Source organism: Merops nubicus, unplaced genomic scaffold (genome assembly GCF_000691845.1).
Source record: "Merops nubicus isolate BGI_N331 unplaced genomic scaffold, ASM69184v1 scaffold4056, whole genome shotgun sequence".
NCBI classification, from domain to species: Eukaryota; Metazoa; Chordata; class Aves; order Coraciiformes; family Meropidae; genus Merops; species Merops nubicus.
This window is the reverse complement of record NW_008615459.1, coordinates 1-102,270: the sequence shown is the minus strand read 5'-3', so window position 1 is coordinate 102,270 and position 102,270 is coordinate 1. Positions and strand designations below refer to the sequence as shown.

General features: G+C 38.2%; 1 protein-coding gene across 1 annotated transcript; it reads left to right on the top strand.

The window, feature by feature from the left end:
• Positions 1–24,094: 24,094 nt before the first annotated feature.
• MAGI2 (membrane associated guanylate kinase, WW and PDZ domain containing 2) lies at positions 24,095–101,363 on the top strand (the record flags this gene model as incomplete). The annotated part of the gene is made up of 10 exons (XM_008942513.1): positions 24,095–24,146; positions 26,057–26,692; positions 53,745–53,776; positions 58,669–58,858; positions 75,716–75,807; positions 81,514–81,706; positions 82,704–82,790; positions 84,810–85,058; positions 96,959–97,144; positions 101,189–101,363. Coding segments are annotated over exons 1-10 (1,892 nt in total), but the record flags the coding sequence as incomplete, so codon positions are not given.
• Between the last annotated feature and the right edge of the window lie 907 nt (positions 101,364–102,270).

The window sequence follows — 102,270 nt, the reverse complement described above, 5'->3', positions numbered from 1 at the left end:
ATATATATATATATATATATATGTGATGAATTGTTACAGCTCAAGAGTGTGAATCAAGAAATGGGAAGCATGCTTTTCCATATCATCAGCCAAGTATACGCTTGGCCAGCTCCAAGATGCTAAATTATCTGTGAAAAATGCAGAGTTGAGGTTTTTAGATGCTATTTTCTCAGGAATGATAGCTTCACTATATTAATGAATCAATCCTAGAGATAAAAATTCATAAATATAAGATAAGGATCAGCTCACAGATATAGATGTCTGCAAGACAGATGTCTATAACTACTGTATGAGTAGACATCTACCACTTCTTAATAACTATATTAGGTTGAAGCCTAGAGATTAGAGATCTAGAGTCGGAAGATCAGCCAAATTATTGATGATAGGATGAGAGGAAATGGCCTCAAGTTGTGCCAGGGGAGATTTCAATTGGATATTAGGAAGAATTTCTTCATTGAGAGAGTGGTTAGGTATGGGAACAGGCTACCCAGGGAGGTGGTGGAGTCATCAACCCTGGAGGTATTCAAGGAACAAGTAGATGTAGCATTTGAAGGTATGGTCTAGTGGCTAGGGAGATGTTGGGAGGAAGGTTGGACTTGATGATCCTGGAGGTCCTCTCCAACCACAGTAATTCTGTGATTCTATGATCAGGTCGTTGCCCCTACAAGGTCACTAAGTTTAGGGAATAATTATCTGGTTATCATTAATGTGTATTTTTACACATTAAGGCTAATATCTCACAACCTCTGCAAAAATCACAGTACTCAAGACAGAATGAATTGGGGACATCTGCAAAAGGATGCATTTTTACAAGTTCAAACAGATCCTTAGTTCTGTTCCCTATTTGTCCATTGTCAGTTCAGATAAACAAACCATTATCTCATCTAAAGTCAGATCAGATGCGATGTTAGCTGTTCAACACCAAAAAAGGTGAACTATATATGCACAAGAAATGTATTCAATCCAAAGAAGCAAGTATGTTATTATCTTATAATTCTTGGGGGAAAAAAAAAAGAAAAAAAATTGGGCAGTGATCTTGGAATGTGAATAATGTCATAACATTACTAAAACTATGACCACATACCACTGTACCTATATTCTTTTTCAAACAGTTCAAGTCTCCCTCACATGCTATCAGTCAAGATCCATCTGTTAATATTCTCTTTTGCAATATTCCCTCCTCTTGGTACCCAACTGTTCCCCATAGTTGTCATCTCAAGAGGTTCACTGGGCTGGAGCTCAGTGGAGCACTGGTCATACACATATGTAGGACTTCATTTTTGAAACAGCAGAAGCTGGCTGAAATTTGTTAGCTCACCTCCTTCACACTACCTCATCCAGTGGCACCAGGAAGACTGGCCTCCCAAAACTAAGGCATGACATTAGGAACATGAGAGATTTTGCTACTCACTGAATTGCTGAGAAAGGAGTAACTTTTCGTTATCTTTATACATCTCCAGGCTAAAACATTCTTTTGATATATACCAAGGCCTCATCAAGTGTCTGTCTTGCAGATGCAAGTTTATGTCACTTGGCAGGTCTGTGAGAGTGGAGGAGCAAACCTAAAACCAGCTTGTGCTACCAGCCTCCCTTAACACCCCTGCACTGTTGGGAAGCTAGGAAGTTTCATCTGAACCAGCAGTGGCCTTTTGTCTCCACATTTCTGTCTAGCTAGGATGAAAGATGTCTCTCTCCCTTCAGATGTTGCTATTAATCCCATGGAGTTAGGAAAAGGAAAATTAACTCTTGGAATGGAACAAACAGCAATAACAAAATATTTCAGGCATCATGGAGAGTGATAATTTTTCCCACACATTAGGCCAGTCAGTGGAGATTTATGTTATGTTTACTGCTTGTGTTCTGATTCCCTCCAGCACAGGCAGCTGAGGAAAGACTGCAAAACGCAGTAGAAACTGTATATTTGCCTCAAGTACAACCAAAGTCATTGCATTCTCGGTTCACCCACGACGCCTACAGCTCCTTCCAACAGTGATCCTGGTTACATTTTCCTGTTTGTGAATCAAACCAGGAGTAACTATTAGGTAAAACCAGTCTGAGGTCATAATTTATTCACCCTTTCAAGGAGATTGAGAGGGTAAAAACTGGAACTGCACTGTGAACACTGTGGTCTTTGCACCCCGCATGACCATGGAGATAATAGATGTCATGTTGATTTGTAGCTGAGACAAATGGACATCTAGGGGCTGCACTTCAATTTACTTTCCTCTGTGCAGTACACAGCATCCAACTTCATTCAACCTACTTTGTATTTCACAATGTAAAAGTTTGAATATGTCATATAACTAATGTCAAACATGTTCAAGAGGCATATGGGTAAAATTAATGCTGACTTTTGAGAATCTTCCGCAGGTAGACTGATGCAGTCTTGCTTGTCCTCACGATTTTATTCTAAATCTCTACATAACCAGAATTATTTAAAAAGCATCTCTTAATTATTATTTTTAAAAGGTGAATAAATGTGAGTCTTAGCTTAAATTTTACAAGATGGAAGTTTCTATTCCCCTACTTGCAGAGGAAAGCTCTGAAGTACGACCACATTGTATTTAAGAGGTCTAAAACAGAAAGCAAGCTGCCAGTCGTACTATTTCTTTGATATCACACATAGAGACTGTCATTTCAGCTGAGGGAAGGTATGTAATTTATAGTTTTAAATGCTTGATGGTGACAGTAAAATACTTGCATTTTAGGCATATTAATAGCAATAAAGAACTTCTTACCAGCAATTTTTTTTTTCAATCCCCAATTCTTTTATGTTTTAAAGTAGGCAATTCATTGAATTCTGCATGTAAATAAATAGACCATAGAACTTAGGTTGCTAGAAATTTTTACTACTTGTGTTATTTTTTTGAACATTAATTTTCCTTTTTTTAATGTTTTGAATCCTTTCATATAAACTGAATTTGCTACTGTAATATCTGTGAATTTCTTCTTATGTTAACCAAAGATTGGGAAAAGTGTCCACTTCTGTCACAAAGTTGCTGAATTCTCATCTCCGTGAGGTTTCTGTTTTAGTATTTTCTTCATATTTTTATTCTTTTGGTACTCACTAGATTGTTAGGTACTCAGTGAAGGACAAACAGGACAGATATGAACCTAGACTGAAAAAAAATGTGGTGCAGTCGACAGGCTTGAGAGCTGGACCCATGCCAACCTCATGAAGCTCAACAAGGTCAAGTACAAGGTCCTACACTTGAGCTGGGGCAATCCCAAGTACAAATACAAGGTGGGTAGAGTATGGATTGAGAGCAGTCCTGAGAAGAAAGATTTTGGGGTGCTGGTTGTTAACTCAACAGGAGCCAAAAGTATGTTAGTGTAGCCGAGGAAGCCAGTGGTGTCCTTGGCTGCATCAAAACAAGCATGGCCAGCAGGTCGAGGGGGGTTATTCTTACTCCCTACTTTGCACTCATGAGACACCCCCATCCCACCCCCCAAGTATTTCATCCAGCTCTGGAACACCCAATACAAGAAGGACATGAACCTGTTGGAGTAGATCCAGGGCCACAAAGATGGTCACAGAGCTGGAATTAGTCTCCTGTGAGGACAGGATGATAGAGTTGGGCTTGTTCAGCCTGGAGAAGAGAAGGCTCTGGAGAGACCTTATTGCAGCCTTCCAGTATCTGAAGCGGGTCTACAGGAAAGCTCAGAAGGGACTTTTTGCAAGGTCTTGTAGTGATAGCATGAGGGGTAATGGGTTCAAACTGAAAGAAGGTAGGTTTAGATTAGCTGTAAGGAAGAGATTTTTCACTGTGAGAGTGGTGAGACACTGGAACAGGTTTCCCAGGGAAATTGTGGATGCTCCATCACCGGAGGTGTTCAAGACCAGGTTGGATGGAACTTTGGGCAATGTAGTCTAGTGGGAGGTGTCCCAGGCCAAGATAGCAGTGTTGGAACTAGATGATCTTTAAGGTCCCTTCCAACTCAAACCATTCTATGATCCTATAATTCTATACCACATACTGTTGCTGTCTACATCTGAAGTCTTTGTGTGCATCTAGTCAGATTTCTTTGGTTGACTGGTGTGGTGTGCAACAGCCTTGTGTTCTCCCTGAGGTGCAGAAAATCCATATGTCACTACCTGTTCTGCCTGATATGGAGCTTGAGTCCATGTTGCCTATGTCTCAAGCTACTGAGTATTCGTCCAGGCACTGCACACAAATCTTTCCTATTAAACCCGTTCCACTTTGCATAAATATACCTTGAGGTACAAAAAGAGCTATTGATACTTTTTATCCCTGTCGTTTGGCTATTCCCTTGAAGTGTTCAATTAAAATTATTTATACAAACTGGAAGAGCAATTGCAGCAGAGGATCTAACATGGATTTGAAAATTATTCTGAAAATGTTCTTTAAGTCATAGAAATAATTAGAAAAAAATTCTTAGGAACTACCTATCTTCACATGCTGTCTCACTTCAAGAAATTATTCTGGTTTTGTATTACTAGTACAAATAGGACCTGGTGGTCTCTGACTCCATATCTTGCTTTTAAGCCCTAAAGTCTGCCATAATTTAGAAATTTGGGAATCTTCTATCTCAAGCTTTAGGCTCAGTACCTTAATTCAAGACGGTTTAAAGCATCACACTGAGGAACATAGATCTCCAGAGATGGTGTCAACAGAGAGGAAAAGGTTGCCTTCAGCAAACAGCTGAGACCACCAACATTTGGAGTGCACTTCAGTTGTGTAAACATAGGTGTCCAGGGCCATTAAAAGTGCCAGAGATCCCACCTGCTGCCCTTCCAAGCAGCAGTCTCCCGTAAGTCTTGTGCTGTACCTGCAGGTCCCGTATGAACGTGTCAGATGCCAAGGCTGTTGTAAATTACATTAGATGCCTACTTAAACAGCCACATTCCTCGGTGCCCTTAGAGGAGTGTGTTAACAGACTCAGTAAGAGTGATTCATTGCTGTAATAATAACGTTTTTTTCTGACAATTTTAAGGATATTTGTTTCTTCTAGCCTGATTCAAAGCTCGTGTTTGTGGTTTTATGAACACTTCAAAAAAGTGCAAAACCGGCTCTAAACTTAATAGGCTGAATTTTCTCTCATTTAACCATTGAGCCAGCATTATAAGAAGTTTGATGTTTGAGTTCATTTTGAAAGAAATTCACATCTATTGATATTATATTTTGATCTATGTTTATCACTCCTGATAATGTATTTGCTGCTTGAAACAGCAAAATATTTGACATGTAAACAGATGAAGATCTGGGTTATATAAGTGTTCTGCATAGTCTTCTGCAGAAGAGGGTATATAAACAGATCTGCTTATGTGTTAATTCTAATGGCTAAGCCACTAAAGCAACTTTTCCAGCACCAGCTACAGAAAGTTGCATGTCTGAGTAGACATGGCCGAGGTCTGATTGTGTCCAGCCATGACAGATTCTACATGTACAGTACTTACTGTCTTTTTATCCATTTCACCTTTGACCAGATTTTCACTGTGGTTGTGTTTTTATTTAACCCCCAAACCAAAAGCAAAGCAATCTGATGGGAAGAGAGGGCATAATGCAGATATGATCTATGATAATATAAACAAAAAATCCTGTCTCTTATGGGTAAATGCAACACACAAGACATACACTCTCTTCAACCTAAGCTGCCAGTCTTGAGCTCTGTAAGAAGAGTAAATGGAGATCTTCTGGTGCTCAAAGGTGCCATATCTTTTAGCAGAGAATGAGATCATACAGAAATCAAGAATCATGGTAAAATAAATTATAAAAGCGTAAAGGTGAAAAAGCAGAGAGAGTATTTGGAACACTAACTACTCAAGTATGTGCAACCTCACTTTCCTATTAATTCAAGGTCTAACTCCATGGAAAATGTGGTCACAAAGGCCAAAAGCATAGACAAGGATATTAAAACTAAGTCACACATATTGCAGTATGCAAATTACAAAGGTAGAAGAAATGTTAGATTTTTTTTCCCTCTACTATTGCATACAAATAAGCTTTTATCCCGTTTTACTGTTTATATTGTCATACACAAAACAAGTGTGTATGACAAGTCTTGGAAGCCTATAAATTCGTAATTCAATCTGAATTACTCCATCACACAAAATCTGAAGATTCTGCTATTAGGATATTTAACATAGGCCAGGAGATGATAAGTATTTTGTCATAATCCTTACATTTATTAGGATGTTTTTTGTAAATTTTGCAACTTGCTAGTTGAGTAAGCAGTGTGCAATGATCTCGGTGGCTGCCAAAAATGCTGCAGCTGCATAAACAACTTTTCTCCTATCAAATGTAATTAACATCTATCTTTCATGATCTGGCTGTTTGTATGAACACACAAAAAATATACATTAAAAATAGTAGTAATAATCTTCTTATGTCCTTATGTACATTGTATTTCATTCAATAAATAATGACATCTGATTTATTAATAAGAATAACAAGAGGGGAAAGAGCTTCTTTCTATATAAAGAGGTGACAGAAAGTGAGAACTTCATATTGCACTAATAATCTGAAATTGTACTTTTCAATATTATCAGCTATGATATCTTTGATTTTCTTTTAATTTTGTTCTTTTGGCATATAGGGCTTTACTATACAGTTCAATTAACAAAACAAAAAGTAAACTTTTATCTACATTTCCAACTTTTTTGTAATTTTGTATTAAAAATAAAATAGATCAAGGATGCATAATCACTTCTGCCTCCACACTTATGTAACTAAATACAACTTGTATCTATATGAAAAACTGAGAGTTCAGACATTCAGCTCTTCATTTGACTTATGTATTCTTTGAGAACAAATTTTAAAGCTAAAATTTAACATAATTTTAAACCCTTTGAAAATTTAAGAATAAACTAAATAATTGCTTTTAACATACAGTTTCTACTGTATATTTAGAATGGGAAATATCTTTCTTGGCAGTTACCAAATATTTTACCTGAACCAATTAGTTAACATCCATGTACCTGAGTTTCCCCATCCAAAAGGAGAAATAGTAATTTCCTAACTTTGTAAAATCCAATAAAAATCTGTGCTCAATTGTAGATCTACTTTCTCATCTGATGTATGGCATAAAGTAAAAATATCCAGAGTTGCATTAGAGACGAGGAAATATTTCCACGCATATAAATCATATTCCAGGAGCTTTGTGAACCTTTAACTAATGGGGTGACAGAGACATTTCTGGCAATTTTGTTATGACTTCACTTCTAAAGCATCTTTCACTGTCTGTTTGCCGGAATCAGGATATTAGCATGGATGCACCTCTCATCTGACCCTGCTTAGCTGTTCACATAGCCTTTGTAAGAAGAGCAAAGTTTATTCTAGCACTTATGCAACTGCCTCTTTGTAACTCATGATTCTGACGTTTTGAAAAATGGCTTGTTTGTTTAAAAACCTGTAATGAAAATTTCAAAAATGCCATAAGAACTACTTTTGAAACCAGTAGACAGGCATGAAGTTAATCTTGGTGAGAAGCCCCTGAAAAATTTCATTCAGCTTTTCGTCCCTCTCTCCCCACAGAAGTCTGCTCTCCTCCAGCAGTCACATAAGTGGGATATTGATTCTGAATTGGTGAGTGGAAGTGGAGCGTGAGGTGCAATGCTGATACCATATGCTCTGCATGCAGCAGCAGGGAGCTGCCTGGGCAGCACTCACTTGTGCTCATCTCCTCTTTCCATGGATACCACAGGGGAGCAGTGCCAGTCTCCCTTAAACGCTGCTTCTCCATCATGCTCAGATGAGTGGGGTCTCTATAAAGGAGCTAGACAAATTCTTGGTGACTGGAGCTCGGGAGTTTTGCCAGGTCCCAGCGGTCAGTGTCAGGAGGTGACATGGTGGGGGAGAAGGGAAGAAGAGGGTCCCATCTTCAGAGACTAGGTGCAGAGCTGGGAGAAAACAGGCTGGACTGGGATTTACTGGAGCTGAAGATGTGACATCTTATTTTTCTTCTGCAAGGAGGCAGGGAAAAAAGGCAGTAATCTTATGTCAGAGGTGGATGGAGAGTGGGTGTTTATATGCATGTGTGTGCATGTAGAAGGAGACGGGAGAGAGGAGGGCAAGGTACTAAACAAAACAAGAGAAGGAGCTCTGCAAGAAAGGTCTGAGGGCAATGATGTGAGTATAGATATCTTAAACATCAGCACTTTCAATCATTTTGATGTATTCCTTTCTTCTTCAGCTCCTAATGAAAGTAAATTAAAATTCTTTCTCTTCAGCTATTTTCTTCTGCATTAAAATCATAATTGTTGTATGCAGTATTTATTGAGACTTTCTTTGCCATACTTAGTATCACGTGTGGTATTGCTGAGGAAAAGTCAGATAATATAGGACACTTCTTTACTTGATGGGTCTGTTCCTTCAGAATTTATTCTGTCACGGTGCATGCTGGTTTATGCTGCTGCTCTCTTATTCATAATCTTTTCTATTCCACCTGTACATACACGAAATAACAAGTCTCAATAGGCAAAGGCTATCAGCAGTTGATTATTATTATTGGCCTGAAATCACACCTTAGAATCCTGCAAACCCATCAGCTCTGCAGAAGCTGCCAGGGCTGAGCTGAGGGTGTCTGTAACTGAAAGAGCACAGGAAAAATTGGTGGTTTCACACTGGGGTAATACAGAGAAAGCAGGCAGCAGAAAAAGATGGGAAACTGGAAAAAGATGAAATTAAGGTAGTAATGGGAAGCTGACAGTATTTTCATCTCTTGTAAGGGATAGGTACAGGTTATAGTTTAATATAAACATCATTTTGATTGTATAGGAATGAAAGACACACTAGATCTGCAGGGCAGCATTAATCACACCACCGTCACTAGCTTATTACTAGGATTACTCCCCTGATATTGGCCAGAGCATCAGCCAGGGCTCTTGGTACCCATCTTTTTTGATGCAGCCTGGTTGACTTTCTTCCACTGAAACCTCTAGAAAAGTCTATGCTCCACAAGGCAGCCTGGTGGGCTCAGGCAGGTTGTCTTAATGTAACTGGAGGGGAAGGCATGAAGCCACAGCACAGCCCCTGCCTCCTGTCAGACCTCACCGCTGGCACCAGAAATCACCCCTGTATTTATCCTTGTTTAATCAATAGGTGGCTTTAGGAGTAGATTCCTCTGTAAAATTCCACCTGAAATTCATGCAGCATTGCAGTGCTACACATAAATATGTACCGAAATATTTACCACATTTATGTGTTCATACTTTTTATATAATTTTAAAAGGTTGCATTATTTTAGGGAGATTTTGTTCTGACATAGACAAGAGACCTTCAAAATACTATCATTTTACCTCTGATAATTTTTCAGACAGGTTAGAATGGCAGCATCATTACTCAGTGTTGAAAAAAGCCTTCTGGTTTTTTTTTATGGTAGATTGTTTTCAGCAGTCTGTTTAGTCTGTCTTATTCCAATTATTTCCTGTATATCAGACAAAGTATATTTTTTAGGCCAAAATTGATTGCATCAAAAGCAAATGCAGTTGACAATTATATAAGAGATACAAGTGTTTCTAGTGCAGTTCCTACTTATTAAAAAAATAGTTCTGAATTGCTCTGGGAAATAAGGATAATAAGAATTGCACTTGAACAATTGCTCATATCAAAAATACTACTCCAGCCAAGGTGCCGAGCTGATGGGTTTTCATTTTAAACTTTACAGTGTTGTAAACACTACATTTCCATAGTCTGTTCAGTTCTGAATACACGACTGTGCTATTTTAAACATTTCATTTGCTACAAGAATAAATAATTCTTCATTGCTGGCGCAATGTATGTAATATATGTAATTTCAAGTCAACTGGAAGTAATGTTCTTCAAAAATGTTGGCAAATAATTTTTTGTTTTTAAAAGTTCAAACAGAAAATAATATGAGCTTAAAATTCAGTGAAGAGACAAAACCATAATGTTCCTAATTTTTAGAGTTTTTTTAAATGTAACTATTTCAGCAAGATTACCACAAACTGGCAACTTCTTCTGGCCAATCCCAGCCTAGAAAAAAAATTATCAGAAAACACATTCTTTGTATAACCTCTTTTTACCAGCTATGTCTTAACTTTCCATTTACCCAAGCTCCTAATGATGGTAATTTTCCTAAAGTTTGCAAAGCAACATGCATGTCTGTAGAGTATGTTTAGGCATAGATATAGTGGTGCAGCATTACTGGTGCTCCAGCAGTGACACCAGTATCAGTGGTCCCCAAGGCCACACAGCAACCCAGGTCTTTTTACATCAATGTCTTTTACAGACATTTTCAAAGGCTGAGTCATGCAATTCTGTGTCACATTTCCAAATATATAAAACTTTTTCTATTCATAGTCTGTTAGAGATAATCATTACAAAAGAATGGTATGCAGATTATATGTAGTGCAGGTATCTTGATGTGTCTAAAAGTGTTAAATAGATAGTAATGCAACATTGGTTGTAATACTAATAGCAGGTGTTGAATGTGTTTGATGAAGTGCTTTTGCGTTTTTATATGTTCATGTCTGTGGGTGGGTGTACTGAAGGTGCTTCTCTGTGGAAAGATATGCATGTGTGTGTGAATATGTATACATCTATATATATATAAACATGTAATGTAAACTGTTTCAGGAAAAGAAAAGAAAGGCAGTGGATAAACCACAATATTAATTCTTAATATCAAATATTCTTACAGCTATATCACTGAGGGGCTCCATGCCATGAAGCAGGCACTTTTACAGTGATTAGGCTGGTCCCATGGCTGTGGATTTTGACTTTACCACATAGAAACATATCCACATGTACATGTTAGCCTCACTTCACACGTGCGCGTTTGAATTAGGAGCTAATTTTCTTCCACTATGGATTCAATGTTGAATGTACTGTTAACTTGGGTTGGCAGAAAAAGACAGACTTTCCCTGCTTTGGGTCTTCTGTCAGTTAAGTGCAGGAGTGGAACTGGCTGTAAAATCAACATCAGGTTCTACCTCTCTCTCTCTCGGTCTTTCTTTCTCTCTCACACACATCACTGGAATGCAGCTGAGAGGAAGAGCCAGTACAGGAAAAAGAAGGGACTGGAATGAAGACCCTAAAGCAAAGAATCATAGAATCACAAAATCATTAAGGTTGGAAAAGGCCTCCAAGATCATCAAATCCAACCATCAACCCAACACTACCATGACCTAAACCATGTCCTGATGTACCACGTCCACACAGTCTTTGAACACCTCCAGGGATGGTGACTCCACCACCTCCCTGGGCAGCCTGTTCCAATGCCTTATCACTGCTTCAGTAAAGAAATTTTCCCTAATATCCAGTCAGTACCTCCCCTGGTACAACCTAAGCCCATTTCCTCTTGTCCTATATCTAGTTACTTGGGAGAAGAGACCAACACCCACCAAACTACAACCTCCTTTCAGGTAGTTGTAGAAAGCAATAAGGTCTCCCCTTATATGTAAGGATAAAATATCCAGTGTCATCTCAATGAAGACTGTTATCAAAATCTGTTTGCACAATGCAAACACATCAAATGCATGTAGACAACCTTTAATCTATCTTTTTCCAAATTTAAGTGTTTTCTTTTCAAGTATCTAATTGATATCATAAAAGAGACTTGAAACAATCCCTGTCTGAGTCAAGACTGGAGGGAACGTCAGGGTGTTTAGTCAGTGCCTGGCAGCCTTTCTTTGGCCATGAAAGCAGCACCAGCTCCGTAGTAGACAAGCAGAGGAATGCATAACACCTTGTACAATATAACTGCATCCACTTCAACAGACTTCAGCAAGGTTTTTACTCTTTCCTGCAGTGGCAGCAAGTTCTTCTCCCAAATCTTAGAACTGACACAGACTACTATGACTTTTGTGTGACCTGTGTTTGCATCTTGCATTAGCAGTTTTTAGGGACAGGCCTGTCCCTATCAAGCCTGCTCCTTCAGAGTAATTTAAATTTCTTTGGCACTGTAGCCTGACTATTATATTGCTATCAGTAATGGAATTAGATGTTCTTTTAAATCGTGATTTAGCTGGAAAAGAGAGAAATCACATTAAGCTCATATAATTTTTATTCCTTTTTTCTTTCCCTGATTATATTTCAGTCAATTTGATGCAACAGTATTGATTTGCCATTAAATGAAGGCACATCTTATATTTTGGTGGTTGAATTAGGCAACACATCTCTTTTTTTTTAATTTGGGAGAGTGAGATATTTGAGGAAGTAAAGAATGCTCACGTAACTAATTTATCTTTTAATAGCAACAGTTTTTAATCTCTTCCACGTCTTCTTGGTATCACATCTGGGGCTTACTTAGGTATTCAAAATCTTTGTTATTGCTCAAGAGAATTCTTCCCAAATGGATTCTATTTGTGAAAGCAAAAAAGAATATATTATCTTAAACAGTTTTGCTTTTGCACATTCCCTTTAACGACACAAAAATAACCATACAGAAAAGTACTTGTTCTACTTCTTTCCACAGTTGAGGGGAGGGGAAGAATCCCTCGCTAGAAGAAATGTAAAGAGTGGATAAGAACCAGGTTGGGAAAATATTTAATTGTAATCCAGAATAGAACCTGATTAGACTCCGGTGGAGAAGCAAACTTGTTACATGCAAACAATTCTTCCCTGTGCACGCAGAAGACTTGCAATCAAACCTGAACCTCATCTTTGATATAACTCATTTTAATGATGGTATCATTTTTTGAATGCTAGGACAGAGTCATTAATAAATTTGGGGAGCATGCTCTTTGTAAGGTTATCTGTTGAAGGGCAAGGACTGTGCAAATACAGTCATGCCTTTCAGCTTCCTTGGCTGGCATGTGGGATAGTAGGCACTGATGCTCAGGATCTATCCTGCATTTTCTCCATATCATTATACTTCTTCCTTCATTGCTGCTACTATTTGCATTTTTTGTTATTTCCATGTCACTTAAGTGACATTATCAGTTCCACTATCCCAGGCTTCTTGTGCTAGGCTGGCTTCGAGGGATCTCTGGTGCTGTGGAGCACTTTGTGATAGCAGCAGCCTAAAGCTGGACCTAGAGGCAGATGGTCTCAGCTCTGTCAGAGGTAAGGCTGTCCTGTGCCTTCAAGCCCAAGTGAACACAGCTGGGAGAAAATGGTGATCAGCAGCACTGCACCAGAGAAACATCTATGCTTGCTGTTATAAAGATTCAGGAAGGCCTCGGCATCCAGAACACTCTCTCCAGTTTTTAGACTAGACGAACCATTGATTCTCCTTTAATTCACTACTCTTTCTGAAGCTAGCTGAAGTGATATGAATAAGTGTAAAAATATGGGTAGCTTTATTTTCCATTAGTACCTTTTAAGTGAGTTCTACTAGGAACACTTTATGTTATTCAGGATTTAGTCTACAGGTCATGTCCACAGGTAATTGCAGTAAATGCTGGAGGACATTGAAGTCTGAGAAAGAAGATGGGTAAGGTCACCACAAATACCAAAGTCAATGTCCTCTCTTTTTATGGCCTTTATCATATAACAAATATGTACATACAGAAGCATTCACATTAGTTATCCTGAGCATATTAAATAGCTCCTAGAAACAGTATTAGTAATTGTACTATAGTGACATTAAGAGTGTGATATCAGACTTCTTCATTGCATAAACCTCCTCCACTGTCCCCAGTTAATCAGAATACTCCTTGCCATCATAATGCTAGCAGTGCTGTTACAGTAGTTCTCTCATGCATGATAATAATAGACATATTTTTTGAGTGATAGTAAAAGACTGGATACTTTCAAATAAAATGATAGAACTTTTCAGAATTTGTTTCTTCACAATGTTTAACTGTAATTCCACCCATTTATTAACTCTGAAGATCCAGTCTTGACAACGTTTCATTATTAGTTTACAGTATCCCAGGTTCACTAGACGTTAAACACATCAATTGTGTGGTTCATCTTTATGAGGAAGTTCTTCACCATGAGAGTGATGAGACCCTGGAATGGGTTGCCCAGGGAGGTGGTTGAGGCCCCATCCCTGGGGGTCTTTAAGGCCAGGCTGGATGAGGCTCTGGGCAGCCTGATCTAGTGGGAGGTGTCCCTGCTCATGGCAGAGGGGTTGGAACTGGGTGACCCTTGTGGTCCCTTCCAGCCCTGACAGATTCTGATCTGTTTTAGCAGAGGACTTTAGAGCCCTAATGGCTCAATGGTTGGACTTGATGATCTTGAAGGTCCCTTCCAGCCTAAAGTATTCTAGGATTCTAGGATTCTATGTATATGACATTTGTCAAGGTTAAACAATTTTGGAATTCCTTTCTGAGAAAAGCTTAAAGGACTGCCAGTTTGAAAATGCTATTATTGATTCTTCGAAATATTAACTGAGAACACAATATATAAAATTTTAATAGTATAAAATTTAAAAAAATAATTATATTTTGTAATTATAGCAGTTAGTGTATTGTATTCAATTATTGTAAAAGCTTGTTCTGTTTTACAAATGGGTTTATTGTCCTATGAACAGGTATACGTTCTCCCCCTACATCCATTGTAAAAATCCATGAAATCAAAACACACTGTCAAACAAACACTGAATTAAATTGCCCAGCCGTGCTTAACTTTGCTGGTAGGACAATATTATTTATAGTGATGTCTCTTCTGTTAGTGTCAGCAGCCCCAGATTTGGTCTGAGTGATCCATAAAGACGATTTTGGGTTTCTTTTCATGAACTTGTATCTTCTAGACTGTAATAAATGCAGAAAGAATTAAAATAGACAAGGAGCCCTGCTTTCATTTTTGTACCTAGGGTTGTTTGGTTTTTTTTTAGTTTAACCTTAGGTGAGTTTCTTCTGATGGTAATCCCCATTGACATTAACGACTGTGTCATGTCACTGTCTTTCTAAAAATCACTCATATATACAGTTGACACTATACTGTGTTATTTGTGTGGAAATTGCTTTCTGGTGAGGCATGTATGTACACACAGCCTGAAAAATGAATAATTTCATACTCGAACTCTCATAAGAAGCAAAAAGAACAAAAGCAGTTGTATATACAAATTGCGATGCAATTTTTAAAACATTAATTTTTGGAGCAGGATTCACCAGTATACTCCAGGCTTCTTGTGTCTGCCTGAAGCAGGACAGGGCTCTTAGAGATGCAGCCTCTTAGGATATTTTCAAAGACAGGAAAGAAGAGAGCACCCAGCGCACATCAGTTTCCTTTCCACTTTCTCCAGCACTCTGCTGCTGGCTTTAACATCCCAAATTCCTCCTGCTCCTTCCATTCCTGTACCCCACAGCACACATGCTCATTCATCGCTCATCCTTACTTATCTCCTGTCTCTAATGTGCAGATTCCCTGCACACACTGTACTTTTACACGCCTTCATGCACCTCTCATGCAGCAGAGAGTTCTTAGAAGGAAGCTTGTGCAATGGCTGTCCCATTTCCCCCCATTTTCACAGGCTTACCAAATAAGGGTATGATGTGCATAAAATATGCTTGAGAGAAATTTTCCATGAATTGCCTTCTGTTACTATGGCTACCATCTCCAACTGGATGGAAGACTACAACTTGCTCTCAGTTTTTGAAGGACATAGAAGCAATACACTCTCAGAAGAGATGGTGCCACCTACTTTGTCAGAAGCAGGATAGAAATATTGTATAGAAGCAAGTGACAATAAGTGGTAGCCTTTTGAGGAAAAAATAGGTTCAATGAATGTTTTTGAAAGGGCTTTTTAACAACAGGCCACCCGTGCGATGATGTTCTCACTAGTGAGATCTAGTGTGCGATGAATGTCTGTGAGACCATTAGGAGATGGCAGGCATACTGTGAGACTTCTTTTTCAGTCTGAAAAAACAGTCTGATACAGGATCACAGTCATTCATAATAACCCCCTTGAATTTACTTTTATTCATTAGCTAATTAACAAATTCATATATCCAGAAAACTCATTCCTTTTCTGAAGAGGAAGATATGGTGTGTTCTCATACACTGCAGAGGATTAATGAGCCCTTATATATAAAATCTGATATTTGACTATTGAGCAGTAATTGGTGTATCCATAACACAGCTTAGTTTGTTGCAAGCATTAGGATCCAAGCATTAAACTGAACCCCTACATTGAACTGGAAAGTGATAGAGTATTCACCCTGCAGTGGTGGTGTTATTGTTCAAATATTTACTGCAGTGGAAATGAAGTCACAACAAAACTGTGACTCCTCAGTGCTATAAACCATACAAATTCTTGTCTCTCTCTCAGAATGATTACAAACCAAAACAGAAAATAGAGAAGATGGATGAGACATACAAGGAGGCAGAATAGGTAGTGGGAAATCAGATAATTCTCATAAAAAGAGAATGTGATTCTTAGCCGTGCAGCTGGAAGAGTGAAAAGTGAACTTTTCCTAACCATTATAAGGCTGGAGTTTCCTGTGTGTTATAAAGTAGTCTTAAGAAGGAGCTTGGTGGGACTTTTGTTAATTATGTTGTCTCTTCATCTCAAACAAGAAAAAAAAAAAGAATTATTATGCAAGCTGAATTTTATAGTTTACACTCAATGTAGTGTTCAGGAATGGGCTGGAAAAAAAAGCATATATTATTCTGTGGTGAAGTTGTTAAATTGTTTTGCAAAGAATAAAAAAATATTATCCTTAAAAATAAGCGTTTGGCAGTGAAAGAGGCTCTAGAGATATTAAGGTAACAGTTGCTTGGAAGGAAGGTCAGTTTGATGATACATTACCCTCTATTAATCTGGAAAAATAGAGTAAAATCTGAGAGAACCAAAAGGAACTCCACTAGTTCTTTTTGCCATACGATTTTAAAGCAAGTAACATGTTTATGCATCCCTGAAAAACTATCAAGTGGATCTTTTAGTATAGAAATTATGTGAGAAGCTCTCTGAAGTAGAGGTAACTTTTGTACTGATGACTATGCTATCAAGAAAGAGAAAATAGAGGTAATGCGTAAGATAACCATGTATCAAAGATTAAAGGTTGAATAGCCTTTATAAAATTCTTAAGTTGAAAATTACTCATATACCAGCCATACATTTGCATGATATTTATGTTAATTAATTGGTAATCAAAGATGACTCTATTTTAAATGGACTGAGTTATTTATACATAGTGGACTATTAGCAAAAATTGACTTATTTAACTGAAAATTAACAGTTTTGATACATGTAAATTCTGCTTGATGCAAACAAAATGCTTCCTGTCTTTCATTTTGCATAAAAGCATTAACTTGTATTAATTCAGACTTCCCTAGAACTATCTGTCTCTACCTATAAAAGGTGCTGACCTTGTAAATCCAGTTGACTGCTTTTAAGATACAGCAAGATTTTTATATATATATATATTCAAATATGTATTTACAAATAGGAACACACGTATAGGTATTCTAAATTTCTGGTTTGGTAAGGCAGCAGAAGCTCTACTAAATGGGATGAAACAGTGAATGAGCACACAGTTTATTACAACTGGCAGGATTAAGGACGGAAGATGTTTAGCCAGAATCTGGTTCTTCAATATCAAGTTTGGGAGTGAATTTATAGTGTTAACAGCAGCATCTGGGGCAATGGTAGTTGTAAACATTTGTCATGGGAATCATTTGGATCCGTGTTATTATAAGAGCTTGAAATTGCTAAACAACAAATCATAGCGACACTTTCAGACCTGGTGCCTGGCATTTTGCTCCACATCCATAGTTTGGCTCTAAAAGAAGCACATTGATTTTCAGAGGTGTTGAGTGTTGGCAGATCCCATTGAACACAGTCTGCAGAACGAGGACCTGAGCAATAAATATGCAAAAAATCCACAAATCAAACATTTTGGTCTTAGCTTTAAATTAAGCTGATGACCTGCCTGATAGTGAAAGCAGTTTTTCACCAGTCTCAGAGAGCTAGCTGCTAAATTTAGGCACCTGGATGAGCACTCTTTGTGAGTGTAGCAAGAAAAATAGAGTACTGATTTAAAAATTATGAAAATCATGGTCTTAGTAAATAGATAACAAGGTTATAAAGCTGCCCCAGTTCTGGCAGCAGTGCCCACTTCAGTTACAGGGAATATCATCAGAAAGCATATTATCTCTAAAATAAAAATGAGCTTTCAAGTTGTACCCCTATAGGTCTAAAATGGAGACCAATCCTACTCACATGTCTTTGCAGATGTTGTATAGGTGTCTAAGTAGCTGCTGTTCCTTTCACTAAGTATTCGTTTAGTGTGTGATTAGTCATTGCTTGTCCTTATGGTGAGATGAAATTCCTATGAATGTCATTATTCAAAGAAAGAAAAAAGCTTACTAACCATCTCAGTTCACAATTAAAACATGACTGCCTATTACTAAAAATTCCCAGTTACATATATATTTCAACATATAAAGAAATTTGTCTTTGTGCTGAAGCAGTAAATGCTCCCTCTATGTCCTCACCTCCTTCATCTCCCTATTTCCTTCCTGGCAGTTTATGTCAAGAATTAGCAGTTGCAGTGGTGTGCAGTAGACAATACTGCTGAAAATGTCTTCTGCTGGGGGCAGGTGGCAACTTGCCAGGGTGCCCAGGCAAGGACAGGGGCTGCTTGGTGTTTGCACCATGCTTTGCCATGCCTTTATGCTACCAGGAGGCTGCCTGGGCTACTTTCCTCTTCCTGGGAGCCATTACCTAGATAAATGTGATGCTATGTGTACAGAAATAAAATGTTGTGCGTATAAAAGCAAATGTGTTGTAAATTTTGATCTCCTTTTTCTAAAGAAAAAATGGTTTTGCCTCTGCGTGAGCCTCTGACACCTTTCAAAGTGATCCCATATAGCTATGCAAACGTGGCATACATTTTTTTATCTCGCTCTTCAGAACCACTGAGGTTTTGTCGTGCAGTTCATTCACACCAGGCATTTCATGATGCACAAGTAGTTCCTGCAAGCAAAACCTAGGCAGAACAGGCTTACATAATTTGTAAATAAAAGGCTGCCATGAAAATTGGACCTTTTTCTTTTTATGTGGCGTTGCCTCCAGATTACTTCTCATTTTTTACATAATTACTTTTTTGTAAAGTGGCAGTTGTAGCATTCATACTATGCTTTCAGATGCTTGGAGAAGTGAAAAACTGTCTAGCTAGGAAGAGATTTTGCCTGCATTTTAGCACTTTATGAGTAGCATTCATTTAAGTATTCTTTCTCTATTTCTTTACTTACATTTTTAATCTGCAATGTTTCATATTTACTGGATCAGCAAATAATCAAGGTCTTTAGATTTTTTTGGAATGTATTTTATGCCTCTCCCTAAAAAAAGTTAAACTCCTCTATTTAAATAGCTTTTACTACTATATGCAAAATACAAATAAAATGTAAATAGTTTCTTCTACTAATCCACATCTGCCTGGGTGTAATTACATGATACATGCTGGTTAAGCACAAAAATTTTGAATAGACAGCTTTTTAATTAGGCATGTGCATTGGGTCACAGTAGAATTAAAATGGGTTCTAAAATTGTATAAAAATGGCACCTGCTTACTCAACAGATCTGATTCTTGGGCAGAGTTGCAGACACGTGTCTGTCACATCCTTCTCCTGGCCCTTACAGAGGAAGCAAATTTCAGAGCCAGCATACTCAGTCCTTCCAATGGTGGGGACAGCTTTTGCCCAAGTTAACCACTTCTAGAGTGATGCTTTGTTAGAAGTACTGACTTCCAAATGTGACAAACAGGTGATTTACATCTGTTGCTCAGGTTTCATTAAGAGAAAACTTTTTAGTCCTGTATAATGCAAGTTTGAATGCCTTTTAAAGTAACTAACTTCTAAAGTTTAAGTGCCTTGATTTAACGTTTTGTCAGATTTAGTAAATAACAATTGTTACCTGATTCTTCTCATGAATCTCAGTTCCCAGAGTCTAGTGAGTGAAAGGAGGATTTCTGGATAGCAGTTACCTGTCAGCTTTGCAGTTTGTCAGCACACGGGTCAAACTTCCCGTATGACATGAAGACTGGGAAATGGTTCTCCCATGCCAGTATGAGCATAGATATTTTAATGGGTTGTTCGGTGTTCTCACATACCAGCAAGTGGTCCTGAAATTATTTCTGAGTGCAGAGGCAGCTGAGCATTATGATTCCCAGTAGCTCTTTTCATATTCACTGTGGCTGATGCAGTACTATATATCAGAGAAAGCTGTTATAAAGCTAGTAACAAAGTGATCAATTTTAAATTTAGTTCTTCCAATCAGGAGCTGTGATTGTTATATGCATGTCGTTCTCCCCAGGTTACATTTTTTTAATACATTTTAGCAGTTAATACTATATTCCTTTTTAAAATAAATAAGTTAGAGTTTTCTTGGCAGGTGTTTTAAGTATTTCAGTATTAATATGTAATAGTCATACTGCAATTTCCTTTAAGAAGTTATTATTATTCAGTTATTTTTATTTTAAAAATAAGGGTAATTACATAATGAGTATTGACAAAAAAGTAGGGCCAGATTTTTCACAAAGAAAGAGAATTCGGGCTACTATGAACTGCAGGATCCTAGCTTTTATATGTTGTCTATAAAATCTATGCCATGCAGATGTTGGCAGCTAGAGCCAAACTGGTTTTAAAATGTTCTGTGGCAGGTCAGTGTACAAGAAAACAGAAAATTTCTGTTTATGCAGAACCTTCTGAAACCTTTTACATCCAAAGAAATGCCTCTACCCATTCATAACAAAAAATATTTATTCACACACTGGATTAAAGCCTATGGCAAGTTGGTGGAGGTTAAGATTCAAAGTTTCAGAATATATTGGCTGCTACTGTTTAACTAAATGATCCTTCACGCACTAGTTCTTTGTACTGCTACAAGTAACTGGATGTATACATGTAAAAATAGCTCATTTCTAACAAATCTTCACCTCTTTCATGACCGTGAATCACACGGTGTTGTTATTAAAATTACCCCTAGGTTTCATACCTCAGTACTGGAGACAAGCTAATACCTCTGGATTTATTATTAATAAACTACAGTGCCAGTAATCCTGCAGCACTTTGCAGAAGACAAGGTCATTGCTGAGAAGTGACAGAAATAGCTGGTAATGACAGTAGATGGTGTGGGTGGGCAGGTGAAGGGAGAACTTGGGCAGTAAGGTAATCATGTATTGCTGGTTCTGCAGCTCATGCAAAGCATGCATAGGCAGAATTTAGAGTATGTGATTGAGAAATTCAAGTGGGAATAAGAAACACTGGAGAAGTTAGTAGAGTTTACCTGCAACATAAATACCGGGGGGCGGGGGGGGAGAAAGGGCAAGCCTGAGTCTGGCCAAGCTGATTCTTCCTGTGACGACTCGCCAGACCGTGGGCTGTTCTTAGCTCCATTGTACCTGGCTCTTGCTGGCTGCAGGGGGGTAGCAGAGCTACGTCGGGGCCCCACCAAATCACAGCATTCTGGCATATTTTAAGCACACAAGCACAGATGATAAGAGCTTGATCCAAAACCCATCAGCAAAAAATTGAGACACTTCAACTAAACTTTGAAAATGATCATAAATTAACAACAAAGATCTGATCTGCATTTTCTCCTCCGAATTCAGACTTTGAAGTTTAAAAAATTATAAATAATAAGATGGGCAGTCCAGTAGGCAAGTCAGTTCACTGGGGTACCATTAAGAATTCCAGCCAGGAGACTGAGTGCACAAGAAACAATAATAACATAAAATAAACAAAGTGTCTGTATACAAATAATGGGAATGTGAGTAAGAAAATGGAGTAACTTTACCTGCTAGTGCAAGGTGTGTATACAGACAGTCTAGAGGTAATATAAACATAGCAGAAACTATGCCTGGGATCATGGAATAATAAAAATTCTTCAGAAAGGAGGGAAATAGACTTGGTAGCGTTACATGCAACATTAGGATAAATTGTGATGAGTTATGTCAATAAAACAGATTCTGTTTGGTTCAAGCACTTCAAGTGTGGAAAAAGTATTTTTGCAGAATTAATGCTTATAGAAAATCCCCAGGATGTCAGATTTAACTCTACAATATTACTGTAGAGAGGAATGTAAGTAAGAATCTGTCATTAGAGGGTGTTGAAGCTCACAAATTTCTTCATGGGTCCCTAAGCCAACAAAAGATAATGATAGTTTATGTCTGGTATTTGCTTTCAAATGTGTAGGTTTCTAAATGTAACCTTTAACCAAGCATTCAGACACGGAGTCCATTAACGTTACATGACACAATAAGTAGCAGTCAGCAAACCTTAATAAGCAAAACAAGCTAATAAGTGGAATATCCTGGGACTTCATGGATATTTCTGTGAAGAACACATCAAGTTTCATCAAGTGCAATATACTGTGCTGTACCTGACAACAGAGGACTAGGTTCGGCCATCCAGGATGGACCCCCCAGACCTATCTTCCTAAATTTCTCAGTTAACAGAATCTGCTTTTGACATGGTGTAGCTATTTGAGACATAGGACAGGATATTTACTGTCTACTCTCCTAGATATTTCTCAAACTGGCCGCTTCATCTAGAAAGTCTCATTCAGATCCCTTCTTCACAGGCCAGCCCTTCTGGCCTCCCTCATCCCTGAACAGTCTCAAGCAAGACAGAGTTGGTAGAGCATGTGTAGTGTCTGTACAGGCTAGTGAAGAAGATGAAAATGGGGAAAGCAGCCAGTAGTGACTTGAAATACAGAAATGTTCATCCTGGAGAAGAGAAGGCTCAGGGTGATCTTACCAATGTATGTAAATACCTGGAGGGGAGATGCAAAGGAGACAGAGCCAGGCTCATCCAAGTGGTGCCCAGTGATAGGGCCACAGGCAATAGGAATAAACTGAAACACAGGAGATTCCATATGAACATCAGGAAACACTTTTTTACTATGAGGGTGACCAAGCACTGGAACAGGTTGCCCAGAAAGGTCTGGGGAGCCATCTGGACATGATCCTGGGCAACTGGTTCTCAGTGACCCTGCTAGACCAGGGTGATTAAATAAGACGGCCTCCAGAGGTCCCTTCCAACCTCAATTGCTCTGTGATTCTGTAAGCAAGCTCCAGTCATTTTAGTAGGTTTAATTCTAAAAGCCAAGCAAAGTTTGATGCTTAATATAGATGTTCTGCAGAACTTCAAAGATACCCACTCACTGTGAAACTGTGATGGCTGGAGGCAGACTATTGCTTGCTCAGAAAATCAGGCAGGAATTATGAAGGGGATTGCTATTATGTTTGTCCATATGTACCCCTTATTATTAGAAGCAGCAGGAGAGAACAGGCAGAAAAGATGTTATAGGAACCTTGCAGGGATTTTTGCTGGAGTAGAGGTTTTGAACTTTGCATTTGCATGGCACTGGCTCTGTAATGCTCTTGTCTCTCTTCCTACCAAGTGCTGGGTACTTCTCTGTGTCAGCAATGAGGAATCCTCAGCCCAGAAAATGAGTTAGACCTAGACTTCTGCAGTCTAGAGATTTATTTGAAGAATTTCTGAAATTAACCCCTTTTATTCCTCCTTCATGTTTCATGATCTGAAACTTTATTTCTTCCCAGTTTAACACCTCTGTAGCTATGTCTTTGGGTTGAACATAGGAACTCATGCCTTTTTCCCCTATCCCTTTAACCTTCAGTTGTATGTTCTCTGTATGACAGTGGAGTATTGTGTCTCCCAGATGATTCAGTTGTAGGTTACAACTTAGAGTGTGCCTAGGCATGCTATTCATCTTTTACCTTAGAAACCACAAAGACCTTTAAATATGTTGATTCATGAAATGCTGAAGAATTTTCTGCTGTCTTGTGAGGGATAATGCAGGATTATTATTTGAAGAAGGTGTTCTTACCCAAGACCTTCTAATGCTCAGTTTGGGCTGTTTAGTGACTGGGGAAAGAAGCTACTTGTCCTATATATTTTCTGACTGCAGTCTTTGTATACAAGCTCATTTCTTTTCACTGGAGACCTATGTAATTTCAATTAGTTTATCTAATTTTCTGATTTATAAAAAAAATATTGTTTTAAGTTTTATATCATAGCTAATCCTGTAGTAATACAACTGCATGAAGTGAAGGGCTGAAAACAGACTAATTCTTTACTTGCAAGAGAGGATGAACAAACAGATTGGTCTCCTCCCACCACATATCTGCATTGCCAGCGCTCAGGGAAATAAAGACTGCACGGATTAAAAAGTTAGAGGGGTATCATTAAGGCATAAGCTACTGAAACAGGAGCATGCATTGAAGAGGTCTCAGTTCGACAGTATCAGTCCTATTATGAGCAATGTCAGCCTCACTGCTAACGCAGAAGCCAGGGATGAGAATGCAGGTAAGATTTTTCTATACCAGGGGATGATCAAATCACAATTAATTGCAGCCATTCCCACAATAATTTAATACAGTACATTCTTTCTCTCTGTTAAATATCGGCTTTTGGAAACTGTTTTTCTGTCAACTGCTTGAGACAGAAGCTTTGGAGTTCTTTCAGCATTGCCTATGAAGTGACCTTACTGCTTTTGCATATAGTTTGAAATCTGTTTATGAGACACATTTAAGTCAGTATTTGCAGCTCCTAAGGTTTCTGTGAATAATATTCACGAACATTTAAATTAACTCTCAGCATTTTTTTTCCCTCAACGTGTTCTGAAGAAAACTTTCTTTGAATCACAGTTTGTGTATATGCAATTAATTACTGTCAGGCTGCTAGACAGGCTGATCATCTGGGGGTTGACCATTTCATTTTCACATAGAAGCAGCCCTTGGCTTTTGTCACACAGAGCAGCCGTTCGCTGCACCGGCATCTTGATGATGCTCTTTTTATCTGTAGTTTGCTTGATTAGATCTTTTGATTGAAGTACTTGAAAGACATCATTTCATAAATACACTTGAAGCAGTTCCACACAAACCACCTCATCCTCCCTATAACATTCTCATTTTATTGCTGAATTTTCAAATGCCATTAAAAAACATTACATTATGATAGGTCAATTATTGAACTGTGTACCTTGTAGACACCTCACAGTGTTGTCTGTATAAATGATTTCTTGTTCCTAATTTATGGAAGGATAAGACAATAATCTTCACAGTAGAAAAATATTTTAACTTGTGGAGTTCTGTAATCAAACATCCTTCTCCTTTGTTATAAAGGTACACACTGTTTTATTAAAGTAGAAGCTGACTATGAATCATCAAACTATTCTGAATATTATTTGTACTGATTACTCATTTTTATTTTAATATGCACCTTAACAGTATGGTAAAAAATTATTTACAGCTATAAATATATAGATTCATTCTAACATCAAGAAGGAATTTGAACTTATTTCTGAACTTTTCTGTAACAGCAGCTGGTTGGTGCATGATCAGTATGGAGACTCATAAATAGCCTGTTGACTTAAAGTATTCTATTTTCATATATACCCTGATTGGTAGTTCTGTATTATGTATGAAACAAAATTTGAAGATAAAGGCAGTATATTTATTGTTATTTAACCAACTGATTTGCTGGAAATACTGAAGTGATTTCCAGACATATGTCTATATTTTTCTAATAAAAAGCTGTTACACCTATCTACCAAATTTGTCCTGTCATTGTACTTGAACCATCATGGCTACAACAAAATGCTACAAAACATCTACAATATGCAAGATACAGTTTTGTTTATGCCTAGAATAGGAAATGACTGTAGTAATCCTGGATGTCTGATGGTGGGTAATGACATTTGATCGGAAACTGGCAGTATCATGATCAATGCAAAAAGTATTTCCTTATGCACATGCATGCACAGTCTTGCATTCCAGTTCATTGATTCTGAAGTCCACAAGTGCTTACTGTTTCCTTTTTTCTTTCCTTTTACTCTTCACCAAATTTGGTATTTCTTGACAACAAACCATCCAAATAAACTTCCATCGTATCTTATAAAAAAAAAGTAAGCTGTGGACTGCACTGAAAGGAGTCAAAAAATTAGGGAAGGAATGTTAAGAAAAGGTGTATGTCTGAATCCAGCTTAACTCTCCAGCTATGAGCTTCCACAGAAAAGAAATAGTACTGTCACTGTCTATTTGGATTACATTTGCTGGCAGACAAGCTTTGCTCTTTTGTCTCCAGTATTTGAGTTAGCATGTTGATCTAATTTAGTTTATTTTTTAGCAGAGTTCTATCTTATAAAAAAAATTTGCACTTCATATACGGTAACTAAAGTTGTCTCATGTTGTCACTATTTTTTCTTCTCTTTCTAGGTGATGTCATTGTCTATATTAATGAAGTTTGTGTCCTTGGACATACTCACGCAGATGTAGTCAAACTCTTCCAGTCTGTTCCTATTGGTCAGAGTGTCAACTTGGTGCTATGTCGTGGATACCCTTTGCCCTTTGATCCTGAAGATCCTGCCAACAGCATGGTGCCACCCCTTGCAGTAATGGAGAGGCCTCCGGTAGTGGTAAATGGAAGACATAACTATGAAACTTATTTGGAATACATTTCTAGGACTTCTCAGTCTGTTCCAGACGTAACAGATCGACCACCACACTCCTTGCACTCCATTCCAGCAGATAGTCAGCTTGATAGCACATTCCCACCACCTGCCCATGATGATAATGTATCAATGGCTTCTTCTGGGGCCACCCAAGCTGAACTCATGACCTTAACCATTGTGAAAGGGGCCCAGGGCTTTGGCTTCACTATAGCAGACAGTCCTACAGGACAGAGGGTGAAGCAAATTCTAGACATTCAGGGATGTCCTGGTTTGTGTGAAGGTGACCTCATTGTTGAGATCAACCAGCAGAATGTACAGAACCTGAGCCATGCAGAAGTAGTGGATATACTTAAAGAATGTCCTGTTGGAAGTGAAACTTCTTTGATTATCCATAGAGGAGGTAAGTTTGGAAAGTCTGTACAATTACAAAAATGTGTGTAAAAGGTTCTAAACCATGCGACATACATATACTCACTACGTCCTTGTGTACTAGACCGAAAATTTATTTTCATGTTGTGGGACATAACACCATTGGTTCTGGAAAACTGCATCTGCACTGAAGTATTCGAAGCAAAATCTAGGAGTTTGTTGCACATTCCTTTTTGTGTTTTGGGTGTCAATGGTCCCACCTCTGTACAAGGGTAAAATTAGAGCAGTTCCAGACCTTTCACCCTGTAATAGTTTGTATGGTGCCTGCGGCAAATTCTTATAGATCCAAAGTAGTGCTGCAAGCCTTAGATGTAATTGTTTATATTGACTCATTAGGGTAGCTCAAAATCAGGGTAATCTATTAGCCCTTTACAGGGTTACTGGTTTTGATAAGCCACTTTACCTCCTTCTCCTTCATTGTAAAAGTATTGTACAACGGTTGTTTTGTTTCTTTGTTGACAACTAAGATCCATAGTATATTTTTCTCTGTTTTAAAAAAGTAGCTTCTAGCAACTTAGTTTTCCTGACCAGCCTGACACAATAAGCTTGAACATATACTACTGGAAGGGGGGAGTCAAGCCTTAGTGTAAGGAAGCAATGACAACAGAAGTCTTTATACCTTGACAGTGATAAATAATTTCATACCTTTTAATATTTGAGCCAATTGAATTTTCTTTGATAATTTCAGATGAACATCCATCACAGTTTATTATTACCTGAATTGAATGATTGAATTTCTTTAATTAAAGATCTTTCTCTAAATGCATTCATATGTTACCAAATGTACATTACTGTGTGCTTCAAAAGGAAAAAAAAAAAAAGGATTTTATACAAAAATACTAATTACATTCCTTCTGAAGAGTAGAGGCTGGGAAATGAAGCTTTAAAGTTTGCATATGCCAAATGTCTGTCATTAAGAAACCTACAAATCCTTAAAAGAAGAAACAGAGTAACATTTTCTCAAAATGCAGAAATAATAAACTTAAGGTGATTTTAATATCTGTAGATCCACATAAAGTATTTTTCATATCTATATTGAAAAGAATTATTTATAAGAGACAGAATCTGACATTTCTTTGTAATGAAAGCAAATTAAGAGTGGTAAGTAAAGGCCAATTGGTTTCACAATAGTATATGAAAAATATGCAGAAAGTTAATTGTTGCAGAGGTGCTATCTTTGTTGGTATTTAATCTGTTTTATTTAATATCTATTAAGAATCTGGAACAGTGGAGTAAGTAGTATTATTTTTCTGAAGATGATGAAATTTAGGGAGAATTGCATAGCAAAAAAAAAAAAAGTATAAAGGGGATTAAAAGTGTTAATGTACCCCCAAAAGATGGGATTTTATTTGAAAAATGCAAGCTAATACCCCTCTAGAGAAAAAACCAATTCAGAACACCATTCTTCAGAGAGAAGTGGAGTGTGAAATCCAGTAAAAAAAAAAAAAAAAACAAAACCAAAAAAAACCCTGAAGCAGCAACATACTCAAACCCGTGAGAATAATTCCTGTCTCTCAAAAGAGTTTCTTCTTAGAGCATCGATTCATGATCTAAACAAGGTGATCACAATGATAGCTTAACAGGTTTTGGTACATTAACTGAGATGTGGTTATTTTCTACACATCACTGTGGCAGATATGAGATACTACATCAAGCTCAACCCTAAATAAAAACAGTATAAACTTACACCATCTTGTCTCTGGTCAGGGCAAGCACTGAGGTACAGATAGCCTAGGTCAGATGACACAAAAGGTCCAAATGCAGTAATGTGTTCCTGAGTGTTAATCTTCTGCTGCTGGGGCAGGGGGTGGCTGGTTGCTTAGAGAATGCAGAGAAGATAAAAAAGAGCATGTTTTGTTCATGGTAAAACAATGACTAAGACTAAAGCAACTGTGATTAAATGTAATGGGATGATACAGAACAAATGAAAACTGGTTTAAGGTGACAACCTGGGGTTTTTTTTTCATAAATTCATAAGAAAAGGGAATCCACATGACAAAATATACTTTTACAATGCAGGTAATGATATCCGTGGTAGTCATCATGCCTCCTTTTATAGTTCCTGGGCAGAAATAGGCCTTTCTAGGGTGCAATTCCAATGTAGAGGTTTCAAATAAGTCAGATACCCTAAAAGTGTATATTCTGCTTTACTGACTATAAAGGGAATGGAGGATGACTGCTTCAGAAGTATGTGTCTATCCCACAAGTTATGAATAAGAAACGGATCTAAGATGTGGTCGTGTGAGATAATCTGAATACAAAACAAAATTCTAGTATTTAGAGAAACCTGCTATTATTCTAAAATATTTGGTCTGTAACACCAGTGAAGCAAGGCATATTTTCTTTTACCCATGGATTCTATTTTTATTTGATGATCTCCGGTGTATAATGACACTTGAATAATACCATCCTTTCCCATCATTACCCTATGTATCCTGTCTTTAACATCTCATTTTTAAGATTGAGACCGAAGTGCTATTGCTGCCTATGGAAGAGGAAGGTTGTTTTGCATAAAGTTTTGGGTTGCCTTGTATTCTATCTCTGATATGAGTATGGCCTGACTGCATAGTTCACTGTGGCAAATCCATTTTTGTAGGTGACTTAATTTCTCTCACTGTCATCCAGCAATCTTAGCTATATTTCAAACAGGAAACAGATAAATATTGGCTGAGGTGTATTGTCACTATATGAAAAAAGCATTTTATACTGGAAAAAAAAAGTGTTCTTTTGTATGCATATAGTGTGCATGCTACAGTGTTTAAAGAGCTGTTGTCCCTCAAGCTTAGGAAGACAACAGCCAGAGTATGGACAGGAAGGAAAGTTCTGCATGTTTCAAAAAGATAGAGGGAGTAGTAGTATTCAAATTTAAAGAGGCCGCTAAAGAAAATTGTCTGATCCAACACCAAACACAAAATTGTCATGGAGCACAATCCAGCTGGAGTAAGGCCCACTGAATTTGTAGCATCCTCATTTTAAAATTGTTAAAGCATACATATTAATTTACATGATTGTTAAAAGAAAAAAATCATGGAAATTGTATAATTGTGTATCTAAGAAAATGTGAAGCAGCACTTGTTTAGATGACAACTATGATGCTCTATGGCTAGAGACTTACGATCTCCTTTCTGTTTATTAGGTTCTTTGCTAATCACAGATGAGCTGCTTGCTTTGATTTCTTTGCATCTGGTTGTGCTGAGCAGCCATATAGTTTCTGTTGATTACTATGAGCTAACAGAAGTGTTCATACTGACAAAAAAAAACAAAAACCAAACCAAACCAAAATGTTGCCTAAAAAAAAAGGAAAAATTAATAGAAAAGAAGAAAGGAAGAAAAAGATATGAAAATGTTTGTCACCCAAACAAACATACCCCTTTTCAGCTTTGCTTCATGCCTCACAGTTTATTGTTTGTTGTTTTGTTTAGTTGTTTGTTTGTTTTTTTTTTTTTGTTCAGGCTTGCTCTAATATGTCTTCCAATTTGTCTGGGCAGGAAGGCTTATAATTCTTTAGCTGCAAGATGTCCTCTCTCTTGGGAAAGCTGCACAAGATAAAGCTACAGGCAGCACCATCACCCTGCTAATAGTAGTCTGGCCCAGGCAGTTGTGATCTTCTGGTTCCACAACCTCAGCCCACCACTGAGGTCTCTAGAGCTTTGACTCTGCTTCTTCAGTTCTTAATTTACAATATTAAGAGACTACCTGGTGCGAAGTGGAAACCTCGTATCTTGTGGTTTTCTCATCCTCAGCTCATGACTTTCTAGTCAATAGTACTGAGGGCTTCAAGAAATGAAAGTGTTAGGAGAATGGTGTAGAGTTTTAATTTGGGATATGGAATGTTTCCATCATCCTACTATCTCTAGTCTTTTACATCCCCAAGTCCCTGGTGAATTTTTTTCCTTCCAGTTACTTCCTAAAGAAACCTAGTCTTGATTTAATTGCTTTGTATGGGTACTCTGATTTAACAGAATTCTATTCATGCTCATTTGGTTAGTGAAGGTATGTTTCTGTTGTCTTGAACAAGAGATATTGGTGATGTTGGAGATATTTAGCCTGATATCTCTCTTGCTTCCTGCCATGCTTTCTCCTCTCAAGATAGTTACTCCAACTGTACATGAGTTCCTGATCACTTTCCTCCCATTCTCCCGTTTCTCAAGAGTGTTCTAATGTTGAGAGGAACTTAGATCTGTTTGGCAACATCTGCATTTTTAGCCCTGCTGCCTTCTTAAATGGCACATACATCTCTTTTGTTTGTGTGTTTAAGGGACATTTGATCCCACAAAGGGAATGTGGGTGTGAACCTAGTAGTGAACCAATGACCCATTTGAAGTGAACCACAGGGATCATTGAAACCTAGAAGTCAATGACATAAATGTCTTCTGTCCAACATGCTGCTATAGGATCCTCTTTCAATTTTCTCTTTCCAATTTGCCAAATCATTTTGTCTTGCCATCTCTTCATGAAGTGCACTGTTGTTCCTGGTTCTGTCTGCTTTAAAACCAGTGGAAAACAAAGGTTTGTAGATGACCTTTTTCCTTTCTCAAAATTAGGAGCTTTCACATGACATATTAAATTCAACAGTTTCCTCAGCATGAGTTCTCTGCAAGTGTATCCTTCTCATGCTGGCTTTTAAGTTTTACATTTTTTGCTCTTCTTTTTTTTTTTTTTTTTTCTTTTTTTCCCTGTTCTTAGCTAGTAATGCCAGAAATATTTAATGATAAAAAATATTGGGAGTCATGCTGCATTCTCCACTTCACTGACTTTGCTGTTAGATATCATGTTGCCCTTTTCCCCAGCTTCAACCTTGGCCACTTGTCCCTTCCTACCTTCCCTACATAGAAATCAACATTTTGTGCAAGATGGTTTGTTTCATAACAGCCTTGTGAGAGGGGCAGTTGTCTCTCTTATGTTAATTCCAAACATATAATAGCTGAAAGATTTTTAGAAAATACTGTTACCATGCAATAAATACTGCTATTATATTAACATAACTCCTGGGAGCACTGCTTTCCAGATTCATTTTTAAAAAACATGTCTCACTTTACAGAGTATTTTTAGTTCTGAGATATGTAATCTCCTAGTAACCTTAAAATTATTTACACCCTTTTTGTCCTACACATTGAAACTGTTTTATACTTTGCATTAATTTGAAATATCTTTTAAGCATCTTGTATACAATATATTTTAATGAATATTTTAAGTGTTATAGCAGGCAAACTAAAAACCAAGTTGGATATATAGTACAGTTTATGAAGAGATTCAATCTAAATCTTGTTAGTAAGAGAAATGGTAACCTCTCAGTAACACAGAGAGTGACAAATTTGAACAGAGGGAGTCATGGCAGGAGACCAGTTGTACTAAAATTCACGCTAATGAGACTTTCATATCTCTTTTTATATAGCTCTGATTAGCAGTAAAACAGTGTGCAATTGCTTCCATATTTCTGAATAAAATAAAAAGAAACTGTAGACCTTCTTGAATATGGATTCCTGAAAAAATAGACATCAATAATAGTAGCTATTACATTGTATTAATGGAAGTAGTATTAATTGCATTGTGTTTCAAAGTGGTAGTGTTACAGTTTTGCTGCGTCTTTCTCTTTAATGTTTGTGCACTATGTGGTATATTTGTGGATAATTTTGCAAAACATTAGATAAATCTTTTTTACATATATTGCATAGAAGGTTTTTTATGACTATTAGCAAGCATTTTGCTTCAAAATTACTTTTATTAGTGGTGAAACTGTTTTCTAATATAGGTTTATATGTTCTGTATTACATTTGAACAGTGCTGCTATTAAGATTTATGGGGACACTTCTCATAGAGATGTGTGTCCCTAACTCTTGTTGACATTAAGAGGAGTTAGTTTGCACACTGGAGAAGTAGGACCATTTAGAAGACCTCTTAGCAAAAAGAAATACAAGTGTGTAGACATAGATTCTCATCATTGCATGTCATAAGAGGTAACTACCATTGCTCCAGTGGCTATTTCACCATTAAATTCTTATGTCCAAGATGAGGCTACATATAATAAGCAGTTAGACATTATCATTATTAGGTCTACACAGAGACTTGCCATACTAGGCGCATGGCTTTCTGCAGAGCTGCAGGAATCCTGCCTTCAGCACAGGCAACTACTTGTCTCTGTTGAGGAGTGCATGGCACGTTTGTGTCTGGTAGCTGCAGCCCACGTCACTGCCAAATCCAAGAGCTCTATTAGCAGCACAGCAGACTGGTTTCAGTCTTAATACTATTAGTGAATGAATTAATACTAATTGCAGAAGAGTTTGGTTGATAAAATGGACTTTTTGGCTTGTCTACACTGGAATCTGGCCAGGCCATTGAATTTTCTCCTCTGTTCTTGCAAGGAGTAATATCAGAAGATTGACCAGGTTATCTTGGACTGTGTATCTCAGTGAAAAATGGCATTTTTAAAGCCAAATAGAGAATCACAGAATGGTAGGGGTTGGGAGAGACCTCTGGAGATAATATAGTCCAACCCCCTGCTAAAGCAGGTTTGCCTAGAGCAGGTTGCACAGAAACATGTCCAGGCAGGGTTTGAAAGTCTCCAGATACAGAGATTCCACAACTTCTCTGGGCAGCCTGTTCCAGTGCTCCGTTACCCTCAAAGGAAAGAAGTTTTTCCTAATGTTCAGATGGAGCTTCCTGTGTTCCAGTTAGTGCCCGTTGCCCCTTGTCCTGTCACTGAGCACCACTGAATATAGTCTGGCTTCATCCTCTCGACACCCACCCTTTAGATACTGATAAGCATTGATCAAATCCCCTCTCAGGCTTCTCTTCTCCAGGCTGAACAGACACAGTTCTCTCAGCCTTTCCTCCTAGAGATGCTCCAGTCCCATAATCATCTTTGTAGCTCTCCACTGGAAGCATGGCACATGGGAGAACCTGATGCAGTACTGGCACATGAAGAAACTCGGGGTTTTTTTTCTAACTGCCCATAGTCTAGGCTCTGAGTGAATCTAACCTTCTTCAGAGGAGTTCTGGGAGATCTCATCCTAAGAAGGGAGAACTACAGAACTGGACTCTAAACAAGTATTATATAACCTGTGCTTGTGTACTGAGGCATGTCTGAAGTTTAGTCTAAATGTGTTGAACAATGTTTCTGTTGGTTCAGTATAATGTAATGTCCTATTAAACATTTGTTGGGTTTCCAAATCTGTTGTCGAAGTACCTTGTGTAGATGTTGTGATGTGGTGATTTGTAATATAGTGCAATATTTTATAGTAATAAAGTAAGCTAATTGACTATGAAACAAGTGAGTATATTATCTATTGTGCTACAGACACAAGACACAGCACTGGGGAGATGGGAAAGATATAATTTTCAGGCACTTCCTAAATCATTTACGAGAGCCACAAAATTCGGCTCCTACAGTTTGCCTATCCAGTAAAAATGCATAAACTAAATTCCTCTTCTAGATGAGGTATTTATCACTGTACAGTTCTTTAAGCAATTTTCTTTTACATTCTTAAAAAGGAAAGGAAGGCTTTAACAATTGCTACATTTGCCCTCTGTGAGTAATGCTCCACTGCTTTATATTTTTATAAACCAAGAGCATACATTTATTAAATACAGCACTACCCTTCTCAAGAAGCCCTTGGGTGACTCATAATTCAAACACGATCAAAACTAACACCAGGATACATACACCTTTGCTGTGTCACCTTCAGATTACAGTATAAAAAAGGATATGGAAGCCAGACCTGTCAGGCACAAACTCTGAAAGTTGACTCCCAAGTGAGTCAAAACAGATTTCTAAAAGAAATAAATTGCTTTCCAGAGCCAGATTTGTCATAACTTGGAACAGTATTTCAGTCTATAAAAAACGTACTGTGCAGTTTTCTTCTTTGGTAAATGACAAAAATCTTGACTTTTATTTATTTTGTACCTTTTATTACATTGAGCTAAAAGAAGGCAAGCTTTCTGTGCACACGTTCCTGGGGTCACTCTATTTTTAGTATATATTTCAGTTAGATGCAAATTATATTTAATGGACTTTTTAGAATATTTTTTCTCTAATGTAAGCATTTTTTATTGTATTTCATGTGTTCTAGATAGAGAACTTCTAAAGATCCTGTTATAATTAGAAAAAAAGACTCTATATGCATGAATAAAAGCACACTCAAAACCTTTGAATAAGAAAATATTTTAATGATCTTTAAATTAATTTTATCAATTATTTTCCATTTCTACAGTGAGCTGGTTTTTCGCTAGCAGAAAGTTTGCTAATATTTTAAAAGGAAAATTATTGTTATGATGATGATAGCAATAACAATAGTCGAGTTTTTCTTAAAGAATAAAACAAAATGGTTAAGTAATACTTCAGGGATTAGTTAGCATCATAGCAAAAGCTTGCTGATTATGGGAAATACCACAGTATTATCTGCATATATTTTAATAGCTTAACTAAATACATTTGTCAATACAAAGTGAACATCTTTTTCTTACTATCCATGTGAAATATTTTCTGTACTTTAAACTATTTTTTCTCAATAAATGTGATTATTTCAGTGATCTGCAGTGCCTCTTTACTGCAGTATAAACACTACCATATCTCTGAAATAGTGCAGAAGACACCTTAATCTATTCCTTAAGGAAAATCAGGAATGACTAGTGGAGAAACTAATTCCCTTTTATTTTGCAACTATGATCCTAATAGGATAACATATCGAAAGACCAGCTGCTCTTTTGCATAGCTCTTAAGCCTACTTCTATTTCAGGTTTAGTGTTTTCAGGAATAAGTATCACGAATTACTGAAAGAAGATGGAAAGATTCTGACAGAGTAATTCAACTGTGTAACCAAAATGAGGGATATTACATCAGTGTAAGGTCCTAGAGCAGTCTAGACAGAAGTCTGAGGAAAAGTCCACAGGACTTTTTTTTTTTTGTGGCCAGTCAGAACCAACAAATGTGACAGAGCCAAATCATCTCTGTCCAATTTGTGCTCTTCTTCACTAGCATTTTCCATGTTTTACCCAGGTCCTTCTTCAGCCTGTATGTTTATTGCTTGTCATTCTGGCTCCATTTTCCTTCCTTTGAGCAATTCAGTGAAGCTCCCATTCTTGAATGTCAACCCAGTCTTTGAACTTAGCCTTGCTTTGAGCAGGAGATTGGACTACACAAACTCAAACTGCCCCTTCCAGTCTAAACACTTATTGAATGGTTCTCCATCTTTCTTGTGTTTGGGGGCTCAAGGTGCTAAAAGAGAAGGTCTCTGAGTGAATGTAACAAATCACCATCTGGATAATTTTAAACTCCTTCACAGTGCTTCTCAGAGAGAAAGAGAAGTTATTTAGTCTTGTCTCCTTCTTATATCACATTAAATATATATATTTATGTGAAACAAATATATATTTGTATATGATAGTTCTTTAGAAATTGATGCAAACAGAAAGAATGAAGACATGCTTTTTGATTTCAGCTTGCCTTGTGTGTTCACTGAGATTGCATACACAGCAAAGTATCTCACGCTATGATTGAAAAATAATGCAGTGTTTATTTATTTATTATATAGCATTCCTGAGAGAGCTCAATGGCTTGTGGGGTTTGCCCTTAAAATTGGAACAGCTGGATCACCTGATCCAGCTAACATTCACTACATGGACATTAACTACAACTATTACTTCTAATGTTTATCTTATAACTTCTTCATTTCATACCAGATTTTCTAATTTATCAAGTTCTTTAACAGAGGCAATTAGGATGCATTGTGCTGAAAGTAGAACCAGCTATGTACAGTTTCAGTCAAAGTAGCCCTTTCTAAACAGTCATAGTATAATTAATTGTGAATGTATATCTTTACAGGTCCTTAAAGGCCTGGTTTACATGCTGTGTACTTCAGCCTGTCTTCCCAAGCTTGCCTTGCAACACATACAGCCACATTCACCTTGTCTGTTGTTGTCAGGGACCCTGTGTAGACAGCTACAGGGCTGCTAACCAAGGCAGCAAGAGGGATCCCTGTATGATGAGGAAAACAGGCTGTGATGCCAATCAGCTACTGTAAACCTCTAAAGTAGCTGTAATTAGTAGTATTCTAAAAGAGCCTGTTCTTCAGGTCAACTGCAGACCTGTCAGTCTGACCTCGGTGCCAGGGAAGGTTATGGAGCAGATCATCTTGAGTGCCACGATGCACCATATAGACAGCCAGGTGATCAGGCCCAGCCAGCATGGGTTCATGAAAGGCAAATCCTGCTTGACTAACCCGATCCCCTTTTATGACAAGATGACCTAACTAGTGGGTGTGGGAGAGGCTGTGGATGTTGCCTACCTGGACTTCAGTAAAGCCTTCAACACTGTTTCCCACAGCACTCCAATGAAAAAACAGTCTGCTCATGGCATAGACATATATATGGTCTACTGGTCCAGTTCTGTTTACTAACTTTATCAATGACCCTAATGAGGAGATAGCGTGCACCCTCAGTAAGTTTTCAGCAAGCTGCGTGGGAATGTTGATTTGTTTGAGGGTAGGGAGGCTCTTCAGAAGGACCTGGACATGCTGGAGCAATGGGCTGAGGTCAATTCTGTGGGGTTTACCAAGGCCAAGTGCCAGATCCTGCACTTGGGCCACAACAACCCCATGCAGCAGTACAGGCTTGGGGAAGAGTGGCTGGAAAGCTGCTCAGCAGAAAGGAGCCTGGGGATGCTAATCGACAACTGGCTAAATATGAGCCAGCAATGTGCCCAGGTGGCCAAGGCCAAGAGCATCCTGGCTTGTAGCAGAAATAGTGTGGCCAGCAGGACCAGAGAAGTCATTATCCCCTTCTGCTTGGCCCTGGTGAGGCTGTACCACAAATACAGTGTTCAGTATTTCAGATGCCCTCAATACAAGAAAGACAAGCGGGTCCAGAGAAGGGCAACAAAGCTGGTGAAGGTTCTAAAGCACAAGTCTTATGAGGAGTGGCTGAGGGAACTGGGGTCAATTAGCCTGGAGAAAAGGAGGCTTGTGGGAGACCTTCTCACTCTGCAACTACATGAAAGGAGGTTGTAGAAAGGTTGATGTTGGTCTCTTCTTCCAAGTAACAAGTAATAGAAAAAGAGGAAATGGCCTCAAGTTGCACCAGTGCAGTGCTGGGGCTTAAACCCCCAGCCCTGAATCAGGGTTGACATATGGGTGATGTCCACAGCCAGGCAGAAAAGACCTTCCTGATTTGTTTTCACCCAGGGCTTGGCCAGCCTTGGGTGGGAACTAATTAGGAGATCACCACCAGGTGCCCCTCCCTCAGCATTAATATCAGGTGTCCCACCTCTAAGTTAACAGCATAAAAGCTGGCTCTGCCCACAGTGAATACGCTATGTAGGACTATATCCTTGATAATGGCACCATTTTATGGTTATACCATTGGAATTGGACTGGTTACCTGCTTCCTTGGTCTATTTGCTCCTGTCTTCAATTCATCTTTCACCATGAGTGAATGTTTCAACCTTTTTGTTCCTCCAGTGGTTGGCTACCTCAGATCCCTGATATGTGATATGGAACCAGAGGGAGTGATCTGGTATGTGTGCTGTCTGTTAACGATAATATCCTTCCTATTGGCATATGTGGTCAGCAAAAGAACGAGGGGAGGTTTGGGTTGGATATTAGAAAAAATTTCTTCACAGAAAGGGTTGTCAAGCACTGGAATAGACTGCCCAGAGAAGTGGTTGAATCACCGTTCCTGGACATATTTAAGAAGTGTGTATGTGTGGTGCTTAGAGACATGGTTTAGTAGTGGACTTTATCAACAGAGTTAGGTTAATGGTTGGACTTGATGATCTTAAAGGTATTGTCCAACCTAAATGATTCTATGTTTTGTTGCTGATTATGAAAGGTTTTTAAAAACTTACCTACCAAAGTTTCATATTTAAATTTCTACTCATATTTGGTCAGGTGAATCCCAGATTAACTGTAAAAAAGTTAAATTTCTAGTCTATACTAGTCAAAATAGTTACCCCTCCAGTGAGTGGTAGAAAATAGGCACCTGGAAATGATGGCTTAGATCATTTTATTCAGTCCTTGGTTAAGCAGATTATTCTCTTGGGTTTGCCCATCATGCTCCACTGGTCTGGCTTGTTTTAACTGGCCAGCCAGACAAGAGTGCATGAGATGAGTTCTGCCCTTACACCAATGGCAAGCATGGAACAATAGAAGATAATTTTTAAAGCACTCATCACAAGAGTTGTAATATGCCTCGTCCATTATAGTTAAAACTGGAATCCCATTTATGCTAGCATAGACAATAATCTGGGTTTCTTTAGAAAACCAATTTTTAAATATGGGCTTGCAGAAAATAGATTATTTCATATTAAAGATATATTAATAACTTTATTAATATTACAAATTAGATTATAAAAATTAATCTATATAATGGACTTTTCTAAAGCTTTACATGCAGTAGCTCTACTCCTTATTTAAAAATGGAAACAAGTAAAATTAGTATGGCTTACATTGAATTTAAAATTTGATTAATTTCTAAATCTTTTAACATAATTATAAGTAGGAAATTAGTGATGGAATTTATTTTTAATGAGCTTCCTCTAGCATAATTTATGTCTTTTGACTATACTATATCTTTTTTTTATGAAGATCCTCTAGAAAACATAAAATCAATGCTGATAAAGTTTGCAGATGGCTTAGAGATTGGTCCATATCACTGGATAGATGACACATAACTGATAAAGAGCTATGTGGAATACTTAATAAATTAAGCATCAGCAAACAAGAAGCGTTTTTCTATAGGCTTCTGTAGTGTAAATTAGTTCCTGAAACAGAGCAAAGAATGCAGCCCAAACTTGCCAAAATGCTTTTGAGTCATTATGGAGAATCAGCTGTGTATAACAACACAATGAAAAAGGCAAATTCAGCAAATTTTTTTTAAAACAAAACTTATTGTTTGTGTTTTTCTCAGTAAGATGTCAATGGTAAACTTTTTTTGCATTTACTATGAACATTAACAGAATCAGTGAGATTCTGTTCCAGATCATTTTTCCCTGCTTCTTAAGTTCATATTTCTTTTCCATTTTTTGTCATTTTGCACAATTACTTTAAAGTTATTACATGACAATTCTATATACGGTGCAGTGACTAAGCACCTTGCAGAAGTCTTATCTTTAGCTAAAGTTGTTGTTAGTAATGACATGAAATGTGACATTTCTCTAGTATTTTTCATATAGTTCTTCATTAGCAAAGTTAATGACTGATTTAATTGTCCATGTGCAAGGTAGACAGAAAGATGTTTCCTTAATACCCAGCTCCTACAATGTCTCATTTCCTGTAGAAAGAATTAAGCATATCACTTCAGAATTTTTCCTGTAAGTAATCTTACAAGGAGTTGTACATTAAAAGCTTGGAGAAACAGAAGAAAAGGACCTGGATTGGGAAAAGTGTCCTAAAAGAGAGCTGAAAGGCTAGAAAACAGATAGTGAAGAATTAGGGGTTCAGAAAAGATATTTAGGGTCGTGTAAAAAGTTCTCTAAAGAGTCATGTTGTAGGATGATCCTCTTTTCAGCAGAAAGGAAGCATAGTCCCTGACCTACAACACACTATATACCAGAGGCTACTAGCTATGAAACTGCTTGAAAGACATTTATGATTAACATGAGAATCTATTTACTTAAAACAGCTATAACTATCCTCTGTGCCAGATAGATAGTAGCAGTCTGATAGAGAGCATTTGGTTTCTTCCAAGTGTGTGTGCTGCCTTCCTTCCTCTGAGAAGTACCAAGGTCAGGCAGGTTCTCCTGCAGTGAAGACAGATCACTCTTCCCTGAAGAAGAGACATATAGAGATCTTCCAGTGGCTGTAGGATCTGAGCAAGCTGGTGATAAGTTGTGTTCCCCAGGGCTGAGTATTTAGTCCAGTTCTGTTTAATAACTTTATCAATGACCATAATGAGGAGATAGAGTGTACCCTCAAAAGTTTTCAGATGGCAGCAAGCTGTGTGGGAGTGTTGATCTGCTTGAGGGTAGGGAGACTCTTCAGAAGGCCCTGGACAGGCTGGCTTAAATGGGCTGAGGCCAATTCTATGGGGTTCACCAAGGCCAAGTGCCAGATCCTGCACTTGGGCCACAACAACCCCATGCAGCAGTACAGGCTTGGGGAAGAGTGGCTGGAAAGCTGCTCAGCAAAAAGGAGCCTGGGGATGCTGATCGACAACTGGCTAAATATGAGCCAGCAATGTGCCCAGGTGGCCAAGGCCAAGAGCATCCTGGCTTGTAGCAGAAATAGTGTGGCCAGCAGGACAAGAGAAGTGAAGCTGGAGTGGAGGGGAGGAGAGGGTTGGATTGGATATTAGGAAAAATTTATTCACTGAAAGTTTTGTCAAACATTAGAACAGGCTGCCCAGGGAAGTGGTTGAATCGCCGTCTGTGGGTGTATTTAAGAGTTATGTAGATACAGTCCTTAGCGACACGGTCTTGGCAGTGCTGGGTTAACAGTTGGACTCCATTGTCTTAAAGGTCTTGTCCTACCTAAGCAATTCTGTGATTCAAAGTGAAAGAGGACACAGGACAAAAAGCTAGAGATCTACAGCATAATCCAGGAACCTGCTTGGAAGAGCAAGAAGCAACCACGTAGCCTTAGAAAAAACAGGATGAAAATGTTTTGGGGACTGGCAGGGAGTATACAGAGTTTATGGTAACATGTATCTTACTGGAACTCAAGAAGCCATTGATTTCCCTGGAAACAAGGATCTGTAATGTAGGGACATAGCAAGCAGGGCAAGCTGTTCAGAAACCCTGATTGCTTCTGTATTCTCTAGCTAATCATTTTACGTTTTCTCTATTTGAAAACTTACATGTTTTTTACTACTGTAAAGTCTGGTATTTTTTGATTTGGCTTGGGTTTATCTATTTATATTTATAGTATATGTACATACATATAAAATATATAAAAGCCTTTGGAGCTGTCTGTAAGAAAGAGTCTAGGTAGATCTATCTTAAATCTTTGGCCAACCTGGGATTCCATCTCAGATGGAAAGGAAGCACCCAATCAAAACCAGTTGCAATGCCACAAATCAACAAGTCATTTCCTCACCAGCATTCTAGGATGGCATATTCTCCACATTGCAGAGCAAAGGTTTGAATACTGGAACTAAAGACTGATGGTGCTTTTCCTGAGCTGTAACTCCACCATCATTTCTGTGGCTATTTAAACGTTTCTTCATTATTAACTCACAAAATTACACAAATTCTAAGGATTTCAGATTTTTATAAAAAGAAAAAGCCCTATTACACCAGTCTTACAGTTTGGGGTGATAAAACACAAACATAATACGCATCATTGTCATAATGAAGTCGGAAAAACAGCCTCAGATGGAGATATACTGCTATTACTTTCCCTTTTGCTCTTTAATATTGTGAAGGTTGTATTTGGAAATACAGATCTCAAAGAGTAACAGAAATAAAAAAAAATAGTGGCTTCAAATCCTAGTGTCTTTTTTTTGTATTGGAAATAATGCAAATTAAACCAAACAAATCTAGTAAAGAAAAATTAATGCCTTGAAATTTTGCAGGTGGGGGGTCTAGTCTCTAGAGTGAGTATTAATTCCAAAGTATTCACATTTTTTTTTTTTTAACTCTTCTACACTGAGAGAGAAAACTGCAGTGTAACAACAGACATATATTTGTCATTAAATCAAAATGCAGCTGCTGCGGAGTGCTGGTATAGATGTCGCAATTTACTTGCGTTTCTATCTCAAACTAAGAAAGGGATGAATAAAAATTCATTACTTGTGTTTGTGTACGGAGGTATGCACTTTTATTCATTAATATGTGATACAGCTTTTTGCACACTTTTTTTCAGTTATCTTGAACAGTAAATAAACTTTATCAAACCAAGGAGGATTATAGATGTTCATGACTCCCATTTAAGGTCTTTGTATACCAGAACAAAACTTGCAGAACTTTCTTCATGGAAAACCTGTTCAATGGAGGACTTGAATATATTTTTGTTTGCTGTTCTATATTAGTATTTTCAATTTATAGCAATAATTTCTGAATTATTAAATTCTGAGTAGCTGGACATTTTCTTGAGACTAGAATGGAATTATAATTTTTTTTCCTAGACAAATATTAAGTTTAAAACACTTCCTGACAAGATAGAGTCCTAGACCTTTTAAAAAAATTCACAAAAGAGAATATCCACTGAGGAATAGAGCAACTTAGTCTAAAATTGCATGATGGATTAAAAACTTACTTATGGTAAAAGAAACAAAAGCCTGCTTATAATAGGATAAATTCATTAATAATATCAGATCCTGCTAAAGTCTAGATAGTTGGTAGCTTATTTACCTAGAACTTAACTAGATATTTCATCTGAGATCTGCCTAGGGTTTTTTCGAATTAAATGTTCAATACATTGTGGAAATGCAGCTGCTTTTTACAAAAACGGCTTTAGTGAATCACCATTCACCAATGAAAACTTTCTTTGTCAGAAGAGCACTCACAAGCTTTAGTTTGAATCATCACTTTTCTTCCTCTTCTACTAAACTAGACCATTTGTTTGATCCCTGTGACATGAATTATACTTCTTTAATTGGCTTATGAGACCACAAATCTAATAGTTTGGTTTGTTTTGTTTTTTTTTTTTAAAAAAGGGCATATTCCCCTACAAACTATTTCTTATCCCAGCAGACTGGGATTATTCACCAGCAAAACTGCATGTTGACTGGGTAAAGAGCATACACATCTACCTTTACTGTCACCTTATTTACCTATTTCATGGGGAATCCCAAGGAAAAAGTGTATACCATGTTGAATTTGATGACCATCACTGATTAGGTGTACTCCAGATTCCTTCAGCCAGCTATGGTCTTCAAGCATAAATTCATAGTTTTTGTTCTGTGATCATAAGGGCATATTGAAATATATTGTTGTCTTGAGGAAAATGATGTTTTACGAATCCATAGGCTACATCCAAGTTTGCTTTCTTGTGCAGTAAGCTATGATTTTTAAAAAGAAGGGACATACACACTAGGTACCCTAGCAAGTCTTCCTAAAAATTTTTAAGCTTAGGTCAGTTGTGAGGTCCACAAGGTGTTTCATGGTTGTCAGCACCATAATCATCTCTGTTTAACTTGTCATGTTTATGTATCATTCCAATTTTCTCAGCATTGGGGTGTTATTTCCATTATGTTAGACATGTCATCTAAATCTCAACAGTCTGAAATCAATTTACGTTCCTCTGAGACAGAGCACTGTCACAGGGGAAAAAAATCACCTATTTGTAGCTTTTCTTGCTCTTCCTTGTAATCCATTCATTTAATACTTATAATTTCCCAACTACCCTGTCAGGATCCTTTATCAGCATCATTTTTTAATGTTCTGTTCATTAACTTTTTGAAGTACTTCACAGGACTACATATGACCAGCACACAATCTAAACATATATAAAATTCATATCAATACTGTTCCTCTTTCATTAGACTTATGGACGTAGCTGCTCTTTATGTTAATTGTTCATCTCCAAACCTTCAGTTATTCAGAAAAATGTGATTTTTCTCAACCTTTTTTTTGTAAGACAGGTCATCATCATCAATTTATCATTCTTTATACTCTTTAGTGTTCTGTACTGCAATTCTATCATCCCATCCATCATTATTTTGCTCACATTTTTTCTTTCAGGCACCTATGGTCTTATGCTAAATCTTCTGAACTCCATGTCATTTTAACCACTACAATTTAGTTCACTACAAAGCTTTTACTAATTCAGCTTTGTTCTTCTTGATAAGTAAGTTGAATACTGAGAATTACATCCTGACTGGGTCAATGTGAAAGAAAAGAGATATCTGAAAAACTATTAGGTAGAAAGAGTCCAGACAGGTTTTCAGGTCACTGCAAGGTTGCCATCTCTGTTTGGTTACCTTAAACCTTTCTGACTCAGGTCTTGGCTGCTCTACCTCAGTTGCATGGTTCACCACTACTGCTCACGTGCTGGTTTTCTGTCTCCTGTTAGAGTGGAGCACTGCATCGCAAGGTCTCCCATTTAGAAATTGTAATGGACACCAAGGGCATTTCCCTACTTTTATCTACTTTTATTAATTTTTAAGGATTTTTCTGATCACTAGTTTAGGGATAGAATTTGTTTTTAAATCAGGATCAGGACACAAATCCCACGGAAAAAGAGAAGTCTGAGAGTTTGGAAACAGGCATCTGAAGAAAGGGTTAGCTGAGAGAAAACATGGATGCAATGAAGTAATTTAGAAGAGGAGGAACTGGCAGCATAAATGTCAACACTAAAAATCTAGTGATTCCTTTTCATCTGTGCCTTAGTATGAAGTTATACATAAGCAAAGGAATTGATTTATTCTTGACTATTTTTTCCCCCCATGCTTTCCAAAGACTTTTGGTGAATGTATTTTCATGAAAAGGACTTTAGGACCCAGTCTACAAATAACTTGTGCTCCATTTACGTTTTACCAGAAAATATTTGAAACATGCCTTGATATTCATTAAAGTGAGATGTCATAATGTGAACTGAGATTTCTCTAATATGTTTAGAAAGTGTAAGAGCTTAAAACTGGAGCAGATTCTAAACATGAAAAAAACAGAGACACTGGCATAGTTAGGAAGAGTTTCTGACTGTCAGAGAGCTCTGAAAATGCAATGCACTATTCCTGAAAAGTTAGTTCTGAAGCTTAAATTAGCTTTCAGTAAAGCCAAGCTGTCTTTATGGGTATGGCAACACTTGCAGGCCCTTCTAGAAGCAACAGTCAGCAGCTGCCAAGACTGAAGACTCAATTGATATTCTAAATTGTGTTGCTAATTCAGTGTTTGTGACACATACCAGTCTTTTTCACCTTGCTGTGTCTGCTGTGCTCAACAGGAGTTGTGTGCAACAGTTTGCCCAAGATGGTGCATCATTTGCGTTACCAGCTCTTGCAGGTTTAGAGCAGTACAGTAGAGTCTAATCAGTGGCCTGGACACATGAACTAGTGACACTGATTTTAGCAGCAGTCACTGGACAATACACATGAGCAAGCTGGAGATTCTTCAGGGAAAATTTCCTTCTGCCAAAGGAAAAGTTATTTTCCTTGTCTGTATGGATAAAATAACCTTGACTTTTTCAAGGTGTAGGTAGAGTTTACAACCTGTGAGCAAACTTCTTTTCTGTGAGAAACAAACTTTCTTTTCTGTGAGGTCTCTTTCACCGCTCATCTTGTGTTAATATCTGGGCATGAAGACTTTTGCTAACTGGGTTAGTATTCACATAAAATACATATATTGTAGACTTCAGTGAGGGAAATAACCATTCATCCAGTACTACTTGCAGTTGCAAATCATAAACCAGGATACAGACTTAAGGATTTGAACTTCTAGTTGGAAGTTCTGTAGTAAAAGGCAAGAAATTAGGATCTTCAACTCCATGAGATCTCTTTTATTACTCCAGGTCAAGTTGTCCCAGTAAAATATGTTCTGAATTGTACTGTAGCGGCATTTTATCTCTTCCAAGACATGGCTGTCCTTAAGATAATATGGTGTGTGCTAGCCACAAGGTAAGACATCTGTAACAGTGTAACACTGTTCCAGAAATAGGTGTCAGAAAAGAAGTTTGTATAAAATTATTACCCAATGAGATATTCTGTGGGGTTTAATATCAAACGTTATCTCTGGAAAATAATCTGTTCTTGTTGACCACATACAAAGCTACTTGTTCCAAAAATGTGTTTTTCATTTCCAGAAACTGTTGTAGAGATTTTTATTATTTTTCCCAACTCTAGTACATTTAAGCATCAAAAACTGACACTGATGATGTTGTATTTGCCTCTGCACTATTTTAGCTATGATCCAAAAATTCTCTGCTTTGCATCCAGCTTAATCAGGAGACGGTATTTAGTTTGTTGGGTTTTCCTAGTTTCATGAATTATTTTAAATCTTTCACTGATAAGCCATTCAGAGCTGTAGCAGCCAAGCAAAATAAATAGCTGTATGTCCATTAGAATGTAAATTAACTCATTACTATGCCAGCTTCTGACCTTTTCTGATGGCTGTATTCTTCCTAACAAAGACTCTTTGCTATTCATGAAAGTGAAAACTTAATGGTAGCTTGAGATTCTCTGGTGTATTTTAGAGGAAATTCTCTTAGACAGAGGTGACCGGTGAGGGTCTTAGATTGAGCAGCAAGTGCTTCTATCATTCATAACGTTGAATAGCTATCGTTTTGCTAATTATTTGTGAAGATCTGGATAATATTTTTTAAATTGTTGCTTAAGAAGCCTAGGTCAGTAAAACTTCATTAACTGCACAAAAAGTGCTCCTATGTATAAAAAGCTGAATGTTGATTTAGTACCTGCTCTCACAGTCAATTAAGTGTTTGTATCAGTTCTACAGACTTCAGTGAGATGAGATCAGGTTTAATTTCCCAAGGTACTCCTCTACCTACACATCATTTCCGATAAACGTCTCTTTGTCATACTTTGTGCTACTCATCAAGAAATCTGAAATTTTGAAGGGAAGAAGTATAGTCTTGAACTTGTGATGCCCTCAAGTCACCTAGAGAAGAGATGAGCCACAGAAGGTGCTGCTCCAGTGGAGTCTAAAGATCCAGCTAACCTTCCTGTGAACTGTGCCTGCTTTTTGCCCTGCACTTTGATAGACTGATTATCTGTGGGGAGGAGTGTATTTGTTTGGAGTCAGTTTTCACAGGTGTAGCAGGCCAAAGAGTGAAAAATAATTCCTGTCTGGATTGAAGCACTACTTCTAACACAGTGTCACTTGGGCTGAAATCATGAGAAATGGATTAGTGGAGCATAAAGCAAAATGAGACCCACAAGAAACTGCTGAGGATCAGTTTGTACTGTTGCAAGTCTCTTTCAGGCAAAACTCTTTAATAACATGTGGCCATATGTATCTACTCCTGAAGAAGACAGACATTTCACTGTTTTATATCAAATGCAGGTTCAAATTAATAAGTGGTGACTGTAACCATCCTTCAACTCAGTGCAGCACAGTGCTACCTCAGTTATTTGCCATGCCGCCACTGTGTAGCCTGCTGCAAGGGAAGAGACGCTGGATCTAACCATAGATAATGTTGTGGGCCTGATGAAATATGATGGGTCATTCATCTCACTCTGATGTGGGATGTGTTGATTTCTGACCCATTGCATCAGGTGCCGTCTCAGCCAAAGACCAAATGAATCCTGCACAGCATGGCACCATCACTCTGAAGGACAGTTGACAACAGGACTAGCTAACTATGCTTGAAGAGCTAGAGCTCCTAGTCTTCCTACACCTACTCTTTATTTCAAGGTAAATCAACTTTTTGCTGTTGCTAGTGTAAGAGCTCAATCCCTAAAGCTATTTGAAAAAGGTGGACCTTTGAAAAAATACTACGTGGTAATGATTGATTTTATTGGAAATGGCACTGCTAGTTGCCATTCCCTATCAATCATCTGATACTTTAAATATGACATGACCAATTCAAACTTTTTATCATCTGCTTGTCTTTGTAAGTATTATTTCCATCTATTTCAATTTGTTGTTTCCTTTTATATTTTGTTTACTGTGGTATATAAATTAATTGAATTTACTTGTTTTCATTGATAATGTTTGTTTGCCTGAAAAGGGGAAAATATTTTAAGAATAACTGAATTAATGCTATATAATTGTTTTATGTATGGGGGAAAAAAAATCACACATTAAAAAAATACTGATGGGAGAGTTAATGTTAGCTGGAGGATATTTTGCATCTTAATGAGTGAGCCAAATTGTAGCTTGATTTCTGTGCACCTAATCCAACCACACCTAGCGTAGTTCACCTAAAGGCTGGACATAGTAAACATACAGAGAAAAAAGCCAGATGTAGTGTGAACAGTAAAAAAAGTTTCCTGCATCCTGCTAATTGTGTGCACAATGAGTCTGAACTCTGAGTTCTCCACTGTCACATCCATTTGAAGTTAATGGGTATTTGACACCTCTGGAATTGAGGCCCCACTGTAGGCAACTGATAGACATCTCAGAGATCCCAGTAAGAGAAAGAAAAAGCACAGGGAAAAAACCTCATCTACTGTTACAGTAAATTCATACTGTAACTTTTCTAGAAAGGAAAGCTTTTGCTGAAGTGAAATGTTGTCACATAGACATTGAAAAGATGCCCATTGAGTCAGTTAATGCCCTGGGAGTGCTCATCAGCCATCTGTTCATTGAGTTCCAAGCATCTACATGAGAAAGTCTGTGCAGTGCTTGGGACAGTTTTGCTCAGGAAGCCATATGCAACAAGGCTTTTATAGCACAAAAAAAAAAAAAGGCAAGAAGCCCAGTGAAAGCTAATGGGCAAAACACTTGCTGTATCATCAGCACAACAAGTGATGTGGAGGGAAGTTAACTTGCCCTGAACATTGCTTTGGATTAAAAGGCTTCATCTTTGATGCTGTTGAGTTCCTCCCTGCAGCACTACCACATGCTGTCCCTGAAGAAATTGAACTGCTCCCAGGCTTCAACTTAATTATACACACACATCTGCTTCAGAGGTGAACATCATTAAAGGTCCTGTGGTTTAGCTATACCTATGTCAGTTACTCATGATTCTACAAGGTCTTATGAACTTTTCTGGGAATCAATACAAACTAGTGAGGATAATGGAGATGAAAATGTTGCAAAAAGCATCCACATGACAGCAGACTAATAACAAAAGGCTGTATATTGTATTCCTGACAAAACAAAACAAACACAAACAAACAAAAAAATCACCAATACCACCCAAACAAATCAGGACTCTATCTTATAAATGCTTTAAGTCTTGTCTGATAAGCTGCTTTTACACTTTCCAACAAATATAGTGGCTTAAGTGTGAAGCCTCCAAAACCTGTAAGCATATTTTACAGCAAAAGTATACTTAAATTTGTATATAAGAAGGAGTAGATACAATGAGTGTGATATGATTTGTCTTTTGTTATAGGACATCTTCATCAAAAAGGAGAATTACAGTACACTGAAGCTGGAATTTGTCTTGATCTTAAAAAAAGAAAAAAATATTTTTCCCCCAAATACATTTGAATCCAAAATCTGTTTTCTATTACCGGTGTTTTTTAGTAAAGTTACAACACAGAAACCATCACAGCTCTGATTTCCAGGGAAGCTCATTTTTGAAGGTGGTAAATATAATTTAAAGAGCAAAACAGAAAATAATTTTTCTAACACTGCTTTATGAAAAAATGTAGTTCTGATTTTTAAAAAGCATATGGTTGTTATTGTACCTCAGCTTATTTATTTGAAATGAAACAATTCAAATATCAATAAAGGTGTGGGCCACCAGCTGCTGTACCTTATTACAATTTAAATGGCCAAAATTGAAAAATAAATAATTATATTCTCAAAACTAACTTTGGAAAAATAGATGAGGTTATGTATTTTATCCTTGTATGCTTACACATTGCATTACATTAGGTGGTGACCACAGTATTTTCCTGCTAGCATCTGTCCGAGTAGTGGTGGTTGCTCTTTGACATGAGCCAGTAACCCTGTTCTTCTTTCAGAAACTAATTCAGACCTGTACTGCTGCCTTTACAAGGGCTGTTACTATAGACCTAAAACCAATAGAAAGATATGGGAGTCTTCAGAAAGTGAGCCACAGCTTATGTGGTGAAGCTGTTGTGACAAGGAGTGGCTGTCAGGCACGTGGGTGAGCAGAAAGCCACTCATAGGAAGAACAGGCTGCATGAAGTATTTTTAGGTAGATCTAAGGTGGCTTTTATTATTTCAAATTTTAAAAGTGTATGTGGCTATGAGATTAAAGGATGTTCATGTGTATAAGCATGTCATAGTCTTAGCTACTCAGTTTTTTTTAGACATCACAAGTTGGATAGGAGAGGGTTGGGAGTTTGGGCAGGAAGAAGTGAAAATAAGTGGGATAAGAAGGTTATAAGAGCTTATCCAGTATGCATGTCTACTTAGATGTGAGTTGATTAGAAATTTGAGCAATATTATTGCTATACTAATACTCAACAGAGGTTGAAAGCTGTTCTTTGGAGAGAAAAAAAAACTTTCTTGCCTCTGAAACAGTACTGAATTGATGCCAGTCTGCTAGTGGTTGTCATTTAGGTGAGATCCCACTGTCTCTGGGGGATACTCACAGCATGTAATGAATCAGCACCAGAAACTCAAGGGAAAATGTGGTGGTGTGAAGATTAAGATGCATACTTCAGGTAAACTTCCAAGCCTCAGTTTTCTACATGTAGAGGACTTGGTCTTGTACTTATGGAGAACAATATTTAAAGGTGAAAATTAGAGGGGAGGATGCAGAATACACAGGAAGCTGCATTTTACTTTTATGTTTTTTCATGTGAAATTTCTGTACCCTTATACTACCTATGCATTATACTCTTGAACAAGTCTTGAATTCGCAGCAATGGTCGTATGTATTTAAGTACCAGTCATAATTCTGGACATAATCGGTTCACAGCAGTTTTCCATATTCAGTCTCATGTTGAATAACTGATAATGCCATATATTGTTGTGAGATCAGTGTTTAGATTGGGGGAAAAAAGGTCTTTAGTTTGTTTAAGAATAGAGAAGACATGTTACGTAAGGTAACATTAAAATCACCATGAAATACATGGAAGATATAAGACAGGGTTTGCTTCATGGCACTAGGCCTTCATCTACTTAGTCTAGCACCTAGTCTTTTACACAGGTGAGAGACCATCTCATCTTACGTGAGGTCTTGGTCTAATAGCTGAATTTAAATATGAAGAATGGATTTTAATATTAGTTCCAAGGTTTGTTACCTTTAAAGATTTTCACTTCTAACATGCTTCTGTTCACATATGGGTATCCAATACTTTTTTAAAATCTTGCTTTGGATCTTTTTAATTCTGTGGCATCCTATATCCATTATTTTTTTTAACATAATTTCATGCTGTGTGAATAAATATTGCCTTTTATTTGTTTTGAGTGTAGATGTTGTCATTTGTATGTTGCAGTCTGTGCCCATAGCCTCCAAGCTAAACATAAGTCCATGTTCTCCTTATTTGGTGAATAATTACATTTTTTAATCTTTACTTGATATATATGTCAGTATTTGATATATAAATACTTATTAAATTTTTAATTTATAGTAAAATTTTCTAATAATTCTTGCAAAATACATTCTTTTAGGTGGAGACAGTAAATAACTAGGAAAAAAATTACCTTTCCATTTGACCTGGAGTAATTTTTGCCAACAGTAAGTTATGGGAAGTGCACCAGTAGCAATGGGGAGGAAGTGCTACCTCTACCAATATTTTCCAAGCACCAAATCAGGGTAGTAAGTTATTTGCGATACCTTTCAGCAAGCCTTTTTACAAGTTTCAAGCTCTGTCTTTACCTCTGAGTGGGAAAATGCTTTTTAACTTTCACTTACTAGCTGCACAGAAAAATAGCAGGTAATAAAAAAGGTAACAATCTGAAGTCCAAGAAGTTGTTAAATAAGTTTCTACTACAGAATCTTTAATACTGAAGATGATGTATAAGCCAGATCGATACAGGATGCTTGTTATCTCAGCTTGAATTTGCAGATGGAAAGAAATATGTCTACTTGACAGCATAGCAGTTTTTATCCAGACATTGTAAAGTCAGTAAATATAAACCTTTCCAGGATTACTTTGCCCAATATATTTTTTGTTTAAAAATGGTACCAGCTTATACATCAACATTAGAAAACAACCAGTGTTTCCCTGCAAACACCTCAAGTGCTTCCTGGCTCCAAGATTTCTTCATTCTAAGTGAATTGATTTTTTTTTCTTAATTTGGCTTTTTTATTTCTATTGTAGAGACCTTAAAGTAGTGCCTATCTCTCATTGGAAGTGTGTAGAGGAAAAAAGAGCCCTGACTCTGCCTGATGGCTTCTAAGAGCAATAGGAATAACAACATAATCATGACAGAAGAAATAACTTCATTATCACAGAATACTAGGAAGCTTAAGTACTATGTACAAATGTAATTCCTGTTGTGGTATGTCTATAGAGAGATACTGTCCCTACTGTTCTCACAATTTTAATTTTTTTGCTACACTCAACTTAGAAAAAGAAATAATGAAGTGTTACTTGTGTAGCTTAACTTTTTGAATGAAAGAGCAGCCTCCCTATTAGATGTATCAGTTTAAGCCCTATTTATTTTTCTAACAAAACAAATGAACTCTTTATTAGCTTTTAGTCTTACTTAGTAAGGTTCACAGATTTTTTTTTTTTTTACCTAGTATTTTTTTAGATACTAGAGTTAGATTTCTTTAGTTTTTAATGAAAAATGTGATGAAAACCGGTATTTGAAAACATGACCCGATATCCTTTGAAATGCTTCTTGGTATTTAATATTTTGTAAGCTTTTTAACATTGGTTACAATGAGTGTTGCAAATTATCTCCTTTTATGAAAAGGACATATCTGGATTTTCAAGCCTTCGTAAGCTACAATAGTTGAAATTCATAAAAGTCACTAAAACAAGTTATCAGTGAGTCAATACCCAAGGAGAAGGAGATAGCTAGTTGTGTAGAAGCAGTCATGTCTGACCACTTGTGAACAATGACAAAAAAACAGAACAGTATCACAGCAAACAAACCTCTCAAGACGTGGCTATCTTGTCTAGACTGATGAAACAGTTGTTTTTCTCCAGGCTTTTCTTCTAAAAATATCTCTTGTATTATTAGGTTTTGTTGATGGGATGTTCTGAATTGCTTCTTCTTAAAGGTGCGACTGCATTTGACACATCAATACCAGGTCATTTGGTGTCTTATCCAATGTCCACCAAGACATTTGGAAGTCCTTTTGTTTAGTTCTTTTTTAATTTCAACCTAATCCCATGCTGTTCGTAAAGTATGGCAATGATCTCAATAGTTCCACTTGCATATATATATATATATATGATCATATATATATATATTTGCATATATTTTTTAGAAATTATCCTCTGTGGTCTATGTTTTCACCCCTTGTGTGTAGAGAATTTTCATATATATCAATATTAGCTGCAGACCTGAATGAGAACGGGATAATAAACACCACTTAGCCTCCACTCTTAATGCATCAGAAAAATCTGCTAATGTTATTTTTTGTTTATTTCAGGTTTCTTTTCTCCATGGAAAACTCCAAAGCCTGTAAGTTCCCTTTCAAAATTATACACATTGAGTTCATAAGATGACTCTTATTCAAAGCCAGTTTCTGTAGACTTTCATCTAACCTTCCTGTTCCTGGCTCATGAGACACCTCTCAGCAGTGCCCCAACTCTAGGTGAGACAGCATCATGGGTGGCCTCACTGATAAGCTCTCCAGATACGCTGACTTGGAGTCTGCCAGCAAAGTCTGGGGAAAGAAACATCTCAATATTGAGATGGTGTCAAGAACCAGAAATACAGTGGCTGAAAAATGGGAGATCTGGATGAGAAGGCAGTAGAAGGCCCCGGAAATGAGGCTAGTCTAGCTGGCTTCCTAGCTGACAGTCAAATGGACAACATGCACTTTTTCTGGTTTACAAATGGCTTGAGCTTAACATTCTTCAAGTGATTGTTATTCGTTCTCGCATTAGTTTCTCTAGAGCTGGAAACAGTCACACTTCAAGTGAGAGCTTAGACTAGCTAATTTACTGAGGTGCCTTCTAACCAAAATGTCTGATTTTGACATTAAATCTCAAGGTATGAAGACATTTCCTGCTGTAAAACTGTAAGCAATGACTGCATTTAATCTGCTGACACTACATTATATAATTTTTTGAAATTGTGACAACATTCACAGTGTAAAAAGAAATAATAGCTTTTGGGTTTCTGGTTTGTTTTGTTTTTTTTGGGCTTTCTAATTGGACTTTTTTATTTAGGTTGTAAAGATCTTAAAGTAGTGTTTGTCGCTCATCATCAGTGTTTAGAGGAAAAAAGAGCCCCGACTCTGTCTGATGGCTTCTAAGAGCAATAGGAATAACAACAGCAATATATTTTAATGGATTTATAACTTTCTTGTTTTGGGGAGGGAGGGTAGGGGTGGTATATTGAATCTGGACAAGTACGTATCTTCTCATATTGGCATGAGAAGATCTTCTCATCATGGCACATTTAATGCATACCAAAACAATTTTTGTAGCCTGTCAAGTACAAATAGCAATTAATTATTCATCTTGTGCAACTCCATCAGACTGTTTCACCTTGTGGTGGTTTTGCTGTAGAAAGGTAGAGGATGCATGCAACTCTGGAATAAGTTTGTTTATTCAGCTAAGTAGCAAGACATTTGTGAAAATAAATCTGACTATTAAGGGTTACCTTGTTCTTACCATCTTAGGGTTCCTGTATGACTGGCACATTCAATTGTTAATCTCAGGTAAAAACTGATGAAATAGAGAACTTCAAACTTACTTGTTAAATATTCACATTCAAAGACCTCCCACTGTCAGTGCTCGCCCTCTCTGTATGTACATGTCAAATATATAAATATCAGCATATTGTTGGTGATTGTTGGTGTTGCACAGTTTTGTTACATGAACGGTACGGCAGTTCAAACTCAGATAGCACTTGCCAATAATCAGAGTTTAGAAAAAAAACCAAGTGATGCAGTTTTTCAAGCAATGGTCTGAGGAAGCCAGGGCTGACAGAATAATATAACAGCATTGTGCGTAGATACTGTACCTGCATGCAGGCTAAACATTCACTAGTCTCTTTTGGAGTAGTCTTAACAAGAGGGTTTACAGATGAGTAATCAGGTTAAGGTAGTGCATATTCCTCTGTCAGTCACCACTTTAACTAGAGCAATAACCAGACATCAATTCTAGTGCTCAAGACGTAAAGATAAGATTGAAACCAAGTGCCCCTGAGGCACTGTGTCTTCACACTCTGAATCTGTCAGGGCAGCACCAGGTGGTTTAGAAAGCCTCCACAACACCAGAGCACAGCCTCTCAGGTGTCTAACAGGAAAGAAAAACTGTAGATGGCCCCAAACAAAGTTTCTTTTCTACTTGAGTGACTACTGTTGCCCACTTACCTCTCTGGCCATACAAGGGAGAAGGACCCACAATTCTTTAAAGCGAAAAGAGCACCATGAGCCATTGACTGGAAGAAGAGAGAGGCAAGCTCCTCTCCCTGAGACAGGCTCAGGGATGTTGTGCACTGTGTCTCAGACTGCTCAACATCCCAGAGTAACCTGGGCTGACAGAAATTTCCTGTGATTTCTACATACATAGTATGTATATTGTATATATTGTTATATTACTACATATGATAGTATGTATAGTAATACAATTTGATTAGTGTAAAATGAACTTGGGCAGTGTCACCAAACCATTGCCCTGGCTGAGATTTGATGCCCTGAACACAGTACCATGCTTACTCATTTCCAAGAGTGCTTTCATCTGTGAGCTGGCATTATGATAACTCACATTTCAAAACACTATGTGACTATTTAATTAATTGATATGGTTTGGGGAGATATAATGCCCCTTGTGCTTATCTATTTACGTAACTATTTATGCTAGCATCATTATCCACAACTAAAAATGTTTTGCTCAGTTTTTAACCTCACACTTGAAGATTTAGAGCTAACCAGCAAGCAAGTATTAGACATATGGGACACAGTAGGGTTTTGCCAAATGATCTCCAGTTTCTTGTCCTTCCTCCAGGGAAAAGTGTGCTCATCAAACATAATTCTATTTGCCTTTCTCTTTTTAAAGCCTTCTTTAAATATTTTAATCTTATTCAGTTTCACATTTTGAAAGAGGTAAGTGTTCTATTTTTCTGGCACTGTCGAAGAAATTGGGAAACTCACTTTTAGACGGTCCACGTGTCTTTCTGCTTCATAACAATAAGATAGATAGTTTGGTTTCGCTTGACTTGTAATCTTTTTTAGATTCCTCACTCAAGGTAAAACCTAAATATAATTCTCCATTGTCTTCTTTGATCATAAGAAACTTGTCTCGAGCCCAGTTTCTCTTTAGACATCAAGGGCATTACCAGGTTTGTTTCTGGAGACCTTTGAATTTACAGTTCCATGATATAATGATATACTGTATATATGTTTGTATATACCCAAGGTAATTCCTTTAGGGCCAGAATAGCTATCAGAAGTATTATTGTAACATGCGCGTGACTTGCAACATGGGCTAATTTACTCAACACACAGGATAAATTTATTTTGGTATAGGTACTTTCCTGTACCTAAACCAGTTCAATGACAACTCAAGTATCTCCATATGTCACTGTGTTGCACAGGATCTACATACCTATAGTGCCCTCTTATATCACAGCCCAGTTGCCATCTTTTGTATCTGACCCAAAATGAATGTCTCTCTTGAACAACATAGGTGAATATTGAATACAGTATTCCATATCTTCATTATTAGCACTTCATAGCACTAATACTTCCTTTTTTCAACTTGAGTATCATACCCAACACATACTAAAGCATGAAAGTCATCCTATGACTGAGATATACCTAGTTCTTTCATTTCTCCATTATTTCTTGTGGGCCAGCCCTACTTCCTACTGAAACTCTGACAGAAGCACAGCACACTACTCTGTATAAAGAATGAGATCCTCAACAACTTAAAATGGCCAATATCTATATTCTATTTATTTTGATGTGTGAAGCTAAGAGTGTCAGGTCATCTGGCATGTGCAAAGTGATAGTTACTCAGCACGTACACCAGGAGGACTCTAAAACATCTGTAGTCCACACATACTTGGCGTGGAAAAAGCCTTATGCTGTTAATCATCTGAACAGAGAGCAAAGCCCTACCTGCTGAGCCAGACACCTCCTGAGACCAAAGAACTAAAGGGAAATGATAATCACAAAATTTGTAGAGCAAGCTTGCTGTAAGCCTGCAACCATCTTTGGTGAGGCTCTGCTGATACAACACTAGAAATCTTTGGTATTTAATTACAGTTTGGTTTGTTTCCAGGAGTCATTTTTTTGTGTAATTAACAGACTCTTGGGTTATATGCAAGAACACATTGATTCCGGAGGCTCTACTACCCTGTGCTTCAGAAGGGATCACAGGAAAAGCCAAATACTCATTTCCTGGGATAAACATTTGTGGTTTGTTTAACTTAGCCTCTTCAAACATATTTGCTCATGCAATTTAATTAGTAGCCAGCTCCTTCAAAAAGGCAAATGAGTACTTGCGCATCTACTTTTGCACAGTTATCTTATTTCTGGCTTGATGTACTTGTGAGACCACTAAAGGCAGTCAGATAAAACATGGATTGAGATGGCCTTCATGCATAGACAATACACTGCTATGTACTTCTCCCCTGTAAATGGTCTGGAAGAGTTGAAAAGCTTACCCTGTGCTTGGAAGTTTAGTTGGGTTACACCAATGTTATTTTTGATATAAGAAAGAAAAAAGACACTACAGACTAATGCTCACTTTTCTCTCAACATGTTCTATATTGTATCATTAAACATTCGATGTCGCTAGATGCTCTAATACCTGCTGTAGTAATTGTCCCTATGGGTTCTTTTTTTCTTTTTTTTTTTTTTTTCCTTCAATTGGAGCTGTAAATTCTGCTCACAGTTACAGTAATCTGCTTCTCCCAGGGCAGCTAGCTATTATCTTGTATTCTCAAAAGATAACAGCACTAGGATCAGCCAGTTGCTACCCAGTCTGGCCACTTCTTTGTCAAGTGCTACTTTTGGTTCTGTAATTTAAGGAATCTGATAATTGTATCTTCACTGAACCACAGATTCCACCTTTAACAGTGTAACTTCCAAAAGGTCAGCGCCTTCTGTGAGAGGCACTCAACATGCTTCAGGAGTAACACTGAGCCCTAAATCCACAAGGGATCATATTATCTGAGAAAGATCAGATCATCCCAAGAGCAACAAATTAACAAGTATTTTTACCTAAGTCATTTTATGAACAGCACAACACACAGCTTTCATCTCAAAAGACATCAAACAGATTTGCTAACTCTACAAAACACATCTTCAACTGAAATCACTGTCTTTGGTCTTGTTGTAGAAGTCAAAGTTTTTGCAAAACTTCATCTTTACTCTCTGTATGTTTTTATTCCAGATGATGGAACGATGGGAGAATCAAGGCAGCCCTCAAACAAGCCTGTCTGCTCCAGCTATGCCACAGAATATTCCCTATCCACCCACTCTTCACAGGAGTTCATTTCCTGATTCAACAGAGGCCTTTGATCCACGAAAACCTGACCCGTACGAGCTGTATGAGAAATCAAGAGCTATTTATGAAAGTAGGCGTAAGTGAAAGCCCTGTGCACCCTGCTGACCGTTTCAGATTTTAAGCTTTTGCCTATGAATGTGTCACTGCTGACATAATTTTCCATCATTATCTTTTGTAATTGAAAGACGTCAACTCTAATCCCAGTTACTGGAGGCCATTATAAATTATTCAAAAGTTCCACACTTATAGAATTTCCTAGATATTGCCTAGATTCTGAAGTTTGACTTTCATAGGCTTTTTCCTTGCATTTTTTTCTCAATTAGACTGTTAAATCCTTAGTGAAGAACCGTATATGTGCCATCACATTTTCCCGTGCTCTTTCTTCCTAATTAACCAACAGGAGGATGTGGGTTTATCAAAAAAAGTAACTTCGTGTACTTTTACTTTAAAGTGAAGCTTATTTAATAAATTTCAAAATTTGTTTTTACAAAAATTGCTTTTACAAGTTTTCACGTTGTCCTTAGTAGTTAAAAAGAAACCCATAGTACTAATAAGGACTGTTTGAAGATCTATACCAAAACTGAGCCATTAAGATTCCCATCTCTTATGGTTTTGGGGGATATATCACATATTTTTCACAACAAGGGTAAAAGAGGTTAAACTTATTTGCTTCTTTTCCTAAAGAACATATTAGGAAAAAGTATTATTCTAAATTGTCCAGAGCTTTTGCACTTAAGATCAAATCTTCAAAATAGGTTACTTTTTTACTGCAAAAATAAAAGCTTTTTCTTAGCAGTTATTACTAACACATGCCACCTTTCAATTCAGTATATAAATTACAATAGTCTATAAGTCAATGACTTTATAAATTACATGTAAAATATTGCATTGCAGCTGATCCATATTAGCCCATTTATATTAGCTGGTCCCAGGGACATAAAGATCAACCTAAACTGTCATAATCCATGATCTAGAATGTAAAAATTTCTCCAGCATGCAAAGGGATACTCTGAAGGAAATATGCTACTATCCCAAAGATGAGGTTGGTGCAGCTATTATTTGCCTTCATCATAGAAAGGGAGAATCATTAAGGCTGGAAAAAACCTCCAAGATCAAGTCCAACCATCAATCCAGCACTAACATGACCACTAAACCATGCCCTGAAGTACCACATCCACATGTTTTTTGGACGCCTCCAGGGATGGTGACTCCACCACCTGCCCAGGCAGCCTGTTCCAATGCCTCACTACCCTTTCAGTAAAGAAATCCTAATATCCAATCTAAACCTCCCCTGGTGCAACTTAAACCCATTTCCTCTATATCCAATTGCTAGTTAGGATATAGAAGAGAGCAACACCCATCTCCCTACAGCCTGCTTTCAGGTAGTTGTAGAGCACAACAAGATCTCCCCTCAGACTCCCTTTCTCCAGGCTAAATAATCCCAGTTCCCTCAGCTGCTCCTCATAAGACACGTTCCTCAGACCCTTCACCAGCACCTGCAGAGTCTCCTGACCCTTGAGCAGATCAACTCCCACTCAATTTGGTGGTGCCTGCAAAATTATTGAGGGTGCATTCAACCTCTTCATCCAGATTATTCATGAAGGTGTTAAACAAGACTGGCCCCAAAACCAAGCCCTGGGGAACAAATGCTTGTGACTGGCCACCAAACCGGATTTAACTCCATTCACCACAGCAATCTGGGCTCGGCCATCCAGCCAGTTTGTAACCCAGCAAAGAGTCCACCTGTCTAGACCATGAGCCACCAGCTTCTCCAGCAGAATGCCGTGGGAAACAGTGCCCAGTGCCTTACTGGAGTCCAGGTAGATGACATCCACAGCCTTTCCCTCAACCACTAGGTGAGTCATCTGGTTGTAAAAGGAGATCAGGGTGGTCAAGCAGGACCTGCCTTTTATGAACCCATGCTGGCTGGGCCTGCTCCCCTGGCTGTCCTGCATGTGCCATGTGAGCACACTCAGGATGAACCGTTCCATAATCTTCCTTGGTACCAAGGTCAGGCTGACAGGCCTGTAATTCCCTGGATCCTCCTTCCTGCCCTTCTTGTAGATGGGCATCACACTGGCAAGTCTCCACTCATCCAGGACCTCCCCTGTTAACCAGGACTGCTGGTAAATGATGGAGAGAGGCTTGGCAAGTTTCTCTGAGAGCTCCCTCAGCACTCTCAGCTGGATCCCATCCGGCCCCATAGACTTGTGGGTGTCCAGCTGCGTAGCAGGTCCAACACTGTTTGTTATAAGGACCAACAGGTCCTTATAACTTACTTACACCATCAGCATCTCTTGTTTGGCTTTGATATTTCCAGTCTCCAGCAGGATGTATGCACTGTAGGAATACCCAGGTTCATTTTACATAACCTCTGAATTAATTCTAATCTTGTCTCTAAATTGCATCTCAAATTCCTTAATTCTTTGCCACTCCTGCCAGTGCTACCATCTTCTGCCAGCTTGATCCATTTAGTGGAACAACTTTCAGTAGAGATTATCACCATAAAACTCACTTTTCATAGTCCAGAATTTTGGGTGCGGTGGGGGGGTGCTGATCATTTTGGTTTATTTATTTAATAGGTGCCTGAAATTAAGATCCCTAGTTTAAATCTAAGTATGTAAATGAATTGCTGGCTTTTTTTTTTTTTTTAGCAACAGAAAGTATCTTATTTCCACTAATTATAGATTTGAGGACTCACTTTAGACCCTGTATAAGGAGTATTTGATCTTTAGTTATAAACTGTTAGGCTTAAGCACTGAGCTTTCCAGCCTGTTTACAAACACCATGTAGCTCATGCTAGCTAGCAATAATATTGTTTACTAATGTATTATCTTCCCCTGCTCCAGATGTTATTCTGGATTGGACAGAGTATTCAAGACAATCTACAAACAGAAGCTATATTTTTTGACATTTTAAAACTCTTTGAAGTATGGATCAGGAAACTGTGTGGAGTAAGCCAAAAAGGTTTGAAATAAGTAGGACTAGCTTTGAGCAAAGCTTGGAAATAATTTTCAGATATCTCTCCTCTTCTTCTTCCCTTTTTCTTTTCTCTTTCTCTTTCCTTCCTGCATTAAGGGATAGTATGACAAATAAATAAAAAGTTTTGCCAGAGGTGAAATGCCATTCCCTGAAGCTCTGGGATTTGAGGTCATAAAGATAAATTAAAGGGAAAAGAAACAATTCCATAGTTTACAAAGAGGTTTATCTAGTTCTGCACTACTGCTGAAAACATTTTTGACTTCTGTCATGGTTTGGGGTTAGAGATGCCCCCAGACCAGTTACAGATGCTCTCTGTTAACTCTCCTACCCTCCCTCCCCCCGCCACAAAGAGAAAGGGAATAAGGGAGAGACTTATCGATTAGAAAAGTGGAACAGCTTTAATAGCATATACAAACATGGTATTGAATCAAACTTCCCCCCAGCCCCGATGGCGATACGTCACTGTCACCCCCGGCTGGGGAGCAGCCCCGGGAGGAGGTCCCAGGCTGGGCTAAGCCACAGACTGCGACTGGTTACAGGAGCTGGATTCTGGAACTCAGTTCAGGAACACAGGGCTCAGGATCAAAGGCAGGATGGATGAAGTCCTCCTCGGATGCCGGCCACTGCAGAAGCAGGCAAAACAAGGAAGAACGTGGAACGGAGATGGAAGGGGCTTGCCTCTCCTGATCCTTCAGCTTTTATACTGAATGCGATGGATATGAGATGGAACACCCCACTGGTGAATTCTAGGGTCACTTATCCTGTCTGCTCCTCCCTGCAGGTGTGGTGTACTCTCTGCCCCTCTCATGTGGGATACAAGCTTAGCAGTGACCTTGGTGCACACCAATCCTTGGCAGTAACTCTAACCATGGAGTGTTATCCCTGCTAAAAGCAGGCAGTCTGCAAAAATATGCTGTTAGCTTCAGACAAGGCAGTAGAGGAGCTTTAGCTGAAAAGTTAAATCACTGAACAGAGCCAGCTCTGTTTTTTCCCAAACCAGGACTTCATATACTGCTTTAAGGAAGAGAAAACTGCAAATGATTGCTTCCCGTATTGGTACTTTGTAGAGGAGAAGCATTATAGCAAAAAATCTGCACTTACCATTCTGGTTAAAGCCATCAAGCCAAGCATGGAAAAACACAGATTATAGGTTTTCTGCTTTGAAATAAATGTCATAAACCAATTAAGAAAAACTCGTATATGCCATATGTAGATATGGGATACATATTTATATGGCATATTCTTTCATCTTGATCCCAAATATGAAGAGTTCTGTATATACAGAATTGCCCTAAATATTTGTGAAAGAAAATAGGCTCAATCCATGTTTACCCTCCATAAAACTTTGGGAATGTAGATCTGATGTCAACTACAAAGATTGGCCTACACCCCAAAATATGATATATTACGCCAAAAGACATATATTACAGCATTCACCGAGTTTTCTGAGTACTTCTTTGGGCAACATTAACTCCACTCTTTTGCTGATGTAATCTACTGTGTTCAGGAGCATATACTAAGAGTGTATGACTGTCTTAGTCATACACTAGGGTGTAAAGGGGAAGAGTGGATAACTCATAGGTTGGTATTATGCTAAAGCATGCCTTTAAATGGCTTGATTCCATTTGAGTTCTGTCCAAGAAGCAACCAGAAATTGTACACAAGCCTTTTTAAGCCAGCTACCTAGCCAAAATAACAACCAAAAATCATGAAGCTAGTAGGCCCAAAACAAGAAAGTAAGGGATGAAAAGCAGGACTGCAGTAACCATGCCTTCCAGGTTTCCAGCAGTGTTCTGACCTTCCAGCTAATCCTGAAAGCTTTAATTTAGTCTGTGCTGATGCTGGTATCCTTTCAACATTTTCTCTAAGCCTTGATTCCACAGTTTCCAACCAAATCTCTTCAGCATTCATTCATGTTCCTTGGTCATAAATCACTGCCTCCAAACATCTCTATTCTCCCTGACATTTTTATTCCATGAATGCCATAAGCACACATTTTAGCAAATTCAATTTGTCAAGCCTTTGATTGCTTTTATTCTCTACATAGTGCTAGTGTTTCCTGAAGAGAGAAACAACAGGCAGGAAATCCATTACTGAATCGAGAAATTGTCATCTAAATTGAGTATATAAGAGGGCAAGTTTCAAGATAATACATACTTAGTTTCCTACCATATGGCTGTGTCAGGTTGGTTATCTTTGGTGAAGACATACCCTTAAAGTGCACAGGAAAAGTTCAGCTACTTTGGGGTCTTTTTTTAAGTACTTCTTATCTAAAAGCAAGGTTGCCTTATCTTCTGGCAAGACCAGAAAAGAAGTATGTTCATCTTCTAAAAATAGTGCAAAGAAGCAAACAGTCACGACATGGAAAATTCAAAAAGAAAGTGCTAGATCTTTAGTTCTCTCACAGTGAGACTCTGTTACTAACCAGTTCATTTTCATATTGCTATAGCTCAGAAATTCTACAGATCCTTTTATCAGAGGATCTCACTGCAGTCAGCACTCACCAGGAACTCATCAAAGTCTCCTGCTTCCTTATCACAGACTTGAGCAAGTTGTGCATCACAGCATAGTTCTGTGAGGAGCATGAGCAACATGACTCAAAGCAGAGCAAGAACTAGACTCAAGGAGCCTGATTCACAAGCTTTTGCTCTAGCTGCTAGGTATGCTCATGCCTGCTAATTATAGCAAGAAAGGGGCTTCAAGCAGGAACTCTCCATGAAAAAGTTGTTTTCATTCTACAGGAATGTTTTCCCATTTAGTAACATGAAGGACCTGCATGAACCTGTGTGGTGGGAAGATTTCAGGTTTTAATGACCACATATGAATTAAAAAGGAGTAATAGTTCTGCACCAGAAACGGTTTCATAGAGGCAGTTCTACCAATACAACATGGAGACAAATCAAGTGCTGCACTAGTACAGAAACAGAGTGCAACTCTATTTTGTAAGTCAACTCCTTGGAAAATTGTTTGTCATAAGTTGTCACCTGCCTTTGCTGTCACCCATCAACTGTGCTCAATAGCTCCAAGGAACCAAAAAGGAGCATAAAGACTAATGAAGACTACCAAATCATCCAAAACAGCAGCCTAAAAGCAAAATCAAGGAAATTGCTTTCTTATTTCTTTGTCTTTCCTTTCTGCAGCTACGTCTCTCTGTCTCTCTCCTTTTCCCCCCCCTCTTTTTTTTTCATCTCTTCCCTCTGCTCCTCCCACCTCCAGCCCCTCCCACCCCCCCAGGTATTTCTTCTTCCTGATGAAGAGAGCCTACCTAGTTTTCTGTTCTTACATTATTTTGCAAAACTCAGAGAAGTCCTGCTCAAATAACTGGATTTTTTTTTTCCCTTTTTCCATCCAGCTATTAATTTTAGGCAAATTCTATGACTTCTTTCTCCTTATAAAAACTGTTAATGTGTAAATGACAGCATTACTCTACTGATAACTTTCACAGAAGTTAGGTAAGTTAGGTGCAGAAGCTATAAAATTAAACATCAGATCAGGAATTTCCTATTAATGAAAAAAAATTAGGGCTTGATATCCACCAGTTGTTACAGCTGGAGCTCTGCAGTTGTCATTGGGTCAATTCATTGCCCTGAATTTAACATTTTTGCCTTTATAAATCCTCATCCTTTCTTATATTTTATATTGAAATGTGTGTGTTGTAAATACACAGTTAATAACAAACTGTTCAGAAGCCTGTGTAGGTAGAAATTAGTCAAACAGGAGACACAAAGCTGTTGTGTATCATAATGCTATACTATTTCTCTAGTTATAAAATGTATAATAGAAATTTGGGGTTATATTCCTCTAAAGAAAGAAGTAAATTAAAACTTTTTTTTTTTTTTTTTTTTAACATCAGTTAGCTTACATTTGCCCTTCAGTTACTGTGGTAGTCCAAGACTGGTGGTGATGTGACACAGAAATGCCAGTAGGAAGAATGAGATAAACCAGTGATAAGCTCTCATTAAAAGCGAAATCTGAACAATTACAATTCCACTTTTCACTGGAAGGACAAAGGTTCCTTCAAAAATCTCCCATGTTCTTTTCCCCTCTGAACACAGTATCATGATTTTACCAAGTTCCTTTCAAATCCATAAGCTGTTTTATGCGCTGTAATGTTTTTTTTTTCTGCTGGAGAATTAGACTAATTGGAAAAGAACCAAAATGCAAAGTCCACTAACAGCTGTGAAACATGCAAATAGCAAATGAATTAGCATAATGCATTATTAGCCTTCATAAAATAAGGGCGTTCTCTTACACAGACTTATGAATACCTTTCTCTAAGGGTCACAGACAAGCATTTCAATACATATTCACAGGCTGCCTTTTCTCTGGAATATCACCGCAGGTACTCTACACAGATAGGCATTAAAGTATCAGCACTAGGAAAGATTTGTCAGACAGCATTACACTGACTAATAACGTGTAACTTTGAAAACACTGTTGTTGCAGAAAAATACTAAGGCCATCAGAGTTTCCTAAATTTGATACTTATGGAACATTAAAAAAAAATTAGGTGTATAAAACTGAATGCGTTATCAACTGAGGGAGTCTATGGCATGGTCTACAGCTAAGCAGAACTTTCCTGTGAGTGCTTGTTGGTCAAAGACCTACACAGTTACAGTCTTAAAAGCTGAAGGATATTTTTCACATAATTTCAGATACGATTTTTTTCAGACAATACTTTCCTGACAAAAATTTTGCCTCTAGCAATTTTTCCTATTTGTGCTCATCTCTAGTCTAAAAAAGCTCATATTTTGTTTATGATGCTTTAAAAAGATATATACATATGTGTGCTTATGTGTATGTATATGTAGTGCTGTGCTAGTGTTAAATACATAGTATTCTGAAGTAGTATGTAAATATAAAGGGGTTTTCTTTGCATGAGTAAAGGGTTTGGGACTATAAATTCAGAAAATTACGTTCTTATTTCAAATCTTCCTTGAGCTCAATATGCCATATTTTTCAATATCTCTATCCACTAGATAGTGCCCTTTATAAAGGCATGTAAGACATGCCTGCCTTTACCTAGTGCATAAAAGAGTATTGGGAAATTACTAATTAGTACATATCATCATCAAACTACTCTTTGACCTAGAGTATGAACAGTTGAGTTATAGCAAAGTAATTTCTAAACAGTACCAGTTGTTGTTTTCCTTGCATCTATTGCTACCCAAGGAATATCAAAGAGAAATTGCAAGAACTTATATTACTAAATGACTGTAATCCTGTTTTTAAATAAGAGATGATACATTAGAAAAGGAGAGAAAATTTGGCAGACCAACATCAAATAATTTTGTATTGTTCATCACTGCAGAAAGAGTTACTTGCCATGACGAAATGGATTTGTTGGTTGTGAGAACTGACAGTGAAACCAAAAGCATTTTCAGATGGAGTTACGGGAATATCATCATCACAGGACTGTGGATGTAAAGTGATTTTGATTGCTGGATTGCAAAGTAGTTCCCAAATGACCTATGCTAATATGAAGTGTCAGTTTTGCAACTGATGGTGGCATTAAGAATGCAGTATTGCTTTCTTTTCAACGGTTTACACTTTACTAAAAGCTATACAAATAGGGTTTCATCTGCAAAGCGGTAGGGAGTACTTAAGAAGTCACAGTAAAAAGAAGACTGACTTGTAAGCTCTGGGGAAGTGGTCACAGATGCATGAGACCAGTGGGAACTGCATTGCCCATGAGCTGTTTCAAACTGCTGCTTGCCCAGCTTTGGAAAAGATATTACAGCATAATGACATTCATTCTGCTCACTTGCAAGACCCCTATTTACCTTAAAACATGGCAAGGAAATAAGAATGTTTCCTAGTGCTAATTTTGCTCCGTATATTTAGCATTCGGCAAAGTATGATCTAGAAAATAATGCAATATGGACAATTAATACTATCGTCCTTACCTTTCATTAGCATAATTCTTCCTCCAGAGAATTCCAGTGACTTTGCTGATGCAAATAAGAATACTCATATGTCATGTTGTAGGTGAACTCTGCTGTTAGGGCTGTATTTTGACAGCAAAGAAGTCTGGTATGTTCACCATTGGTTTCAGTCAAGTCAGTATAGTGTCCCAGGTCTTGTTCATTGTTTATCTATTTTAACAAATATTTTGCATCTTTCAGTTTCAGAAGCATAGTGTAATTTATTTTAGATTAAATATAAAACCAGATGTGCAAGCTATTTACTATTCTATCTTCTAATGACAAAATTAAACTTGGTTTTGCATTCTTCTGATATGGAATGAATCTTGATATATAGCAAGACTCTTTGAAATGTACAGCTGAATCCTCATTCACCACAGCTCATAGACTAGTTCCCATAGTGGAGATTTATTTCAGGTGCAGTTATGTACAAGTGGCAGTTCAGAAGGAGGCTTCTTAGCTTTATTTTCCTGACTCTTGTTTCTAGGACAGGTTAGCTGATCAAAATAAACAAACAAAAAAGATTGCAACAGATTTACCAAGTATTTCATTATTCATTCAAGTGTTACTTTTTAATTCTTTCATTCCAATATCACATAAAAGACAACTACACATGGCAGAAGTTCAACCAAAAAGGCTTCATATGGAGAATACAAAAATCTCATGTCAACATTTTAAAACTCTGCACTTTGAATGCCTGTTCATGGTGGCAGTGTTGCATAGTCTAGTGTCTTTGTCTTGGCCTCTACGTACATGCCTTCTGCTGCATGATTTCCTAAGAGGTGGAAGCAAGAGGTATAACAAAGTTTAGAAAATACCAGCATTAATCTAATAATAAGTTAATAGAAAGTTTCAAATTGTCTTGTGTAAAGGTCAGTTTCCTATAAGAACTAAGTGATAGGTTTTAATAAAACAGAGCTTGCTAGAGTCTCTCAGTATCTGGTAAAATTAACAGTTCAGCCAGCTTCTTCCTGGCAGATACAAGGCACTAGGATGTGCATGAATGACATGCATTCTGCTTGGCTGAGGACCAGTCTCAGCTCCTTCCTCTTCACATGGGAGCTGCTGTTCTGTAAGGTTTTTTGGCCCAGAGTTATGTGAGTTTTGAGAAGAACTGCCTGTATCACTGCAGTTGACATAGGGAGACATTGCTAATAAAGTCTTTTCTTATATGTTAAATATTCTTCACAAATCTTTCCTCGTTTGAAGTTTTCTATTACTTGCTAATGGTTTGCCTATCACATGAGCACAGCAACATAGAGGTTATATGCTGGTTTTCAAAGTGCCAGTGACACAGGTACAAATACCCTGTACTGTGCACAGACCCAGCCTGCTGATGGCAGCTTCTTCCTAAAATAAACATCACTTTGCTGTAGTTACCAGAAATACAAGTATGCACTTAGATTTATCTTCCTGGGGATGTTTAAGAACTTTAAGAGTTGGTTCAACACCTTCAGCATAGCACAGTTCCAAGTTTCATGTGTGTGAATTCCTAAACTACAGGGAAACTAAATGCTAGATGCCAAATCATTGATGACAAGTTAGGTGTTAATTAACACCACAACACTCTATGTCAAGTTCTGAAAGGCAAAGTAAGTACACCTACTCAGGAACAAAAACCAGATCAGACTTACTGAGATTAGCTTTGAAGATTGACAGGCACTTTTCCTTGACCACAAACAATAGTTTACAAAAAAGATACTTTTAACTTACTTAAAATACATGGCTACCTTAACATAGCAGGTTTTTCCCTAACTTGTCACAGTTTGAGCATAGGTGTGCTTCTTTCACTCTGCTGCTTGAGGCCAATTCTGGGGGATATTGGGGTGACTGCAAACAGAAGTAGAAACGCAGAATGAACCAATCTTACAGCAGCTCCAAAAAGTAATTCAAGCTTGATGACCAAGAGAAAAGGCTTGTGTCCTTTCAAACCTAAAACCTTATTGAGACTATCAAGATAAAATTGTTTTCTATACATTAAAATCATTCCATCTCTTTCAAGAATTCCATTAAAATCCTGAAAGGATGTAAGTAAAAAAAAAAATCTCTTCTCCAAGTTTGCAGTGGAGCAGCACCAGTTTCAAAGGTTTTGGTTTTCATGAGTTGTGCTGGTGGAATATTTACATTTAGATAGCACCTCTCATGTTGAAGCATCCCAAATCACTTTACAAAGTCTAAAGTGTGAAGGAGCTACCTCCTTTAACCACCAAAGTATAGACTGGCAGCCACCTACAAACTAATACACGATAACCCACATGATACAGCTCCTAACACAGCCAGTGATCAGAAATACCATAGGACACTGAATGTCCCCACCCACTGGAATCTCTAGATTGTATTTTAGGTAAGCAGGGTACCAGTTGTCTGAATTTGAGCAGGTCATGGCTGTTACATACAGCTTTTTCAGTAAGAGTATTTAAGACATTCAGTAGCCTCTGGGAAAATCTCTATTTCTGGGAAAATGTCTTTGCTGCTACCATTACAGTCCATGTTGCCTTTAGGAAGGAGTACACCAGAAGGCAGGTAGCTTTAGTCCAGACTCTTCCAAAGTGGTAAGGAAGTGCCCACAGAGGAAATACTATATTCTTATTTCCCTCACCACATCCACCTATTTCCAGAAAGCTTAGCTAAAATTGGGTTCTCTGGCTTCTTTCTGCTGAGAACTACTTACTTACAGTATTAAATCCACTCTTGTCTTCCTTCTGTCTGAGGAAGATAATACAAACATGTTGCATCACCGTCCTACAGATGCTGATGTGACAGAATGTACCCCATCTATACCATGAAATAATACATGACATGACATTCTGGTTTAGGGTCACAAGTGAATGTGTTAGTGCTTTATTTACCTTTTTGTTGTTTGTAGGCCAATGGAAATCACCTCTTGGTTGGAAGTTTTGCAGGTCACTCTGGATGCTGTAGATATAATAAAGCAGAAATTCTTATTCAGAACATTTCAAAATCAGCAAAGGAAGTGTGACAGTGAATTAAGTTTTGGAGTTGTTTCGGATTCATCTAATGCCCACAAAGTACCTGTATATGAAAACAAATCAGTTATTTGCTGCACTTTATCTAGTGAAATACAAATACTTTGAAACTACCTGTATGAAAAGTAGGTTAAATAAGTTTACCTGCATTTGCTTTCATGTACAACCAACTGTTGCTATTGGCAATATACATCCTCCCACCAAAATTTTGCTCTTCTTGGTGACAAGAGATGTTTTGCAATTGAGTTGAATAAAAGCAGTGTTCAGGTCATCTAAGCACAGCCATTAAACTTTCCCTTTTATTGCTATACTTGAATAGGCATATATATTGTCACTGACTTCCACAATTTTAAACACATTTGCAATTATATCTTCATCATAACTTATGTTGTGTTAAAGAAACATTACCATCTTCCCATTTCTTTCACTTTGCATAGAAATAGACTGGGAGGTCTACATCTAACAGGATTATGTACATGTATCATCTAGGAAGTCAGGAAGGAGGAGAGAAAGAAAACTGCAATAAAAAGTAGAAATTGTACTTCAGTAATTCAAAACACACCAGGGAAACTGATGCTGCATCTTTAAATAACTTGAGAAATGTATTTCATCTTTAATTCCCCATTTTCCTATTCAGAACAAGTGCTGCCCAGGACTGGTTTTCGAATGGATTCCTCTGGCAAGTATTCTTCAGCCTTCATTGTTCTGTAAACTAGTTGTCCTTCATTTTATGTTTTAGTTATTCTTCTTTCTTCAATCATTTCTCTAGAAAATGGACAGTCATGACTGTGCAGTCACCATTTTATTTTTGTGTGAGCTTTGTGGGGTTACAGAATGCTAACTCTTAACTCTTCTTATAATAGTTTTGCACTTTGAGCAAGGAAAAGTATCTCTTTTTCCTCACCTGGCCTTTGTGTATTTTGCAATGTTTTATGTGTACTTCCATATGCTAGTATTCACTCTTCAATATAAAAATGTGTCTCTATAGCTCAAGCTCAAATCTGAGCTTAAGCAATATTTTGTGTAAAAAAAATTAATTCTGTCTTCATTTGCAACAGAATAGAACTGATGTGTTATGCAGACGCACCCATTCCTTGCTCCCATACATATATTTTGTTCTGTAAAAGCCTAAAAGTAAAAACTTTCAAAAACAGATGCTTTTTGGGGGTGTTTGAATCACCGCTGGTCTTATAAAGTGGCAACAGGATTGTTTTAAAACCTTCAATATTTCATTTCCCAATGTGATCTTAAGTAAACTGTTAAAACAGACATGCCATGCAAAAAAAAAAAAAAAGGCAAGCAGATTTGACAATACCATTAAAGTCTTTTCTAGTCCTATACAGGTTGGACAGAGATGCTAAATTAAATATGTTATTGTGTTGGTTTTGCATACCCCAGTAGAGTTTATACGTTGAATAAATGTGTTAGAACATCAAATCTTTTTTTTTTTGCTCTTTATTTTTTTTCTTTGCTGATTTTTATACTGGAGTCTTTATTTACCAGCTTTTCCTCGCTATAAATATCAAAAGGAAATATATATGCTTTTTAAAAAGCTATTCAAGTTGGAGATCAGCAGACCTATGACTGTTTTCAAGATTTTCACATCTTTCCAAAGCATCTGAAACTAAGATAAAAAGTTATGGTAGATTTATGTCAATCATAATTCACATTAATGATTTATATGAAGCAAAAATCTTCACCATCTTCAGCAAAGGAATCCAAATTAATTTTTATGTTAGAAGGAGAGTTGAGTACACCCAGAAAGACTGTAAAATTATTACAATAAAGTTCTTCATCTTTGTTTTAATTGCAATATAGAAGAGGTTTAATGAAAAAAAAATTCCATCTCAACATTTACAGCATCATACCAAATACCAGATTTATCACTATAAAAATCACATAATACTTGTGCAACTTGACTCGTACAAAAAATGAATTAATCATCTTCAGGGATATCTTTTCCCTATATAATTTTAAGAAACAATTGCATGCACACTTATCAATGTGTGATTCACCTAGCAATTCAAATGAATACAGCACGGAAATGCAGCTGAGATTTGATAATCACATCATCACCTGTGAGATCTCTCTATTGTTCAATGACAATCTATTCTGGTACTTTTAAATTTAAAGCTAATTCCCTGTGATCCAGAAACCAGAAAGCAGAATTTCCCAGTGCTCCTTACCATCCTCACTGTGCAACAACGATCAGATCACAGCTTGTCCAATACCATTCTCAAATTCAGTGGGGAGCCAGATGGTTTTATAACCTAGCAAAGTGAATTGCTTGGGTATTTTTCTCTTCTAGGCCAAATGATGAGTTAAGAAAGTTTTCCATTACATAAAAAGAAGAAATAATATGCTAGAACAATAAAAAAAGACAATGAAGTTACTAGCAAGAAAACCTAAAGTTCTTTTTCTAATATATGTGTAGAGAGGCAAGGGATAAGAGGGAACTTTGTCATTCTTGCACAGAGTACTTACATTGTACAGTCAGAAATATGGGCTTTAAGCTGAAACTCTCCTTTCGATGAATCTCATAGGAGATGGGACATTCAGGAGTATTAAACTGACTGGAAGGATAAGCAAACTGTGCAAAAGACCATACTAATTTAGTCTTGGATTGACTCCCGTGGCTGCAAAACTATTCATTTCTTCTTACTTGGCATGAACCACAAGGTGGTAATCTAGTTTACCAAGAGAAAAAAAAAAAGCCACATGTTCCATAATGAAGTTATATTAACCAACAATTTGCAGTATATCACAAGGCTCAGGAGTGTCATTTTTCTCTAAGTATAGGTAATTTTCTTTGTATAATCAACCAAAAACCCTCTCCAGCAAGACAATACAAAATTTAGTTAATCTGAAAATCCTTTCTGAAGGAAAAAAAAGGAGTACCAGAATCCTAAAGAAGCAAGCACTGATAAGACTAAACCTTTTCATGGTCAACCTGGCTTACCTATTGCATTCTAAATGGGTACAAAAGCCACCTCCCTTAAAAAAGAAAAAAATAAAAAAATAAAAAGCACCTTCTTATTTTGGAGTCTTGTGCTGACATTGGTCTGGATCAGCTTTGTCAATGTATGTGTTTGAGGGACCTTTTCATCTCAGTGTGCCAGGGCATGAATACTTCACAACCTGACATTCTTATACTTTTTTAATATATTCCCGACTGTGCATATTCATTCATATGTGCTCAAGTAAAGGTAGAGCTTGGTTTGTGACAGACTGCTGGAAACAGTGCCTTTGAGTGTTAAACCTGGGCTCTAATTGGTGATCCTACTGTGGTGATCCTACTGTGCCTTTCTACAAAGCCCTCTTCCTAGTACTAAGCCCCATGCTTGTTACACTTAGGCACAGAAAATCAGGTAAAGATAAGGTGTTGCTTTCATCTCAAAATTCCTATGCTTCTCACAACTTTGAAACAACCTTTTCTTTAAGCTAACATACTGTACATGTACATATTTCATTTGTTGTTTTATTCAGTGTTGAGACACTTATCAAATAAATTGAAAAAAAAAGTCAGGATAATGTGCTGTTAGGATGTTTGAATTTGCCTTCTCAATATATGAGAAGCAGGTTGGTAGGGAAAGGAAATACTTCTGTTTTACCACTTGAAAGATTTGTAATTCAGTCTCACTCATACCAATATACACTGCTGAAATACTGCACTATGCTGCTATCTAGAGCAGTCTGGCACACAGTACAGAGCCACTGTGTGTCTTTGCAAGACACTGAGTCTTTGCAAGACCTGAGTTAAACTGAATCAGCTTTAATCCAAGCCTAAAGCTGGGATCTGCCCAACTCCACAGTTTGTGAGTTACTCACCAATGGCTCTTGGGGCTATCTGTAAATGACAGTCACTGGAGTACATGATTCAGCCATCTGTAGTCCCTCCCATTGTGAGGAGACAGGGCACAATTTGAAACGCTATTGACATATATGTTTGCTGAAACAAACCCACTTATCCTTTTTTGTCTGTTGAGCTTGTCAACAAGGTAACACTGGCCAAAAGCTGTCAGTTTATAAGCCAGAGTGCAATCTGCACGAAAGACCATTCCTGTTAATTCCTGTCTACTTCAGGTGATGAACCTAAGGCATCTCTGAACACACAAAGTGATAGTCAAAATAGACAACTTCTTAGTCCTCTAACTGCTTATGGTTTCATTTTATACTCTTACAAATTTTAGTCAAAATTTCTCTTTCGTATCTTGAGGGCTTCAAGACCCAAAATAATGGGCTCTTTCAAATGAAGCTAAAGATACTTTTATAAGAAACTGACTTTAAAAAATACTATGTTCCTGAACTAATATATTCCAGGGCAGAATATATGTTTACAGGCAAGTTTCACAGGCATATGGCAGCACAATCTTAATGATTCATAAAGCTGTTGAGATTTTAATTGAGTAGCATTAAGGAGTTCAAGATAATGATGTTAGCTTTCAATTTAAACCCTAAGACTCAGAGGCTTATAATGATAGCTTTCATCAAAACTCTTTATTGAGGGTATTACCTGAAAGTGGAGTACTTAAAAGATACGGTACATAAAAATACACATTACTTTAGATCCTGTGGAACTAAAATGGCTTACAATGATTATTCATCCTTTATAAGTTTGACCGATAATTTTTCTATGTATCTCTACCTCCTGTTTCAGTTTATTTTCTTTGGGTTTTAATGAACTGCAAAGAAAACACAAATACGAGGTGGATAACAGCAATATATTATGCAGCCAGCTGTAGGAAGAAGGCTCCTTTGTAACCTCTATTTTGGACAGGCTTTTCCAGTACTGTTCTCCTACGAATGTGTTCCAGCTTGGTTTAGTGTATCTCACTGAACATAAGCATCCCCCAAGAGATACCTGTATTTTCAAGTCTCTCCCTTGTCTCTGTACAACACATTGTGTCCCCTTTGTTTCCACCAGCTCTAACTAGGATGCCATTAGTCATGTGCATTGAAAACAGGGTGGGAGGGAAGCTGGTGCAAATTCTCAAGACAAAGCCAAAATGCTTTGCTCAGTGGGATTTCCCTTTAAACCAGGTCCCGATTACAAGGAGCTGGATGTTCACCTTCGGAGAATGGAATCTGGGTTTGGCTTCAGGATCCTGGGAGGAGATGAGCCTGGACAGCCTGTGAGTTATTCCTTCCTGAGTTTCTGTTTTATAACTGTAAAATCTGTGCAAAGGTCAGAAACTTATTACTACGTAGCTGAACCCAAATGACCATGTTAAGGCTATAAATAAAATATCTTTTTTATCCATCCATAGAAAAATACAGGCCTCTCAGATTGTCCACATCTAAAACATACCACAGTAACTTAAGATAGAATGAGAAGGAATTTAGTTAGAAACAGTGTATCACTGAGCCTCTTACTGCAGAGTGTAACCTGGCATCTTTTAATCCTGACTTCCCAAAATCGAGTTTAAGTAGAAAAGTCTAAAAACCACATCATCCAAGACTATGTATAACTGTGTTCATTGTAGGTAGAGTGTATATATGCATAAGGTTAAAAGATACTGTTGACAATGCAGTTTATTTCCAGAAACACAGAAGGCCCACCAGGGTATGGTAGTCCACGTTCCAGGTTAGGTGACAACATCGTGTGATGCACCAGGCATAAAAATGATAGCTTTATACCATTAGGAGGACAACATCTATGTAACCAAATAGCAGGTAACAAAACCAACATAGTTTCATTACAGGTGAAGTAAAATATAAAATAAAGCATATACAGACTTTTTTTTAAAAAAAAATGTATGCACATTTTGGTAAATTAGTGGTATATATACATACTATAATTTTGAGAGAGCAGGCAGAATTAGTACTCCTTCAGAATAACTTTGATAATGTAGCCAAGTTAATAATGTTAACATTTATTATCAGTCTTACGTATAGTCTGAGTCCTGTGTTAGCAAATTTCTCAGCCAATGTGTATCTATTTGATAGATTTATATATTCCATATTCAAATTCATACAGAATAATATAGTTGTCATTCAAGCATTAACATTAACCAACACATGGCTTTGAGAAACAAAGAAGCTCCTCTATTTTAAAACTGTCAACATCTGTCAAACTAGATACATATTAATAGTTTACTGATGCTTTCTGTAAAAAACACAAATGCGCTCTATTCCAAAAAAGGTGCTTCAAGTGCCGACTGAAATGCAAAGACCCCACTTTAGAATGAATGTTTTGGAATGAATTTTCCAAGCTAAATAAGGTGTAGCTGCACAGAAGGACTCCAAAATAACACTGTTTCATCATCTACATTTGCAGAGTGCCTGAACCCCCTCTAGTGTGACTTTCTTCTGTGGAGCATGTCCCACCACACATAAAATGTGGCCACTGAGCCATCATCTGCACATTTTCCAACTAAGCATTTTTCCTGTCCTTTCTGGATAGCCCAGTCAGTATGGGTTCTCAAAGCTTGCCTACTGGGTGAAGCCAAAACCAAAATCTATGTAGGAGCTAGAAGAAATGTCCCACTGTATCATTTTATCCTACAAAGAATTGGCACTGATGGAATGTTTGGAAAATTCCCTCTACCTGCTTTGGACAGTGGTGTCTAGTGGCATTTCTCACCTCCCAGGAGAGTGTCCCTGGCTACAAGGCTGCTCAGTATTCTAGTCTGTCTTGGTGTCTCCTTCAGTGCTTTTTTTCATTACATGTGGATAATTAAGTAGTCACAGACTGTATGTCTGACTGGCTCTGCAGTTGGGAGGTTTACAACGTTCTCATTGGGAAAAGTGCAGCTCAAATGCCTCATCTAAAAGATCATTATTTATATAAAATGGAATGATTTCAACCTAAAGAAATACTAGAAAACTGGTTTAGAAAATCTAATATTCTGATGGTTAAGAATACATGCCAGAGTTGTGGAAGACCTGAATTTATGACTCTGCTCAACAATTCAGTAGAGTGGGAATTTGGAAACTAATCTTTTGCCTCCAGGTACGTGCATTAAGCACTGTTACTAAGGAAGCAGCTCTTTCTAGTTTCTTTTCACCAAAAGATTGACCTGGCTTTACTGCCCAAAGTTAAAGAGTCATAGCTGGATACCAAGTGCAGAGATAAGCACCTTGCTATTTTCAGAGAGCAGGACCAAAACTACTGCTTTTTATGAGACACCTTCTAAGAGACTTCACTGTCCTGCTGAACAATTGCTCTCAGCCTGCACTTAGCATCAAGGTTGCTATTTCTGTTTCAGGGCTTACAAATACAAAAGCATTTTTTCCCCCAAACATGTCAATCTAAATTTAGGGTCTTTATGTCTCCCCACAAACCATGTCTCAAAGTACTCAGAAATGAGTAAGAACCTAGTTAAAGGCTGAATATCCTACGAGGCAAAAAGATACCTCCTTAGAGCTAGCTGTGGCAGTTCTGAGTTCTCACTCCCTCTTTGTTGCCCACCTACTTGTTTTTGCTGCTCAAATTCATCATTAATAAAGATGACAGATGTACACCACTTTTTTAGTTTCCATCTGTTTTGCATTCAAAATGCAAGACTTCTTAGCTGCTTTCTCTCCTCCACTGCTTCTCTGCTCCCCTATGGACAGCCCACCTGCAGTCTCCTATTCCTTTCACCTCCAGAAAAGGAGACACAATTTTTGCCCATCCTCCAAATCCCTGCATTTCCTATGAAAAAAGAACTGAGACACTTTGAAATGTTTGTTTCAGCTCTCCAGCTGTGCAGTCAGGTAACACAGAACAAAAGGAAGCTTTCATTGCCTTTTTTCTTTGTGGTTTGGTTTCTAAAAAGGAATATGGATCCTTCAGCATAAGGCAATAAATATTTCAAAGAAGCAGAATCTACGTAGGTTTTTTTTTTTTTAGAAGGCTAACACTGACGCTATAGAGGGACTGTAGCTTAGTTTCCTTCTAGTCTTATCAGCTACCAGGCAACTTAGAAGGAGAAAGTGCTTCAGGACTACTCCACTTTCCATATTTGTAAGCATAAAGATGCTTTGCAAAGGAAAGACCCAACTTTATTGAGAAATTTCAAATGCCAACACTGTGGGTTGTGCCAGTTCCAGTCGCCTCTCAAGTCTCATGAGGTCATACCATCACAGGTACTTATCACATCTTCCAGTAACCTGAAGAGTTAATCTGACTCTATTACAGTGAATTATAATATCACTGAAAGGTTGCAAATATATGTAAATTGGAACTTCACTGAGGCTGCAAAGTTCTGTCCAAACACAAAGAAGTATTTTGGATACATTTGTGCAGCTCAAACTCAAAATCACAGGAACGTATATACATAATTACACTAAGAGTTTCACCTTTTCAACACACATTGACTGGGATTCTTCTCAAAAATGCCTGCAAGATGTATATCTATATTCCCTTTATGATCAGTGCCAACCCCCCGACATTTCTAAGACGTAACAGATGTCCATAGAGCAGAATGCAGACCTCACCTTAGGAACTCCTGGTTTTAGCAGTGATTAGAGTCCAGTCAATTAGCTTGGATTTAGACATCACAGACACTTAAAATTAGGGTGAGATGAATTACACCTTGTATGCATGCTTCTTACTTACATTTTACTTTGTGCCTGTGAAGCTACTGTGTTATATTCAGAGAAACTACAACACAAAGTCAGTTACCAAGAATCACAAAGAATCAGTATCAAAACAGATTAGCACATCTGCGTTAATCAACGCAGGGTTCAATTTTAGATTATGTTCTGTCACAGCCTTCCTAATCCCAGCATTTCTCATGTGCAATCTCAAACAACAGATGAAACGTTTCCTCTTCTCTACAGCATATTCTTTACTGCCTACATGTCATCATCCTTTTCCTCACACATTCAAAGCAATCTGATTCCACTATGAAACTGCATTACAGAGCTAATATAGTCCTGATAAATATTTTTCCAATTTGTGTTTTGCTTGTAGAATTTATAAATAATATGGAAACTATTCAGCCATGAAATATAAGTAGATACTGGATAATAAACAAGTTCAAACACAGAAAATGAAAAAAGGAAAGAGAAGTTGTTCTTGCTATTAAATATACCAGATAACAGATACGGTGGCCATCATCTTGACAAACCACCTACCTGAAGTGTTTAAAGTAGGACTCTGCTGCTTATTTTAGGAGGCAGTTCCACCACTGAGATGAGTAACATAATCACATTCCACTGTGGATATGTGAAATATCAGCAATAATTAATTAGTCAAAACCAGAAAGAGTTTTTGCACTTTACTATAGATACTGATGACCTACCATGCTCTGAGCTGCATTTGTGTTTCTCCAAAGGTTAAAGGTGCACAAATTGTTCAATACTTTGTCAGTCAATTATGAAGAAACCTCAAATGCTCAGTAAAACCAAAGGAGGAAGGCAGTCCCTACAGTCGTCCAAGATGCAGAGAGTTATCACTCATCTCTTCCCAAGATGACTAGGAAAAAATTCTTGCTCATATGACATTCCCAAATATAAAGGTTTTGAGAATACTTAATGGAGATCTAGCTAAATATAGATTTGGACAGCTCTTTTCCTGTCCAGTAAAGGAGCATAAATACGTATTTCATAGTTGGATTTTACACAAAATCTGTTTTCCAAAGCTTTGAGGTATATTCATTCACTATTTGAAGAACAGAATGGAGAACCTGAAAGAGCCTCTCTGGCAACTCAGCCGGGCACTGCTTAACAGGATCCCACCAGGAAGCAGGAAAACACTGCACCGTGTTCTGTCTGCTAAGTTTTGAAAGCAAAAATGAGCCAAAGGGGGGCTGGAAACTGAGGAAAATTCTCCAGGCTCCACATGGGGTTTCATTTAAACATTCTGCTAGGAAACTTGCAACTCTGCAGCTAAGAGTACAAAAAAACACAAGACCACCTGCGTGACTACCACATCTAGCCTTTGCAATTCATCATGAAAAGGAATACTTGATAGCTTTTGTCTCTTATTATTTAAAGTGAATTGTCACACGGCATGTCATATCCATCATTCTGTGCTCACTCTCACACTGAAGAAGATAAAGGAAAATTTGAAACACACTGTGAATGCTTTAATATTCTTTCAAAGAAGGCAGGTTTTGTTTGAATCCATCTCAGCTGTTCTACCAGTTATTCCACAGGGAAAATATATATGTCTTCTTCTAATAAATTATGTGAATTTATGTGCATAGAAAGTGGATAAAGTCATTAAAAGGTTTTGAACAGATTTTTTACTAGTTTATAAGTCACATACAAATTCCATTTAAATGTCGATTTGGGAAAACAACATCTGCCCAGCGTAAGCTGACAGTTTCCCTCTTTTTCCATTTTGTTAATCAGCCACTACCTGAGAAATTATTAATTATGAGTAACAACATTTGATAGAGCGCTTTTCCCCTGAAGAGTCCCAGAGTAAACTCTGTGTAGTGGGGTCACTTCCACTACTGACCTCCAGGTACTTAAGTCAAAGAGCAGTGAGGAACCTTCAATAAGAAATATGAAGACTAACTACTTAAGTAATTTTAAGTCAAAAGGACCCTTACATGGAATTAATCTGGTTAGATCTTCTGCATAATATAGTCTATATAAGCGCAACACTCCTTATAGACAGATGGTCTTGATTAGAAGATACCAGGTAGACCATCCACAGATCAGGATTCTCAGGGGTATCACTCCTATGCATGTAGGAAACGTCTTACCAAAGGCAAAGAAGCATCTTCAGTCATACCTACAGAGGAGCAGCACAGCTTTCAGAAACAAACTGGTCTCTTCACCTGAAGATCACTGAATCACTAGCTTAATTTTGAAAGAAAGGGAAAATCACTGCAACGTTCCTGGCACTAAACTGGAGGCTCTGTGTATATATGATGGGATTCTGTTTCTTTGCTGCCTAGATTCTCATTGGAGCAGTAATTGCCATGGGCTCGGCAGACCGAGATGGTCGTCTCCACCCTGGTGATGAGCTGGTGTATGTAGATGGGATTCCAGTGGCCGGCAAAACCCACCGATACGTGATTGATCTTATGCATAACGCTGCCCGCAATGGGCAAGTGAATCTTACTGTGAGGAGAAAGGTGCTATCCACAGGTGAGTGAAAGCTGGGATAGGCGAATAGAAAATCACATCTCAGTGCTGGCAGCACAAGCAGGTGCTGTTTCTAAAAAATAGAGAAAATGAAGATCAGATTGAATGCTTGTGTTATTTGGAAGAAAGAATAATTATAAATATGTCTCGCTTGTTTCTGTGACCAAAACATTACAGCTGAGTGTTGTTTCCTTCAAAAGTGGAAACAATATTGGCAACCCCAGTGTGGTGATCATGAGTGGTCTGGATTTGTTCAATGCTGTCTCGGTCTGTACTGTCTCCTCTTATCCACTTCTTGGACAAAACATTCACCTAGGTTAAAACTGTTAAAGCTGACTGTCTCAATAAGCAATCAGAGAAAGGCTCAAAGACTGTTAACTGTTTAGGGCAGGAACTCATTTCACTCTTGTATGTGTTAAAAGCCCATTTCTGGTCTCACTAATGTTATCTGGACTTTCCCCCGGACTGCAACGCAAGCTGGCTGAAAAACTTCTGTATGGCCCAAGTGGCTTCTAGGAACAGGGCCAGATCTTCCTGTCAAGCAGACACGTTCAGAAAATAAACCTAAAGCAATATGAGGAATTTGAAGTAAGTTAAACCTTTAGACTAGCTCAGTCTCAATTATTGAAAACCTCTGGAATTTGGAAAAATGTGTGGCAACAGCTGTTAAAGCTTTAATGGGAGAATTTGCTGCCATTCCACTGCAGCCTTTGCTCACTCGAGGGAAGAAGTTTATCTCAGAACTTTTAAAACACTAGTGGCGAGTACACCTCACTGAGGCACCAGAAATGAGCAAAACCACGTTCCCAGCCCGTCTCGTCTCCTGCCTCCCCGTGCCCTAGATCCGCTGTCGTTGCCTGCGCCGTTCCCCTTCGCTCCCCTGCCAAAAAGCTGCCCTCCCACTCATCTTCGTCTTTGCAGTCCCCCTCCCACTGCGGCACCGCAGCTCGCTGCCGGCCGCGCTCTCGCGGGACTGACTTTCTTCTGTTACTGACTCCAGAGTCCTCCAGCCAGAAAGGGCCCCCTCCGCCCGGCGCGACGCCCCCCCGCAGCTCCCCCAGCGCTAGGAAAATGGCCGATAACCAAGGTAATCCGCCGAGTCCTTGCCAGGAGCACCTTGCCTGGGTCAGCCGGCTGTGCAGACTGCAGGCAAAATTAGCAAGAGGGTTAGCGCAGAGGGGATGCCAGCCTTCGCTGCTGCTTGTTAAATGTTAGATAAAAGGGCCTATCAGACCTTCTGGTCTCCTGGCAGAGAGAATGAAGCAAGCTGGTAAAACACCTGGAGTTATGCTTGGGCCTTGAGAGTGCCACACTGGGGAGTATAGTGTGTAACTCATTAATGTTTAAGCATTTCAGGAGCTGAACAGGATTTTAATTTTGTTGTCTTACAATATCAGCTTTGTGGAAAAATTTTGAAATGACTGATGTTGGGCGTGACTGAAAAATGCTATACTAATGCATCGGGCCAATTGATTTTGTGTGAATTTCTCACTAGCATGAATTTGTACAACAGAGGGTTGTGGAGCTTTCCTTACCTGCCTGGTAGCTGAGGTACATATCCTAGCCCTCACCTGGAATCACCATTTTGCACAGATACTTACCCAGACATGGAACAGAAAATCACCATCCACGGGCTCTGGAAAACAATTTGATTGGGCAAATCTGGTATCTGGAACAAAGTGGATTAAAATGCCATTTTTTTCACAGGCAGAAGGAAAATGTAATTTTTCTGATTAATATCTATTGCATATCTGACAATCAAATAGCCCTGTAAACTTTTCCTCCTTTATCTTTCTTTTCCTATAACTTGATGGCATTCAGTTGCATTCTTTTATGGCCAAGCCATCTCTTGGTCATTCTGCAGGGTAAGATAATTTCCTTTCTCTTGCAGCCATACTGACATAAACAATATTCAGCTTTCTGAAACATGACAGCCAGAAAATGAGATCTCTCTTGTCACTGACTATGGCATTTAGTTGCAGATTTGGTTCAATAACTCTTGGAGATTTTCAATTCTAATCCAGGAGTATAATAATTGTTTGTTTTTCTTCCTCTTTATTCTCTCTAATCACTTTATTTCATGGCTGCAGAGGGACTGTTAAAGGACACACCTGATTGAGAAAACAACAGCTTGTCCTTGGATGATGTTTATTTTATTATTATATACTCATTGAAGGTCTAATTTGCAAGCTCTCTTCCTAGGATGTATGTGTGTATGCGTAAGCCCTTCACATGTTCAGCAGAATGACTCTGCCAGTCTCGTTGGTCCAAACGGAGAACATATTACTTACATTCATCAGAGAGTTCTGTATTAAAACTGTCGATAAATGCCGATTTATGTAAACAACCTAGATCTGTGAGGAACAGAAATCTTTTCTTCCATCTGGAAGTGTAACTTTACTCTTTTCATTTGCCAAAATACTTTTACTAAAAAAGTGTGTAGTGTCACAAGATTTAACTTGTTCCCTCTTCTTGCTACTGTAAAGCAATACTGGAGTGTGGATGGACTCCATTTTCTCTTCTGCCCTTTCACACTCACCACAAAAGAGCATCTTCAAAATCTTTAAATGACCACTGCTTCTGTCACAACACCCACAGAAAAACTATTTGTGATTATTTTGCATTGTGTAACTGCTCTGTTCCGTGAACATCTTTTGAGCATGCTGATCAACTTGTAAGAACATTATGCAGCTAATCCTAATTATTCTATGTTAGCTGCCCCCTTAAATTCTTTTAATACTAACACAAATAATTTTATATTGGATTAGATGGTCACATTTTCTTCTTGATGGCAGATCAACCAGCAGACAAGGGAATAGTGCCTGCTAACGTTTTTGCAATAGCCACTGTTTCTTATTTCCCTTTCCTCTCTTGTAGATAGCTTAGCAGTGAGTATTCATGCTTGCTTTATCTGATTGCCCTTGAATGCTTTGCATAATCGTGTAGATTCCTGTCTCTCTGCATCTATTACAGCTCCTAGTTTAATACTTGCAGTAGTTTGGGCTATAGACAGTCAACTGTGCTCATGTTGCATTAGCAAATGTACTGGAAGTCACAGAGCCAATGAGCAGGTCAGACTGTAATACTAGTGTGATTTATGTTGTAGGAGAAGCGTGCCCAGAGAATGGCAGAAGCCCAGGCTCGGTGTCTACGCACCACAGTTCTCCAAGAAGTGACTACACCACTTACGCTAACAGTAATCACGCTGTCTCCAGCAGCAACGCGACACCCCCCGAGGGCTGCGCCTCGCACAGCCTGCAGACCAGTGACGTGGTGATCCACCGCAAGGAGAACGAGGGCTTCGGCTTTGTCATCATCAGCTCCCTCAACAGGCCTGAGTCTGGGTCCACAATAAGTAAGTACTGCGCGGGTTTCAGGTGATGTTTTTCCAAGTTTGCCCCAAATAAAAATAATAATAATAATAATTAAAACCTCACATCTGTTAATACAGATCACTGCGGAGGTTAAAACTGAGGAGACTTTCAAAGTTCCTTCCAGGGGCATTATTTTTTCTCTGCTGTGTCTTGGACAAAACCAAAGGTTATTCTGGCCTCTGAGGCTCTGTGCTTCACACTCATTTGTGTGTCAGAGTACAACAGGATTCACACGAAATTAGGTTTTCACTGTTCCTATATCCCAGAGACACTCTGCAGGTAACGAACAGGGTTAAAATAAATTATTCCCCCCACATAACTGATTTATGCTTTCTTTTTTTTTTTTTTTTTTTATTAAGATGAAGTTCAGGAAGTTGGAATAAAAGCTTAGATCACAGAAAACCACATGACAGCAGCTGTCCAGTTAAGACACCTCAGAAGCAAGTGGAAAATGTGAAAACTGGTTAGACACAAGTTCATCAAGGTTGATTTCTAAGTGGCTGGAGTATAGGTAGCATAAAAGTTACAACTAAGGACAGGGGGGTGATGTATATAGTGGCAGAATCTGCCCTTAATAAGTATAGCTCATTTTCTGTCCAGAAAACTGTTTGCTGAGGCTGAACTTTGATGCTTTAGTAGAGGCTGCTGGTACCATTTGAGATGTCCTGGGTACATCTATGGAGAGTTCAGGCAGATGTGACATAGGACCTACAGGAAACTCAAATCCTTCAAGAGTGGCAGCTGCAGCCACAGGTGCACCCTTGGGTGTTTCAAATGGCATTTGACCAACTGAGTGCTGGGCTCAATGGAAGGAAGAATCATAAAAGGTTTTGTGCTGACACATCCACATCTCCCACCAAATCCATCTGAAATTGTCAATGCTAATCACGGTTGCAAGACCAAGACAAGTGAGAACATTTATCGTTTTGCAAGTTGCAGTCTAATGCAGTCTTTTCCCTGCATTCAAAACATTTCTTAAAGGAACTGTTCTTTTACCCAAAACTGCTTTCCAAGGAAATAAAATCACAATTTCAACTTTTAGGGCCAAACTTCACTCTTCTAAATTTGTTACAGGAAAACAACTAAGAGAGGACTGGGAAAGTCATATTTCACAATAGCAAGTTATCTTAGAAAACTTTGCAGTATTTCATGACCATGCAGTTATTGAAAGAGTTGCTTTTCATGTAACCTCAGCTGAATTTTAAAATTCCATGATTGCCAGAATTAATATTTTAACAAAACCATGGATAATTAGTCTCTGGAGACTCTGTGTTTTCACTTTGTTGAATATAATAGCCAACTGGAAGTTCTTTGCAGAAGATCAGACAGAAAAAAAATCCATAGAGGACATTGAGATACATGTGTATTAGTCAGTTAAGTCAGACATGAATTTTTCAAGAAAATTATTTCACAGATAGGGTTTGTGGTTGGGGGAGATAGAAAGGGAAGAGGAGAAGAAGAGGAAGAAAAAATGCCCGAGCAGACAAAAGTTCTGTGACCAGAGTACTCAGCTGAAGACAACAGACCCAAGTTCAAGATCCTGCTTTGCCTCCTACCCTAACAGCATGTTCTTGTGGTACTTTTCTTTCTCTCCAAGCAACTACATAGGTAACCACTGTTGAACCTCAGTTGAACATCTCCAATAGTAAAGGAAAATGACAGTCTGCTGTGGAAGTGACAAGTGAATTTATTCAAATCATAACTGCATTGAATTTCAGTGATCCCAAAGAGCACCCAAATCCTAAGTTTAGAAGAATAGCAACGAACCAAAAAATGACATTTGCTCTAGACTGTGACAGAACAGAGAAGAAAATACCCTTTCTATGTGAATTCTGTTCCAAAACTAGCAGAAAAAAAAAAAATCTGAAAATTGCATAATCTGTCATAAGTAATAAAAAGTCTAAAAAACATTTACCATTTTTAGTTTCAGGGTTGTTCATTTTATTTACTTAATATTTATTTGGGTGAAGTAATTTAGGCTGTATTAACAGGACCATAGCCAGTAGATTGAGGAGAATTTATTACCCACCTATTAGGACCCACGTAGAATGCAGCATCCAACTTTTGGTCTTTGGTAGAAGACAGAACAGAAAAAAATTAAGCAATAGCCACTGAGACCTCCTCAGGTCCCTTCCAACATTAAGTAACCTGAAATCCTTTGATAAAAATTCACAATCAGGAGTAGAAAGTGTATTAACAGTAGGAAAGTATCAACTGGAGTTAGGAGGTGTATGTCAAAAATATACTGTACATCAGTATGGAAATATTGATCTGCATGGCATATTGTCAAGCACCTTGGTAGTCTGTCATTTCTCATAGCAGTAGCATGTTAATTTGGTGAAATGTTGTACTATAGTTCAAGTGTTTCTGGTTTTGGAGCCAGTGCACTTGTTGCCAGCTCACGTATCCCCATGTGGCACAGAATGCTGCTGTACAGACACACCCTAAACATACTCAGTTAAATGTTAGCATTGTAATTGCACAGCAACTCTGAAAGAATCAAAATGGGCAAAATAGGTCAGAGAAGAGAATAACTTGTAGTGCCAGATACTACTAGCAATAGCATATGCCCAAGAAGTCGTCTCACTGAGAGCATCCTCAGGGCACAGTGAAGAAGAGCTCCTCTGATTTAAGAATGTTTATTTTGGTAGCTCTATTCCCTTCTCTACTTTCTTGTGAAAGCAAAAGACTTGAGGACTTGGAAGTGTAAGTGTCATCATTGCTTTTACTCAAGAAGCAATTACTCATGAACTGTAAGTATTTTCCTTGTTCTTGAAATGACACTTTTAAACTGTTTTACAATTCAAAAAAATTACAGCAGCTCTTTCTGTGTACAGGAGCTTGAACCTTGTGTCATCAGATACTTCTGCTTCAAGCACTGTTAAAACTGAGGTAGTTGTTCCAACAGAGTTGTGGCTAGCCTCAGAGTCACAGGTTCATGGATTTGCTGCTTTGCAGTTGGCCTACAGCTCAAGGGGTCACAAAAAAGCTCACCCCCTCTTTGCCAGGCAAGTTAAAACTAGCTTTGGCTGGTGTTGGCTCTGGCTTTAACTGTGGAGCTGTGGGACTCTCCCATGAAGTCAGAGCAGCAGTGCTCCAGCTGGGTCTCATATCCCCTGATGGGTTGAGCACTGCTCTGCTCCCACAGAGCTTGCTGGGAGTTCCTCGCTCTCTCTCTGGCCTGGAAAAGAGCCACAAAAAGTTCAGGAGCCCCCAGAATTAAGGATGTCATTCTTGTTCCAAGAGGCTGAAGGTCTTGGTCAACCTTTCTCTCTTTGCAAGGGATGTGTTGTTAGTGTTGATTTAGGGACCTGCCTTTGCCTTGCAGAAATTCTCAATAAGTGTGAGTTTTTTTCTACCCTTGATACAAACACAGAGGTAAGGCAGGCTACAGCCATAAACAGGAAACAGACAATTTTTTTCACCTTTTGTGAGAGAGTACTGTAGTAGCTGTCATTTTAATAAATTCCTGTTGAGTAGTTTGGAGCCAGCCTTTAGATCTGGATGTAATTTTTGACTTAATTCTTGTGGCACATTTCTTTTCCTGTGTTCTATAATGGTAGAAAATTTGTCTCCCCTTTGTCAAAGTATTGCTTGGGCTGTTCTCTAATCCAGCACAGGGGATTATCTTGCACCAAACTACAGTTCTGATGAGGGGCACATCAGGCAGAAAATGAATGATAAGGAACGAACAGATTTCACAGGGAAAAGCAGGGGCGTAGACAAGGTCAGCCATGCTTCAAAATTTTATCAGTAAAAGATAAAATGGATAAATAAGAACTGTGTTTGAGTAGTACCTCCAGGAGCAGGTCGTTTAGGCTAGTGCAGAGGAACTTAAAGTCCTAAGAAATTTAAAAAAAAAAGGAAATACACCTTACCAGGCTCCTGACCTGTTCCTAATGAAAGGATTAACTTCCCCTGCCCCTAAAAATATTACCATGCTTTCCTCCAGACCCTATCCTAACAATAAAGGGTGCTTTGACTCTCATCCCTTCTCCAAACAGGGCACCTAAATTTGACCTTACTCTGTGCCTTCTTTTGCTATGCAGGCTACATATAGTTTATCAAAATTTGGTCATCTCTTTAGAGAACTATGTTGCATTCCCAGCTGAACACTTGAAAGCTAATTCTAGGTTTTCAGTTTTAATTTGGGGTAGATTTGAATGGATTAAACTTCACAGTTCTGTGGAGAGCATTCCAGGCAGCATCTTTTAGATGCCCTGGTTCAGTGGCAGAGTTAAGTGGCTAAATGGAGCAGAGCACAGCCTATTTTTGAAGTCCTGTCCTGAGGAATATCCTCATGCTTCCCCCAATAACAGTAATACTTGCAGCACATGTAGTTCCATGAGGAAGGGTTGCTGCCAGGGTGTCTCCTCTGAGTCCTCAGTGTCCAGCAAAAAGACATAAAGCTGTGGAGGTGCAGCTGTGTCTAGGGTGGCGTTGCCTCACAGAACTCCACTGTGTCACATTACAGCTGAAATACCAAAACTGAATTAATTAATCTGTCCGTTGTATTGCATTTAGGATAATACTCAATAGTGTGTGTCCCCTGTGCTCCATTCTTGTAGACCTTTTTAGGCTATCAAAGTAAGTTCATTATCCACATACCATAGGAAAGCACTTGCAGCCAGCCGGGAATGACCAAAAGGAGAATTTGGGATTAATTTCTTCATATCTTCCTTCTGCTCTTACTTCAGGTGTTTGGGATGCAGCTTCCTCTAGGAGAACTTGAGACCCTCTGTAAATCTCTTAACACCCTGATTTCTGTAGAAAGAAACCATATGTTGTAAACAGATCTCATTAACTGGCAACTTCTAGTGAAACTGGAAAATTAGCAATATTTCTGTGAATTTTACTTTATCAGGTACTGTCAATTAGCATAGTTGCAAAGTGTAAACAAACTGAAAATACAGGCACAGTCAATAAACAATTTTTAAAAATTCAAGGCAGACAACTGTGCATACTTGTTACGATCTTCCTCCTGTTTAGCAAAAGAGGAGCTGTAGATTTTGTTTGCCCCTTTAGTGCATATGCCAATGACTGCTGGATTTTCAAAACGTGATAAAACCTCTCCTGAAAGAAGTTTCTCTCATTTCTCAAAACATGCAGTCCTAACTAAAATCCATAAACCCAAGATAAGCCCCTGCTGACTGCAGAAAACAGCATTCTGAAATAAGTCCCATTCTGCCCCAGAGTTCCTTTGAACTCCTTGCAATTTAGAGATAAAGAATAGCTCATTGAAGATTGTGTAATCTGAGACACTTATTTGGGCTGCAATTTCACCTGTGCTTCTTCCTGGGTAAGATGGTGCCAAGTGACATACTTTTTTTGTGACCAATCCACAAATTCTAAAGAAAGCAGAGCTTTGGAAATTAGGATGTCTGTATACCCCACCTTGGAGATCTTTGGAACAGAGCAGTGAAAACCTGCCTGCAGCACCCATCTGTGGAAGGTACTTGTGACTTGTGGGCAAAGAATCTGATTTCTCATATCTCATTTTACCTAGCTTTTATACTCAGGTTTGTGTTCTTCAGCTACAAAAAGACACTTTCTAAGCTTGTTTAACTGATAGTATAATTTGGAGCTAAAAGAAACTGTTACATGATTAAGCTTTTCAAATCAATATATGCAATTAATAATAATGAAATAACCTTAAAAAGAGAAAGATATTTTTAATACCACTGAAAATACATGGCTGCAGTTTGCAGGCATGAAATACTCAATTGACTACTTGATTTTTTTTGAGAATAAAGCATGGAGGATCTTAACCACACCACTGCCCTCTCTAGGTGACTTCATTTGGACCTAGTGGTGCTGCTCTTGTGTTTTCAAAGAACAAAATGTACGTTTTCTTAGCTCAAATCTGGGAAGGAGATCAAGGTTTTTCTAGTGATTCCACAGGACCCAGTTTGCTTTCATGAGAAGCCTGAATTAAAGTACTATGTTCCATTAATTTTCTCTTAGATCTTCAGATTTCTAAGGTGTGTGCACTCCTTACTACCTACCTTCTTATGCCTGTGCTATGCAAGTTAATATGCTCCATATCAGGACACAATGGGATGTTTCAAATCATAGGTTCATTAACCTTATAAACAAAAGGGATTATTGCCATCTGCAACTATGCAGCATGCCATAGATTTCTGTTTACAAAAAAAAAGTATCACATAAAATAGCCCATCAATTTCAGGAAAATATTTTATCTTGATTCTAGTATTATCCCTGATAGAAAGTCCACCATGCTCAAGTTTCCCAAATTTTAGATTATTCGGTAGCGATGAAATTACAGAGGTTTACGTTTAATATATTCTCCCAATTAAAATCTGATATGCTGAAGCCTGCTGGTTGAATAAAAACTCTTGCACCTTTTGAGAATTGAGGATATAATAAATATTCATGTGATCAGCTGTTTAACATTGAAAAGGACAGCTGGCTTAGAAAGGTTCATTTGCTTGGTTTACTATCTGTATCCGTTAACATTAGAAAAGACTGAAAGAATTTGTCTGCCAGAGGGTTTAATAGCTGAAGTAAAGGGATTTTTTTTTTTCCCTTTAACTGATCATTTTTGACATTTAGCTACTATATAGGGGCAAAACCAGGAACCTTGCATTCTACAAAAGCGCATCTTAACAGTTATATCTAAACATACAGAATAGATGTATAAAAAATTCTTAGTGTATACCAGAAAAGCATTATTCGTTGGTAACATCTTCTTAGAATCAGTTATTTCTAGCATATGGATCTCCCAAGTGAGAAGAAATCATTTTGATGTCCAAAAAGAGAGAGGCTGATAGATATACACAGTGTTAGAAGCAGTATCTGTATTCAGCAACTGCTCTGGCTGAAGCAGACTTTATCCACTTTCTAAATGAAAACATTTCTTTTAAACAATTTTTTTCTCAATTTTTGAGTTTAATTTCTCTCTTGATAATGAGCTTAGAGCTGATCATTGCACAATTAACTACCTTCTGGTTAAGCATCAGCTGCTAGGTGCCAGCACTGGGTCAGTTTTGAGTTCTTGACACAAATACTGTAAATATCTGAGGCACGTTTCTGCAGCATTTCTGTTCACTGCTAGATTTTTTTTAATTTTTTTTTTTTTTTATCTAGGATTATGATTTCTGCCTTGGAAGGATTTAATTTTCCTAAAGGTAGATATCCATATTTATCACTCGAGTACCACATTTTGGATGATTTCATAGTATTAGAGGAAAAACACCCTATGCACCTATTTTGAAGGACTATGTTTGTATATATAAACTGTATCTCACTAATTTCCTGTGTTTTCAACAGTTAAGAAAAAAATGTATAAATCCCTGTTTACTATAATATTTTTCCTTTCTAGTCTCATCCATTGTGTAGTCTGAGAGAACTAAGAAGTTAATTGTCCTGTAAAGGGGAATCTTCTTTTCTGAGGTACTCTTAGCATAAGTAATGGGTTTATTAAACAAAATTAAAAAAAAAAAAATCAATCCAAGTATTTCCCTATAGCCTGCTAATACTAAATGCTGCTCAGGTAACTCAGTGTTTTGAAATAAGTGGATCAAATTCTCTGCAGAGTCTAATCCAGGTACGTGCTGCCACTGTTCAAAATGTACATGTGTTTGGAGAACAGCTTGTGGCAAATTCTTAAAAGAGGTGTGAATAGATTAATAAAAATTTTTAGGGGTAAGTGGAATCATTTGCCACCAGTCAAATCATCTGGGACTCCCTTGAAAAGGTTACATTATTAAATGCTCCACTTAGATAAATATAAAGCACTAAAGATACAATTTAAGAAAAAAAAATGAACAACAAAAAAGTGAACAAAACCCTAATTAAACATCTCAGGAGATTTCTACCCAGGAAGAGACCTGTGGTGCTCAGAGACCTTAACGCCACACAGCTCTGCACTGTCCTTGGCCATGCTCAGTGGCAGACAGGACAGAACCTACAGCAGACAGGGACCTTCCCCAGGTATCTCCTTAGTTTTCACAACCACAACTTCCTGATTTAATCAGCAGTGGATCCATCCCTGTGAATATGTCTAATCCCTTTTTGAATCCCTTCATTTTTCTGACCCTCCAGAATGTTGCTGCACTTTCTCTTCTCCAAGCTGCAGATAACGAGTTCATGGACTACTCCTTGGAGCAGGGGCTGTTTTCTGCTTTTGACTACCATGCTGTCTTTCTCTGAATCTGTGCTAGTTCATTCTTCTTCTGCGTCTCAAAATTCTATTGACTGTTGTATTGAGTTTATGTTTTCAGAGTAGACACACTCGTTTCAAGGTCTCTTGTGTGGTAATAATTAATTTAGGGCTCATCTCTGCTTAAGATTAGGCAGGGTTATTTTTTCCCCCCTATGCATCATCTTGCATTTCCTTCCATGTGATCTTGTCTGCCACTTCACTCAACCCACTCAATACTGACAGTTTTACATCTCTTCCATGCCTGTTCTAGATGTGACCAGGCTGAAGGATGAAAATTCCGGTATGGAAATTCACAGTTCATTTCTACCTTTGTTCCTTAGCTTTTACATAATTAATCCCCTATCAGAGTAGCTCCTTCTTATCCCTTCACAGTAAGTATTTCATCGCCAGAGGCTCTTAAAAATTAGATGTTTTCTAACATATTCTAATATGCTCACATTTTTGTGAACAACCTGCATATCGGTTACCCTGCATCCCTTAGAAGCACTCATGCTTGCAAATAAATCCTTAAATAAACCCTTCCCTCCCAAGGCAGCAGCAGGAGCCATGGTGGCCAGGATATTGTGGCTTAGGAGGAGACTCAGGCAGAGCTCAACTGGGGAAAACAAGCAGAGACCAGAGACTCGGCAGGATATTATTAGGAGAGAAGGAACCAAGAGATAAACTTCTCATATTATCTAGAAATGCACAGAAACCATCTTCTGCTGAATGGCCATGAGTTTCATTAGTAATTCTCTGGATTTGCCTGCAAAACACTGATACAGCATACCAGCGGCCTCCTCTGCAGAATCTGATAGAGATTCAGGTTCCTTCTGCAAAAGCTTTCCACACCCCACTCTGCAGCAAGATCATATGACATTGCACCAATACAACCTCAGAAGAGCAGCATCCAATCTGCAGAAAACAAAGTGCAGTAGAAAAGGTACCTTGACAGACATGAGCTTTGTTCTGAAGGTCACCTAACCGTTGATCCTTTCCTAGCACAGCAGGGTGAAGGGAGTGCAGTGTCACCAAAATATTTAGAGTGCATACATTTATCAGCAAGGTAAAGGCAAATAGGCTTAAGAGGAAGAAAAAAGGAATACAAAAAGTTTCTCTTCTGTCTCCCTCTCTTCCCTTTTCTCAGACTTTGGAGCAGAATGGGAGTCTCATGGCTTTCCCATGTCCAGCTTTGATTTAAGCACACATCTCAAACATGCAGACATCTGCTGTATTCGTTCGTCAGGTGCAAGAAGTCAAAAAAAAATTGCTCTGGCAAATCAACATGATTTTTCACTCACCCACCCCCCTCACTACTGGAATGATGTCTCTACTTAATTATTTAGGCTAGCAAAAGCATCTTTTTCAGGGTTAGAAATGGCACTATGGCATCTCAACCGTAATACTTGCCCATTTTTCTTCATACTAAATTTCTTGCTCCTTCAAATAAGGCAGTCTCACTTTCAGATCTCCACTGATGTGTATAGCAGACATGGGAATTTCAGACAGCTCTTTTATTACATATACCAGAAACAGGCACAGTTCAGTCTTAGCTGAAATGATTCTTTGTGATGATTTAAGAATTGATTTGATGTGAAAGGCTTTGTGTGAATGTAAACTGTTTCAGTGTCAAGCTGCTCTTTTACTTGTTTACTTACTGATATGCAGGCCTGGCAGTTATACATCTGCATCAAGAGCAAAATAAATACGTTTTGTACAAAGTCTAGTTATTCATATTTAGTGTATTTTAAATCATAGAAAGGTTTAGCCATTGTGACATAAATTAGGTGCTTATATGAGCGCAGCAGAGGGCTGCAAAGATGATGAGGGGACTGGAGCATTTCTCTCACAAGAAAAGGCTGAAAGACTTGAGGCTGTTTAGCCTGCTGAAGAGAAGGCTGAGAGGGGATCTTATCAATGCTTATCAATATCTAAAGGGTGGGTGTCAAGAGGATAAGGCCAGATTCTTTTCAGTGGTGCCCAGTGACAGGACAAGGGGCAACACACACTTCCTGGAACACAGGAAGCTCCATCTGAACATGAAGAGAAGTGGCTTTACTTTAGGGTGACAGAGCACTAGAAAAAACTCACAAGTCTCCTTCTCTAGAGATACTCAAAACTTGCCTGAATGTGTTCCTGTGTAACCTGCTCTAGGTGAACCTGCTTTAGCAGAAGGGTTGGACTAGATGATCTCCAGAGGTCCCTTTCAAGCCCTACAATTCTGTGATTCCTAAGCAGCAAGACATTTCTGCAGTATACTAATTGTATCCATGTTACTAAAACCATAATTGAATTTATATGAACTGAACTATAGCGGCAAAGAAGCTGCATTGGACTTTAGAGTATTCATGTATTTAGTTTTCAGGAAATTAATTTTCAACACAGTAAACAACACTTGCATCCATACTAGAAAAAAAAGTCACTTTGAGGTATGTGTATTGTGATTTTGCATGAGATGTGCAATCTGTGTTTGTCACTATCACCTTCAGGGAAATGTTCTTCAGAGTGCTGGGAAATTTGTTCTGCAGTGATGGAGTATTTTGAACACATCTGTTAAAGTTTTGTTTTATATGAGCATTGATAACCTAGATATTTTTTAAAAAAAAAAAAGTTCACCTTTTCCAAGTTCTTAGATAGTAGAATGTTGAGGATATATTATTTTATTTGAAACACCAGTTGCAGGTGGATAGCGAGGCCAAATAGGTTTGTGCCAAGTTGTCCAAGACTGAAGTGTGGGCTTGCTGAGGGATACTCAGAGACCATTAGGGTATTAATAGAATATATAGTCAAATTTAATTGTAATAAGCATATTTATGGGCAGTAGAAAGACATATAACACGTTCTTTGGCGAGCCTAGATAGACCAAAAAGAAGAGCCAGTTACAATATATGCATTTAGTTAAATAACCAAGAGGAACAGGGAAGAAACACTGGGAGAAAGATCAAGAGTAATATTTAGAAAATTCAATGGAAAATGAGAGAAAAGACTGAACAAGAGAATGGATGGAATTCACAGAAAGGTGGAGAACCACAGGGAAGAGCAAAAGGAAAAGCAAAGTTGACCTGTAATGGTTTGAGAATGGGGAGGTGGGGTGTCTATTTGGTGTATTAATTGTGTCTTTGCAGTCATAATTAACTGTAAATTCATGCTGGTATGTATCTAACTAGAAAGATACACATGCTAGTAAATCTGCAGTATGATTTCTATTTATCAGTTAACATATTTGCATGGAGGAGGAGAACAATTTAGTGAACCCTGGATGTTTTAAGTAATAACATCTGTTTGTATATAAAATAAATCATTTGTAGTGCCTCTATTGCAACATATAAAGAAAAAGAAATTCTGTCAACTAGGAAGTGAGAGGCAATTTATGACTACTACTTTTTGTGCAAATTTATCCTCTTCACTGTTTTAAGGCCTTATTGTTCTCCTGCTCTATATATTATCTTATGTGCCAGGTTTGCGAACTAGCTGAACCATAAACTGATTTTGGACTTCGTATGTATATGTGCACATCTGGACTCTGAATTTTTAGTGAAATCTGTACTGTGTTAATACAAACGATGTTGTATAAGAATTTATATTCTGATACGTTTATGTACAGGCTGTTTTTTAACTCATGTAGAACTTTCTTCCGAGGGCACTCATTTTTTATTGCTTGTGAACACCACCATTTGTTTCAGCATGTGTTAACTGTGACTATTGTTCCTTGTTTAGCTGTACCCCATAAAATAGGGCGGATAATTGATGGAAGTCCTGCAGATCGCTGTGCAAAACTTAAAGTTGGAGACCGGATCTTAGCTGTGAATGGCCAGTCTATTATTAACATGCCTCATGCAGATATTGTGAAGCTAATTAAAGATGCAGGTCTCAGTGTAACTCTTCGCATCATTCCTCAGGAGGGTAAGTCAATGGCCATTAAAAACAGGAAGAAAATTTTAAGTAGCTTCCAATTAGCTTAAATTATGTCACTGCTTGAAAGAACATCTTTTGTTTTACTTTCTCAGCTGCAACGTACAGCACACCAAAATTACAGCCTTAGAACCAGCTCACATAATATCTGAATTCTTGAAAAGGTTTCTAGTTATGAAAAGCGTATTTAAAGTAAGCCTGGAGAAATCTGAGAGAGAGCTGAGAACCAGAGAGTCAGTGTTAATGTCTTTTGGAAGTATTCTCTTCTACATGGAAAAGCACCCTACAAAAGAGCCAGGTTTTGAGTTCATTCCCTTATATCCTGCTAGAAACCAAATATTGGCAAAGTGACTCATAAGAAACTGCAATGGCTGTCACCAGGCATGTTCAGCTACCAGCTAGCTGTGACAAAAAAGTGATATGAAGGAAGAGTTCAGATTGGGTAGTTTCCTCCACATATACCAATATAAATGCACAAGGCAGGAAAGAACTGAACCTTAAATTATCTCACTAATAGGGTGAAGATAATGGGACAGATTCATTATTCTGATCACTACTCCACAGCTAATCACTGAAAATCCTTTAGTGTTATTTTCATGGGGTTTTAGGGTTGATTTCAGGGCATTTTTTAGTTTAGTGATGTGCTGTACTGGTATATGAATTGTACCAGATTAATGAGACTGTGGCTTTATGTCTCTGCAACAAATACCATTACAGCTAGGAATGTTACACAGAGTCAGTAACGTAATTACTTAATGATCCATGCTCCAGTTAGACGACCTTCACCTCCCGCTGCTGCATTCAGCAATGGGACAAGGGAACAGTATGACACTGGCCTTGCACTGCAGCTGGGGGAACTTATCTACTCCATTAAATGAATTCACTGAAGAAAAAAGCACAAACATACCCAAGTTCAGAATTCACACCAAAAAGCTGCTATTTAATCCCTGGAGGTCGGTTTTGCAAGCATCTTAAAAAAAGTGTGATGCTGCATGTAGTCTGTGAAGCTTATTTAGGCCTCCCTGGTACACAGATTTAATCATTTTAGCAAATTGGTAATAGTTCCGTGTTAGAGATGGATACCTTCATTTAGAAACAAAGCAGAGATGCACCTGAGATGCAGTGCCTCAAGATGTTCTCCAGTGCCAGTGGTGAGAAATGATTAGTGCCCAAGGCATGGCTTCCCCGTGTGACTGTGTGACACCAGACACCTCATTTGCCTTCTGATATTAGCTTCCCAGCTTATAATGTTAGGAAAAAATCTAATACCTCTGTAATGTACTTTCAGGTGAAAAATACCATATAAATGCAAAGCAGTTTTAGAAGCAGCTTATGATTTGACTAGTTCATCCATAGTTATGAGAGTAATGCAGAAGTGAGGGACAGCACTCCCAATCTTCATCTCTGAAACTGCAACACAAAGGAGACTCACAGATGCAAAATGGGCAATTAAAGCCTTAAGCATAGTAATTACACAGACAAGTATTGCGTATTCCTGCATGAGGAGTGTTTTAAGTGCAAATATACAAGCTTTTTCGACAATTAAGCCTAAATTGAAAAGATTTTTAATAAACTAGCCAAAATTTTTAAAATAATTATGAGCATAAATCAAGTTAGTAGAGAGCCATTAGAAATGTGCAGTCATAGGGGACTAACTCACAAGTTAAAAAATGAAATCATGCAAAATTCAAGCTAGATTAAAACATAAAACCAGGGAGGATCTGGATCATGCTCAGCTATTGCTGTGAGGGATGCTCAGCCATATGCCTGGCCGTTGGGGATGATTTACACCCCACCACACCAGCCTCACTCATTCTATTGCAAGCAGGAATAAAAAAAAATACATGTACCTTTGCTGTTGATAGTGCATGAGCAATTACTTCTGCAGTGCTCTGTCCTCTTGTGGGTGGAGTCTCTCTTATTGAAGCTTCTTAATAGATAAGTGAGAGGCAACACAACTGTGCCAGTGTGTCAGGAGAAATATATTCCATGTGAGCTCAGTGCCAAACGTGTCTTCCCCCAAGTGCAGCAGGAAGCCTGAGGGAAGATTGACATCCTTTATTTGTAACAAGGCCACAGTGCCCCATTTCCTACCCCGGCCTCTTTGTCTTTTTAATTTTATGGTGTTTGGAAAGAAGGATCCTGGTTTTCTGCAGTGTTCCTGTGTGAAACTGGTCATTTGGCACACTACAGTGAAATAAAACACCAGTTTAACTGGTTAGTTGGAATGTATTGAGATTGGTTTTATTGCTCACAGTCTTCAAAGATTGAAAGAAGATAGGAAATTCAAAGGCAGCAGGAGCTAACACAAGCACACCAGTGTTTCAGCTTTTGTGACAACAGTCTGTCATCCTATAACAGTGGTGAAAGCAATAAAACTGTTCATTCTCTCAAAATGTTTTTTTTTTTTCAAAATTAAAAGTATCTAGAAGCTATGCTAAATTATCTGAAGGACAGGGAGGAGGTTCAGAGAGCCAGCATGGCTTCACCAAGGGCAAGTCCTGTCTGAACAACCTAGTGGCCTTCTGTGAAGAAGTGACTACGTCAGTGGACAGAGCAAGAGCTCTCTCGGTGCCATGTGTCTGGACTTCTGTGTGGCCTATAGACTTTGACATGGTTCCACATATCTCTCTCTCTAAATTAGAGAGACGTGGATTTGATGGGGGAACTTGTTGGTGGATGAGGAATTGGTTGGATGGTTGCATCCAGATGGTAGTAGTCAACAGCTCAATGTCCAGATGGAGATCAGATGTCCCTTAGGGGTTCATATTGGAGCCAGTAATGTTTAATGTCTTCATCAATGATATAGTGAGATCAAGTGCAACCTCAACAAGTTTGCAGATGATACCAATCTGAGTGGTGTGGCTGACACACGTAAGGGACCTGATGTCACACAGGAGGACCTTGAACAAGGTTGAGAAGTGAGCCTATGTGAATCTCATGAGGTTCAACAAGACCAAGTGCAAGGTCCTGCACCTGGGTCAGAGCAACCTCCAGTTGTACTGATGTACAGGCTTGGGGATGACGGGATTGAGAGCAGCCCTGTGGAGAAGGAGTTGGGGGTTCTGGCAGATGAAGAGCTCAACATGAGCCAGCAGTGTGCACTCGAAGCCCAGAAAGCCAACTGCATCCTGGACTGCATCAAAATAAGCATGGCCAGCAGGTCAAAGGAGGTGATTCTTGCCCTCTACTCTACTTTGGTGAGACCCCACCTGGAGTACTATGTCCGATTCTGCAGTCCTCAGCACAAGAAAGTATTGGAGCGGGTGCACAGAAGGGACACAAAAATGATCAGAGAGGCTGGAACACCCCTCCTGTGAGGGAAGACAGAGAGTTGCAGAGTTTCTCTCCAGAGAGTCTGGAAAAGAGAATGGTCTAGGGAGACCTTATTGCAGCCTTTTGGTACTGAGAGGGGTCTTACAAGAAAGATGGGGACAATCTTTTTAGCAGGGCCTGTTGCAATAGGATAAGGGGTAGTTTTAAACTACAGGACAGTAGATTTAGAATACACAGAAGGAAGATATTTTTTACAGTGAGAATGGTGAAACACTGGAACAGGTTGCTGATAGAGGTGGTAGATGCCCCCTCGCTGAAAGCATTCCAGGGTCAGGTTGGAAGGGACTCTGAGCAACCTAATCTAGTTGAAGTTGTCCCTGCTCATTGTTGAGGGGTTGGACTAGATGACCATTAAAGGTCCTTTCCAACCCAAACTACTCTATGATGCTGTCATCAATATTTCTAGTCTTTAAAAGAAAACATGAAAAATGGAAGCAATTTGCCTTGTTCAGTTTGGTTTCAAATAAAGGTGTCAGCTAGAGTCCTAGAAGTGACCAAGATCTCAGATGCCTCAGAGTGTCAAAAGGAGCCCATTGGGTTCAGATGTCTTAAAATCTAATTATAACTCAAGAGAGTAAAAGAGACAAAGCATAAATTTTCAGAGCTAGTGTGTGACCAAAAATTATTATTGTCTACTTTTGCCCTTTATTAAATGCTACTCTGTGACAGGTCTTTAATCTCCCGCTTCTCATTATGCAGAGCTGAACAGCCCAGCCTCAGCCCCCAGCTCAGAGAAGCAGAGCCCCATGGCCCAGCAGCACAGCCCCATGGCCCAGCAGAGCCCCCTGGCACAACAGAGCCCCGTCGCCCAGCACAGCCCCGTCGCCCAGCCGCCGCCTCCACAGCCCCTCCAGCTGCAGGGACACGAGAACAGGTAAGGTGGCTCCTGTGAGGAGCACGGGGCACCCTTCTGCTGGGTCTTCACGCTGTTTCTAGTGGCTATGAGCCATTGGGTGTGGGGCTCGGACAAGTCTCAACCCCATGACTGCACTCAGAGCATGAATTGTGCATGCCAGGGGATCTGCAAGTCTTGTTCATAATAACATGCTACATACCTGCACAAGGGTCTAGCCAGCTTTCCTCTAACATCCATCAGGATCATCTGCTTGTCCAGGAACTGAACACTGATGCATTACCTGCTAGTAATTTCATTGCTAACATGCTACTTTCTTATGTCACTGCAACTTACAAAATATGGGTATATCAATGTCAGGAAGATATTTTTGTAACAGTTTTTATTTATGGTGTTTCATTTTCCAGCCAATTCTCATGTGTAGTTTATGCATATGCATTGACAATTTTATCTCTGATGGAAATTAAATCGTAGCGGGATAGAAATTTTGTGACCAGCTGTATTAAAATCTGTATATATAAAAAGCACACTCAGGCTGTGGGATGATACAACTTCTTGTGATCTCAAATCAACACTATTTAGTCTTTGGATTAATTTTTGGCATGTCAAATGAGGCTGATTACACTGACTGTCTTTACGCTAATCTTCAGTAACCAACATACTTCATCAAGATGTTCTTCCCCAAATAATAGATGGGGGTTACAGGACTGTAACTTTTTTCTTCAGGACATATTTGAGTTCGGTTGTGCTTTAAAGTCTATTCCTTCTAATTCTCCTTGCTTAACAGATGTAGCACTTTCACTTGCCCCAAATTATTTTTCTATCAATTAGTCACACTTGGCAAATTTCTTTGCCTTCAAAGTGCTTTCTTTGAGTTTCTAGTCAACTACTTTCAGTGAGTACTTTTTTCATAGAATCATAGAATCCT